The 114,897-nt window shown below is 48.1% G+C and overlaps 3 protein-coding genes, 1 long non-coding RNA gene and 1 pseudogene across 10 annotated transcripts in view; 3 read left to right on the forward strand and 2 right to left on the reverse strand.

Moving 5' to 3' along the window:
* Positions 1-9,096, forward strand: part of LOC116635152 — a 15,139-nt gene extending 6,043 nt beyond the window's left edge. The window contains exon 3 of the long non-coding RNA XR_004300114.1: positions 8,450-9,096. This is a non-coding gene — a long non-coding RNA (uncharacterized LOC116635152). The remainder of the gene's footprint in view (positions 1-8,449) is intronic.
* A 4,653-nt stretch (positions 9,097-13,749) lies between these two features.
* On the forward strand, positions 13,750-14,256 carry LOC116635317 (annotated as a pseudogene).
* Positions 14,257-20,478: 6,222 nt separating this feature from the next.
* On the reverse strand, positions 20,479-24,064 carry MYD88 (MYD88 innate immune signal transduction adaptor). 3 transcript variants are annotated; one of them, XM_032408991.1, is made up of 5 exons: positions 23,731-24,064; positions 22,745-22,879; positions 22,155-22,335; positions 21,879-21,970; positions 20,479-21,605 (listed from the first exon to the last, which is right to left on the reverse strand). In XM_032408991.1, exons 1-5 carry the CDS (start codon positions 24,056-24,058, stop codon positions 21,451-21,453), a joined length of 891 nt encoding a protein of 296 aa, XP_032264882.1. In that variant the 5' UTR covers positions 24,059-24,064; the 3' UTR covers positions 20,479-21,450. The 3 variants fall into 3 exon arrangements, with proteins under 3 accessions (XP_032264882.1, XP_032264883.1, XP_032264884.1); XM_032408992.1 differs by having other exon boundaries at positions 21,507-21,605; positions 22,174-22,335; XM_032408993.1 differs by having other exon boundaries at positions 21,507-21,605; positions 21,879-21,921; positions 22,146-22,335.
* Positions 23,987-36,284, forward strand: ACAA1 (acetyl-CoA acyltransferase 1). 4 transcript variants are annotated; one of them, XM_032408990.1, is made up of 12 exons: positions 23,987-24,059; positions 26,497-26,590; positions 27,557-27,614; positions 30,037-30,116; positions 30,404-30,446; positions 32,522-32,620; positions 33,581-33,661; positions 34,813-35,003; positions 35,147-35,326; positions 35,582-35,637; positions 35,752-35,897; positions 36,122-36,284. In XM_032408990.1, the coding sequence occupies exons 1-12, from the start codon at positions 24,009-24,011 to the stop codon at positions 36,195-36,197; spliced, it is 1,155 nt and encodes a 384-aa protein (XP_032264881.1). In that variant the 5' UTR covers positions 23,987-24,008; the 3' UTR covers positions 36,198-36,284. The 4 variants fall into 4 exon arrangements, with proteins under 4 accessions (XP_032264881.1, XP_032264879.1, XP_032264880.1 ...); XM_032408988.1 differs by lacking the exon at positions 23,987-24,059 and adding an exon at positions 24,844-25,065; XM_032408986.1 differs by lacking the exon at positions 23,987-24,059 and adding an exon at positions 25,998-26,300.
* Positions 36,181-107,235, reverse strand: DLEC1 (DLEC1 cilia and flagella associated protein). 2 transcript variants are annotated; one of them, XM_032408984.1, is made up of 37 exons: positions 106,837-107,235; positions 105,746-105,896; positions 92,149-92,259; positions 90,623-90,813; positions 90,194-90,411; positions 89,306-89,384; positions 66,768-66,855; positions 65,860-66,033; positions 64,784-64,920; positions 63,454-63,546; positions 60,785-60,875; positions 59,812-59,974; positions 58,610-58,802; positions 57,827-57,885; positions 57,072-57,240; positions 56,555-56,648; positions 56,192-56,322; positions 55,925-56,083; positions 53,282-53,421; positions 46,752-46,905; positions 45,976-46,086; positions 44,927-45,057; positions 44,231-44,422; positions 43,220-43,290; positions 42,631-42,782; positions 41,894-42,012; positions 41,326-41,396; positions 40,687-40,892; positions 40,476-40,592; positions 40,258-40,383; positions 40,086-40,180; positions 39,823-39,907; positions 39,428-39,640; positions 38,150-38,311; positions 37,144-37,297; positions 36,805-36,928; positions 36,181-36,717 (listed from the first exon to the last, which is right to left on the reverse strand). In XM_032408984.1, the coding sequence occupies exons 1-37, from the start codon at positions 107,233-107,235 to the stop codon at positions 36,594-36,596; spliced, it is 5,247 nt and encodes a 1,748-aa protein (XP_032264875.1). In that variant the 3' UTR covers positions 36,181-36,593. The 2 variants fall into 2 exon arrangements, with proteins under 2 accessions (XP_032264875.1, XP_032264876.1); XM_032408985.1 differs by lacking the exons at positions 41,326-41,396; positions 41,894-42,012 and having other exon boundaries at positions 42,631-42,720.
* Between the last annotated feature and the right edge of the window lie 7,662 nt (positions 107,236-114,897).

The following is a 114,897-nucleotide window of genomic DNA, read 5'->3' on the forward strand; positions in this document are numbered from 1 at the left end:
AGAACACTTTCAAGATTCGGGTTACAAGTGCTCAATTACTTGTGTATGTTTGTGTGCTTTTTAAAGTATATTTCATAATTTAAAGTTTGGTTTCTCGTATCTCAGGCAGTACTGAAGTTTATGGTACCCCACAATCTGCTCTTTTCTTTCAAACTGAGGGGACTTCCAGCATGCTCTTCAACCTGGTTTCACTGTGCCTCCCTGGGCCCCTTTGTTCAGACCAGTCCTCTTTTCAGGGATGCCACTTTTCTTCTCCACCTGTCCAAGTCTTGCTGGCTCTGCCAGCTTCAGCTGATGGTCCACCTCCACTTTGAATGCTTTGAGATTGTTCCAGGCCTGAGCAAAGTCATGTACACTTTCCACCTCACCCAAACCATTTCTGGGCATGGAGCCTGTCCTGCCATGGGCCCATAGTCTTCTCTTTTTGTGATTATTCTGTATTTCAGATTAGGTTGTGGGTCACCCATTAGGAGCGGGGAATACCCTATCACTAGAAAGGAAGTAAAGGGTTTTTGTGGAGTTTTGGGTTTGGTATTTTGTTTTGTTTTTTTGCCCACCTTAAGTTCTGCCAGCATGATGACAATTTAGAAATGTATGAAGAACTGCATTTCTCTCCTTTCTGGGGAAGTTGGCAAAAAGGTATATGCCATTTACTTCTCAACGTCAGGCAGGAGTTTCAGAATCTTTGAGGGTGGCTATAGTTTATAAAAAACATTTTAAAATGCAAGTATCTCTCATTAAACTCAGGAACCTAATACTCGTTTATCTTCTGATAACTTGGTATCCCTCCCTCTCTAAACTCAGGAAATGAATAGATTCAGACAGCCTGGAACTTAATGCCTAGGTTCCTAATATAAATTCAGATAAAAAGCCCAATAAAATCTTTATAGCAACAATTAAAGTGCTTATAATGTGCCTGGCAATGTGCTGAGGGATATAAATACCTCATGTAGTCTGTAAAATAGCCTTGTGAGGTTTTTATGCCAATTTTACAGATGAGGAAACAAACTCAGAAAGTTTGAGGACTTGCCTCCAGAAATTCCTGGAAATGCCTAGCACAGTACCTGCCTTGTAAGTGCAGAGTAAGTGATAGCTGTCATTCACTAGCTGGTGGGAATAGAGCAAGAAAGCATTCTGGGGATGGAGGTTAAGCAGCAGTGCCTGCTATATGTCTGACTCAAGTCTGCTTACTCAGGACAGACAGGTTTCCACCATATGCATGATGTCATTCACACCACACTGCTGCTTGCCCGTGGCACACCACCTCATTTCTGATTGCAAAATCTGATGGAGGAAATAAAGGCTTTCTCTCTGATTCTCAGGGAATTGTGAAGGCTTGTTTGCCTTTAGCATCCAACCTGAAAAAGTGAATTCACGTTTCAGGTCTACCAAAATTAGACTCCCGACTGCCTGGACATTGAGTTGGAAAATTCAGGACACAAGAAATGGGAACAAAAGTGCCCTATCAAATGCAGTGCCCAGACGTTTATGAACTGTTCTCCATATGCACAGCTGTGAGCAGTCTGCCTCAAGAGGAAATTGCCTTCCATCATCCAAAGGGACCTGGACCCCAGAACTGATGTTATTTCCCTGCTGAATGGCAGCGGACCATGACAGAGGGAGGGCTCCCTGTGACCTTAGAGCAGAGTCTGAGCACCCCATCCAGCAGACAGAGAAGGTGTTATCCTACTATGAACAGACTCTTCTGGTTCAGTCTTATGGGGGAAACTTGATCTCTTCAGTAAATGCTAACCCAGTGAGCCCTCTCCATGTCCCCATGCCATCCTCCCATGGAGCTTCTAGTTGGACATGAAGATAATAAAGCCCACCCTGACCTCTTACATAGAATTACATAAAAGTGTATGGACATTATAGGTAGGGAGGGGTTTCTACCTGCCCAAGAATTTAATCCACCCAAATCCTACAGAAAAAAAAAAATAAAGGTTTGGTAGCATTGTGGTAACTATTGTAGAATAGCTGGTGCTCTCATGGGCCTTCTTGTGTGCCTGGGTAAGCCTTGGGGAACAGCCTGAAAACAGGGGAACAAAGAGGAACTAACTCCACATATTGCAAGAGCACCCACTGATCTTCAGAAAGTAAAGCTGTAGAGACTGTGTTGCAGCTAGAAAAAACCTTTATCAGTAAGGAGTTGGGTAATTTCACCTGGAAATGTCCATATGGTGTGCATGGTATGTTACATTTCACCTGGCAGGGAGACCTTGGAAGGAAGCAAATTTAGAGTGCCGAGAACCCCTTGGAGGGTTCTAGGGAAGCAGGTGCATATGCAAGGGCACATACAAATGTGGCATTCTTCTGGGTTAAGTAAACCAGGCTATGGGAAATGTACTGCCAGGAGATGAGTGTGCCCACAGATTGCCTGGGGTAAGGGAGCAGATCTTAGTGCCATACCCTGGGACGTAGAAAGGATAGAAAGGAATTTGCACTGTGAATATTTGGAAAGGAGAAGTGGACAGACCTGAGGGTAGGAGAGTAGAACCGGCAACTAGGATGCTTGCACAAAGCACCCCAGCAGAGTGTCTTAACCTTTTAACAGGTAACGTTCGAGGGATGGACCATCAATATAATTGTCCTTAGAGGGCCATAGTTCACATTTGTCCATACCAAAAGCCATGCCTAATTCACTCAGAGCATGGTACTCCTTCCATACTGTGGGGATGAAACCCCTCCCTACCTATAATGTCCAGACCGTGAGGGTCACTGCCCTGGAAAAAAAAGGAAGAGGAAATAAAAGTAACAGTTGTGTTTTCCAACCTGCAGGCATTTGGACAGGAGAAACAGAAGAGGGAAAGGAAGGAGGGCAGGCAGGCTTCAGGGTTCTCATTTTCCCCTAGCCACCCTCCCCAGTCTATCCAGATCTTGACCGGGGGAAACTATGGAAGACAGATACGGAGACTATGAAGAACCCAAGAACATCAGAGGCTTGTAGACCACTTCCCCAGGTATGACATGAGGGAGGCTTCAGGCTGCTAGGAGAAGCCTTGCGCTTGGCTTTGCATCATGAACAAAATACTGTAGGAACAATAATGTAGCAATGATGGAGGGTAGAATCTAAGCCAGTGAAAACCAGGATACCCTACCCAGTTCCTATACTTGTTCTACAGGAGATCAAAAGCTTCCCTGTGCCCCACAAAGGCATGAGGAAGTGTTGTAGAGGCTTGCACTGAGAGTTGGAATGAAAAGCCTGCAGGGGTAGGACTTTGTGGCAGAAGGCGAGTGTTGGGACCATGGACTTCAGCTCTGGGTGCTGGCATTACACTCCAAAGACCAGATTAGGCCCCGTGCATCTCAGCAGGTAATTATAGGAGCTCAAGAACCAGACCCAGTCTTTCATGGCAGAACCAGAAAGACAGTACAAGGACCTGCTCACAGGGATCCAAGGCAACTCTTCTATCACACAGTCATATTTGTGCCTTGCCTTTCCCATACTCCCAGATAACCATCTTGAAAAGATGAAGGGGAAGGGGAAAGAGAAGCAGCATTTACTTAAGAGAGACCAAGTTACCCCCAAAGACAATGTTTGAACCAAACTAATCCCATCCGTATTTACTGGTAAATCCAAATCTCCCCTTCACACCCAGCAGGACGGGCTTATGCGAAAGATTAAATTATAGAAAACAAAGAAGCTCCATTGTCTTTGCACCTCCACCTTATATGGTGAGTAAACATGCATCCCTGCTTTAACTTTTCTTGTGCTTTAGACTACAGGGCAGTCATATAAAGTGTCCAGTTACAATTAGCCCTTCAGTCAAGCCTCGCCCTCACTGCTAGCAGTGCAGCAGGAAATGGGGGCCTTTGTAACAAGAGCAGCAGTGATCCAAGGCAGACCATGGGTGCAGTGGTCAACAGCAAAATGGGCAGGACCCACAGTAGAGCAAGAAGGAGACCAGCAGCAGACATCATAGGACTGTGGTTGGATGAACACTGCAGGGGGCTTGCAACAAACCCATTTTCTCAGGACCTCCTGGTTGCTACACACTGCTAGGCTGCTAGCATTCCTGCTGCAACAATAGCCAAAATAACAATTTGTTTCTTTCTGCCCTAAAAGGCTGAGTGTAAGCAGTCCTGTGCTGATAGTTCGCCATAGTATCAGGTCCCAGGCCCTTCCCATCTTGTGTCTACCATCCTCAGCATGCAGCTTTTAGCTCCCATCACACATTCCTGCAGCATGAAGAAGAGGGAAAGTAGAGGGCACACACCTCTCTGTTAAGGTCATGAACTGAAAGTGGCACATAAAACTTTCTCTTCCATCCTAATGCCCAAAACTTAGTCATATGGCTACACTTAGGGTCTCAGCTGTGGCCACAAAAATGCTGTGTAACAAACAAACAACCACAAAATATCAGTAGCAGCCAACAATAAGCATTAATTTCACATTCACATGTCTACAGATGAACTGGTGTTTGGCTAGTCTATGTTGGATTCAGCTGGACATGGCTCACTGCGGCTTGGGTTCAGATCTCATCCTCTGGGATGTATCTCTCATCCTCTTGCCACCACCAAGCTCCCCAGGCCATGAGCTCCTCACGGTAATGACCTTCATGGTAATAGCAGCATATGTATGCCTTGGGAAGTCATGTACATAGGTTAGAAGCTATGTGGAAAAGGTTGCCTTAGAGCAAGATTGGTGACCTGGCAGAGGTACAAACCGTTTTACTTCTGCACTTACCTGTCCAGAATCAGAATGGCAAGATGAAGGTCTGAGCCCACCAATTTCACAAGCACATTTAAAGCCTTTGCTTGGATCATGTCTGCTTACATCCCGTTGGCCCACACAAGTCACATACCCAAGCTCAACATCAGTGGGTCAGGAAGTATACTCTCAGGAAGAGAGAAGGGAAGTAATAAATGTGTTATAAATGTCTATGGTCTTTAGCAGGGTGGCCATATTAACTTCAGTTAAAACTCTGGAGTTCTATTCCCAAAGAAAGAAAAGGAAGCTAGATTTTGAGGATACCCTCTGCTACAGCGTGTATCAGTCAGGAGGCAGTTTCTTCTAATAGTTTAATGGAACCATGGATGTGTTCCCTGGTGGAAGTATCCTTTTCTTTGGCACTAGAACTTACAAACCCACCAACCCCAAGTTTGCAGAGATGAGAAGCACAAAAATTTCTTTGTAATTCATTGGGTGTAACAGTGAGGAGGGTCACCCCCCTCTTTACCCCTGTTTCCCAAAGCCATGCATTCTGGCTGTGGCACCATAGACTGGCTGCTGATTTTCAAGGCTTATAAACTGAGACTTAAACAGGCCAACCCACTGTTCTACCAAACTAGCTCTTTCTGGGTGATAGGACATATGGTGAGACCAGGAATTCTAAGAGAGTGAGGCCACCGTCCCACTTGGTTTGCCATAAAATGTGTCCCTTTGATGGAAGCAGCATCATGTGAGATCAGTGTGGCATGAAATAAATATGGCATTTTGCAAGTCCATAAACTGGTGATGCTGGCAGAAATGCTGCAGGCAGGAGAGGCAAATCCATACCCATGCTATGTGTGTCTACTCCTATAAAGACAAAGAACTTTCCCCAACATGTTGAAAGGGGTTCAGTAACTGGGTGTCTGGCTGGCCCCTGTGGAAGTGGTACCATTTCTGGGCGCAACACAGCTTCTGAATAAACAAGCTGGGCACTCAGCAGCAGTACTCAGGGAAAGTGTAGCACCTAATGTCTTATGTTACAGAAGAACAGTCAAAAATCAATGACCTCAGCCTCCATCTTAATAAATTGGAAAAAAAAAGAGTAATTTGAACTCAAACAGAAGAAAAGAAATAATGACCAGAGTGAAATTCAGTGAAATACTAAACAAAAAATAGAGAAAAATCAATGAAACCAAAAACTGATTCTTTGAGAAAAAAAAAAAATCTCTTCAGTTGTTAAACCGGTAGTCGGATGATCAAGAAAAAGTACAGAAAACACAAATTACCAATATCAGGAATGACTGAGTTGACATCATCACAGTTTTTACAGATATTGAAAGGATAATTTAGAAATATCATGAACAACTTTTTTTTAAATATTTTTTATTTATTTGAGAGAGAGAGCAAGCACGAGTGGTAGGAAAGGGCAGAGGGAGAGGGAGAAGCAGACCTCTGCCGAGCAGGGAGCCCCATGCGAGGCTTGATCCCAGGACCCTGAGATCATGACCTGAGCTGAAGGCAGACACTTAGCCACCCAGAACCCCTCATGAACAACTTAATGCCAATAAATTTAACAACTTAATGAAATGGATGCATTTTTAATGCTTTTTTTTAAAAAAAGATTTTATTTATTTGAGAGTTCATGAGTGGGGGGAGGGAGAGGGAGAAGCAGACTCCCCTGCTGAGCAGGGAGCATGTCCTGGGATCATGACCTGAGCTGAAGGCAGATGCTTAACCAGCTGAGCCACCCAGGTGCCCCAAAATGGATGCATTTCTTGAAAGAATACTGGCAGTAGCCAGATCAGCTTAATGAGGGCAAATCTATGTTGTTGAGCCCATCACTATCTCCTTTCCTGTCACTATGGCCACTTTGTAAATGGGTCTATTGACCAAGCACCAGAGTATCTGAGGAAGAGGCCATCCAATGTCCACGGGTTGGGTCATCTTGTCCTCCTGATTACTGAGAGTCTCATCTACAACAGAGGCCCTTGGATGAGCATTTATGTGGAACATGAATATCTATACTGTGTGGATGGCAAGAAGTCCATCTTTCCCTTGACCACCTTGTCCCTGGTCTTCTGATCTTACTCTCTGTAAATTCCTGACCAGCTGGCCAACCTGTTAGTTACTACCCACAAGTCAGGGTCGATCTGTGCCTTAGCTGATTTGTAGCAGAGTACTGCTCACTAGAGAACATCCCTTCACTACAGGCTTTTGGAGCCACTCCAGAGTGGTCTGTGGTGCAACACTTCTGGCTGCTTCTGTAAGAGAAGCCCGTGCTTGCTTTTCCTCCACTAACTGACCTTATTTCTTTGGAGGGCATTGGTAGAATGTGGAAGGAGATATAGTCAGGCAGCGGCATTGGATACCAGGGGATTCAGGTAGTTCACTATGTCTTTGGATCTGCCCGGTGTATACCCATTTCTATTTTATAATGGCAGACTGATATGCCTCTCCCATTTTATGGCTCACTGGACTTGATAATACACAGTTTGTGACAGGTACTTCAGGTTGGTTGAATCTCCTCATGTCTTTATCCTCCTCTACCTGTGCTTTATCCCACGCCACTCCCAGGGATAATTTGCTTATATGTGATGACACTGAATGTTATGGATTGCCACGGTCCCATTTCACCACAGCACAGAGGTTATCCATGTCTTCTTCAAAAATGTGAGCAACTCAATTCTGGAACCCTTTTTTTTTTTTCAACAATTCTATATATTACGCAGTGCTCACCACAGGAAGTGGAGTTACCATCTGTCACCCTACAATGTTATTACAGTATTATTGACTACATTCCCTATACTGGACTTTTCATCTCCATGACTTATTTTATAACTGGACATTTATACCTCTTAATCTTCTTCATCTATTTCACCCATCCCCCTACCACCTCCCTTTGGCAACCACCAGTTTGTCCTCTGCATTTATGAGTCTGTTTCTGTTTTTTGTTTGTTTGTTGTTTGCTTGTTTATATGTTTTGTTTTTTAGATCCCACATATAAGTGAAATTACATGGTATTTGTCTTTGTCTGACTTATTTCACTTAGCATAGTACCCTCTAGGTCCATCCATGTTGTCACAAATGGCAAGATCTCATTCTTTTTTTATGTCTGAGTAATAGCCCATTGTGTGTGTGTATGGAATCCTATTTTAAGACCACTCCTGGTACTAATTAGTGTACCAGTCAGGTCCCAAAAAGAAATAAATGGCACACTCAAAATGGATACCTCTAGGAGAGTTTGATAAAGGAGCTTTTTGCAGAGTCATGGTCAGGAAATAGGGAAACCAAAAGAAATGTGCAGTAGTCCAGGACTGACAACCTTGGGGAGCAAACAGCCCTAGGCCATGACGGAGCAGGGAGACAGAGGACTACTGGAACCAGAGAAGGTAAGTGAAGGAAAACGCTGCCTGAAAGTAGCTATAGCCTTTGATAGAAAGGAAGTTGGCCCTCAGCAAACTCACAAGAAGGGAGGCAAGCAAATAAATACCGACTTCAGTCTCTTCCTACTCTGATCTCCTGCTGGTACCTCCCATTGGCCAACCCCAGTAGAAAACCAGAGGGCAAAGGGAGCCTATTCATGTAATCCTTGAAGGTCAATACCCTGAGGCACAGAGCCTGGGAGAGAACCAGGGGAAGAGATATAGAGGAGGAGACGGATCTCTATCTAGCACACAACCCAAACAAGTTTAAACAGATAATTTACTGGCTCACATGTCTGAAAAGTCAAGCTGTAAGCCTTGAAGCAGGGGCTCAAATGAGGTAATCAGTATCTGGTTTTTCCTCCATTCACAGGCTTCATGTACAGGCGGGCTCTCCCATCATGCTCCAAAATGGCTCCAGAGTGCATGGCCTTTTCAAACACAGTGGAATCTATCAAAGGATTCATTGGGTCTCATTGACTCTTGTTGGGTTACATGAAACACCTGAACCAACCATAGTGCTCAGCACCAGGAAGTGCTGGTTGGCTTAGATCTCTGTCTGGACATAGCACTGAGTGGAATCATGACATGGAACTTCAATGACTAGGAGAAACGTTGATGTTGAATAGCCAAAACTCTGCACCCTACATCTCTCTTCTCTAATGTATGAGGAAGAACTGTTCAATTTTTTGTACCTATGGATTACCCGGGGATCCTATTAAAGAATCTGATGAATTAGGTCTGGAGTGGGGCTTAAGATTCCTTATTTCTAACATGTGATGTCGATGCTACTGGTCCAGGGACCAGACTTTGAGTAGCAAGGTTTTATAGCTACATAGTCCAATATGGTAACCACCAGCCACATGTGTGGCTATTGAGCATTTGAAATGTGGCTAGTAACTTGAGATGTGCTGTAAGTGTATATACACACTGGGTTTTGAAGACTTAATATGAAAACTAGTTAAAATCTCATCATGAGTTTTTATATAGATTACATGTTAAAATAATATTTTAGATATACTGGGTTAAATAAAATATATTTTAAAGTTAATTTCACCGATTTTACTTTTTTAACATGGTTACTAGAGAATTTAAAAATACATATGTGGCTTCTATGTTTCTGTTGGATAGTGCTACTCTAGAAGGAGGTAATGAAGTGGATGAGGGTGACAGTCTTTAAACACATTCATTTGCACTTATGGATACTCAAAAAAAAAAACTAATATAGCAGGGACCACGTGAGACTTGCCTCATGGGTCCTTGGACTTGGCCCACTCCTCAGGAGTTGCAGGTTGAATTAATGCATCAGTGCCTAGGATAGGGAACACTGGAATGAGCCTGCTGAGGTTTGAGGAGATTCTGGGGATCCCAGAGTTGCTCCTCCCAACTAGCAGTCACTTCATTTCTCATTCTTGTTTATGCAGTTGTCTGAAGCAGAAATTACTGTGCTTATCCACTTTTCTGATCTGTCCTGCACACAACCACTAAACTAATCTCTGCACTCTGGTTTAGCCCTTTCCTGCCCAGATACATGCACCCAGTTGCAGCCTGCATTCCAGGGGCTCCCTACTGAACCCGGAGGGTCTTGTCCTTCCAGTCCACCAGCCCCCAATGTGTCTCTCACTTTCCCCATCTGTCTTAAGTTATTTCCTTACTGCTGGAATCTCCGGCTCCACCAACTCCACCTTTCAAAGCCCACTTCAAGGTTATCTGCCTCCGTGGGGGTTTTTCAAGACCTGGCCCACAGAAGCCTGCCTTCAGAACTTGTAAGACATGCTGTCTCTGGCACAAGCCAGCATTTCTGTTATGGAGGGCTATGTTGTCTAACTCTTGAGTTATTAAGGTTTTCCTGCATTTGTGCCTTGATTCCTTGGGCTTTAAGTTCCTTGAGGACAGAGCCCTGTTTGGTTTATGTTTGAATTCTGCTTTTGACCGGGACCCATATAATAAGTAGATCCTCAAAAAGCACAGTTTGGTTCATTTTCCCAACATAAAATGCTAGTTGGAAATACAAAGACTTTTATTTATGCATAATTATATATTGTCAGTGATCATTTGTATAATGAAGGGTATTCTTTTTTTAAAACAAGATAGTAGATAAATTCTGGTGAGGATGTGAAGAAAAGGAAACCCTCATTCACTGTTGGTGGGAATATAAACTGGCAGAGCCATTATGGAAAGCAGTATGGAAATTCCTCAAAAAATTAAAAATAAAACTACCATATGATGCAGCAATTCCATTTCTGGGTATATATCCAAAGCAAATGAAAACACTGTGTCAAAGAGATATCTGCACTTCCATGTTCATAGCATTATTTATAATAGCTGATACGTGGAGACAACCTAAGTGCCCACTGATAGATGGATGAATAAAGAAGTTGTGGTATATATACACACACACACATAAAGAAGTTGTACACACACACACACACACACACACACACTGAAATACTCAGCCATTTAAAAAAGAAAGCCTGCCATTTGAGACAACATGGATGGACATAGAGGGCATTATGCTAAGTGAAATAAGACAGAAAAATACTACATGATCTCACTTATATATGGAATCTAAACAAAGAACTAAACTCTTAGAAATCAGATGTGTGGTAACCAGAGGTGGGAGGTGCGGGGAGGAGGAAATGGATGAAGGTGGTCATAAGGTACAAACTGCCAGTTATAAAATAAGTAAGCACTGGGGATATAATGTACAACATGATGATTATAGTTAATACTGCTGTACAGTATACTGAAACTTGTTAAAGAGAGTAGATCCTAAGAGTTATCAGCACAAGGAAAAAAGTCTTTTTTAAAATCTGTATGAGATGAGGGATGTTAACTTACTGTGGTAATCATTCACAATGTATGTAAGTCAAGTCATTATTCAGTATACCTTAAACTTAACATAGTGCTATATGTCAGTTGCATCTCAGTGAAACGGGGCGGGGGAGGGGGGGAAGGCAGGATGGAAAATTAAGCTTTAATCATTGCATAATTTTTTTACTTCATTTTTATGTTAAATTTAAAAAAACTTTTGAGATAATTATAGATTCACAGGAAGTCGCAGTAATAGTACAGAGTAGTTTCTGAACCTCTCATACAATTTCCCCCAATGGATACATCTTAAGTAACTGTGATACAATATCAAACCAGGAACTTGACACTGGTACAGTGTGTGTGTACAGTTCTTTGCCTCTATCACATGTAGAGATCTGTATAACCACCACTACAATCAGGATACAGAGCTCTTACCTTCAAGATCTCTGTTGGCTATCTCTTTATAGACTACCCACTCCCCTTCCCCCCCACCCAGCAGCCCTAACACCTGACTATTCTCCATTTCTATAATTTTGGTCATATTTTGGAAAGACTTATTTGACAGACAGAGAGCACAAGCAGGGGGAGCAGCAGGCAAAGGGAGAAGGAGAAACAGGCTCCCCACCAAGCAGGGAGCCTGATGTGGGGCTCGATCCCAGGACCCTGAGCCGAAGGCAGATGCTTAACCCACTGAGCCACTCCATATAATTTTGGTCATTTTGAGTAGAATTTTATTTTGATTTATTTACAGTGTTTGGAGAGTATTTCTTTGTATAGATATTTAGTAGGTACTCAGTATAATATTATATGTATATAATTTATCTCAGTTCTACTTGTGTTGACATTACCAGTTGCAAAGAGGTGTCAAAAGTTTCTACCCTTTAAGTCCCTTTGCAAACTGCCCCTATCTATAACAGTCTTAAGTATTTCCTCTACATAAATTGAGAATCACGTCAGATAATGCATGAGTGAGTATGTGGGACAGGGGCACTCGCCTGGGAGGGGACACTAGACTGGGCCTGATGGGCTTTGATCTTTTGAGGAAAGAGGAAATCATAGGGACCGCAGAATCCCTCCTCCTGGCCAGCCATCACTTCATTTCTCCTTTTCATTGTGCAGTTGCTTGAAGGAGAAATTATAACTATACTTACCAACTTCCCTAATTTACTTGTACACAACCACTAGTCCTTTGCTTAAACCATCAGATGTCATTTAGAAAACTCAAATAAGGAAAGCATATTAACTTTTTTTTTAGACTTTTTTACACTTTAGTTCTTCCTTCTTGATGTTCCAAGGTTCTTTTTTTAAAATCATTTAATTTCTCTTTCAAAAACTTCCTGTAGCTACTTTTTAATGGTAGGTCTGCTGTTGACAAATTCTCATTGTTTTTCTTCGTCTGAGAATGTCCATGTCCTCTTCATTCCCGATTCTCACTGGATATAGGATTTTGAGTTGATTCTTTTCTTTCAGCACTTGGAAATGTTGTGCCAAAAAAAAGAAAAGGAAAGAAAATATTGTGCCACTTTTTCTGATCTCTAAAGCTTCCAATGAGAAATTTGATGTCATTCAAATTGTTTTTCCATTATAAGGAAGGTGTCATTTCTCCCTGGCTGCTTTCAAGATTTTTTCTTTGTCTTTAGTTCTCAGAAATGTGAGTATGATGTATCTTGGCATGGATTTTTTGGGGGGTTATCTTGTTTGGGATTTGATCAGTTTCTTGAATCTGTAGGTATAGGTCTTTCGTCATATTTGGAAAATATTCAGCCATATTTATTTGAATACTTTTAAAGCCCCACCTTCTTTCTCCTCTACTTTTGGGATTCCAGTAGATGTGGAGAACAAAGGCAAAGGAAATGTACATAAAATTAAATTTTATGACTTACAGCCCATTGACAAGTACTTGGGACAGGCAGAGTGACCTTCTTCAAGGAGCTTAGCTGCCTCAATGATAACATGCTAAAGGCAAAAGGCAACCTTATCATAATATTAACCTGACCTCCAAGATCCAGTCTTCTTTAAATATGAAAATCCTTTTGGAAACGTCCTTTGTCTTTACTTCTCCCAACTCCAAAGTATAATTTCTCACAACCCCAGTGCACCACTTCCCCCACCCGCCACGGGTCCTGTCCCTGTGCTTTAATAAAACCACTGCACTGAAGACATCTCAAGAATTCTTTCTGGACCATCGACTCCAAACCCCACCATTTCCACATCACAGTGACGCAAATATTACATGTTTTATTAAAGTCCCACAAATTCCCGAGATACTGTTAATTTTTTTTTCAGTCTATTCTCTCTCTGCTCAGATTGCATGATTTCTATTATTCTGGCTTCAAGTTCATTGATTCTTTCCTTTGTCCTCTCCATTTTACCTTAGAACTCATTCAGTGAAGGTTTTTTTTTTTCCACTTTTTTTCAGTTCTAGATTTTCAATTTAGTTCTTCATTTCTTTTATCTCTTTTCCAAGACTATTTTTTTGTTTGAAGTGTGTTTGTGAGTGGACTTAGAGGGGTAACAAGATGGCGGCAGACAGGGGAGCTCCCTCCATAAGCTGAAGCTTGCTGAACTAAAGCAGGAATGTCTTGCTTGTGGTTTGGAGACTAGGGGAATACAACAAGGTCTTATCAACAGGCTCCAGGCATATCTTTTTTTTTTTTTTTAAGATTTTATTTATTTATTTGACGAGAGAGAATGAGCAGGGGGAGCAGCAGGCAGAGGGAGAGGGAGAAGCAGGCTCCCCACCAAGCAGGGACCCCGAAGCGGGGCTTGATCCCAGGACCCTAAGATCATGACCCAAGCTGAAGGCAGTTGCTTAACTAACTGAGCCACCCAGGTGCCCCAGCTCCAGGCATATCTTGAAAGCATGCTGAAGAGGAGGCAAATGGAAATGTACTGGGAGATGAAACAGAGGAAGAAGAACCAAAACCCATAGAACTGTCTGTCAAAGAGGAAGCACCCTCTGAGATGTGGCAGCATCTTATTGATGTGGCAGCAGAGAAGAAAGTGGTAAAAATGACACTGGAGATACCACAGACTGAGGGAAATGCAGGAATGCTGAACGATTCAATGTACCTGTGAGCTTGGAGAGTAAGACTGCTGCCTGGGCAATGAGATTTGGGATTTCTTCAGTTCCATCAAAAGGCCTGTCATCTGATGCCAAACCTATGCTTAACCTGGATAAACTAAAGGAACGAGCTCAAAGATTTGGTTTGAACGTCTCTTCAATCTCCAGGAAGTCTGAAGATGATGAGAAGCTGAAAAAGAGGAAGAGCGATTTGAGATTGTTATAGGTTCGGCTGGAACAGGAACCACAGAGGATACAGAGGCAAAGAAGAAAAAAGGGCAGAGTGCTTTGGAATTGCCTGATGAAAAGCTCTTAATTCTTTCTGTTCTCCAGTGGTTTCCCTCTCTCTGACTTTTCTTGGTCATATATATACCTAAATGCACAGTCATGTGCCTACGTCCTGCCTCGCAATGAGGGCATGGACCCCTGAGACTTTTACTCCTACATTCAGGAACTCCAGCAGCAATTTGACTCATTGCTGGTCCAACTTTAAGGGTTGTTGTTCTTGTGTTGTTGTTGTTGTTGTTGTTGTTTTTAGAGAGAGAGTGCATGCATGTAAGTGCGTGCAAGTTGCGGGGGAGAAAGGCGGGGGGGAGAGAGAATCTTAAGTAGGCTCCACGCTCAGCACAGAGCCCAACAGGGGGACTTGATCTTAAGGCCCTGAGACCACAACCCTGAGCCTAAATCAAGAGTTGGACAGTCAACTGACTGAGCCACCCAGGGGCCCCTTGTGGTGTTGTTTTGTAATCATTATTGTGCTTGTTAATAAAAAGCAAATAGCAAATGAAGTGCGTTTGTAATTGCTCCCTGAAATTTTACACTGCCTGCTTTAAAATCCTTGTCAGGTAATTTCAACATCTGTGTCACCTTGGTGTTAGCATCGGTGGGATTGTCTTTTCCTGCTCAAGATTTGCCTGGTTCTTGGTGTGAAGAGTGATTTTCAGCCCTGGAAATTTTGAGGACTCCGAGACTCCGGATCTTATTTAAACCTGCTGTTTTAGAAGGCCTTCTCAGTGCTAAGTTCAGGTTCCCTACTCAGCCTCCGTTGACATCCTGGGAAGTGGGGATGGGGGGTACCTCGTTACTGCTGGGCCAGGGTGGGAATCCAGACTGCCTACTGAGCCTCTGCTGATACGGGGAGGGGGCGGGAGGCATCAGTACTGCTCCCCTGTGGCCCCCACAGACGTGGTGGAGGAGCACATTGCTGGGCCAGTGGTGAGAATCCTGACTCTCCGCTAGACCTCTTCTGACACCACCCGGCATGTAGGAGTAAAAGTCTCAGGTCCCCATTTGGCCTGGCTGGCAGGCTATAGGTGGCATTGCAGTTTATTCTACAGTTTTTGTGGCTGGAGTAGAGTGGTTATTATCTAAAACTTTTCTTTTCTTTTTTTTTTTTTAAGATTTATTTGAGAGAGAGAGAACACGAGTTGTGGAGAGTAGCAGGCTCCCCATTGAGCAAGGAGCCCAACGTGGGGCTCCATCCCAGGACCCTGGGATCATGACCTGAGCTGAAGGCAGATGCTTAACCAACTGAGCCACCCAGGTGCCCCGAAAAGTTTTCTTTCTGGGCTGCCCCTTGCTAGTCCTTTGCCTAGGGAGAGCAAGCCCTTTTTTCTTTTTCTTCCCCCTCCTCCTTTTTTTTTTTTTGGTCTGTACCAATTAGTTTCTGGATTGCTGGCTTCTCCAGTACTCAGTCTGAGCTATACAAGGCAAAAAGAAAACCCTGGGAATCACCACCACGTCATTCTGTGGGTCCCCAGGTCCCTAGCCAGTCTGTCTTCTTCTCTCCACCTTTCAGAGTCTCCTTTTTATTTTATTATATATGAAGTCCAGGGTTGTTTGTTTTGTTTTTTTTTTTTAAACTATACTTAACAAAGGGAATAGGGAGACGTGTGTTTACTCCATATTTCCCCAGGACCAGAATTCGCAGGGCCTTTCAGACCATTTATTCTGCATGATCTAGCAGACAGCAGCCAGCAGGGACAAAGTTCCCCTGAACTGATGGTGAACTCCCTCCTCACCCACCCACCTACCATTACAATGGCCCAATGTGTTCTGCTCTATGATTCTGAGTTCACCTTCTAGAATTTGAAATCATTCCAGACTGGTTTGAACAGGCATACTCCAGTTTTCCACCACTTGCCACTTCTCAGCCCCACGACTCAGAATTCTCCGTCAGCCGAGGCCCCCAAGAGGCTGCTCCCGCATTGTTGAGGGAAGGCACTGTATCCATGTCTTCCTGGCTTGGCTCAAGAGCCACGGGCCCCCTTTGCCACGAAGCAAGGCTTTCAGCGTGGCTGAAAGGGAACCATGGCCCTTCTCCCTTTGTCCAAGATCAGTGGGTCTGGTCCTTCTGACTCAAATGCCATGCCATTCATGGAAGTCCCTTTGAAGATAAAAATGTTTTGAGTTAAAATATTTTTGATACACTATTTATAAACCTCAAAATTAATGAGTCATTTTTACAGAACCAAGTGTCAGAGATGAGATTTTCACATGTCTGAAAATAGATTATCAAATTTCCCTCCACTTCCCCAATCAGATAAGATGATTATTTGTTTCAGTCGTTCTAATTAATGATTTTAAAATACCCTAGCTTAGGGAGATGCAGCAAGAGAGACATCTGTCCAAGTGAAGTAGCAACAACACTTGTACTTTTAAATGTAACACATTTTTTAATTATCAAAAATTTTAGACACAAGAATAGAAAAAATGGGTGGCGCCTGGGTGGCTCAGTTGTTAAGCGTCTGCCTTCAGCTCAGGTCATGATCCTGGGGTCCTGGGATCGAGTCCCGCATCAGGCTCCCTGCTCTTGGGAAGCCTGCTTCTCCCTCTCCCACTCCCCCTGCTTGTGTTCCCTCTCTCGCTGTGTGTCTCAAAAAAAAAAAAAAAGGATAGAAAAAATGAACTAATTTAATAACTATTGTATGGTCACATTTGCTTCATATATCCTTTATTATTTTTTTCTCAATTTACTTAAGTATTTAAAACAAATCCCTGGGGCACCTGAGTGGCTCAGTTGGTTAAACGTCTGCCTTTGGCTCAGGTCATGATCTCAGGGTCCTGGAATCAAGTCCCGCATCGGGCTCCCTGCTCAGCGGGGAGTCTGCTTCTCCCTCTGCCTCTGCCCATCCCCCGCTCGTGCTCGCTTGCTCTCTCACTCAAATAAATAAAATCTTTAAAAAAATAAAAACAAATCCCAGATACCTTTTATTTCATACCAATATACTTCAGATTTGGACTCTTTAACAAATTTGGACATTTTCTTGTGTAACCACAATGCGATTATCACATCTTAAAAAAATATTGATCATTCTTTGGCATCATCTAATACCTGAATTTCCCCCATTGTCCCAAGAATGTCTTTTTTTAAGAGGTAAAATACACATGACATAAAGCATACCATCTTAACTATTTTTTAAGTATATAGTTCAGTAGCGTTAAGTACATTCATATTGTCATACTGCCAATCTCCAGAACATATTTCCTCGTGCAAAACTGAAACCTTGTACCCATTAAACAATGACTCTCCATTCTCTCCTCCCCTCACACTCTGGAAACCACCATTCTATTTTCTCTCTATAAATTTGGCTGTTTTATTTATTTATTTTTAAAGATTTTATTTAGTTATTTGACAGAGAGGGAGAGAGACAGCGAGAGAGGGAAGACAAACGGTGGGGAGAGGGAGAAGCAGGCTTCCTGCTGAGCAGGGAGCCCGACGCGGGGCATGATCCCAGGACCCCGGGACCATGACCTGAGCCGAAGGCAGATGCTCAACGACTGAGCCACCCAGGTGCCCCAAATTGGGCTATTTTAGATACTTCATATAAATGGAATTATACAGTATGTGTCTTTTTTGAAACTGGCTTATTTCACTTAGTGTAATGTCTTCAAGGTTCATTCATATTGCAGCATGTTAGAATTTCATTCCTTTTTAGGGATGAATAGTATTCCATTGTATGTGTATACTACATTCTGCTTATCCATGCATCTGTCAAGGGGTATTAGGGTTGCTTATAGAATTTGGTTGTTGGGAATAATGTTGCTATGAATATGAATATACAACTTTCTCTTCAAGACCTTGCTTTCAGTTCTTTTGGTTATATATTCAGAAGTGGAATTGCTGGATCATATGGTATTTCTGTGTTTAATTTTTTGAGAAATTGGCATACCATTTTCCACAGCAACCGCACCATGTTACATTCCCACCAGCAGTGCACAGGGCTCCAATTTTTCCATGTCCTTGCCAACACTTGTTATTTTCTGGCATTGTTTTATTGATGGTAGGCATCCTAATGGGTGTGATATGGTATCTTGTGTGTGTGTGTGTTTGAGAGAGAGAGAGAGTGGGGGGGAGGGACAGAGGGAGAGGGAGAGAGAGAATCAAGCAGGCTCCATGCCCAGTGCAGAACCTAATGTGGGGCTCAGTCTCACGACCCTGAGATCACGACCTGAGCCGAAACCAAGAGCAGCCGCTTAGCCTACTGAGCCACCCAGGTGCCCCTTGTTGTGGTTTTAATTTGCATTTTCCTAATGATTAGTGATGTTGAACATCTTTTCCTCTATTTATTAGTCATTTGTATATTTCCTTTGGAAAAATGTTCAAGTCCCTTGCCCATTTTTAAATTGTGTTATATTTCTTTTTTGTTGAGTTGCAAGAGTTCTCGATATTAACCTCTTATCAGTTATATGACCCAAGAATGTCTTCTTACAATTGATCTGTTTGAACAAGGATCCAACATAGTCACCCTATATTATATATGTTTTATTGTCTAATCTGGAGGAAATCCCTCTCCCTGTTGTTTTCCCCGTCATTAACTTGTGGCAGAATTCAGGTTCACAGTCATGTAGACTTACGGTTTTGTATTTTAACTTTGCTGCTGCCCTCCAAAATTTTCTGCTTTTGCCTTTGCTAATTTCAGCAGTTAATTTCCCCTATTGAAAAATGAGGGTTTCTCAATCAAAGGTTCCTAGAAGACTACGCCCAAAATGAGAAGAGGAAGCTTTCTTGGTGTCTGGGAACCTGCCCGTGCGGAAGTGGGCATTGGGGAAGGAATGTGGGAGAAGTGTGAGGATCAGATGAGAGTGAAGTGAGCACATTCAGGTCACCAGCCCGGCCTGAAGGAATGGCAGTGTTTCCCACGACTCTACTGGTGTTACCCGGAGGACCCCCTCCCCCAACCCCATGACCAGAAGCCAACCCAAAGACTGTCCCCCCAGCCATAGATGGCAGGGTGGATCCTGGGGGGGCTCTTCCAGGACCACACTGAGGCTCTGCTCCCCAGGGGACACTGGAGAGGGAAGTCTTATCTCAGGGCTGCCCTGAATACACAGGGCCTTTCTAGGAGTCCCTGCGGGCACAGGGGCAAGGCTGGGGAGCCCCCAGTATCCAGGAGGCTCAGGAGCCAGGACATGGTAACAGAAGGACCACTGAGTGAAGACCTATGGTCACTGATAATGTCTGGGCACTCTAAAAGATCACTAGAGTTATCTCTTGGATTAGAATTATCACTGATTTTTAAAAATAATATATTTTCCAAATTTTCTTAAGTGAACAGTAAAAAAAGTGACATTCTATTTAAAAACAGATCAAAACCAGGGTACCCAACTGGCTCAGTCAGTAGAGAATGCAACTCTTGATCTCGGTCAGGGTTGTAAGTTCAAGCCCCACATTGGATGTATAGATTACTTAAAAATAAAATCTTTAGGGGTGGCTGGTGGCTCAGTCAGTTAAGTGTCCGACTCTTGATTTTGGCTCAGGTCATGATCTCAGGGTTGTAAGATTCATTCCCATGTTGGGCTCCATGCTGGACATGGAGTCTGCTTGAGATTCTCTCTCACCCTCTCCCTCTGCCCCCCCCACCACACGTGTATGCTCACTCTCTCTCCAAAAAAAAAAAAAAAAACTTTTTTTTTTAAAGATTTTATTTATTCATTTGACAGAGCGAGCACAAGCAGGGGGAGGGGCAGAGGGAGAGGGAGAGGCAGACTCCCTGCTGAGCAGGGAGCCCGATGCAGGGCTCAATCCCAGGACCCCGGGATCATGACCCAAGCCGAAGGCAGACGCTTAACCGACTCAGCCACCCAGGCTCCCCTCTCAAAGAAAAAAAAAATCTTAAAAAAAAAATAAAAGTAAAAATAGATCAAAATCTTCAGGATTAACACAGATATGCTTAAGGATGACCATTATTGATAACTGAGTTCTCCAGAGATCTGTGGGCTGGAAGTTCTCCAGACTTTCCTTGGAGCCTAGAAGGGCCAAACGAGGACCCAGAAACGTGACACAATCCAGGGAAGACCAAGCTTGGTGCAGGGGAGCAGTCTCCCCAGAGTCTGGAACTGAGGTCCCTATTCCTGGTTCTGCCTGCAGCCCTGGTGAGGCCTGGGACCTGTGAGGAGGCCCAGCCTTCAGGAAGCCCCTGCCAAACCCACTGGAGCCTACCCAATGGGCCGATTTCTCTTACCAGGAGAGCTTTATCCCAGGTGACTGCCTCTAAGCCCCCAGACACAAGTGACACCTGCTATTCCAAAAGTACAGAACTCTTTATTATAAACCCAGGGTACAGAAGAGAAAGGACAAACACAGGGCATATCTCAGCTCTCTGAAATTCTCATAGTGCATACAAAACAGGTATGAAAGATACTTTTTTTCAAATTGTTTAAAAATAATCCCCAAGATCAAAGTGAGGATAAGTGCACAGTTAGCTAAGTGCTTCATCAAGATCATGCAGAGAGGGGCCTCCAGTCCCAAGACCCTGAGGAAAGGTACCTTGCCCTAGCCCTGGCTGGGTGTGGAGCAGCAAAGACACATTTTTCAATTAGATTTAGGGTCCTGGGGTCTGCCCTGGGACAGAGCCCTGAGACCATGCCATTTTCTCCCCCGAGGAGAGCTTGAAGATAACTAGCATACAAATCCCCTGGGAGGGAAGTCTGCAGCTTACTCGCCCTGCGAGTTCAAGCGGCTCTCTTACTTGCTCTGTGCTTCACTGAAGGCACAAGTGCTGGCATATTGGGTTCTTTCCAGAGTTAGGTTTCAATGAAGAGGGAAAAAAAGAGAAAAGGAATATAAATGTGTCCCACCTTTGTCCAAGGTTAAGCCCCCTCGATAGTGATTCAAACACAGCTACTGCCAGTTCTCCCCACCCTACTTAGTTCTCAGGTGAAGAAACTGAGGCCTAAGATGTGTTGGACAGGTCAGGGCTGGTTCCGCTGGTCCTTAGTGCCAGCTGGCTCTGGATTTCACTGTCTTGGCTGATGACCCAGCCCGCGGACGTGCTAACGTGCCACTTACAGCCACTGGTTCCGTGCAGGACATGAGATGCAACGTCCACAGCTATGTATGGTGGCTACAGATATGTCCGTGGAGTCGGCATCTCCAGGAATGAGAGGCAAGTGGAGCACAGATTACCCCTACAACTGCAGGAGGAAGCAGGGGCAGAAGTACACGTACGGGCAGACAGAGAGATGCACACACACCCAGGGGCCCACGGCAGTCTTCAGGGCAGGGACAGGGCCTTGGCGAGGCGAGTCCAGAACCAGGACTTGGTGCAGGGGTTGGTGTAGTCGCATACGGTGATGAACCGCAAGATGCTGGGGAACTCTTTCTTCATTGCCTTGTACTTGATGGGGATCAATCGCTTCTGATGGGCACCTGCAAGCCAAGGAGTTCCGAGCTGGCACCAGGCCCTCACCCCAGAGTGGGGGGGGGGGATCAGTCCTCCGCCCAGGGGTTAACAACAGACCTCCCCCCAACTAAGCACCCCGGCACACATTCACCCACTCAGAGGGCACTCGTGTGCACACACACTCAGGTGTGCAGAAGCCTACAGGAGTTCCTCGGTGCTGCATCCAGGGCCCTGGGTGAGGGACCAATGGCCTCCTGAGGCCCCGCCCACCCACTCCTCTGTGGCAAAGCAGTGTTTACCTGGAGAGAGGCTGAGCGCAAACTTAGTCTGGAAGTCACATTCCTTGCTTTGCAGGTAATCATCAGAGACAACCACCACCATCCGGCGGCACCTAGGGGAGAGTGGGCAGGCTGCGGCCACTGTGGCGACCTAGCTCAGCATACCCCCCAGGGGACAGACTCAGGAGTCCACTGTGCCCAGGCTAGACAGGGCCCGGCTAGGAGAATCCGAGCATCTGGATCTCTTGGGCAGGGCTTTATGTACCCACCCGCTTGCCCCCTGGCCACTTAGCCAACCTCTTCTCAATGAGCTCACTGGCAATGGACCAGACACAGGTGCCAGGCAGGACATCACGATCAGACACACACAACTTCAGCCGATAGTCTGTCTGTTCCAGCTGCCGGATCATCTCCTGAACAAACTGGATATCGCTGGGGCAGTAGCAGATGAAGGCATCAAAACGCTCGGGCATTTGCCCTGGGTGCAGAGCACAAGGGTGATGTCAAAGCTCTACAGAGGAGGAGCCCAGGCAGGAACCCCCAGCCTAGGTGACCTTGGTCCTGAACCCTACACCAATCCTGAGATGACACTAAGAGAAAGTGCCCTTCCTGGAAGAGGGAAGATGAGTGTCTCTCCCCCCACCCTCCCCCCTCCGGGGGCCAAGCCCTGGGTTGACCATGAGACAGACACATCATTTCATGAGTCTCATACCAACTCAGATGTAGGATTATTATTATTCCCATTTCTTAGGTGAGAAAATGGGGAGATCAATCAGAGAGATCAAGAGATTAAGGGGCCACAGCCCACCTGCTTTCAAAATCTATGCTCTTAACACAGTATCTTATGACCCCCCTGTCACACCTGGGGAGCACTATTGTATCCTTACCCAAGGGGTCATCAAGCATGGTGATGCCCCCCCGCTCCGGTGTCCGTGGGTCACTGCTGTCTACGGCAGGCACCTGTAAGGGCTTCTCAGACTCCTCCTGCTGCTGTTTCAGAATATACTTTTGGCAGTCCTCCTCTGTGGAGAAGAGACAAGGCGTGGCAGGCTCCCCCAGTCTGTCCCATGCCTCTACCTACAGTTAGGATCCAGCCCTTGTCCCACTCCCTTAACTACGTTGTGCTCCAGGCCTTTTCCAGCACTCTGGTGCCATCCACAGTTCAACAGCTCTGAAAAGTTGCGTTCCCATCTGGCTCTTGACCATCCCAAAGTGTTGGTCATCTGGGAAGTCGTCATGGTCAGGCTTGTGTCTTTCTGTCCCTTTGTCCTGGCCCTCCTTCCTAGAACTCCTGAGAACAGAACCCAAGGTGTGCTTCTTCCAGGACCCACGGCTGATGGGAGCAGGGGACTGGGCATGCAAGAACGGCTCAGGAGACCCAGTGGTTATGTGCAGTGAGGGCTGAGGCCCCAACCAAGCAAGATGCGTCATCTGTGGGCCACTGTTCTTACACCTATGCATGCATATTATGTGTCAGCGAGGGGCAGGAAGGGGTGCATTTTCCCAGGGACAGGTTTCCATGACAGCTTTCAGTCCCTCACCTGCCCTGTTGCTCTACCCGAAGCAGTCCTAACTCCCCCACAAAGGACCCCGATTCTGACTCCTGGCCCTACGTGAAAGCCTTTGCCTAAGATGTTTCCCTGTGTTCTCTGCCTCTCCCCAGCCTTCACCTCCTTTCTCCAGGTCCTATCACCCCACTGAAAGAGGGAATTGGTCTCACACAGCGGTACCACTTCTGCAGGCTGCCTCCAGCGCCCCCACCCCGCCCCAGGCATTAAAGGAGGGCCTCTCCAGGGGAGGTTAGATGCTGAGGCTGGTGAAGGTCAGCTCCCTCATCCCCCTAGTTATGAGGCCCGGAAGCGCGTGTCCTCACCGATGCCGGGCCCCAGTTCCACCAACACGTCCTCGCGGCCCAGCTTGGTGAGCAGTTCAAGCAGGCGGCCCACCGAGGCGCCAGGGCGTCCCTGCCAGTAGTCCAGCAGCTTGCCCGTGGGGTCGGCGTGCATCTCCAGATGCCGGATCTCCAAGTACTCGAAGCCCATCTCCTCGGCCAGCCCGGTCCAATCGGCCGCCACCTGCGTCCGCACGTTCAGGAACAGCGACAGGCGGCGCCGCACTCGCACGTTGAGAGCAGCCAGGGGCAGGGAGGACATGGAGCAGGCAGGGGACGCGGACTCCGCGCGGGAGACTTCTGCAGCCATGGTGGGATACCCCTGGAGCCCCAGCGCTGTGGAGTTGCGTCGCCTGTCCGCGCTTCCTCCTTCCTTTACCGCCATCCCCGCCCCCGGCCCCGCCCCGCCGGTTTCTGTTTCCGAGAAGCGCCGCCCTGCGCTTCAATCTGGAGCCCTAGCAGCTGTGTGAAGGTGGGGATGCCCCACCTCGGCTCTCGGGGTCTGGGGCAACAGGGGATTATGGGAACCGGGGACCTGCCGTTTGAGGTCTGTGGAGCCCCACCGACCCGTCCTTCGGGGTCTAGTGCGGGGGCGGGAGGGGCGTCGCACGACCCTCCTTTGGGGGCTGTAGGAAATAGGGGCCTTGCTCTTTGGGATCTATCTGGTAGAATCACATCCTTTCTGTGGGGGAACTGAGGATGGCGGGGAGGGGGCAAAGGAGGAGACCCCCCCCCCCATGCTCGTCCCTGGATCTCTTGGGAAGGCACAATCCAGAGGTGAGATGGGAAAGGGGGTATACTCCCTTCTGAAGTCTAAGGCATGCCATGGCCCTGCCTTTGAAAGGTGGGAACCCCTCTGAGGTTGGGGGTAACAGGGCACCCTGGCCTTTGGTGTCTAGGAGAAACGCAGTACCACTACTCTCTGGGGTCGCGGGAACACATTACCATTGGGAGTCTAGGGGGCACCTGGCCTTGCTTTTTAGAGTTGTGGGGGGCGGGAGGTTGGGAAGCACAGTCCTGACCTAAGGAGCTCTGGTCTTCCGTTGAATAGGTATTGATCACCTACTAAGTGTCAAGCATGTTGCAGGCACCCCGGATACAAGCCCCTCCCTGCCTCGGTGGAGACCCCAGCCTAGTGTGGGAGGTGGGCACTAATTAAATAAACCAAACTACTGTAAAATTGATAGATGCATGAATAGGGATAGGGAGTTTGTCACATCTCAGCAACTTAATACAATCTGTTCTCCTGCTGCACCAGAGTCCCCAGTTCCCTCTGTGTTCTCGAAAGACTTCCCAAGAGAGCACAAGCACGTCGGGGTAAGAGTCTGGGGCCTCTGGGAATTATTTAAGATCCCCAGCTTGGATGCTGAGATAAAGGAGACAGCAGAGAAAACTAACAAGGGGGGAAGAGGAATTAAAAGTCCCTGCCTCCTCCGCAAGCAGGAAACCGTGGGCGGGCGGGTTGGGGGGTGGTGCTGGCCGGCTCCTCTTTTTGGGTTTGGTAGCCTGCAGTGGGCAGGGTTATAGGGGAAACAGCCCCGGCAATGGCGGACTTTGTTTCAAGATACTGAAAGGGCTATGCAGCGCCTGGGTGGCTTAGTCGGTTGAGCTTCTGATTCTTCGTTTCAGCTCAGATCAAGATCTCAGGGCCTACAGATCTAAACCCCAAGTGGGGATCGTGCTCATTGTGGAGTCTGCATAAGATTCTCTCCCTCCCCCTCTGCCTCTCCCCCAGCTCATGCGCTCAGGCTCGCTCTCTCAAATAAATAAGTAAAAATTGTTTAAAGATTATTTATTTGAGAGCGAGAGAGACGGAGAGAGCCAGAGAGAGAGCACAAACGGAGAAGAGGGGCAGAGGGAGAAGCAGACTCCCCACTGAGCAGGAAGCCCCATGTGGGGCTCGATCCCAGGACCCCGGGATCATGACCTGAGCCAAAGGCAGATAGTTAACTGACTGAGCCACTGAGGCGCCCCAATAAATAAAATCTTAAAAAAAAAAAACAAAAACACAAGACTCCGAAAGGACTCTTAAGCAAGCAGGACTGCAAGGGGAAAGGTTTCCTGTCGGCATTTCTGGGCGGGGCTTCGGAAGGGGCTACGGCAGGCGGGGCTTCGGGGCTTTGAGGGGAAAGACTCTCCATCAAAACAAGAGCTCTGCTTTAGGTGGTTTGATTAGAAGCAGGGGGCGGGACCTGAGGTAGACCCCTTCTGGTTGGCTGAGGTGGGAGGTGGGCGAGACTTGGGGGCGGGGCTCTGAGCAGGGTTAAAGCGTCAGGGCAGAGTGGGTTCCGCGCCTGCGCGGGCGGAGGTCTGTTGGCGTCTACGCTGTTCCCCGCGGAGTGTTGGGGGGAGGGTCTACTGGGCCGTGTCGCGCGATGCGGAGGCTGCAGGTGGTGCTGGGCCACCTGACGGGCCACCCCCATTCTGGGGGGGTGCCGGAGCCGCAGGCCGCGCCGTGCTTGAGCGGCGCCCCGCGGGTGTCGCCCGAGGACGTGGTGGTGGTGCACGGGCGGCGCACGGCCATTGGCCGAGGGGGCCGCGGCGGCTTCAAGGTGAGGCCCCTGGGTCCCGGCGCCGGGTGGGAGACGGCGGGCCTGAGCGGGCTGGGGTCTGGCCCCTCGGCGCCGGAGGTGGCTCCGCGCCCGAGCTGTGACCGCTGTGTCTCTCGGGTGGGGTGGGGAAGCGGGGGTCCCGGGAACCCCGTGCACTGCTGGCGGGGGATCACCGTGGCCGCGCCTCCCGCTGCAGGACACCACCCCTGACGAGCTTCTCTCGGCCGTCATGACCGCGGTTCTCCGGGACGTGAAGCTGAGCCCGGCCCAGCTGGGGGATATCTGCGTGGGTGAGCACACTGCCCAGGCCCTGGGCTTGTTCCTCCTCGCCCTCCATGCGGCCAAAGCCCTCCTCAAACACCTCCTCACCCTCCAGGCACCTTCCAGGTGCTTTCACTGAGGGAATGGCAAGGGACTCCATGCAGTGCATGTAATCGTTTCTTTAGGGCTCGGTCCTACCCTTCCCTCCCGCCTCCAGGCACTTTCTGCCCCCTCCGCAACCACGTTCTGCCTGTTAGGTATGATGGCAAGCAGCGGTCCCCATGCCATTCTAACACCCAAGCACGGGAGTTTGCGGACAGCGTAGGAGACAGGGGTCAGGGTTCTCTTAACTCATCCCGCCTGTGCCACCACAGAACAGAAGGACCATCAAAAGCCATGTAGTTCAGCCCCTCCCCCTCACAGATGGAGACACTAGGTCCTGGGAAATTTGCTGCAGAGATTGGACCTGAATCCAGGGTCCCTTGACATTCAGTCTAACCCTTTACCTCCAACCCTACTCCTCTAGCCTGGAAATAGAACAGGGCCAGACTCCTATCAAGTAGGGGCCATCCTTAGGTGGGGAATCACTGTTCCACGTCTGAAATGCCAGCAAGGTTTGGCTGAGGACACTCAGAGAGGTGTGCGTTTTCAGAAATTCATTTTCCTAACTGACAAGACCAGTTCGTTTGACTGCAAGTTTTGCACTACAGTCTTCTTTCCATCTTTCCTTTAAAGGCAGGCAGCCAGCCTGCCCACTGTGCATTGATTTGGGAAAGGAGGGTGCAGGTCAAGGGAGCTTGCAACGCTTGGGGACTGGGTTTAATTGTATGACCGGGGCGAGCTGCTCTATGACTGGCTCCTTCAAATTCCAGAGCTCCAAGGGAGCCTGCTGGGGGCTTGAAGAAAGATCTGGAATGTCCCCTTTCTACTATTCACAACTGTACCTTAGTGTCTAGAGCACTATCTGGCACTGAATAAAGGTTTGTTGTCCACAGGAAATGTGCTTCAGCCGGGGGCCGGAGCAATCATGGCCCGAATCGCTCAGTTTCTGAGGTAAACTTTTCTAGTTCTAGCTGTATGTTGGCCATTTTGACTCGAGCAGGCTCAGGCACCAGGGAACTCGGCCTATGCGTGAAAGAGGATCAGGTTGGACACCAGACCTGGATGCAGCCAGGGTCCTTGGCACCCTGCTTTTGTGGACACTACCTCTCCCCTACTTTGGCATTGTCTTTTTTTTTCTTTTTTTTTTTCTTCAAGATTTTATTTATTTGACAGAGAGAGACACAGCGAGAGAGGGAACACAAGCAGGGGGAGTGGGAGAGGGAGAAGCAGGCTTCCCGCGGAGCAGGGAGCCGGATGTGGGGCTCGATCCCAGGACCCTGGGATCATGACCTGAGCCGAAGGCAGACGCCTAACGACTGAGCCACCCAGGCACCCCTCTTTTCTTTTTTCTTTCCTTTTCTTTCACCTCTATGCCCAGTGTGGGGCTTGAACTCAGGCCCCCAAGATCAAGAGTTGCATGCTCTACCAATTGAGCCAGCCAGGTGCCCCTGCCCTACTTTGAAGGAAGGTTGCATTATCGACACTGAACCAGGACAAACAGGGCCTTTGAGACTAGAGCAAAAGCTCTCTGGCCTGATGATTTAGCCAAAGTCAGCTTGTTGTTTTGCCTTTGTAAGTGTGGACTCTGTCCTTTTTTTGCCAGGTAACCAGGAAGGCACACTGAAGAGTGACTTTGAGCTTTTTAAAGCTAGTTGAAGAAGCTGAGACCTTCAAGGCATAGCACATCAGCAGAGACTTGGGGATGTGGCAGAACCCTGGGGTGAGGGGTAGCCCAGGAGGGGCCCTGGGAAACTTGCCCTTCACCACTTGCTATCCCAAGACAAGGGAGGAGTGCTTAAATTATTGTCATGTGTAGATTTAAGAACCACTTAAATTTGCACTCCCTACTACCTGGAAAAGAAATAATAGGAACATTAGCCAGTGAAGGAACAGGAAAATTGACAAAACTTCTAGGGCCTAGGATAGGTTCAGACTACTTAGCGTGGAGTTCAAGGATTCCCTCGATCTGGCTCCGGACTTCTTACCATCCAGCCTTACCTCCTGCTGTTCATTTGCCTTGACTTTTCCTCTTTTTTTTTTTTAAGATTTTTATTTATTTGACAGAGAGACAGCGAGAGAGGGAACACAAGCAAGGGGAGTGTGAGAGGGAGAAGCAGGCTTCCTGCTGAGCAGGGAGCCCGATGCGGGGCTTGATCCCAGGACCCTGGGATCATGACCTGAGCCAAAGGCAGACGCTTAACGACTGAGCCACCCAGGCACCCCTTGACTTTTCCTCTTTCAGCCCGCCTGTCTGCCCACTGTCTTCCCTGTTCTGGTCATTCTGTCCCCTTGGAGTGCTGTCCCTACCTCCTCTCTCTGCACTGTTATTTCAGTCTCTGCTAGCTGATTCATTTTCTGTGTGTTGGTCAGCCATCCTCTAGGGCATGTCAGCATCCCTCAGGTGGTGCTTTGTATTGAGCAGGTGTTTAGTGAACAGCTGGTAGATTGGGTGAGGAGGTGGTAACTAGGTAGTAACTAGCTGGTAAGGAATTAGGAGACCTGGGAAGGGTTACACAGGCTGCATGGGCCTAGGAGGCTACCCACCTGAGAGGCTCTCAGCAGAACCTGGCCTGGGCACTAGCTCACGGGTTGCTGACCCTGGCTGCACACCAGAACATCACCAGAGCACGTTCACCCCCTGAAGTTCTGAGTCCATGGGTCTGAGGAGGGCCTGGGGATTTTCCCAGGGTTTTGTACCTTTGGTCAGGGCAGGTTACATCAGGAGGGACAGCCCCATCAGCTTCTAGGACTGGGAGCAGTATGGAAACCTAGGGGAACGCACCCAAACAAGGGATGTTAGAATGCTTGGTACCCATCAAGGGTTCTTTGTCCAGCTGGGAACAGACCTTCCAGAGGGACTGGGAACATAAAGGGTTAGGTATATAGTTACTGGTAAGGCTGATGGTTTCTGGCCTCATGCTTGAGACCATTCATTCATTCATTCATTCATTTTTTAATTTTATGTTATTTTTTTTGCCCTGGTTCTCTGTCCCAGCAACAGATCCCGTTCTCTCTTTTTTTGGAGGAAATGGATATATAGTTTTCCTTTTTTTTAAAATCTTCAAAGGGAGAGAAAGAAGGATCCCTGTAGCCCAACCAGTTTTCCTTGCCTTTGGGCTGTTCTTGACCTTGGTTGAGGAGAATCACAGGAGGAAAGAGCATGTGTTTGTGGGGCCCTAGGGAGCAAGTACCTGCAGAGATGGGGTCTGCCCAGTATGGATCTGGCCTGGAGTGGCGACAGGGCTGTTGGTTTGTTCCCCTGGTTTTTGCACCCCTTGATGGGACAGTCCTACTGACCAGGAGCATAGGCCTGCTTTCCATGAGAGCCTGGCAGAGGAGAGGGGGCTGACTGTGGTCTCACTTTCTGTTCCAGTGACATCCCAGAGACCGTGCCTTTATCCACTGTCAATAGACAGTGTTCGTCGGGGCTCCAGGCAGTGGCCAACATAGCTGGTACGTTGTGATGGGGTGGGTGCCCACTGCTACAGCCTGGCCTTGGTTCTGGCTCCTTGGGTTTGGGTCAGCAAGGTCACTGTCTTTTGGGCAGGCAATAAGGATTTCTGAGAGGACTCTCTGGGAGAGCCCCTTGCCACTGCACCCAGCCATTTTGGACACCTGGGTCTTACCATCTCTGAGGCTGGGGCCGAGTCCCATTTAGAGACCAGGTGGGGAAGAGGCTCCTCTGTTTCCAGAACAGATGGACTCTGATAAAGAATGTTTATGAAATGCTTTTGTTGCAGGTGGCATCAGAAATGGGTCTTATGACATTGGCATGGCTTGTGGGTAAGAATTTCTTTCTGCCGGAGCTTACTAATCAACTCCTAATAATGAAACTAATTTTCATGTCCTGAGTTCTCAGAGGCCATGATTGCAGGATTCTCCCCTAGCCCTTTTAGGCAGATGGCTGGGAGTAGGTTCCTACAAATTCAGCTTAGAAATAGCCCCCAGCTCTCGGTGCTCAGGAATTGCTCACACCTCTCAGCACTAGTGGGAAAAGGGAATTGCCTTTTGAAAGCTTGCTTTCTTGGAAATTTGTCAGGCTGGAAGATGTAAGTATTTTGAGAAAGTATAGCCCTTGGGTTTCCTTGTGTGGCCCTTGTTGATTTATGATGCTATTGAGAGAGACGTTGTGGTTTTGGTTCCCTAAAGCCAACGGCAGTTGCCTACTATATAACTAGTCTGTTCATGCTATGAGGCTGTCGGTCCCCTCGACCCCCTCCTCGGTACCAAGGTGGAAACTTGCAGCTGCCTGCTGGGCTCTGAGCAGCGTGGTCAGATCTGCGGTGCTTTGGTCACTGTCAGCTGCGGCCCTGTCTTCGGCTGTAGCACCTGGAGCCACAGAAGGCGTACTAGGCAGGGCCTCCAGGGAGGGGAAGGGCCCTGGGGCCCAGCCTGGGGTGGGCATCTGGTATGGGGAGGCCGGCAAAGCCAGGGCTCTGGCAGGCTCTGGGAGGCGAGCAGCCCGGGGATTTTGACACGTTCTCTCTTGCTTTTCCTTTGTGGCATTTCTTGATTGGAGTGTTGTTGGGCCGCCTCGGGGCTGTGCCGCCTGGCACTGGTTGTCTGCGCTTGTAAATAAAGCCAGAGACCACACTGCAGAGCCTTCGGCCAGGCAAGGGCCACTGCCAGTCTGCCCTTTGATTCTCTCATGGTCCTCTATCTAACTGGGGGAGGGACAGGTGTGGATAACTTGAGGAGAAGGCTGGAGTCTTCATGAGTTCTTTAGAGGGCATCTGAGTCCCCAGGCAGGTTAAAGACTATGTTTCTAGAGTATTGAGGGTCTGGGCCAAGACTGTCCCCCATAGGCTTTGATCATGCCCAGGGCATCCTGGTTGAGAATGGGCTCTGGGGCCAGACACCTAAATCTGGATCCCTGCTGAGTGACTATGGACAAGTTACTCAGCTCTCTGGGCCTCAGTGTCCTTGTCTATAAAATGGGGATAACTAACTCAGTCCTGTTGAAGTTGGTAATATTAAATGCAGTAATAACAGCAGGACCACTCTGGGACATATGTCATGTGACTGATACTGTTGAAAGCTTTCTAATATCTGAAAAGATTATCAAATAGCACAGGGCATGTGAAAAGCATTCGAAGTTACATGTTACCCCTTGAGGCCCTATGTTCCTGCATCTCCGTGAGGGCCTTTTTTTCTAAGCTTTATTTATTTGAGAGAGAGAAAGCACATGCGCCCGAGCCAGGGGCTAGGGGGGCAGAGGGAGAGCGAGAGAGAAACCCAAGCAGACTCCGCACTGAGCATGGTGCTAGACTTGGGGCTCAATCTCACGACCCTGAGATCAGACCTGAGCCAAGACCAAGAGTCGGACGCTTAACCGACTCTAACACCCAGGTCCCGTCCCCCAGTCCCCCCCACCCCCCCGTCCCTTGAAGGCCTGTTTGACCGCTCTAAACTGAGATCTTGCCCTCCTCTGAGCTCCTAGCACCTCCTGGTCAGTGCAGGTCAGAGGCCCTTTGATCTGTGGCTTTTAGAATACTTGGCTCTTCTGCCCTCTGAACCTGTGGCGCTGCAGGGCGTGGCCCGGCTGCCTGGACGTGGCCTGCACTAGGCGGCTTTCCTTGGGAGCTGCGGACTGGCCAGTTGTGGGAGCATTTGTGTTATAGGGAAGCACAGCCCTGCCTGGGGGTGTGGGCCGTGCAGCGCTCTGACCTGGCGTGGGGGTGGAGGGCGCCAGCAGCCCTGCATACCAGCTCTGCCTTGCTGGCCAGGGCCCTGCCCGGGGTTCCCAGACAGCCTGCTGGATTTCCCAGGGCCCCCTGGCTATTTCCCAGCACTCGCCAGAGCCATAGCTATCCCTGGCAGAGTCCTGAGAGTGACCACCTCCTCCGCTGCCTCCTCAGGGTGGAGTCCATGTCCCTGGCTGACAGGGGAAACCCGGGAAATATCACTTCGCGCTTGGTGGAGAAGGAGAAGGCCAGAGATTGCCTGATTCCTATGGGGTGAGTGTGCCCCCTCAGCTCCCTTCCTGGCCTGGAGCAGGCGCACAGAGACTTGGAGCATCTGGTGGCCTCCTGCCTTCGGGCTTGTTCTGCTTTGCTGGGCCATGGGGATGGGACTTGCTGCCCCTGACTTCCCTTTCCTGAGGCCTCCAGGTACTCTGTGCCTCTGGGTTTCCAGTCATGGCCCAGCCTGTCACTCCCACCCTGAGGGGCCAGTCGCACAAGGAACGATGGCAGCTGCATGCCAAAGTCTTGGGAGGCCTAGGACCTTGAAGTGGAAGGGCTTTGAGTTGGAACACACTGGTGAGGGGGCTTGGGTCCTGTCAGGTGCAACATCACAGTGCCTTGCATTTGCTCGGCATCTTAGCTCTGCAGCCAACGTTGCTGAGCCTCTGGGCCATCCCCCCCAGGTTCATAAGCAGGGAGTCATGGCTCCCCTGAAGGTGAGATTTGAGGCTCAAGAGAGGGGCAGTGCCCTGGCTGCCTCCACATCCAGTGATCCCCCCCCCTCCCAGGGAAGCCTCTAAAGCCAGAAGCCCAGGTGGGAAGGCCCAGCTGCAGCTGTGGGTCCCCAGGGTGAGGGCTGGCTCTGGTCACAGTGAGCAGAAAGCCTGGAGGGGTGGGGCTTCCTCCCCCCACCCGAGAGCAGCTTTCCTCAAGGCATAGGAGAAGCTGGTGAAGAGTAACCCGTTCGTGTCCCCACCCGTTCCCTCATCTGCCCCTCTGCTGGGCTGGCCTTTCGGGTGTACAAGCTTCTCGGGGTCTGGCCAGCCCTGCTGCCTCCCTCTCTGTGCCCCCACACTCCACCCAGAGTCATCTTCTGTCTCCAAGGCGTGGCCCAGCCCTCCTGTCCTCCCCTGCCTACCACCGCAGGGACCCAGAGTTGCAAGCAGAGCTCTGCGGCCCCGCCCAGGCCCCCAGGCTGCCGGGCACGTCCACGGTGTGCTGGTTTTGTTTTAGGATAACTTCTGAGAACGTAGCTGAGCAGTTCGGCATTTCGCGGGAGAAGCAGGATACCTTTGCCCTGGCTTCCCAGCAGAAGTGAGTGCTGTTTGGGATGGGGAGTGTGTAAGGGGCTAGAGAGTGAGGTTTTGAGGCTAGATTAAGTGGCCTCAGGTAGAGCTGCCCTTTGGCTACAGCTGGGCAGTGAGTGGTTTCCAAGCCTAGTGCCTGCCAGGAGGGAGAGGTGGGCAGGGACCAGGACGTGCTGGAAGTGCATTGGTAGCTTTTCCGTATCCTGTTACTGTCTACTCACCCTGAGTCTCTCCCTAGCTGGGCTTCAGTTTACCAATCTATTCATCAGGAGTGTAACGAGGGCCAGGACTCTGCTCTGATTGTCTGTGGTTTGATGATTCGACATGGCAGCCATAGGCTTCTCTAGATAGCCTGGGTTATAGGGCCTGCACTGCTGGGGACCCTGGCATCCCAGCTTCTGGACCACTCCTGGGTCTGGGGTAGCATCAGAAGACCCCCAGGAGCTCAGGCCTCTGGGCAGGGGCAGGCTGAGGTTGACAAGCCCCAGATGCCCAGAGGTGACAGCAAAAGAAGGGAGTGGGCTTCTCTGAGGCAGTGGTTCATAGGCACTTGGGGTCAAGGAAGCATTTGAAAACTTGGTGAAAACTGTGGAATCTTCCCCAGGGGAAACCCCTGGTCACTGACATCTTGCAAGAGTGACCACCATCGCAAGGATCACCCAGAAAACACTTTGTGCTTTTGTACTGTTTAAATACTAAGATTCATTACGTAGTTTAGCGTATGTCATTTTATATGTGTGGAAACTGGGGAACAGATGAAATTGAGCCATTGGGATAGAAAAGCCAAGTTGGTAGAACCCAGCACAAATATTCCTAGGGCTCCGTCTTCAGTTTGGCCCAGAGAACCAAGCAGGCTCAGTACCTCTTGGGTGAAGGGCTCAAAGGGGGAGGCACCACATCTAAACTTCCCCTTGCCCTTCCAAGGTTGGGATTGGCCAGGATCTGAAGATAGGAGGCTGATGGCGAAGAAGGCCCCGTAAGGCCTCAGGCCTCCCACTCCTAGCCTGGGGAAGAGGGGCCCTCAGCTCCCCTGAGGCGATGTTTAGCAGCCTGAGCTTCTCTGCCCCAGTGGGCAGGGGTGGTAGAGGCAGTGGGAGGGACCCCTGGGAGGAAGGGACCCCAAGGGAGCCTGAGCCTGGCTGTCCATGGTGCTGGCAGGGCAGCCAGAGCCCAGAGCAAGGGCTGTTTCCAAGCTGAGATTGTGCCTGTGACCACCACGGTCCATGATGACAAGGGCACCGAGAGGAGCATCACCGTGGCCCAGGATGAGGGTATCCGCCCCAACACCACCATGGAGGGCCTGGCCAAACTGAAGCCTGCCTTCAAGAAGGGCGGCTCTACCACGGCTGGTGAGACTGGACTGGGGGAGGGCCAGGAGGGGCAGTGTCCATGCGGGCTGTTCTCTGGGAGCCTGGAGCCCCCAGGCAAGGTGTGCAGGTGGTGCTCCTCCGCCCTGCCCTGACGCGTCCTAACCCACACGATTTGCCTGTAGGAAACTCTAGTCAGGTGAGTGATGGGGCAGCTGCCCTCCTGCTGGCCCGGAGGTCCAAGGCAGAAGAGTTGGGCCTTCCCATCCTTGGGGTCCTGAGGTCCTATGCGGTGGTTGGGGTCCCACCTGACATCATGGGCATTGGACCTGCCTATGCCATCCCTGTAGCTTTGCAGAAAGCAGGTAAGGTGGTTCCTTCGCAATCTCCATCTGTATCCCACCCCTGCCTCTCGTGCTGGTGCTGGTGCTGGTGTGGGGGGAGGTCACGTGAGTGCTGCAGAGTGAAGGTGGGCCAGGCCAGCCCCTGCACCCCAAGCCCTTCCTGACCTCACAGCTGGGACCCACCTGCCCGTGTGGATTAGACACACCAAGCAGCCTTTAGGCCATGGCTGGGATGGGGACGCTGGATCAGCTCAGGTCTTTTCCCCTGACCCACAGGGCTGACGGTGAATGACGTGGACATCTTTGAGATCAATGAGGCCTTTGCAAGCCAGGTGAGCTTTCCTTTCTCAGTGTTGCCTGGGCCTTGGATAGCTGAGGTGGAGCCAGTGGGCATTGGGTACAGGGGTTGGGGAGGGAACCGTAGCTGATGCTCTGCCTCCTTCCAGGCCGTCTACTGTGTGGAGAAGCTAGGACTCCCCCCCGAGAAGGTGAACCCTCTGGGGGGTGCAGTGGCCCTGGGCCACCCACTGGGCTGCACTGGAGCTCGACAGGTCATCACGCTCCTCCATGAACTGAAGCGCCGTGGGAAGAGGTAAGCTGGGGTGCTGAGGGGCAGGCATACATGCACTGGACGGAGGACACAGGGCCGTGACCCCTGTTTTCCCTGGGGGCCAGCGGGAAGGGCACCCTGGCCTCCAGCAAGTACCTGCCACCGCGTGTGTGGGCTCAAGTGGGCAGTCTGGGATCCGCACGCCCAGAGGTCTGGGGAGAGGCCCTTGGTGCCTTCGCCCAGCCGACATAATCTTGCTTCCCCAGGGCATACGGGGTGGTGTCCATGTGCATCGGGACCGGGATGGGAGCCGCTGCTGTCTTTGAATACCCCGGAAACTGAGGAAGGCCCCACCTAGTTCTGCCCTGGGGGGGGGGGGTGGCGGCGGCGGCACCGGGATGAACGTGAGCACTGGTGACACAGTACGGGCCTGCCTTCTGCCAGGTCACCCAGGCCACCATGTGGGTCCTGGAGGTGAGGAGTGCAGCAGACAATAAATACATATTCTCATCATGCTGGCTGTGGTGTTTCCCAAGGGTCAGTTCTGGCTGTCAGGGGTCTTGCCTCTAGCCCAGCTGTGTGCTGAGGGCCTGGGCTGAGAGCACTGCCCTCCCAGGGAGTCCCTTCCCTCCCCGGAGCCGCTTAGGGGTCCTCCGGCATGCACCCCTGCCCAGCAAACCTGGTCCTTAGCTCTAGGTCATGGTTTATTTGCAAAGCTGGGGGGCTGCGGGTAGAGCCTCAGAGCTGGTGGGGTGACACATATTTCTCGTCATAAGAGCCTTGGCCCCGGAGCCGTAGGGTGCAGGCCTTCTCACCAAGCACGCCTTCCACCACCAGCGTGGACTCATACAGCTCACTGCTCCTGTGGGATTGCGGGTGGGGGGGGGGTCACTTACAGGGATTAGGAAGGGGGCCCTGGCCTGTGGGCAAGGCTGGGAGAGGTTGGTACCTGGCAGTGAAGAAAACCTGGAGGGTGATGTTATTTGGGGGGGCATTGACCGGTCGTGCCTCCAGCAGGCCACTGTTTGGAGATACCCTGAAGGCCGCAGGGTCCTTGTCTGGCTCCTGCTGGCCTGCACCGAGGGAAGGGAGCACGCACGAGCATAGGCAGCTCCGTGCGCCGCCCCAGCGAGCGCCCCGCCCCGCAGCTCAGGTGTGCACCTCTGGTCCGGCCCGGTGCCACGGGGCGAGGCACCCTGGGATCACTTGGGATTTGGGAACCGGCCATCTGCGGGAACCCCCAGGTGGTGCCAGCCTGCGGGGGAAGTGGTGGGCAGGTACAACCTACCCGTCAGCACAGCCCAGTAGCTCCGACAGCCGCTCAGGTTCATGAGGTAGACCTCCCGGACCTGTCCCTGGTTCACAAAGCAGGTCCCGAAGTCCACCCAGCTGGTGGAGAGCTGCAGCTCGGGCACGGCCACCGTGGCCCTCAGGGGCACCACCTAGGGGGACAGAGCCTGCAACGTGGGGCCCTCGTGCCCTCCTGCTGACCCCAAGTCCCGAAGCTTCGGAGGAACACATGGGCAGCACCACAGCGAGTGGAAGGGGGCTGGCGCCGGCATCTAAAACCACAGCTGGTGGGGGTCTGCGCCGGTAAAGGGTCCCGAAGACGCCATCTGCTCTCCCTCCGCCGCCCCTCCCCCTGCCCTGATCAAGCTCGGTGGTTTCTGCTCCCTGGTCAGGCTGCCCTCCCCCTCCTCCCCCAGCCCCTGGGGTCCCAAGTTCCAGCCCTCTGCCCCTCCTGGGCTCTGGGCCATCTCACCTCCTCCCTTGGCCTCAGGCCCCACCTGTGTGCTGACCCGTCCTTGCTCCTGGCGGTCCCCCCACATCAGCCTCAGGCACCGCCACACACACCTCATCACCTCAGCCTTCCCGCCCCTGGGCCCCAGCAGCCGCCCAAGGACCAAGCTGGGGGGCCTGCCTGGTCACAAACGGATTCTTCTTCTGGCCTCCCTAGAATCCACCCCTTAGGCTATTCCTTTCTGTTCCTCACCTGTACCTTCCAGCTGGGAGGCTTCACGTGCCGCATACCTCCTCCAGGAAGCCTTCCTTATTTCCCACCCTACAGCACCTCACCTGGTTCTGAGCTGAGCTAGGTAAGGAAGGATGACCCTCGTTTCTCCACGTGTGTCGTCAGGGAAAGGCCTCTTCCAGGGCAGACCGGGCCCTCAGGGCGAGGCCTGGGGCTCCTCTTATTTCGGAAGGCCGGGTCGGGGTCTGCCCTCCTCTGACCCACGAGAACAGAGTCTGGCCCGTTTCCGCCCTCTCCGACATGGCGCAGGCCTGGGACTCACCTGAGCGGTCTGGTTGGCGTACTCCAGGAGCAGGTTCTGAGTAAACACCATCTCTTTCTCCCCACTGGCGCGCTGCCGGATGTCCACTCCGGGCAGCATCTGGTCAGCCGGGAGCTTCTGGTAGGAGAGCAGCTCCAGGGACAGCGAGAAGGACACGTTCACCTGAGCAGATGTGAACAAGCCTGTCAGCTGAGGCTGCCGAAGGCAGGCGGCGGCTTCCCCACCTGGAGCTCCGTCCTCCTTCCCTCCACGGCCCCCACTGCCCGGCAAGGCCCCAGCTCGGCCCCTGCCCACACGCAGCCTGCAGGGCCGGCCCAGACTGAGCCAGCCCGGCCCGGCACGCAGCGTGTCTGGTGCATTCGGTCCACAGACACGGCGCCGCGCTCTGTGCCCAGCACCCGTTAGTACTGGGGACAGGGCCCTGCCTGCCCTCAGGAGCTGAGGACCTCGAGGGGAGACTACAAGCAAACCGCCCTTTACCCTTGGCATGCCCAGGGCTGCGGGTGTGGGATGAAGAGTGGGGAGACATGGAGACTGAGGACGGGCAACAACAGGATGTGGGGGCTGGCTGGTCAGAGAGGGGCGGGGAAGAGGATGCCAGGGCTCTGCTTGGGCACAGGGTCGGGGGCAGTGGTATTTGCTGAGATCAGATGCTCCCAGCAAGAGTGGAGGCACAGGTGTGGGCAGGACTGGGTGAGCAGGATAATGGAGAACTGCGTTTGGGCTAGAATTCTGGTCAGGGCCAGATGCCTGGGTTATGTCGGCACGTGGAGGGTGAGAGGTAGTACTGTTATGAAATGTCCTCTCTCCAAGAGCCCTGGGGCTCCCTGAGGCATTTTAAAGGGACCTTTACTTGGCGACAGCCTGTGGTTTCATGGGCGCCCTGGTGGAACAGGCCCTCTGGCTGTGCTTCGGGGCTGCCCCTCAGTTGACCTCTGCAGAAGGGAGCAAAGGCTAAGTGAGCCCAGGGTGGCCGCCCTTCTTTCTTCTGTAGCTGTTTCGCCCCCCATGGTGAGGTCCCTGGGGGAGCGTGGCACCCAGCGTGGCACCCAGCACCCAGCAGGCGCTCGGTACACCCACACCAAAGCGCAGCTTGGAAGAGCGGATGGGCCTGCCCGCTGAGGCTGTGGGAGCGGACGCCACGACGGTGTGCGGTGTCTGGACACCAGTGTGTACAAGTGCGTGACGCTGGTGTGCACATGTCTGTCCACATGTGTGCGTGTGTGTGACGGGAGGATGACCCCTGGCCCGGTGACCGCCTGCAGAGCCCCCACTGACCAGCATGTTCTCCTGAGGGTGGAGCACCAGCCGCTTGCCGCCGGTGGCCTGCTCTTCCTCACACCCCTGTTCCGGGCCAGGAGTGCTGCGGCTGCGGCTGGCCCCTCCTTGAGCAACAGAGAAGGGCCTGGAGACCAGGAGCCGGAAGTACTGCGGGATTTCGGTGGTGTTGCTCAGCTTCAGGTGGTGGGTGCTCAGCAGCTCACTCAGCACCTGGGTGGCCACAGGGGAGGTGGAGGCCGGGGATGCATCTCTCCCCTCCCGGATCCCACGGCTCTGGGGTGGAGGCACTTCGGGGGGAGGAGGACCCGGACTGTAGGAGGGCTCACGGCCATATCTGAGGTCCGGGGAGACTGGCAGGGCCCGGGGTGGGGCAGGGGGGACAGCACACTCACCCCAGTACAGGGCTGCTCTGGGATGAGGTCGCTGGCCTGGTGCCGGAACTCCACGCCACCCCCGTAGTCCAGCTCCACGCTGAGCCTGCCGGCAAAGGAGCACGACTGGGCCCCGGGGGCCTCCTGGCTGTCCCCCTCTGCTCATCTGGCCCTAGCCAGCCTTTGCCTGGGCTCACCTGCTGGCTTCTCCCTCCCGTTGCCATCTTGCTCCCAGGGTGCAGGTGCTCCCCACAGGGGGCTAACGGGAGGCCCCGCCAACTCACTGTGCGGGCCGCACGTAGCTGCACAGGTCCAGCCGCAGGGGTCCCGCGGCGAAGTCCTGCAGGCGACGCCTCCTCCCCGGAAGCTCTCTTTCCACCTGCGGAGCCCAAGCCTCATTGCTGGCGGCCCCGGAGCTGAGGAGGCAGCATGCCCCCCCGGGCCAGGCGGGCTCACCTCCTCGTCCAAGCTCATGAAGCCCAGGGCGTAGCCAACGCACGCCACCTGGTGCGGGATGCCGGCGCCAAGGCCCGTAGGTGAGAAGGAGATGGAGATGGTGCTGCTGCCCCCTGCAGGGACCACCTGGCACAGACGGCAGCCTCAGTGCCGCCCCCTGGCCACCCGCCTGCCAGCGCGGCGCTCTGCTAGGCCGCTCCCAGCCCCGCCGGACTCACCACCTGCTTGGGGCTGATGCTGTACAGGTGGTCGGCGGGCACCCCGTCATGCTCCCGCAGAAGGACGGAGATGAGCTTCTGCCGGGCCCTGTCGCTGACACCGCAGCGGTCCTCGGCCTGTCATCAGGGAGTCGCTGGGGCTCACACAGGCTCAAGGCTCACTGGCCCCAACTCAGCAGCCAACCCGCCCTGCCCCTCCACCCCTATTCACAGCCTGGGCAGCTTCGTGGCTGGAGTCCGATGCGCCAGAGGGGCTTGGGGACCAGAAGGAGCTGCTGCTCTCAGGGGTCTCCGGGCACAAGAAGTCATTCCCAGCTTGGTCCCGCAGCGGGAAAGGTGGCCCATAATACACCAGCAGCTCCACCAGTCGGTCGTCCCTGTCTTCCGGAGTGTAGGTCTCCCAGTCCAGGCGGATGTCTGGGCGAGGGAGGTGAGGGCTGAGGAAGGGGCAGGCCAACCGTCCCTGGACCCCCGCTTGTACCAGCACCTGGCTATCGCTCAGGTAGCGCTGGCTGAAGGGATGAGAAAAGGTGTCCCCCTCCAGTGTCTGCTCTTACGCAGAGTGAACCTGATACGAGCGGGGCACCTGTGGCACTGGGGGGCCCCAGAGGCGGGCAAGGGCACGTCCTGTCCTCACGCATGGAAGCAGCTATCTCTGACAACCGCCAACCAGCGGGTCGCTCCCCACCTTGGCCCTCAGGGGCCTCCCTTGGCAACCACGGGCCACCTGGACTCCTGGGTCCCTGTCACGGGCCGTCAGCTTCCCCCAGCCCCGGCGTCCCTCCCAGCCTGGCCCGCCACGTGGCACAGTGTGTCGCGAAAGCCCCAGCTTCTCTCGTAAGCCTCTCACCACAGGGGCTGGAGTTATTCAAGCGAAGGACCCGAGTGACCGTGTCTCCTCCAGAGACCTGGGTGCCGAACCTGGAGGCAGGAGACCGGGCTCACGCGGCGCAGGCAGGGCTGCTCACAGAGGGGGCTGGAACTGGGGCTCGGGCGGGGAGGAGGCCCACAGTGGTCTATCCTGAAGTCACGAGGGCCTCGGGCTGGAGGCCTTCCCCGTGCAGTGGCTGGCGAGCAGTGACCCAGGGTGCTCGGTGCCCCAGTAGCCCCCGCCCCCGCCCTACACCAGCACCTACCGACAGATCCCAACTGGTGGTGTGTGGGGCCCCAGGTCTGGCACGGACCTCAGGCCACCCTGACTACTTGCTACTTCTCTCCCCACCCCAAGCCCTCGGAGATGTGCAGACAGCAGCCATGGCCTTGGAGGCCGCTGTCTTCCAGGGCGGCCCTGTCCTGGGGCTTTCTTGCTGGGTGGCACCAAGTAGCCTTGGGCCCACTGGAGAGCAACAGGTCAGCATGGCAGCCAGGCTGGAGGCCAGAGGGTTTCAAGGGTTAGGGGATGAGGCCGGTGGGGTCACCTGATGACAGGTTCCTTCTGCAACGGGTCAGTGGTATAATAGGTGGTCCTCCGGGAGCTGATGGGGCAGCCCACCACTGCCATATGCACTGGGATGACTGCTGGTGGCAGGTCTCCCACCTGCAAACGCACACCAATCCTGTGTCCCTCTCGTCCCCTGCTGCCATGGCATTCCCTGGCTCCCCATTCCCTCTGTTCAAGGCCTTCCCTCCAACAGAACAATGGACATAGTTCACCCCTCCATACTGAACTAGGAACTCCTTGTTGGATCATCTGGTCTTATCTGTCCCTGTATCCTCCACAGTCCAGAGGACCCCACAGGAACCCCATGCACAGCAGGTGCCCCCTTCGGGCCGAACGAGTGAGTAAAGGCCCAATGGGAGAGTGAGTGAATGCACCAAGGGCTAGGTGACAGTATGGCTCTGGAAGGCTGTTACTGCTTCTCCATACTCACTGCCCCTCCAGGTCTCGAGTCCTGGCCCAAGTAGGCAGCCTGTCAGATTCCTCTGCCCTCCTCTGTGTGCCCAGCCTCATGGGACCCCATGGGAAAAGGCATGAAAGATTCTGCTCCCGAGAACCCCTCCCGCGTGAATCACTGTGGTTGCTGTGGGTATGAATGCCTATCCCAAGCTCAGTGGGCACGGTCTTCCAGCTTGGAGAGACTTGAGAGGCTCAGGGCCAGGAGTTGGAGGAGGGAGAGCCCGAAGGTGAGGCCGGGCTCAGGCCATCTATCCTTACCGTGCAGATGAGGTTGTCCCAATACTCGCCCCACATGTTCGCGTAGCCTGAGATGTCGACGCTTAGCTGCTGGTGGGCCCCCAGCATGCCCTGGGAAATGTGGGGAAAGAAGGCAGCTCCTTTGCCATGAGACAACATGCTTTCCATAAAATCTGGGCGATAACCAGGAATGGGGATTCAGGACTCCAGGGCAGGAAGGAGGTCCAAACCCTCAGGAGTTAGCAAAGCACTATACCAGATAAGCCACTGCACAGCCTCGCCTTGGTCTGGTTAAACAGACCCTCCTCCTGGGAGTCCAGAATCCAGCAGGCAGCCTCGCTCACCTCTCAGGGACCAGGCCCTGGTGGGAGCCCTCCCTTCTGAGCCGTCACCCATCCCAAATCAAAACAAGGCCCTGTCCACGGGCTGTATGCCAGGAGACAGCCTCATTCAAAACGGGAGTCAGGAGGAGGGCCATGGCCATCTCAGAGGTCTTGCTAGAAAAGATACTGAAATGGGGCTGTGGCCAGGGCCCCCTCCCTGCAGCAGGCGGCCCACCCCCTGAGAAGGCCCCAGGAACCCCTGCTCTGGCCCACCCTGGGGCTCTTACTCAGCTGCTCTCGCCTGGCCAAGTGTTCTTGAATCTGCGATGTCTTCAGCAGGGCAGGGGGCATGTCAGGGCTTTACCAGACAGGATACAGAAACAGCATCAAGCCATCAGGGCTGTTCCCCAGAGCTGAGCCATGTCTCCCCGCAACTAGCATCCTACCAGGTGCCCAGTGGAGGAAGGCCGCTCCGACTGCTCCTCCCAGGGGAGAGGTCAGGTCTGTTCACCTCCCTCTCTGGTCTTGGCACCTGCTACACCCCCATCACCCAAAGCCCCCTGGCTACAGGCCACCAACCAGCCGAGGGATTGCCTTCCCAGAAACACAGAAGGGCGCTGGGGTAGGGACCCCTTGTCCCCAGGCTCTGCCCCGCTGACCCCAGATACCAACCCAGCCCAGACTCCTCATCTCTTGCCCAGCCTTCTGCAAAAGGCCCTGTTTCCAGTCTTTCCTGCTGACATCCGTCCAGCATCGAGTGCCCACTCACTTTCCTGGAGTGGGAAAGGTAATGGCTTACAAACTGTGAGTGGCTCCCCACCAGCCATGGCAGTGGTTTTCAAGTTGGGCTTCCTCGCCTTAGGAGACGAGGTGGGGAGGTGTTTGCTCTGGTGTGCTGGTAGACCACCAGCTTCTGTGGCGTAAATCCTTTCCCCGTGGCTGATGTCCAGTTACAGCTTTGCAGAAAGCCTCCCTGCGACATCTCTGCCTACACGGCTCCCGCCGCTGCCACGAACTTCTCCCTCACCCGCTGGCCTCATCTCTACCGCCTCATCCGCCGGGAGTGCCTCCCCGCCCCTGCCTGCCACAACCCCAGCCTCTCCCGAAGGCCCCCTCAGAGTCTGGGAGATGGGCGGTGGGAGCCGTTTCTCTACATTTCTCCAGGTATCCTTGTGAAAACACACCTTCTCACTCCTCACACCAGCCTCTGGCTGCCTAAGCCACATAGATGCTTAATAGGGCAACCCTGCCTGGCCCCGTCCTCCCTGGGAACTGCCCCTGAAAGAAACCGGACTTACACACTGGGTTTCTGGTTCAGGCTGTCCTGGGGACTCCCGAAGTACTCAAACTTGAGGGTGAAAGGTGTCTGTATCGGGGAGCGGTTGGTCAGGATGAGAGCGCAGCTCACACGGGTCCTCAGAGGCACCTTGGAGCCGAAGTCAAGGCGGAGTTCCTCCAGGCAGCTCGGCCACAGCTCCGTGCTGGGAACACTGCCCCGGGCCCAGGGCACGAAGTTACAGGCCACCCTCGGCCCCGCCCAGAGGGCCCCCTCGGGGAGCAGTGTGAGAGCTGCCTACACACTGGGCTTCATCCTCGGACTGCCTCCCGTGAAGCTGCCACCCACAGACGCATCCTTCCTGTCAGCTCAGGACGCCAAGAGGGGCCTCAACCACAAACCTTCCCTGACCAGGGGTGACTGGCCTATCTCCCGCTTGCTGGGCCTTGTGTGGGAAAGCCCAAGCTGCCTACGGCCCTGCCCCCTGCATCTCCTACCTGCCCGGACGCCATGCCTCCAAGTAGGCGGGGGAAAGACCACACAGAGCACAGGGTTTGGGTAGAGAGACCTGCTCCCAGAGAGGTTGGCGGGGGCACAATAATACTGTGGCCCTTTCCTGGCCGAGGAATCAGCTGGGAGTGGGCTGGTATCACAGTGCAGTGCTAGTCCTCTGTATGTCGCCTCAACCCTCAGGCCCTGGCCCCAGCCCTGGGCTCACCTGCTGTCAGAGCCCTCCATAGAGATGGCAATAGCCACCTGCAGTCCCTGGGGTTTCCCAGAAATGCCCAGAACCAGTGGCTCCTTCATGCCTGACACGGTACAAGGGAGGGCCAGATCGCTCAGCTCGTCCTATAAGAAAGCCCACCAAGGGCACATCAGTACACGTAAGTCCCAGGCCGGGGCCTCACATGGTCTTCCCTAGCAGCGGTGGTTGCTGCGGGACACTCAGCACAGAGGCCTTGACCTCTGTCTAGTCTCATCTCTGTGGAAGGGCTCCTCAGTCCCTCCAGTGAGCCACCATCCACAGGCCCAGCCTGACGTCCCACATCCTGGCCCCTTCCTCAGGGCTCCTGGTTGAGTCTGCTCCGAATTTCTGTGCATACCCACACGAAGGGAGACCCTCAAAGTGGGCCTCTGGAGAAGCTACACACTTATTCTGATGAAGCTGTTACCACAGAAATCAAGCCCTTCCTGACTGAGGCCTGCTCTGTGCCTGTGTCCATCTGCCTATCCCCGTAGAGCTCAGACTCAGCGGAGAAAGAAAGTCTACTGTCTCCAGGTTTGCCAGGGAGAAATGGGACTGGGTCTCCACGTCTCCACAAGGAAGAAGTCTCTTTTCCCACAAGAACCACAAACAGATAGCCAGCAACCCCCAACCAAGTACTGAGCAAGTTCCTCCCCGATGGCCTTCCTGTGGGCTGCGTCAGGGAGCAGCTGTGCCCTTCTTCCGGGAAGGCGGCCACCAGCTAGCCTCTCCCAGTAGCACCCAGCACAGGGCCTGTTCCACATCCTTGGGCAAATTGGAAAGCCAGGCCCACCTATGGCTGCAGACAAGGGGAGGGTAAAGCTGGTGCCAAAGGCTACACATGGCCAGCGGGTCTGAGGGCCACTCAGGCCTGCTCCGGGCTTCCTGACCTTGTATCCCTAGAGAGCAGGCCTAACAGGAATGGGGACCCCAGACCCAAATGCAAGGAATCTCTTGCCCTCTTACAGGAGTGGGGCAGGGTGCCTTCCTAGCCCCTCAGGCCCCCTCACCACCTAACTCACCTGGGTGTGAGTAGCCAGCTCCAGGCTGATGTGGCGCTCCTCACTGGGGCCCAGCGTGCCGCGTCTGGGGGAGGCCCTTGCCGTGCAGACGCTTGCTTGGCGCCCCAGCAGCTGGCAGACATGTGGGTATGGAGGCCCTCTTGTCACACGCTGGATTCCTGGCGTGGACCCGGGGTCCGCACAGGGCTTAGCACTGGGGCGCGCTCTGCTGGAGGCTGGCGGTCTGGGGGCCCGCAGCAGGACCAGAAAGGGCTGGCTGCTCTCTGGCAGGGCTAATCCACCGGTCCCTTCTCCTGCCCTCCCCAACCCTGGGCGGACCTCACGCCTGTCAGGCGTTGCCTGGACTAAACAAGCTGCCCTGGGAGGCCCAGGGTGAGGGTGAGGAGAGGGCAGCCGCCTCTGAGGCACGGGACATGGCCCCATCTCCCACCTCCCACAGCACACAAAGCAAGCTCCACGGTCAGCCCCTCGGGCAGTGCCTAGCGGGGCTCGCAACAGCTATGTGGGCCAGCCATGGGCTACGCCGGCTGGGAGCCCTGGCTGTGTGTTCCAGTGACTCCTTCTCAGCTAGGGAACTAGAATTCCCTGGAGGCAGGGCAAGGAAAAACCAGACCAGATGTGCTGCTCCTTCAAGGAGCCCAGCAGTTCTGAGCACTGTGGGTCAAGGGGCAGGCTGCAGGAGAGAGGTGAGCACCTGGGGGGCAACCTCCCTCTCCACATGGGCCTCTGGTGCTGAGGGCTGCAGACCCAGTGGCTGACGGTGCAGGCTCACTCACCGTGCCCCAGTGGAATCGGGTAGGCAGGAGTGTGCCGTTGATGAGTGTAACAGTTGCCTTGGTGGGCACGCCCACATAGAGGTTCGTCACTTCCACGTGGCTGCTTTGCAGGTATACATGAGGCTCCTGTACCTCGGCATACACAGGAAGGTAGCTGGAACACAAGGAAATAACAGGTATACTGATTAGAGAAGAAACAAAACTCCCTATTTGCAGATGACATGAGGGTCTATGTGGAAAACCCCAAGGAGTCTATATTTTAAGAACTTCTTAAAAAACAATAACAACAAATGCAACAACCTCCCACAACTAACGAGTCAGCAAAGTTACGGGGTACAAAATCACATTTGTGGACCACGAACATGTGGGCATAGAAATTAAAAATACAATACTATTTATGATTGTTCAGAAAAACTGAAATACTTAGATATAAATCTAATAAAACCTGTACAGGATTTATATGCTGACAACTACACAACACAGATGAGAGAAATCAAAGATTTTTTTTTTTTTAAGATTTTATTTGTTTATTTGACAGAGAGAGACAGCGAGAGAGGGAATACAAGCAGGGGGAGTGGGAGAGGGAGAAGCAGGCTTCCCGCCGAGCAGGGAGCCCAACGAGGGGCTCCATCTCAGGACCCTGTGATCATGACCTGAGCCAAAGGCAGACACTTAACGACTGAGCCACCCAGGCACCCCAGAAATCAAAGATTTAATAAAAGGAGAGACATACTATGTTCATGGATTAGAAGACTCAACACAGTAAAGATGTCAATTCTCCACAAATTGATCTATAGGTTTAACATAATTCTTAGGAAACTCCCAAAAAGGATTTTTGTAAATATAGACAAGCTCATTATAAAATTTATATGGAAACATAGAGGACATAGAATAACTAAAACAATTTTTAAAAAGAAGAATACAATAAGAAATCACTGTACTGAATGTTAAGACTTTATGGCTACAGTAATCAAGATAGTGAACCATTGGTGGAGAGATATACACACAGACCAATGGAACAATATAGAAAATCTAGACATACACTCACACCAATCTTTCACAAACTCTTAAATGACAGAGAAGGGGAATGAACACTTCCAAACTCATTCTAAGATGTATTACTCTAGTAACAAAACCAGACAAAGACATCACACACAAAAACACAGACCAGTATCTCTTATGACTACAGATACAAAAATCCTCAACAAAATACCAGCAACCCAAATCCAGCAACATATAAAAAGGACCATACAGTGACCAAATGGGATTTTTATAAGAATACAAGAATACAAATGTGGACCATACACACCAATCTTTATAAGAATATTCTTATATTCTTATAAAGAATACAATACATTCTTTATAAGAATATAAGAATATAAGAAAACCAATACAACTTTTGGTTTTAACATCCAAAAGTCAATGTAAAACACCATGTTGACACACATAAAGGATAAAAAGGACATGATCATTTCAATAGATGCAGAAAAAAACATTCAAGGAAATCTAACATTCTTTCAATAGAAAAACAATCAGCAAACTAGGAATAGGAGGGAACTTCCTCAACCTGATAAAGGACATCAACAAAAAGCCAAGAGCTAACATCTTACATAAGGGGAAAGACTGCTTTCTTTTAAAGATGGGGTACAAGACAAGGATGTCTACTTTTGCCACATTTATTCAACTTTATACTGGAGTATTAGGTCCATTAAGCAGGAAAAAGAAATAAAAAGCATACCAATTGGACAAGAAAAAGTAAAATTATCTCTATATATTGATGACACAATCTTCTACTTAGAGAACTATTAGAAATAATAATGAATTCAGCAAGGTTGTGCGACACAAGATCAATGAACAAAAATATTTGTATTTCTATAAACTAGCAATGAATATTCATAAAATGAAATTAAGAAAACCAGTCCATTTCCAAAAGCATCAAAAAAGATACATAGCAATAACTTTAACAAAAGAAGTACAAGATTTATACACTGAAAATGACAAAACATCATCAAAAGAAATGAAAAAAAACCTAAATAAATGGAAAGACATTTCATGTTCACAGATAAGAAGACTTAATATGGTTAAGGTGAATATACTCCCCAAATTGACCAACAGATCCAATACAGTCCCTATTAAAATCCTAGCTGGTTATTTGCCATAATTGATAAACTGATCCTAGAACTCATATGGAAATTCTAAGGACCCAAAATAGCCAAAACAATCTTGAAAAAGAACAACAAAGTTGGAGAATTCATACTTCCTGATTCCAAAACTTACTACAAAGCCACAGTAATCAAGAAAATGTGGTACTAGCATAAGAATAATTATATAGATCAATGGAACAGAACTGAGAGTCCATAAATAAACCTTCATGTGTATAGCCAATTGATTTTTTTTAAAGTTTTTTTTTTTAAAGTAATCTCTACACCCAGTGTGGGGCTCAAACTTACAACCCTGAGATCAAGAGTCACATGCCCCACTGAATAAGCCAGCCAGGTGCCCCTAATCAATTGATTTTGACAAGGGTGCCAAGACAAGTCAATGTAAAGAATAGTGTTCTTGGGCGCCTGGGTGGCTCAGATGGTTAAGCGTCTGCCTTCGGCTCAGGTCATGATCCCAGGGTCCTGGGATCGAGTCCCGCATCAGGCTCTCTGCTCCTTGGGAGCCTGCTTCTCCCTCTGCCTCTCTCTCTCTCTCTCTGTCTCTCATGAATAAATAAATAAAATCTTTAAAAAAAAAAAAAAAGAATAGTGTTCTTAAAAAATGGTGCCGAGGGGCACCTGGGTGGTTCAGTCAGCTGAGGGTCCGACTCTTGATTTTGGGTCAGGTCATGATCTCAGGGTCCTAGGATCAAGCCCAATGTTGGGCTCCCTGCTCAATGGGGAGTCTGCTTGTCTCCCTCTCCCTCTGTCCCTCCCCCCGATCGCACACTCAGTCTCTCTCTCAAATAAATCTTTTTTAAAAAATGGTGCTGGAACAACTGGTTATCTGCATAGAAAAGAATGAAGCCGGATCCCTTCCTCACACCATACACAAAAATTAACTCAAAACAGATCAGAGACCTTAATGTATGAGCCCGAACTACAAACTCTTAGAAGAAAATCTTTGTGACGTGAGATTAGGCAATGGTTTTTTAGATATAACCTCAAAACCACAAGCAACAAAAGAGAAAAATAAAGTGGACCTCACGGAAATTAAGAATTTTTAGGCTTTGCAGTATACCATCAAGAAAGTGAAAGGATAATCCTCAGAATGGGAGAAAATATTTGAAAATCATATACCTAATAAGAGATTTATATCTAGAATATATAAAGAACACTTACAACTCCATAATAAAAAAAGACAACCCTATTTTTAAAAAGTGGGCAAAGATCTCAATACAGTTCTCCAAAGAAGACAATGGCCAATAAGCAGATGAAAGATGCAAAACATCATTTGCCATTAGGAAAAAATAAACCAAATCCTCAATGAAATATCACTTCACACACACTGGGATGACTACCATTAACAGATCATGAGGATGTGGATAAATAGGCCAGCAGAGTGGAGAAGGCTGGAGACTGGGTCAGGATTGGCCACTGTTACACCTGCACCATTATATCACATACCATTTGTGGAAAACTGTAAATAAAGAATAAAGAAGTAAATATAATGCTGTTCTAATGAGAAAAAAAAAAAGTAGAAGAAAGGACGTGATCAGATTAGCTAATCACACAGAGAACAATTTAAAATCCCTGGAGAAGAAGGCCCTGCAGAGCTTCCCTAACAACAGAACGAGGCACCTCATGGGCAGGAGTGGGCCGTGGGGAAAGGGTCAAGGACTTAACTCAACACTGCCTGCAGGTTAGCGTGGCCAGTTCAGGGCCCCAACGCCTGAGCTCACGCACAGACGCACGCACGCACACCGCACGGCCACACGCAACACACTGGAAGGTGGGTGTGGGGCTGACAGAGGTCAGGGCTGATTCTGCAGGAACACGGGGCCTCTCAACTAGCACCGAGGGAAAACAACCATAGAAATCCACTTCATTCCTATTTACAGATGAAGGAATGCAAAGATTTGAGTAGCTGGCCAGGGTAGGCTGCCTCTACTGTTTGTCTTGGCTGCCTTCCCCAAAGGTGCCTTCTTCCTCCTGGATTCAGGTCTCTGGGTACTGAGGGTGCTCACGTCCACTTTGCTCCCTGGAGGAGGAGTGCTCTCCACACCTACACCCCCTTCCTCAGAAACCCTAGATCACCAGCTCCTCGTGTAAATCTCCTTCCTCTCCCACTCCAAATGTGGAGTGGGCAGCCAAGGATTACTTATTGTAGAAGAAAACCCCAAAAGTAAAGGAGAAGGATCCCAACCAAAAGGTGAGAAAACAAAGGTGAGTTTCCTTGGGGGAATCTGAGACACTGCTGCGTCCATAAGACAATAACAGACTACTATAAAAAAGGATGAATCCGAGAGCAAAAAAGCTTCACATTTAAAAATATGACTGCCAAAAGAAGGGCATCCACCAAAGACCGAATTAGCACCCTGCAAGGCCAAGGACATCTCCCTGAACAAGGAGCACAAACGCTGAGATGGACGATATGAGGAAAATGGTTAAATTCCTGCAGTCCAGATGCAGCAGACATGTGGTGGGCTGTGGGGGCTACGATCTTTTCTTGCCTGGCCACTTTCGCACCAGCTTCTTCTGGAGGCCGCCCCTCCCCTCTGGCACAGGCATGTGGGGGGCACGTGACCCAAAGAGGCCCAATCAGAGTCCACCTCCGGAGAAAGCCGGTTTCCTTATTCTCCAAGGTTGTTAAGCTGGGAGTGTGGGAGCCTGGAGCCTTAAGTGGCCCCCCTCCCCAGGGCAGAGTGGCCAAGGGCCCTTGCCACCAGGGGAGAGAAAGGCGAGCAGAGAAGCAGAGTTGGGGGGTGGGGCGGTGAGGGTGAGGGAAGGAGGTAAAGAATGAGAGAGAAGCAGAAGAGCAGACCCAAAAAGGCTGGAGCCCATGGATTCAGCAGGGCAGGAATGCCCCCTTCCAGGAGCCAGCAGCTTCCCTGTTACGCTTAAGTTGGTTCCATCTGTGTTTCCATCACCTACACTGGAAACATTCTGATTCACGCTGGGTTCTTGAAGAACAGAGATAGGAAAGAAGATGGCAGACTTAATAAAAGGCATTCTCCCAGGGGAGAAAGACTTGACCTTGGTATTTAAGGACTGCAAGATGCCACGTGGGACCAGTGAGGAAGAGTACCACTGAAACCCGTGCTGGTGATTGTGTGGAAATACATTCAAACCAAACGGACACAGGTGGTCCCACCCCCGCAGCCATCAGGTGGTCACATTTAAAAGTCAGATGTCACTGTGAGCGCGTAGGGTAATGCGCAGCCTCATGCGCTAGAGGTGGAAGTATAAAATGGCAGTCTTTCTGGAGGATAATTCAAGAGTATCCATGAAGACTTAAAACAAGCACTTAAGTGTTTTTATAATGAAATACCAAATATATGCAGAAATGACTATTAAACACAGCTGCAGCATAAATTACATATATACCGTTTAAAGAATAAGAAGAACACCTGTGTACCACCCTTACTCAGCTTAAGAAAATGAGTATGAGGGGCGCCTGGGGGGCTCAGCTGGTTAAGCGTCTGCCTTCGGCTCAGGTCATGATCCCAGGGTCCTGGGATCGAGCCCCACATCGGGCTCCCGGCTCAGCGGGGAGCCTGCTTCTCCCTCTCCCTTTGCCTCTCCCCCTGCTCATGCTCTCTCTCTCTCTGTATCTCTGTGTCTCAAGTGAATAAATAAAATCTTAAAAAAAAATGAATATGATGCTTCAAGATAATTTGGGAAGGGGTGAAGGAGATGAATGAAACAATATTTGTAGTGATATGATAATTACTGAAGGTAGGTGATGGGTACGTGGTGGCTCATTATACTATTCTATTTTTATGTATGTAAGAAATTGTCCACAAGAAAGAAAAAAAGGAAAGCAGGCAGGAAGGGAGGGAGGGAGGAGGAAAGAAAGGGAATTGCACCAAAACCCTTTGAAACTTCCAGGGCCGGCCTCCCAGAAGACAGTGGTATTTGCTCATTTAAATACATCACAATTTTTGGTGTCCATTCTCCTGTTGACAAACACTGGTTGCTTCCAGTTTTTCACGACTATAAACAATGGCATTGAGCATCCCCTGTGAGGGCTCGGCTCCCAGCGCACACATGTGTGTTTCTCTGGGGGCGCCTCTCCGAGGGCTGATGCCGGGTCACAGGGAACGCACACACTTGACTTCACTGGGTGACACAGAGTGCTGTTGAAAGTGATTGTACTCATTTCCAATCCTTTGGCACACAGACTAGAAGGATATTCCCTGTAACATGACCAGGGAATTTTCTCTGGGCCATGGATTTTCTTTTCTGTAATTTCCAAATTTTATAGAATAAACATGTTTCAATACCCTTAAATTCCTTAATGACTATAAATCCTTCATGGCGTACAACATCCACATACTGTGACGAGGCATGGAGTGGGCTGTCATGGCTGCCCGGCTGCCCCCTTACCTCCAGGCCCCGTTTACCACCTCCAGCTCCAGGACGGTCTGCAGTCGCTGACACTGCTTGGCCTCCAAGGTGATGTTCACTCTGCACTCCCCCAGAGGGTGAATCTGCCCGCTTGAGGGCTCAATGTCGAAGGGAGATACCTGGTGTGGAGGTCAATCCAGAAGAATGAGTACAGAGGACACTTGGAATTGCAGAACTGGCAGTTGGGTAGCCCCCAAGCTGCCCCACCTCCTCAAAGAGCTGCTAGGATGCAGGACAAAGCAAGCAGGGAGAGCAGGGCTCTTGGGATTAAGAGAACAAAAACCAAGTCTCTAAGTAAAGGAGAGGGTCCCCATGCACTGGCCCAGATCTGAGAGGTAGAGGGCAGCCCCAGTGTGCAGGCATGGGTCAGGACCCTGAGGGCTGTAAGGACGGAAAACCATTGGGAGAAGGGTGATGCTTCCACGACCAACCGCCCTCCCCACCATTGCCCACTGCAGGCTTGAACCCCTTAGCCTCCATACCAGGCACAGAAAGGGAGAAAAGAAGGACAAAAGCTTAGGAAGAAGAATGCACCTGCAAGGGGGGCTCTCTACCCCCATCTTCCTGTTCCCAACTGAGACAAGGAGCACTGGTCTGACTGAAGGGCCCCATGGTCACACTGCCTAATGAGGGTGTCACTGAACATGGAAAGGTCACATCCTGGAGGGACGCTATCCCCTCTTTGGTCTCTTCATTCCAGGAGACTGAGACAGTGAGTGTCAGGCCCCTGCCTGGAGGGCAGCCTGCCCATCCCGTGGAGGCCTGCGGTCTTCTACCCCCTTCCTCCCACCCAGGCTGCCATGCTGGCCAGGTCAGGTCCAGAGTGCTTGTCTTGGGCTCTGTGCTCTCTTGCTTCTGACAGCTCACCTCCCCGGCACTGGTGGGAGGGAGCGGCTGGACTAACTCTCAGCAAAAGCGGCTCATGTGCTCAAGTCTAGGCCCCAAGCTCTGGTAGTAAAGAAGAGCCCCTTTGCTTTCCTTGGTCATTGTTCCTCACATGTGTCTCCCCGGGAGTCCTGGGGGGATGCTGTAGGCCAGGACTGCGTCTCTGTGCCCCTGACCTGAGCACATCTAACCGACCCCAAATCCCAACATTATTTTTGAGAGCTCAAAAGAACAGAGTACAGAGAACTGTAGAGACAGGATTCGAACCAGGCTCAATTAAGACATAAATCTTAATATACTATGAAATTGACAGTTACTTCAATTATAAAAAATTATCATTCTTCACAGTGGGAGAAAAACCCATATTGGGAATTAGAGAACCAGGATCTGTTGATTCCACCACTCAGTAGCTGTGTGACCCTGGGGAAACCACTATCCTTCTCTGTGTCTACCCAATAAGGAGGGTGGCTGTGGTCTGTGCTCTGGGAAGCCCCAGAGTACGGTGGCCAGAGCAGTCACACTTTATTTTCCATCTTGGGCTTCTGCCTAAGGTTTCATTTGAAGAAAAGCTTCCTGCCTAAAGATATTGATACCACCCTGTCCCTGTCCCCATTTTCCACGGTTCCCAAATCCGAGTGGGGAGACCGATGAGCCTGGACAGAAAGTGCCGAACTCCAAGCCTGTGTAACAGGACATTTGGCAATGGTGCTGGTAATTTGATGCAAATTGTCCCAACTGCTAAGTTTCAGAGTGCCCAGCTGCAGAAATGAGGCCGCTGCCTAAAGGACAAGGCCGGTCAGGTGTAAAGGAAAGGTCCAGGAAAAAGGGATCGCCCACTGGCAGATACGATGGATCTGCGGCTGCACCTGTCTTTCCTGGGCTTTTGCATGTGGAAGGAGGGAAGGGCAATGTTCTGCCCCTGGATGGTAAGTGGGCAAGCAAGAGGGGACTTGGCAGGAAGCAGTCAGAGGGAGGGTTCTTTCACCACACAGACCTGGTCAGAGCGTCACATGGGCAATAAGGACCTAAGGCAGCTCCCAAGAAGTCACAGCTGCCCCGTGTATGAAGAGTGGGGGTGACCAGCGGTGACTCACAGCTACCCGCAGGCAGGTAGGGAGTAACTGACGTTTCGTGCCCCACTCGCTCTGGTTTTGCTCTGGATTGCACATCATATATAAATGTGATGATGATGATGATAATACTTAATCACTTTCAGTGTTTTCTGTGTTTGTAGTTAAAAGGAAAGAGCTACTTGAGTGGAAATGCATGCGGGATTCTCCTGTTTGGGGCCGCAAGCCCGGCGCAAGTGCCCCCTGGTGGCAGGTACTCAAACTGCGAGCACAGTCCCTGGGAGGTTGGGAGCCTTGAGGGTGAGCCCTGAGGGCCGGACCCCCTCTGGAGGCCTGGGAGCTTCCGGCCCAGCTCAGCTGCCTATTTTCCTCCCAACTCAGCCTGCTTTGACAGAGGGAGAAACCCATGTCTTATTTCCACATCAGATGGTGGAGAAAGGAACAGGAAAATCCAGTTCGGGGTTCAGTTCTGCTGTCCGGGGGAGCCCAACTGCCTCAGAGATGGGGAGAACCGGGGACACTGCCAGGCAGGAGTGACGAGGCAGGCCCTTCCTGTCCAGCCTCAATGCTCTGAATGCGTCAGGACAGGTCTCCCTTCCTACACCACAGGTGGATCGGCTCCCGGGGGGAGGGGCGGCAGTGCTGGGGCCAGCGGTGCCGGACTTACGCCCTCACGCCTCTCTCGGAGGCAGACCAGGCTCTCCTTCATGCACCACGTGGCCGGGAGCTGGCTGACGTTCTGGATCTGGATGGAGTCGGTGGCTTTCTGCCCCAGGTGCAGCAAACCAAACTGAAGGGCTGAGACGTTGATGACAAGGGCGGGCCCCTGAGACACCCAGAGGGGCCTGTCACTGGGCCGCCTTGGGAGTGGACTCTGCGCCCTACCCCTGCCACCCTGCTGGCCCACCCAGCCGCGCAGCCCCCCCAGCAGCACCTTAAAGGCCGCCTCAATGTGTAATACCACTGGCGAGGGTGAGTTTTGGATTTCACACAGCAGGTCCTGGCTTGTTGGGCCAGGGACACCCCCGGTAAAGCTCAACTCAAAATCCTCCACCTCGTTGGGCTCTGGAAGAGAGGGGGAAGTGAGCTGGAGAAAGGGAGGGGGGCAGTTCCCCGCTGCGGCTGGGCCCAGATGTCCGGCCTCCACCGACTTCTCATCCACCACACAAGCCAGGTTGCAGCTGGAGCTGATCCCGGAACCCCCTGAACCCCTGCACAGGCCCCCTGTCCTCTCAGGTCGACCCCCACCCAACCAGCCCCAGGAGGTCACGCCCCGCCCCCACCATCCCTGCAGTACCTATGGTCCCCATGCAGGGTTCCACTTCAATGATGTGGCAGTCACTGATCTTCCCCCACAGGTATCTGATGGGGGACTTGCTGTTGTTCCACATCTGTAAGACACGCCCCAATCCAGGCTCCCCAGGCACCACCCCTGCACAAATCTGTACCCACCAAAGGACTGTGGGGCTGTGGGCCCACAACGGGACCTCCCGACACCCTCCCAGCTACTTCTTTGCCATCCAACAGCACCGACACCACACGGCAGGGTTTGTGGGCACATATCCCACCGAAGACCCACAACCACAGGAATGGTCCCACAGCCCTATCGTTCGGAGGATGCTGGGGAGCTGGTAAAATGACAGACGTGCCCAGCCCATCATCGGTGCACATCAAGTCAGGTTCAAGAGCCCTGGGGACAGTCTCATCCTCTATGCAGTGGCTATCATCCACCCCTCCAGCCACATCCTCCCTATGCTCATGCCAAGTTCCGCGCACTCCTGGCCAGCCTAGGCTGGGGAGAGACCATTGCCTACCTTAAAATTTTTCTTCACATTTATGCCAATGTAGTTCTCCCCGGGGATGATGAGGGCATACGGTTCTAAGAGAACCTGGAAAGGTTCCACTGAGCCTTTCACCTCGATGTCCAGGACAATCACGTCATCCACAGAGTAAGAAAAATCCTTCAGGTTTTCCTGTTCCAAGCTGAACACAAACCCACCGTGAGCTAAGAGCCAACGCAGCCTGGGAAGATGGCTGGGAGCATGGCCCTGCATGGCCCTCACCTCTGTCCCTTCTCTGTGGTCTTGTGAAAAGAAAGCACTCCCCTACCCACAGCTCTCAAGCACCTCAAATCAGAGGCACGAGCCAGCCCAACAGTGATAGTACTGGGACGGGGTGCCTGGCCTGCTGCCTCCCGGGACTATGCCGTAGTGGTACCCAGCCTGGGTCTCCACATGAGGCTGACCGGAGACCCACCCTGACTGTCTGCCCAGGGGAGAGCTGGTGGAGATGCCCCCAGCGGGGCAAAGCCTCTCCTCCTTAGTCGCCACCACCCAGGGCCCAGCGGCCTGGCTGCCCAGCGCTGAGGCTAAGTGGAGCCCAGCGAGCCGTTCCCCGCAGCTGAGCCCCTCTGGGCCTAGGTGCCAGGGCAAGGCAGAAGCGCTCCCCCGTCAAGGCCTGCTGGGGGTCAGGGGGCTGCTTCCCTCCTTGCCGTCACCTTCCCCAGTACCCCCAAGGGGAGGGCAGGCCCCGCTGCCCACCCCTCATATAGGGCCCAGTCCCCACTCACTTCATGGGCTCTGGGACTTCCTCTAGCACCATCTGGAGCACACTGTGAAAATCCCTGGGCTGCAAGACAAGCACAGCACCCTGAAAACAACCCGCACTCCAATCCGCTTGTCCTGGAGAAGCCGGGAGCCATGGCAGAGAGGCCTTCCGAAAACCACGGCGCTGCTTCCCTACTACCGCCCCTACCCCAGGGAGGGAGGCAGCACTCGGGGTGTGGGGCCGCCGCAGTCTCAAGGCTGGCGTTCCTACCTCAGCGGGCCTCAGCGGACAGGAGGGACGGGCCCTCCAGGCCCTGACACTGCCTCTCGGCAGCGCCCTCAACTGTGGGAGGCACCGCAGCTTCCCAGAACAGTAGGGCCGGATGCCGGCTGGACAGGCAGGGGAGCGCTCCCTTCACCCCCAGCTCTCATTTCCCCTCTCCTCACACAGGAGCCCCCCATGGGAACCGGCCCTCGGCACCTGCACCTCACTCTCTGGGGGAAGCTGGGGGCTGGGCAGAGATGTGACTGTCACCGACGCAGTGGAAACACAGAAGATGCCAGAGCTGAGGAAATGAGCCCAGGGTCCTGCTACAGGCAAGGTGTGTATGCCATCGGGACCAGGCAGAATAGGCTGCTTTGTCCTCCAGCCCCACTCTCAGCTAAGTGCCGGCCTCGGAGGATGCCAGGATCTCGTCAGGCTCAGCTGCGGCTTCAGTGTCACTAAAGGACAAGGATGGGGGCGGGGGAGGGTGAAAGTGCCACGACCCCATCATGTGTGACTACCAGGATGGCATCGTTTTTACCTCATGAGGAGAAAAACTCAGGATGAATTCATGGTCCGTGTGGGAGCTGAGAACCCCTCTTTCAGGCAGGATGGAGAAGGCCGTCTCCCTGTCAGGGTGGTACTTGAGGCTGTCCGGGCTGTAGGTTTCTCCAGGCATCAGGGGCTGCAGGTTAGGCTTCATGATCTGCCAGTGGAAGGCCAGCTCCACGTGCCTGTGGGGGCAGCAGATCTATGGCCCAATTTTGCCAGGCCCAGTCTTCTGCCCCCCTGCCTGGCTGGGCCCCACTCCAGGAGTGAGCAGAAAGGACCCAGGAACAGGAAGTGGGGGAGCACGTGGGTCAGGGGTCCACGCAGGAGACCTCCTAAGACAGCTTCCCTCTCTCCACTACAGCAGTTGGGGGTTAGAGCCACGGGAACTCAGGGAAAATGGTAAACACAGGGAATCAGGCTCTAACTATTAAGCTGTAGATATCCGGAACATTTTCTGCAGTGTCCACTACCACGTGAGAGTTCCAGAGGTTTGCCCCCTGGACTCCCCACTCTACCACCCTCCACCCCTCCAGCTGTGGCCTCCCAGGACAGCTCTGTCCGGAAGGGGATGTGCCCACCGGCTCCCAACAGAGAAGTGACAACTGCACGGTGGTGGGGAGGCGGGATTCCAGCATGCTGCTGATGGGGAGGGATGGCAGATGGGTACTGCTCGTCACCTCAGGAGACAGACCCTTGTAAGGCCTGGGGTCACCACGGAAGGTCTGTGCTAGTTTAATGGCAGTGCTCACAGGATGGTCAGGAACCGAACCCACTGGTCACAATCTGCCTGATCTTGGAACTTGGCTGGCTTCCCCTCATGGGCAGGGCAAGACCTCTCTGCAAAACTGCTCTGGGCTAAGGATACTCCAGGATGATCTAGAACAACACTGTCCAATCTAACAGACAGCGGCAATGGTAATCTTACTTATCTGCTCTGTCCAATACGAGAGTCATGAGCTACACATGTGCTGGTACTTAAAATGTGACTGGTGCCACCGAAAAAGTGAGTTTTATTTTAGTTTTAATTGATTTCAATTTCGATAGCCACATGTGGCTACCGTGATGGGCAGTGCAAATCTGGGTTCTTCCATCTGGCCCTTGGAAGGACCCTCCGGTCTCCCTGGGAACTCCGGGCCAGGTGCAGAAGGAGAAAGGGTGCACATTGGGAGGGGGCGGCACAGCATCACTCACGTAGCATTTCTAATAATCAGCTGCTTTCTAGCTGTGGACTGAAGGTTCTCGGGCTCAAAGCGTATGAAGTGTTGGGCTGTTAAGTCTGTGAGCTCTCCAGGCTCCGGCTGACTTTCTTCGCCAGAAATATAGATCAGATCCAAAGCAACCAGCTGGCCGATTCCTGACACAGTAAGATGGTAAAGTTTCACTGGGGCTGACATCAGGACTCTGTGGCCAAAGGCTGTCACAGGATCCATGCCACTGTCCACATGCAGCTGGCCTTGACCATGACCCCAGGAAGTGTACAAAGAGGGGAACAGGGGGCCATCAGCACACAGATCCTGTACCCGTATCTTCCCAGACTACAAGGAGGTGATTTTGATAACCTGGCCCATAGCAGGCACTCAGTTAATGCTTGCCGGGTGAAACTGGATGGAAGGATGGATGGACAGACAGATGGATGGACGGAAGGATGAACGGAAGGAAGGGAGGGAGAGAGGGAGGGAGGGAGGGAAGGAAGGAAGGAAGGAAGGAAGGAAGGAAGGAAAGAAAGAAGGAAGGAAGGAAGGAAGGAAGGCAGGCAGGCAGGCAGGCAGGCATCTTGGGGAAATCCAGCAGGATGCCCCTTCTAGCTCCACAGAAACTGGGGTGCTTCTGGTCATTTATGTGTAAGTTTCTGGCAATTCCCCAAAGGAGATCGAGGTGAGTTTAAAAATGAAGAAATCAAAGACTTCACCCCAGGTTCCCATCTGTCTCTCACGAGAAGGCTCCTTGGGATTGTCCCAAAGGCCACACTGACTTGGGTCTCCAATGTCTGACCAGAGCAACAGGCCCCAAACCAGGCCCCAGAGCCTGGAGGCTGCAGCAGCCCCTCTTACCGCCTGAGACAGGGCGGTAAGAGCCGTACCACGGCCAAGCCTAGTGCAGCAGCTTCTGGAGTCAGGGTACCCACCCACCCCGGCCCCAGGCCTGGGAGTACACACAAGCCCACCTACAGTCACCAGCTCCTTTATCTGGCAGTTGTCACATACAATGATGAAGGTCTGCTCTGCCTTTTCTAGGCTCGTCGGGAGGAACAAGACCTGGCGGAGAGAAGGGCTGCCCTGTTACCTCCCTCCTCCTCTCAGACACACACCCGCCCTCCCCTTATTCTCCACTTCTCACTTCCCTCCCTGCTGCCCGCCCCTCACCCCCCGCCTTCTCCCTAAGGCCAGGGGGTTCTGCCAAGACCCCACTCCAGACTAATGCAAGAAGCATGTTGAAAGGCATGAAGAAAAAGTTCACAGAGACTGAGATGCAAACAGCTCTTCAACACATGAACACATGTTTAACCTCATTCATGATAAAAGAAATGTAAATGAAAACCACCCAGAAAAAGTTTTCACCCTTCATACTGGCAAAGAGCAGAAAGCCGGCAATCAGAAACGCAATGAAAAGAGAGCTGAATTTTCTTCAAAATCATCTGGAGGGGAAGGGCGGGGTTTGGCTGGAAGGGACGGAGGGGCGTAGATGCGATGAGGTTGGCGAAGAGTTGATCGATGTTGACTGGGTGCTAAGGACCGGAGTGAGTTGTTAAACTAGCCTCTCCATTTTTGTATATGCTTTAAAATACGCATGACAACTGGTTTTCTCTCTTTTTTTTTTTTTTTAAGTTTTTCTTTTACGTTTGATAACACACTGTAATTGGCAAGGGTGTGAGGGAACAGACACCCTGACATACCCATGTGGTGGGGATGTGGGCAACGTGAATCACAGTTCTGACCAGCAGAGACCCCCGAGTCGGCAAACCCACTTCAAGGCCTGGAACCTGCCAGGAGACTCATAGTTGGACAGAGTGATGTATGGAGTTGCCGAAATGGCCAGAGATCAGAAAGGATCGTCATGGCCCTCAGGAGGGGACAGCTGACCTGACTATGGATCACTGGGGCAGTGGGACACTATGCAGCTGTGACAAGTAGGAGAACGCTGTTCAAGATAGAGCAGAACAGTGAGCGGGCGGAACAGAGTGTAGTGTGGGCAGCGGTCTGTGGGAAGCACTTCACTCTTTATCTAGTTGCAGCTTTTGATTTTTCATCATGTGAATTTGTTTCTTATTTAGAAATATGAATACATTTTTTAAAAGATTTTATTTGACACAGAGAGAAAGAGACAGTGCACAAAGGGGGAGCGGCAGGCAGAGGGAGAAGCAGGTTCCCTGCTGAGCACAGAGCCCGATGCGGGACTCGTTCCCAGGACCCTGAGATCATGACCTGAGCCGAAGGCAGAGGCGTAACTGACTGAGCCACCCAGGCGCCCTGGAAATATGAATACATTTTAAAACAAACGCCAAATAATCAATAAATAAAATACACAAGGGATGCCAAGGGGAAAAACCTCCCCTTGACTCCTCACTGCTCTCCAAAGAGTCCTGCTGCTCCCCTCTTCCTTTCCCTGGGGATCACAGGAAGATGGGATGAGGGGATGTCCTGGCCTGGTCAGGGGTGACCGGCCCCAATTCCTTAAAGCCAGACCATAAAGTACTGACAAGGCCTGGACCAGGCAAGAGGACTCAAGCCATCAGCAGGTGAGGTCTGACAAAGCCCTACAACGCCCTGAATTGGCTTCATCCCAACCCCCAAAAGCCAGGCTCTTATCGGGGATCAGATTAGTACAGACATGAACAAGAAGGCATCACTCCAGGACTCCCAAACGAGATCCCATCAGGCACTTGACACTGGAAAGCAGCTAATAAAGGAAGCCTGCCCTTTCCCTATGGCAAAGCAGCTTACAGCAGTGGTCCTCAAACTCTGCTGCACACCTGCAAGGCTTTAAAAATCCTATGCCTCAGGCAAACCCCACACCCATTAACTCAAAACCTCAGGACTGGGGCCAAGACACCGGTGCGTTCTCAAGATTCTCAGGAGATTGCACTAGGTAGTTTGAAAATCCTATGGCTCTTGGCTTAAACCCCCTTCCCTAGAAACCAGACAGCGTTCACTCTTGAATGTCATGCCTCCTCCAACAGGCTAGTGAGGAAGGCTCAGAGTCCTGGACCGGGGAGTCAGGGAGGGCGAAGGTGTGGAGCAAAAGGGGCAGGGAGACATCATCATTCTTCACAGACTGTGCCGGGGATCAGTGAGCAGGTGTGAGGAGCCGAAGGGACCACTGAAAGAAGCTGGTTAGGAAAGGACAAGCCCCACAGCCAGCAGATCCAAGTCTGGGACCTTTGGCAGAGGTCCAGAATAAGGCCGAAGGAAGGAAGGCAGGCCTGGCCAAGCCTATAACTGAGGATAAAAGAGGAAAAAGAGGACAAAGCCAGGCACTAGATCTGGTGGGGGTGGAGGGAGGTGTCCAAGAGAGACCAAAGAACCAAAGGAAGATTCTGGAGGCAGCTAAGATGGGAGGGACTCCCAGGCTAACGGTGTGGACAAGCAGCATTGGGGGATCATGATGCAATGCTAGGGCTATCTGCACTTGCTTTGTAAGAGGGGTCATGAGAGAGTCAAATGACATCACCCCACAGAATGTAAGAACGTTCTCCTACACAGAAACCATCCTGGAATGGGAGTGGGTATTCAAGTCCCGAAAACACAGAGGCGAATGAAATCACGTAAGTAGTTGAGGAAACAGCCATGGCCAATCGAAAAGAGGAGAAACTATACGTGATGTCTGATTACCTACCTCCACACATATGGCCTGCCCCGGAGCCAGCTCAAACACCGAAGGCAGGATTCCAAAGGGACGTTGCTCAATGAAGCCAATGGTTGCAACAGCCTTAAAGAAAAGCGGAAGATTACACAAGAGCATGGAAGAGACTGTAAAATCCAGCACTCCGATTACACACTTCTCTCCTCCAAACATCTCTTTTGCAATCTGAAGGATCTTAAGGATCATCCAGTACACAGCCAATGAAGAAACTGAGGCTCGCCCATTCCCCAAGCACTCCCTCCACCTTCCCTGGGCCGAAGGCGCACAGAACACCCATGAGGAGCTGAGCCCTGGTAGGAGGCAGAAGGAACACCACTGACATGAAGCAGAAGCATGAGAGGAGGCCTCGCCCGGGAGGAGGGCTCCCAAAGCATAGTCCTTTCCCCAGCCCAGCGCCCTGTGTGGCTGCCTCCATCCCCGATGGGTGGTTCTATCCCCTCCATCCCCGATGGGTGGCCCGGGGTCGAGGGGAGCTGCCACCTCAGTGTGCTAGGGACACAAACCCACACCTAGAGGACCCTGGCAGGCAACAGAAGTGAGTGAAATGGTCTTGGAACACGCAGTCCTCTGGATCTATCACCTGTTTCCCAGAGACACGGTTACAGAGAAACAGAGCTGAAAAACAACTGTGAGCACGCGGTCCATGGTGCCGGCGCTCGGCTCCAGCCAAGGGGCCACGGGGAATCCTGGCCCAGCGCTGCACATCTTCCAATTTTTCTTTTCTCCTTTTCCTTTTTTAAAGATTTTATTTTTTTAAGTAATTTCTACACCCTACGTGGGGCTCAAACTCATAACCCTGAGATCAAGAGTCCCATGCCCTACCAACTGAGCCAGCCAGGCACCCCTCCAATTTTTCAGAGACTGGAAATGCAGATTTTTAGGTGAAATCTCCCTAGTTTTAAATGTCCCAAAAAATGTTTTTGAGCACTGTGCCAAATAAATACACACACAGAATTCAGCCAAAGAGCTGCCAACGTAGGACCTCAGATGTATGAAAACATTTGCCACAGTAATGACTGACTGAAGGAGTAAATGCAGTGGCACTTGAGCCAGGCTTGGAAGGATAAGGGAGGAGACACGAGGTGCTCAGGTGACACAGGCTTCGGTGGCGTGACAAGAACTACAGCGCTCGTCTCCTACATGTTGATTATGGCAGCGGGGCGAGACAGACGTTACACAATTCTTTTGTCTCTGTGTCTCCAGTCACAGGTGCACTCCAGCACATTCCTCATGGGATGGGGGTGGGCGGGATTTCCTCGGATGGGTTTGCTCCTGCTTCAGGTAGCAGTCTGTGATCACTCACCCTGAAACTTGGTGGCGGCCAGCTCTTCTTAGGCATGATGCAGAACTTGCCGACGCTGAAGCCCACGTTTTTGCAGATGAATCTGGTTACCTTCATTCCCCCAATGAGGCAGTAACCGCAGTCCAACACTGGTGATACTGGAGCCGTAGGAAAAGATGCACAACAGAAATAACACGTGGGCCTGTTGCCCTTGTTGCCCTTGTTCACCTGAGGTCCAGCCAGAGCTCAGAGCAGCCGTAGAAGGATGCAGGGGCTCTGGCCCAGCACCCAGAGCAGAGAGGATGAATGGGGACACGCCCTGAGCCCTGCACCCACATGGCAGCCACCGGTCTCCATGCACTGCTGGCTAGATCAACAGGAGTCTATGCTCACTGTTTTTTGTTTTTTTAAGATTTTATTTATTTATTTGACAGAGAGAGAGCACAAGCAGGGGGAGCAGCAGAGAGAGAGGGAGGAGCAGATTCCCTGCTGAGCAGGGAGCCCGATGCGGGGCTCGATCCCAGGACCCCGGGATCATGACCTGAGCGGAAGGCAGATGCTTAACCGTCTGAGCCACCCAGGTGCCCCATCTGTGCTCACTGTTGACTCAGGCCTCAGCCAGGGCCACACAGCGTGGCCCTGGGGATTGTGGGCCAGAGTCCTGTGCCCAGCTGAAGAGGCTTGCTGCTAATGAGGGAGCCCAGCCAAAGCCAGCTTTCCCAAAGAAGCCACCCACACAGCCACAGAGGTGACATCCGCTGGGGGCCCCAGGTACCCCTTCCTTGGCTCAGTGTGGTGCAGGCCCACGCGGGGATCCAGGAGCCAGCAAAGCCTGAGCTGGGGCTAGCTAGGCTGCTGGCCTCCTCTCCTGCTGTGTGTAATTCTGAGTCAGCCTCCACTGGGAAGTAGGACAGTTGGGGCCTGACACAAAGGAAGGCTGTGTGGAAGCTGCTAGCAGGTGTCTCCTGAGGACCCAGAAGCCCCTGCCCAGGAGGACCAAGTCATGTGCTGCCACAAAGGGGCCCTGAGAGCAAGCAGTCTTTACAGGGACTCGTCAACCCTAACTGAATCCCAAGGAAGGCAGAGTACACACTCACATGTCAGCACTGGGGGTGGCCTCCGGGCCTGCAAGGGGATTAGGAGTGTGTGGGCTGACTGGGTCTCGACTAAGATAAAATCATCAAAATCCCCAAGACAGTCGGGAAAAAACTGGACGATGTACTGGCAGGTCATTCCAGGAGCCACCATTCCGCCTTTTCCTGGGAACATCCCTGTGCATGACAAAAGCAACAGATGAGGACTTGGGGACCAGCCAGCCACCGGGGCTTGGGTTCAAGTGCTACAGGCGGCAACCAGGGGGCACAGGTAGACCCCATCACAGCTGGGCTGCTCCATAAGTAGATGCCTTCTGGGTCAAGGCCATGCTGATGGCAGAACCACCAGGGCGCGCAAGGGGGACAGGCTGCTAGGGCAGGGAGTCCAGGTGAAAACACCAGGGCCCGGGCAAGTGGGTGGGGGAGTGATATGGTCCATCTGGAATAGTTAGGGGAGGCCATGTCTGGCCTGATGGCTTAGAATTTATTTTGTGGCCAGCAGAGAGCCATTTGAGCTTCCGAGCATGGTTGGGGAGGGGAATGACATGACCAGAGCTATTCTTGGAAAAAGCACTGTGTCGTGGAAGCTGGAAGGCCGGCTGGGAAGCCCCCACAATGGTTTAAGTGAGGACTGAGGATGGCTTGACTGGGGACACTGGCAGCATGGAGGGTGAGCAGAGGGCAAGCCCAGGGCCTGGAGGGGGCGCCTGAAGAAAGGGGCCGGCAGGACTCAGAGACATCACCAGGAGCATGGGCGGGAGCAGGGCAGGCTATCGGCAGAGCAGGAGGGCCCCAGGGACTGCTAAGGGAAAGGTGGGCCCAGGCTCCTCTGACAGTCAGGTGGGCCTGTGCCAGGAGCAAGCCCCAGATACAATTTTGAGGGGGTCCAGACCACTGCTAGAATGACTCACCCAATCCCAGAGCGAAGTACGGTGTAGAAGGCGGGAGGACTCGCAGGTAGCGGCTGGTTGCCGTGGTGTTCTGCAGGGAGATCACCATCTGCCCAAAGGTCAAGGGGAGCTCTTTTAGATAGCAATGCACATGGCCAAGTGACATGAGGCCCAGACTGACTACATAATATGGAAAGGGGATAGAGGTGTAGATGAAATGAGTCTGGGCTGGGGATGGGCACATGGGGATTCATCATGCCCCTCTATTTACCTTAGATTATATTTGGAAAAAATAAAATACAAAGTGAACATGAAGACGGCAGTAGATCTGACCTATGCTTTGCCCTCTTTAAAACAAGACCTACTGTTTGTCGAGCATCTGCCATGTGCCCCCCAACCTCACAATAACCAGGAAAAGGTGGGAGCTATCTCTATTTTACCTCGAAGAAGCTAAAGTTCAAAGAGGCACCCTAAGCAGTAAGTAAAAATCTTGAGATTTGAGCCCAGGACATCCAGCTCCAAAGTGCTGCCCACCTGGCCTCTTACTTTGCTGACTTCTTCCCCACATATCCCTTTGGGCCACTTCTTCCCATGGGCCCAGTCAAGAGATGTTTGCGGGCACCTGCATGACAGGGTTGTAATTGGGCCTCCCTCCACCACTCAACCCATGCAACCCCTATTAAATCCTGCCTTCTCTTCTTCCTCTCTAAGACTGGGAGACCCCAAGGGGGCAAGGCCTGGAACTCACACACTGCTAACCCCCACCAGCACTCCGCACAGGGTCTAGCACAAAAGAGGAGCTCAGTACATGAACACATCTTTTGCTTCTCTTTTGTGAAATATTATACTGGAAAAAAATGTATAAATTATAACATGATGAAAGCCATGTTTCCATCACCTAGCTTAAGAAAAAAAAAACATTAAAAATACAGAAGAAGCCCTACCCCTGCCCCCTTGCCCTCCACCAGATAACAGCTACATAAATGTGAAGTGTGTGTCTTCATACTTTTATTCATAGGCATGTATTCCTAAGTCAACACTTGTCCATTTTTGGCCAACACAACACTTGCACCAGTCCATCTGTGAATCACACCCAAGTGTGGAGAGACCCATATTATGGTTTTAATCTTCATTACTCTGTTATTAATGATAATGAGCATTGTTTCATATGTTTATTTGCTATTTGGGGTTCCTCTTGTGTGAGTTGTCTGTCCATATCCTTTTACCATTTTGCCATTGTATACTTTGTCTTTCTCTTATTGATTTGTAGCAGTTCTTGATATATTCTGGGTGCTAATTCTTTATAAGGTATATGTTGTAAACATCTCCAAGTTTATAACTCATATTATCTTTTGATGTACAGTTTCTAAAATTTCGATATAAAATATATCAACTTTTTGTGGTTTGTGCTTCTGTTTCAAGAACTCTTTCGATATCTCCTATATTTTCTTCTTTAAATTTTGTTTGAGGGGCACCTGGGTGGCTCAGTCAGTTAAGCGTCCCACTCTTGGTTTTGGCTCAGGTCATGATCTCAGGATTGTGAGATCGAGCCTGTGTCGGGCTCTGTGTTGGGTGTGGAGCCTCCTTAAGGTTCTCTCTCTCCCTCTGCTCCTCCTCTCTCTCTCCCCCCCTAAAAAAAAACAAAAACAAAAACAAAACAAAAAAACAAATAATGATAATAAAATTAAATTCCATTTGAAAATAAATAAATAAATTTTGTTTGAGATCTTTGCTGAAAAGTATTTTGCTTAGGGTATGGAGTGAGGTAGGGATTAGATTATTTTCCATATGGCAAGGATGCCATCTCAGTTTTGTCTCCTCAGGGGTGCACATGTGCACGGAACAGCCCGAGCAATGGCATGTGTGGTTCCCTCCATCAGGCTGCGGTTCCCTCAGACAAGGAGCCAGGGGCACCCACTGCTGAGATTCATGGTTAAGGTGTTACCGTGGAGGCAGCCGCTCTCACGTCCACTGAGGTATCAAGAGAGCCTTGCTCCAGCCACACAAGGCAGACCTCTGACCAGCAAAAGGCAGGAGCCAGCAGTTTATGTGGTTTCTGAGGGGATGTGCCACGAGACGAAACAGTCAACTGCACTCAATGGCAGACAGCTCAGTAACACACTCTCGGATTGGCTCTTCCTCCTTCCACCCCCTTTCCTCAGTCCTCTCCGGAGATGCGAATGACAGCACAGACTCTCACGGCCTCAGACTCCACTTTATGAGGCACCCAAGCTATGACAGTTGGCATCAGAAGGGTCCTAAGGCAGCAGAGCCTCAGGGTGCAAGTCTGGAGTTGGCCTTCCCGCCAGTCTGGTGGTAATCAGAACTCCAGCTGGTGGGAAGTCGGGTGTGAGGACCCCTGGTATGCAGTGGCATCACAATCACCACGGCTTTCACCCACAGTCAGCTGAAATGAGGTGCAGGGGCAGGTCTGGCACTGGAACAGGGGGTGGCCTTGGTGCTTGCAAGTTCCAGGGCAGTGATAATAATGAGGACTGAAGAGTGTGCTGGCTTTCCTTAACAGCACTGGAAGCCCCAGAGGGAAAAATGACAGGCTCAGGGCAGCCAACTGCCAACTCAAGGCTCACTGTGAAGCCCTTCCTTGCATTCCTGGGTTACACAAAATGTCCTCCTGGTGCGTGTGTGGGGGTGCATGTGTGCTCATGCACAGGCCCACATGCACTTCTTGCTTGATTTGGCTTGCCATTTTTCACCTAGGATTTCTGTACCTATTTTTTTTTCTTTCAAATGTCTTTTTTAAGTTACCAAAATATTGAAAGGGAACAAAAGAGCAACTATATGAAACCTATAGCCCCCTGGCTTATAAGGAACAGGTCTCTAGTCCCACCACAACCCTTCAGCCTTCACACTCACAGCCTGGGTTCCGTCTGCCTCCATCTCAGGACAGAGAAGCTCTCTCGCAGCTCCCAGAGCCTGGGGACTGGGAGTGTACCTATGTTCTTAAGCAAGTCTGGTGCATGTTTTTTATTGTTATAGCTCCTTATCTGGCTTTGGGGTCAAGGTAATATTAGGCTCTGTCTTAGTCCGTTCAGGCTCCTCTACAAAATACTATAAACTGGTTGGCTTATAAACAACAGAAATTTATTTCTCACACCTCTGGAGGCTGACAAGTCCAAGATCAAGGCGCCAGCATGGTCACATTTTGGTGAGGGCCTTCTTCCTGATTCATAGCCGGGACCTTCTCACTGTGTTCTCAAAGTGGTGGAAGAGGCAAGGGATCTCTCTAGAACCTTTTTAACAAAAGCACTAATACCATTCATGAAGCCCCACCTTCATGACCTAAGCACCTCCCAAAGGCTCTACCTTCTAATACCATAGGATTTCAACATATAACTTTGGGGGGACATGAACAATCAGACCATAGCAGGCTCATCACCTAATAATGAGGGTATGTTCCTTCTTTTTCTAGTCTCTAAAACAGTTTATATATAATAGGGATTAGCTTAAATGATTGGTAGTGTACACCTGTAAAATGATCTGGACCTAGCGTTTCTTTTGCTAGAAAGTTTGTTTTTTAGTTATTTTCATCAAAGTTGGACCGCCACATAGGTTAACAAGTCAAAGGTTTTGAAAACAGAAATCCTGCTTTCTTCCCCTGAACCGGTCTCCTGCCATTTCCTGTAATACTTTTTCCTGCCTTTGGCTGATTATTTCAGAATATGTCTCCAAATGGCATGCTACTTTTTCTTAATTTGTATGCATTAATTATGGATGGATGATAGGGACATTCTCTCTTTCCTCTCCCATATCCAACTCACCATATGATATGCCCTTCCTATCCCTCATCTTCCCAATATAAGTTATATCATGCTACTTGGTTAGCACAGTAATTGATGTTTACATTATTGTCACTGTGTAAATGATATCCACATGAATTCACGTGAAATTTTCCCTTATATAATTACTGTCCATCCAGAGTTAATAATCAATTATTTTGTTTAATATGTACTTACTAATAATTCAGTCTCCCTGCACTACTCTAAAAATCTCTTCCCAAGATGTCTAGATGTACCAGGGACCCTTAATGATGGCACCCCCATAAATCCTCTGCTGGGCCTCTGGCCTCTTCCAGTCTGGGCTGCTTCCCTGCTATACCCACTGCTAACTCTCACCCAGGACAACCCCCGTAGCGGTTTTAAGACAGGTCCACAAGTTCTTTGACACTACTCCCATGGAGAGGTGAGGTGTATGTGGCTTCCTCTCGACTCTGGGCCAACAGCCAGTCACTTGTAAGCTGTAGCATGCAGAGGAAATAGTGACTTTCTCTACTTGTCCAAGGTAACTTCCAAGGTTAGATCATACAAAGTGATACAACCTCCATCTCGCTTGCTAGGATATTCACTTAGAAGCTCTGATGCTCACTTTGAGTTGCCACGTACCATCTGATTACCCTGAGGTGGCCATTCTGTGAGGAAGCCCAGGCCACAGGGAGAATCCATGTGTAGGTGCTCTGGTAGGTGCAGCGGTCTACTGACAACCAACCACTCGCTGTGCAAGTAAATATGCCTCAGATAATTCCAGCTCCCAGCTTTCAGGTCACCTCTAGGCATAGACTCTTTATAGCTAAGAACTCCAACAATGTGGAATAAGCCATTCCCATTGTGCCCTGTCTGAATTTCTCATCCAAAGAATCTGGAGCATGATAAAATGGCTGTTTGAAGTTGCTAAGCTTTGGGGAAATCTGCTTTGCAGCACAGCAACCGGAAACCCACTTAACCATTAGGGATCTGGGGATTTCCTTCACCTCTCTCCTATGTTGGATCCTTTGTTTCCCACATACCAGGCCTTCCTCTTCCTTGGCTTACTGGCTTGTAGGACAGCATGTTCCCTAGGAGTTTCCTGAGGAAAGTGCATGGGACATACATTTGTAAAAACTTTACAAACTTGAAAATGTTTCTATCCTTAAACTTTGTAGTTTAGTTGGGTAAATAACATATGTACACAGTCATATGCCCAACAAATGCCAGGTGCATTTCTAACAGATATCACTATATATCATACAATTTATAGGGGCGCCTGGGTGGCTCAGTCAGTTGAGCGTCTGCCTTTGGCTCAGGTCATGATCCCAGGGTCCTGGGATCCAGCCCCACGTCAGGCTCCCTGCTCCGCGGGGAGCCTGCTTCTCCCTCTCCCACTCCCCCTGCTTGTTTCTCTCTCTCGCTGTGTCTCTCTCTGTCAAATAAATAAAATCTTTAAAAAAAAATACAATTTATATAATAGACTGTGGCAGACTATATCTCTCTTTCTGGGAGGCTTGCTCTGGGAAAACCAGCCACTGGGCTGGGAGGGGTGGGGAGGGAGGAGAGGAGAGGAAAGGAAGTAACTGATGTGGAGAAGCCTCCGTGGGAGGCCCCGGGGAGAGGAACTGAGATCTAAGCTGAAAGCCAGCATCAACCACCAGACACGTGAGTGATGGACACTTCAGAAACTCTTAGCCTCCAGTCTTCTGGTTAAGACTCCAAACATAACAGTGGAAATAAACCATTCTCACTGTGTCCTATCTGATCAGCAAGCAAATGGCTCTTTTACTAAGTCTTGAGACAATTTATTACATGGCTATAGTAACTGGAACACTGAATATGAAATTTGCCCTTGAAACCATGCCAGAAAGAACCATTTCAAGTACTTTTTTTTTTCTATCAAGTACTTTTAACCACAAATGTTGTTTTTTTTTTTTTTTAAAGATTTTATTTATTTATTTGAGAGAGAGAATGAGAGAGAGCACATGAGAGGGGGGAGGGTCAGAGGGAGAAGCAGACTCCCTGCTGAGCAGGGAGCCTGATGTGGGACTCGATCCTGGGACTCCAGGATCATGACCTGAGCCGAAGGCAGTCACTTAACCAACTGAGCCACCCAGGCGCCCCAAATGTTGTTCTTAAGCTTCAGAACACAAGACATCTGAGATATACCCCTTCTACTGTATAAATACTTAAGAGTCCTGCAACTGGACATCCACTTATCATGGAGATCTGACCCTGAGCCTCACTTTAAAGCTACTAGAGGCAGAGACTTCAAAAGTAGAATTTGATTCCAAGATTCTTCAGATGATTGTGGGAGAAGGGAGCCACAAGCATGGAAGGGGAGGAGGCAGTGTGGGATTACACTAGAGCTGGAGGCATCAGTACAATCATGATTTTAAATACTATGCAACTGTGTGTGGACATATGCATGTACACGTGTGTACATACATATGCATACAGCTGGTTGGATCTACGCAACTGCTCTTTTTCTCCAGCTCTGTCCACTGAAAGGACCCACAAGCACCGACACCCCAGCAGTAACAGCAGATCTAGTGCTTAGACCCTGGTTTCTAAATACCAAGTTTCTGTGTTCCCCACAAAAAGGAACCAGGGCTTCTTAGAAACTGATTCCAGAACTGGGACAAAGTGAGGACAAGATGAACCTGGAACATCTTGTAATGCCAGAATGCAAAGAAGTGCTCAAAAAAACAAAAACAAAAAAACAACCAAACCCACAAAAGAACACAGGAGACTCCCACTGGAGAATACTTGTAAGATTCCCATGGACAAATCTAGGATAATTACAGAAGCAAAATGAATACTGATTTTAAATGAACTCATTTTTGGCTAGACTAACGTAACTTCATTATTTAGAATGATTCTAAGTAGATGTGTCCTTGAATATTGGCCAAGAAAACGAACTCTATGCAAATAGCTAGTAGATTTTACAGTACTGTTGGGATACAGGTCTTGAAAAAAATGAAACAATCAATTAATCAAAGGGGGAAAACCCAATTACTTCACTAAAATTGACCAAACTGATCTTTAAGATGTATGCTCTTGATTAGACCCATGCTGACCAAAAAACTGGGTACAAAATAGGTTCTAAATGTTTCTTATAATATTTATAATTGCCCTGGTATATTTTGCTCTCCTCCACTGTTGGATGTTCAGGTATATAAATGTTGCTATTCTGCCCAGTATCAAACTGACATCCCCAAATGATTCTGCATCAGAGAATAAAGCCCTTCTGGTGAAATTCTCTCCTTTAGGAACTTTTGACCACAATGGGAAGAGCTGAGAAGTTTTCATGAGGGCCATGGTTCACACCTGGCCTAAGACAGTTACTAACAGCGAACACTGGGTGATTCACTGTTCCCAGACTACAGGTTTTTTTCTCTCTCCTCTCAGCTATAAATTTGCTTTTGCCTTTGTTCACTGACAACAGTATAATGACTACTATTCCTCAGAGGAGCATGCAGATAACAAATTCCTCTGAATTATTCTTTGATAACATCCCTCTACTAATGAGTCTTCCAATCCATGAATATAGTATATTCAGTAGTGTGCTGGCAAATGTTTAATGACAGGCTCTTGCGGGTGGGAGAGAGCCCTGATTTGATAGTATTTGTTTATTTCCATGGTGTAAATACTCCCACTGTGGACGATTTCAAGATATCATCACTGAACATGGAGTTGGGGAGAGATATGCATGGTCAGCTCTCATAAGCTACTATGACCTGGCTCCAACATACCAGTGGGTATGTATCTATTCACGTATTTGGGTCTCTTTTAATTTCTTTTAATTATATTTTTAGTTTTCTGTCAAAGTCTTGCACATATTTATTTAAATTTATTCCTAAATTTGATTTTTTAATGCATTATAAACAATCATATTTTAAATTCATTTTATAATAGTTTGCTCTGGTACAGAGGAATAAAATTGGTTTTTGTGCATTGACTTTGTTATCTAAAGACTTTCAATAAATTCACTTAATTTTATTTAATTCCAATAGGTTATCTATAGACTTATTTGGATTTTCTAGGTACACAATCATGTCATCTGTGAATAACAGCAGTTTTATTTTTGTAAATACCTTTTGTCAAAGTATGCAACTTTTATCCTAATCCTAGTTTGTGAAGAGTTTTTAAAATTATGACTAGATATTAAATTTTGTCTGCATCTAGTGAAAGATAACTTTATGAGTTCTCGCCCTTATTGTGTTAGAGTGGGGAATTCTACTTGTTGCTTTTCAAATGTTAAACGAACTTGGCACTGCTGGATCAAACCAACTTGGTTGTAATATTGATCATTTTTATATAAAGCTGAATTCAGTTCGCTAATGTTTTGCTAGGAAACTCTGCAGTTCTGTTCATGACAAAGTTTAGTGTTCTCATAATAATCCTTTTCAGGTTTTGGTATCAAGATTATGCTTGTCTCATAACACAAGTTGGGTTGTGTTTCCTTTTTTTCTATTCTCTGTAAGGCTTTATAAAAGATCATTGCATTTCTTCCTCATAGGTTAGAAAGAATTCACTGGTGAAGCCATCAGGGCCTGAAATTTTATTGGTAGGAAGGGTTGTTGTTTTTAAGTAAGGCTCTATACCTAGCGTGGAGCCCAAAGCAGGGCTTGAACTCATGACCCTGAGATCAAGACCTGAGCTCATGACCCTGAGATCAAGACTTGAGCTGAAATCAAGAGTCAGATGCTTAACCAACTGAGCCACCCAGGCTCCCCTGTTGTTTTAAACAGCTCTACTGAGATATAATTCACATGTTACAACTCACCAACTTAAAGTGTATAATACAATGGTGTTTAGTATATTCATAGAGTTGTGCGGTCATCACAATTTTAGAACACTGTGAGGTATTAAACTACAGATTCAGTGTTTTAACATTTTTCAGATGTTTTATTTCTTCTTGTATCTGTTTTGTAAATTGTATTTTCCTGAAAATTTCTCTATTTCATCTACATTTTCAAATTTCTAGATATAACATTGTTCATAAACCTCTTATTTTTCTAATGTCTATAGGATCTATAATGATGTCCTCTTTTTCCTTGATCTTGGTGAATTCGTACTTTCTTTTCTTTTTGTTCGGTTTTGCTAGGGATTAATTAATTTTATTAATCTCTCCAAAGAACTAATTTTAGCTTTGCTGATCCTACTGCATATTGGTTTTCTATTTCATTTAAATTTCTTCTTGTTTTTGTGATTTCCTTACCATTTCTTTGGGTTTAACTTGCTATTTTTTTCTGATTTTTCAGATATACCTAGATAACGGATTTTCAGACTATTTCTCTTCTAACATGTAAATATAAGTCTACACATATTCTTTTAAGCTTGGCTTTAGCTGCATCCTACAAGCTTTGATGTACCATTTAAAAATGATCTTCATATAAGTAAGTCACAGAGATGAAAAGTACAGCATAGGGAATATAGTCAATAATATTGTGATAACATTGTATGGTGACAGATGGTGGTGACTTATCATGGTGAGCACTGAGTAATGTATAAAATTGCTGAATCACTATGTTGTACACCTGAAACAAATATAACCCTTTATGTCAATTATACCTCAATAACTCTTAAAAATGATCATTATTTTCTAATTTCTGATTTCCATTATGACTTCTCTGATTCATGAATTTAGTAATGAATTGCTTAATTTCCAAATATTTGGGTAGTTGCTAGTTATATTCTTGTTATTCATTTCTATATTAACTCTACATATGTTTTTAGTCCTTTGAAATTTTTTCATAATTACTTTATGATCCAGCACATAGACAATTCTGGTGTTTCATACACACTTTTAAAAGAAAATGCATATTGCAATCACTGGGTGTAGTGTTACATGTAAGTCAATTAGATATAGTTTGTTAATTGCCCAATTCTTCTATATCGTTACTGATTTTTTTGTCTACCTAGTTTTTAAGTTTTTGAGAGAAAAAAATGTTAAAATCTCCTACGTGTTTGTTACTGTAACTGTTTTTCTTCCAGTCTTGTAAAATTGTACTTGCATATTTTGAAGCTAAATCATTAGTGTGCATAGATTTTAAAGATTTTGTTTATTTATTTGTCAGAAAGAGAGAGAGAGAGAGCACAAGCAGGGGGAGTGGAAGAGGGAGAAGCAGGCTTCCTGCTGAGCAAGGAGCCCGATATGGGACTCAATCCCAGGACCCCGGGATCACGACCTGAGCCAAAGGCAGACATTTAACCGACTGAGCCACCCAGGTGTCCCGTGTGTATACATTTTAAACAGTATCTCTTGGATGGACTTTTTCAACCTTTGATCACTATGAAATGTCCTTTTTCTTTCTTTCTATTAATGCTTCTTGCCTTAAAGTGTACTTTCCCTGATACTAGTACAGCTGCACCAGCTTTCTTGTGCTTAAGGTTTAATGTATCTTTTTCCATCCTTTATCCTTACTTTTAACGTTATGTCGTACAAGCAGTGTTTAGTTGGTTTCTGTTTTTCTACCCAGTCTGATGATCCTTCTCTCTCTCTTTTTTTAAGATTTTATTTATTTGACAGAGAGAGAGCAGAAGGAGAGGGGAGAAGCAGACTCCCCGCTGAGCAGGGAGCCTGATGCAGGGCTCGATCCCAGGACCCTGGGATCATGACCTGAGCTGAAGGCAGCCACTTAACTGACTGAGCCACCCAGGCACCCGATCCTTCTCTTTTAATTGCAATACCTGGTCCATTTACATGTCATGTAATTGTTGTTGCTTTTCATTCTTTCTTGCATTTCTCTGCTTCCATATGGGTAACATTTTCTTCTGACTGAAAATTCCTTTGGTGCAAATCTCCTGGTGACAAATTATTATTATCTGGTTGTGAATTATTAGTTTTTGTCTGAGAATGTCTTCCTTTTATCTTCATTTTTGAAGAATATTTTCACTAGGTTTAGAATTCTAGATTGAAAGTTACTTTCTATCATCACTTTGAAGCTTCCATTCCAAGTATTTTCTAGCTTCAATCATTTCCATTAGAAGGTGGTGGGTCTTTTTTCTCTAGATGGTTTAAGTTAGGGCCCCCCCCACCCTTTTCTTTGGCTTAGAACAGAATTTTACTAAATACGCCTGGGTATGATTTTTTTTTTTTTTATTCTGCTTAGGGTTGTTAGTGCTTTATTCTAAGGCTTGATGTCTTTGTTACTTTTAGATCACTGTCATCCACTACATCTTCCAACCCTGCTGCTGCCCCATTCTCTCTCTACTCTCTTTTCTGGGACTTCAGTTATACAACAGACCTGTTTACTAGGTCCCATATTTTAAAATGCTACTTTCTGTATTTTTCCTTCTATTTTCTCTTTGTGCTTTAGTCTGGATCATTTCTACTGACCTCTCTGCAAGTCTTCTCTTCATCTGTGTCTAGTTTGCTGGTAAGCCCTATTACTATTGAGTAATGTCAGTTCTAGAATTTTCATTTTTTGTGGATTCTTATTCTTTAGGTTATCTAGTTATAATATTGCCATAATTGGAGATCTCCCTAATACATGTATATTTTTAATGCTCGATTTTGATATTAGATTTACAAGAGTTACAAAAATAATCCAGAGATTTCTCATATGCTCTTCACTGAGCTTCCCCTTAAGTTAACATCTTCATAACAAGAGAACTATGATCAAACCTAAGAAATTAAGCTTGCTACAACAGAATCTATGTAAACTTTTCCAATTTGTTCACTAACTTCCTTTTTCCATTGCTGGATCCAACCCAAAATTTGAAATTGCATTAGGTTCCCATGTCTTTCTAGTCTCCTCTGATCTGTGACAGTTCCTTAGTATTTCTTTGTTGCGCATGACCTTAAGGCTTTCACTTTTTTTTAAAGATTTTATTTCTTTATTTGTGGGGGGGGGGGGGGCAGCAGGAGAGGGAGAGAGATTCTGAAGCAGACTCTGTGCTGTGCATGGAGGCCCACATGGGGCTTGATCCCACAACATGAGATCAAGACCTGAGCCGAAACCAAGAGTCGGATGCTTAACTGACTGAGCCATCCAGGCACCCCGACCTTGAGCCTTTTAAAGAGCACTGGTCAGTTATTTTGTGCAATGTCTTTGTAGAATGGCCTTCAGTTGGATTTGTCTAATGTTTATTCATGATTAGATTGAGGTTATGCATTATTTGCAAGAATACCACATAAGTGATGTGCCCTTCTCAGTACATCATATTGGGGGCATGTGATATCAAAGTGTCTTATTAGTGGTGATGTTAAAATTAATCGCTTGGGGATGCCTGGGTGGCTCAGTCGGTTAAGCATCTGCCTTTGGCTCAGGTCATGGTCCCAGGGTCCTGGGATCGAGTCCCACATTGGGCTCCTTGCTCAGCGGCGAGCCTGCTTCTTCCTCTGCCTGCCTCTCTCTCTCTCTGACAAATAAATAAATAAAACCTTTTAAAAAACTTAATCACTTGGTCAAAGTGGTGTCTGCCAGGATTCTCTATTGTAGGGAGTCTGCTTGAGGATCTCTCTCCTTCTCCCTCTGCCCCTCCCCTCATTTGCAGGTGCTCTCTCTCTCTAAAATAAATGAATAAATCTTTAAAAAAAAAAAAAAGAATGATGGATTTGCAAGTGCTCTTTAAACTGTAAGGTACAGGGGCACCTGGGTGGCTCAGTTGGTTAAGCGACTGCCTTCGGCTCAGGTCATGATCCCGGGGTCCCGTGATCAAGTCCTGTATCGGGCTCCCTGCTCAGCAGGGAGTCTGCTTCTCCCTCTGACCCTCCCCCCTCATGTGCTCTCTCTCTCTCCCAAATAAATAAATAAAATCTTTTTTAAAATTTTAAAAAATAAACTGTAAGGTACAATTTACGTATATATAAAGGATCTGTCATGAGATCTGTCACGATTAGACCTGGTGAGCAGAGGTGGCAACTACTAAGCTTGGTCTTGGTCTTATTCCCTAGGATGCTGGAGGCTGGCATGAAAATGAAGGAGACTGGGAAAAAGGAATCAGGACAGTCTCTATAACTAATCCCAGAGGAATCACTGGATATGCTGTTAAGTGAAACAAGCAAGATGCCGAGGACAGTAAGAAGTGGGAGCTCAAATATACCCATGTATTTACTTATGATTCCAAAAAGAACTAATAAAAATAGTTACCAATAGGGGTAAGGAGAGCATAAGGAAGAGGGGAAAGGGATATGAAGTGAAGCTTCTTTTTAAATAGAAAATCACAGCTAATAAATGCAGAAGGAATAACAGAATTAGAAATCACAAATTTGTAACCCTTAATTTTATTTAAAAAAAAATGGATCTAGGTAACAATCATCTAAGGCTTTGAAAGCCAATATAAGAAAGGTTAATAAAAACTTTATAAATGATGGATCAGGCTCACAACATCTGAAGCCATTCTTCACTGGTAATAGGAAAAGCAGATACACTCCTTCTGATGGGATGCAATAAGGAATACACAGCACCACCAAGGAATTATTCTCACCAAAAAAGAAAAAAAAAAAAAAAACTGAACATGAATCTAATCAAACATCTACATCTAAACTGTAAGTTTATAGAAAATAGGAAAAAAGGAACATGTTTAATGTCACCACAATAATGCAATCAGCCAAATCCAGGATGTCAGAAACTGCAGTTTCAATAAATAAATGGCATTTTTAAAAAGCAGGTACAGGGATTTCTGGTCCAAGATGGCAATGTAGGAAGACCAAGAACTCACTTCCTCCACAGATGCTCTAAATCTACACCTGAGGGCCAAATGAACAGCTTCTATACAACAAAAGATAGAGACCACATAGAGAAAAGCAAGAAAGATGGGAAAGAGTCACAATGGGAACCACTACCCCTGATGCTGCAAGCTGCAGCAGGGAGGGACAGTACTGAAGACACAGGAAAAAAAGCTGTAGCTCAAAAGGGCAACTGGAATATAAAGGATCCAGTCCTAGAACTCTGCTGAACAGTGGGAGCTGCTGAAACCCCTCAGCTGGCAAGCCCTACAGTTTATACTCCCTTTCCATCTTAATAGCACAGACAAGAGCAGGGTCTGGGCACTGTAGCTGGCCTGCTGCCTCAGTGAGCCTGGGCCCCTAGCACATACCAGCCCAAGCTATCCCACCAAGGTGACCCCAACACATTGCACATCGGGACACCCCCAGTCGGTGCTCACTATAGCTCCAGCCATCTTGTCAAGGTGATACAAGTGCAAAGCAACCTGGAACACTCTAGGCTGGCACCAACCTCTGCTCCAGACTTGCCAGGGCACCCTTGGCACAGTGCCCCGGGAACCCCTGGCCCTTCCCACCTCAGTGCCAGCTGTCTCACCAGGGTACCCCTGTGCAAAGTACCCCAGGACACTCCAGCCCATGCCATGCCTTGGCTCCAGCCACCCCACAAGGGTGCCCCTGCATGGACCACCCAGGACGTCCTGATCCATGCCCACTTCAGCTCCAGTTGCATCCCCTCCCAGGGCACCCCTGTGCAGAGCATCCTGGGACACCCCAGCCTGCACCCACTTCAGCTTCAGCTGTCCTCCCAGGGTACTCTCTGTACAGTGAGCCCCAGGACCCCCTGGCTTATATCCATTTCACCATCAGCTATCCTGCCAAGGTGCCCTCTGCACAGAGTGTTCCAGGACCACCCCAGCCTATACCCACTTCAACTCTTGCCATCCCTCCAGGAGAGTTCCAGAGGTCCTGGAGTGCACCAGGACCCCAGCCCATGACAGCCACAGGTCCAGCCAGCCAGTCTATTAGAAAGTGGGGGAGGGATAGTAAAGTATCTTCCAAACTGAGAAGGCACTTTGAGACTAGAAAACGAAGCAGGTGACTCCATGCAGTTTACAGAGTTTTATTCAGGGTAACTTACTGACAGGGGAAACAGGGAGGCAACAATTCAGGCAGCTGCATGGCTATCTTCCACAAATTCTGGATCTTAGTCCACAGATTTTATAAAGTGAAGGGACGTGCAGAAGGGTTCTGTAGTGAGATCAAAGGGTTTGCATGCACCTAATTGACAACTAACCTTTAATTAGATCTTGTGGTGCCACCTATGTATGCATCAGGAAGGGGAAAGACTATGTTATCTCTATCAGATTCACGGGAGGCCAAAGCAAGCCTCCCCCCATCCCAGCCTTGGTAGCATTTCTAAGGTGTGTATATTAATCTCCAAGGGGCTCAGAACACATAACCCCAAGAGAGGTCATCTGGTGAACATGAACAAGATGGAGGGCCAAAGATGAAGACAGTCTTGTCAGCATTCCTACACTCTACAGTCACCAGGAACACACAGTCTACACAGGGGATGACCATACATCAAATCATCCCTTCAATTTTAGAAGTAACTTCCACCTAATTTGTAGAAACAAACATAGAAAGTCAAGCAAAATGAGGAGAGAGGAATATGTTCCAATGAAAGAACAAGACAAAACCTCAGAAAAAGAACTAAATGAGATGAAGATAAACAGTGTATCTGATAAAGAGTTCAAAAGTTCATAAAGATGCTCACCAGACTCGAGAGAAGGGTGGAGAAGCTCAGTGAAAACGTCAACAAAGAGAAAGAAAATATGAAAAAGAATCAATCAGAATTGAAGAATATAGTAACTGAAGTGAAAAATACACTAGAGGGGATCAACCACAGATTAGTGGATACAGAATGATCAGCAATCTGGAAAACAGGGTAGTGGAGAACAATCAAGCTAAACAACAAAAAGAAAAAAAAGAAGGCAGGTTAAGGGATCTCTCAGATAATTTCTAGTGAGCAAATACTCGCATTATAAGGGTATGAGAAAGAGAAGAGAAAAAGGGGCAGAAAACTTATTTGAAGATATACTAGCTGAAAACATCCCTGAACTGAGGAAATAAATAGACATCCAGGTTCAGGACACACAGAGAGCTCCAAATAAGATGAACCCAAAAAGGTCTACGCCATGACATGTAATGATTAAAATGTCAAAGATTAACAGAATTTTAAAAGCAGCAATAGAGAAGCAACTAGTTACTACAAGGGAAATCCCCATAAACTTATCAGCTGATTTTCAGCAGAAACTTTGCAGGCCAGAAGAGAGTGGCATGATATATTCAAAGTGTTGAAAGTTAAAAACCTACAACCAAGAATACCCTACCCAGCAAGGTTATCATTCAGAATTGAAGGAAAGATAGGTTTCCCAGAAAAATAAAAGCTAAAGGAGTTCATCACCACAAACAGGCCTTAGAAGAAATATTAAAGGGATCTCTTTAAGTGGAAAAGAAAAAGTCATAATTAGAAATGAAATTATGAAAGGAAAAAATTTTATGAGTAAAAGGCAACCCACAGTAAAGGTAGTGTAGTCATCACTTACAAAGCTAGGATGAAGTTGAAAAGACAAAAGAAGTCAAATCAATTATATTTTAAAAATTAGCTAAGGGGACTCACAAAATAAAAAGACATAAAATAGGGATGCCTGGGTGGCTCAGTCAGTTAAGCGGCTGCCTTCAGCTCAGGTCATGATCCCAGAGTCCTGGGATCGAGTCCTGCAACGGGCTCAGTGGGAAGCCTGCTTCTTCCTCTGCCTGTCGCTCCCTCTGCTTGTGCTCTATCTATCTCTATCTCTGTGATAAATAAATAAATAAATAAAAAGATAAATAAATAAAATCTTTTAAAAAACCCTTTAAAAAATAAAAAGATGTAAAATATAATAACATATACATAAAATGTGGAGGGAAGAATAAAAATGAAGTTCTTTTACAATGTGTTCAAATTTAAGTGACCATCAACTTATACTTAGAATGTTATATATGAACCTCATGGTAACCACAAACCAAAAACCTATGATACACAAAAAAATGAAGAGAAAGAAAATCCAGCTTAACACTAAAGAAAGTGATCAACCACAAGGAAAGATAGTAAGAGAAAAAAGGAACAGAGAAGAACTACAAGAACTAACCAGAAAACAACAAAATGGCAATAAGTTCATACTTACTTACATATTTACATCAATAATTACTTTAAATGTAAATGGTCCAAATGCTCCAATCAAAAGACACAAGGTGACACATGGATAAAAAAACAAGACCCCTCTATATGCTGCCAATAAGAGACCCACTTCAGAACTGAAGACACATACACACTGAAAGCTAAGGGATGGAAAAATATATTCCATGCAAATGGAAGTAGGGGAGGGGGAAGCCAGGATAGCAATACTTATATCACAAAAGAGAAAAAGAAGGGCATTACATAATGATAAAGGGATCAATATAATACGAGGATATAACAACTGTAAATATCTATATGCCCAAGACTGAAGCACCTAAATACATAAAGCAAATATTAACAGATATAAAGGGAGAAATTGACAGTAGTATGATAATAGTAGGGGACTTTAACACCCCACTTACATCAAGGAACATTTTCCAGGACAGAGCCCATGTTGAGCCACAAAACAAGTCTAAATAAATTTGACAAGATTAAAATCATATTAAGCATCTTTTCCAACCACAACAGTATGAAACTAGAAATCAATTACAAGAAAAAAGCTGGAAAAAAACACAAACACATGGAGGCTAAACAACATGCTACTAAACAACCAATGGGCCAATGAAGAAATCAAAGAGGAAATTAAAAAATACACTGAGACAAATGAAAATGAAAACACAATGGTCCAAAATCTCTGGGATGCAGTGAAAGCAGTTCTAAGAAGGAAATATAGAGCAATACAGGCCTACCTCAAGAAACACAAAAGCTCAAATAAACAATCTATCCTTAGATCTAAATGAACTAGAAAAAGAACAAGCAAAGCCCCAAGTTAGTAGAAGGAAGGAAATAATAAAGATCACAGTGGAAATAAATGAAATAGACTAAAAAACAATAGACAAGATCAATGAAACCAAGAGCTGGTTCTTTGAAAAAACAAAATTGATAAACCTTTGGCCAGAGTCGTCAGGAAAAAAAATGAGAGGACTGAAATAAATAAAATCAGAAATTAAAAAGGGGAAGTAACAACTGACATCCATAGAATGCAACGGATTATAAGAGAATATGAAAAAGTATATGCCAACACACTGGACAACCTAGAAGAAATGGATAAATTCCTAGAAACATACAATCTTCCAAAACTAAATCAGGAAGAAATAAAAAACTTGAACACACCCAATACTAGTAATGAAACTGAATTGGTAATCAAAAAACTCCAAGGAAACAAAAGTCCAGGACCCAGTGGATTCACAGGTAAATTCTACTAAACATTAAAAAAGAGTTAATACCTATTCTCTTCAAACTATTCCAAAAATAGAAGAGGAAGGAAAGCTTCCAAATACATCCTATGAGGCCAGCATTACTCTGAACCAAAACCAGACCAAGATGCTATAAAAAAAGAAAACCACAGGTCAATATCCCTGATGAACTCAGATGCAAAAATCCTCAACAAAATATTAGCAAACCAAATCCAAAAATATATTAAAAGTATCATTCACACAATCAAGTAGGACTTATTCTGGGAATACAAGGATGGTTCAACATCGGAAAATCCATCAATGGGATACACCACATTAACAAGATGAAGGATAAAAACTACAGAAGCATTTCAATAAATGCAGAAAAAGCATTTGACAAAATTCAACACCTATTCATGATAAAAAAAGAAAACCTCTAAAAACATTGAGTTTAAAGGGAACATACCTCAACATAATAAAGGTCACATATGACAAACCCACAACTAAAATCATATATAATGGTGAAAAACAGAGCTTTCCCTCTAAGATCAGGAACAAGACAAGGATGTCCACTCTCACTACTTTTATTCAACATGGTACTGGAAGTCCTAGACACAGCAATAGATGAAAAATAAAAGGGATCCAAACTGATAAGAAAGAAGTAGTAAAACTGTCGCTATTTGCAGATGACATGATACTATATATAGAAAACCCTAAAGACTCCACCAAAAAACTATTAGAATAAATGAATTCTGTAAAGTTGCAGGATACAAAAGTAATACACAAAAATATGTTGAATTTCTGTAATTAATAACGAAGTTGCAGAAAGAGAAATTAACAATTTCATTTACAATTGCACCAAAAAGAATAAAATAACTAGGAATAAACTTAACCCAAGAGATGAAAGACCTCTAAAACTGTAACACACTGATGAAAGAAACTGAAGATGACACAAACAAATGGAAAGATAATCCATGCTCATGGATTAGAAGAATTAATATTATTAAAACATCCATACTGCCCAAAGCAATCTACAGATTCAATGCAATCCCTATCAAAACACCAACAGCATTTTTCACATAACTAGAACAAATAATCCTAAAATTTGTATGGAGCCACAAAAGACCCTGAATAGCCAAAGCAATCTTGTGAAAGAAGAACAAAGCTGGAGGTATTACAATCCCAGATTTCAAGATACACTAGAGAGCTATAATAATGAAAACAGTATGGTGCTGGCACAAATACAGACACATAGATCAACAGAACAGAATAGAGAGCCCAGAAATACACCAACGCTTATATGGTCAATGAACCTGTGACAAAGGAGGCAAGAATATACAATGAGGGTGAGAGACGATGGACTCTGAAAAACAAACTGAGGGTTCTAGAGGGGAGGGGGTTGGGAGGATGGGTTAGCCTGGTGATGGGTATTGAGGAGGGCACGTTCTGCATGGAGCACTGGGTGTTATGCACAAACAATGAATCATGGAACACTATATCTAAAACTAATGATGTAATGTATGGGGATTAACATAACAATAAAAAAATTAAAAAAAAAAAAGAATATACAATGAGGGAAAGGACAGTCTCTTCAATAAATGGTGCTGGGAAAACTGGACAGGTACATGCAAAAGATTAAACTGGACCACTTTCTAACACCATACACAAAACTAAACTCAAAATGGATTAAATGTGAGACCTGAAATCATAAAATTCCTAAAGAAAAATAGGCAGCAATTTCTTTGCCATTAGCCTTAGCAACTTTTATCTAGATAGTCTCCTCAGAAAAGGGATACAAAAGCAAAAATAAATGATTGGGACTGCATCCAAATAAAAAGCTTTTGCACAGTGAAGGAAACCATCAAAAAAATGAAAAGGCAACCTACTGAATAAGAGAAGATATTTGCCAATGATGTATCTGATAAGGGGTTAGTATCCAAAATATATAAAGAACTTATACAAGTCAACAGCAAAAACAAACAAAAAACTCAAACAAATAATCCAATTAAAAAATGGGCAGAGGACCTGAACAGACATTTTTCCAAAGAAGACATCCAAATAGCCAACAGACACATGAAAAGATGCTCAGCATCATTTGTCATCAAGGAAATGCAAATCGAAACCACAATGAGATATCACGTCATACCTATCAGAATGGCTAAAATTAACAACACAAGAAACAACAAGTGTTGGTGAGGATATGGAAAAAAAGGAACCCTCATGCACTTTTGGTTGGTGGGAATGTAAATTGGTGCAGCCACTGTGAAAGCCGGAATGGAAGTTCCTCAAAAAATTAAAAATAGAACTACCCTATGATCCAGTAATTCCACTACTGGATATTTACCCAGAGAAAATGAAAACACTAATTTGAAAAGATGTATACACCCCTGGTTTTATTACAGCATTATTTACAATAGCCAAGACATGGAAGTAACTTAAATGTCCACTAGTAGATGAATAAAGAAAATATGGTACATACATACAATGGAATATTACTGAGCCATAAAAAAGAATGAAATCTACACTGTTGGTGGGAATGCAAGCTGGTGCAGCCACTCTGGAAAACAGTATGGAGGTTCCTCAAAAAGTTGAAAATAGAGCTACCCTACAACCCAGCAATTGCACTACTGGGTATTTACCCCAAAGATAAATATGTAGTGATCCGAAGGGGCACCTGCACCCCAATGTTTATAGCAGCAATGTCCACAATAGCCAAACTATGGAAAGAGCCTAGATGTCCATCAACAGATGAATGAATAAAGAAGATATGGTATATGTATACAATGGAATATTATGCAGCCATCAAAAAATGAAATTTTGCCATTTGCAATGATGGATGGAACTAGAGGGTATTATGCTAAGTGAAATAACTCAATCAGAGAAAGACAATTATCATATGATCTCACTGATATGTGGAATTTGAGAAACAAGACAGAGGATCACAGGGGAAGGGAGGGAAAAATGAAACAAGACGAAAGCAGAGAGGGAGACAAACCATAAGAGACTCTTAATCTCAGGAAACAAACTGAGGGTTGCTGGAGTGGAGGCGGATGGGAGGAATGGGGTGGCTGGGTGATGGACATTGAGGAGGGTATGTGCTATGGTGAGCGCTATGAATTATGTAAGACTGATGAATCACAGACCTGTACCCCTGAAATAAATAATACATTATATGTTAATAAAAAAAAAAAAAAGAATGAAATCTTGCCATTTGTGACAACACAGATGGACCCAGAGGGTATTACGCTAAGTGAAATAAGTCAGACAAAGACAAATATTGTATGATTTCACTTAAATGTGGAACCTTAAAAACAAATGAACAAACAAACAAAAAAACCAGAATCAGACCTATAAATACCAAGAATGAACTGATGGTTCATTCATAGCAGGGAGAGGAAATGGGGAGGGGCAAAATGGGTGAAGGGGAAGGGGTGGAATGGGCTTCCACTTACGGAATGTATAAGTTAGGGGGACGAAAGGCACAGCACAGGGCCCACAATCAATGGCACTATAATATACGTGCTGTATGGTGACCGATGGCAGCTACACTTGTGGTGAGCACAGCATAAGGCACAGAATTGTTGAATCACTATGTCGTACACCTGAAACTAACATAACAGTGTGTGTCAGCTCTACCTCCATAAAAGAAAAAAATGAAAAGGCAAACTCTGGGAGTAGATATTTATAATACAAATAACAAGAAAAAGAACTCAAATCTATTATATGAGTAAAAATTCTATCAATCAGTAAAGAAAAGACAGAGATAACCCAATAGAAAAAATGGGTATTAACCAACAGTTCACAAAAGATGATATTCAAATGGCCAACAGACCCATGAAAATGTGCTCAATGGGTGATCTCTGATACCTTTCAGAATGGTCAAAATGAAAAAGACTGAGTCTTGGTGAAGATGTGGAACAACCAGAAATCTCACTCACTGCATACGGCAGCATAAACAGTCACTTTGGGGGAAAAACTAGCAGGGGGTAGAGGAGTTATTACCCACTAAAGTAGAAAAAAAGAGATATTTTAACCAAATGCAGTGTTTGAATTCCGACTCAAATAAATCAAACGTAAACTGACTTTTTTTTAACAAATGGAGGAAAATCAGACGTGGATCAATATTAGTTAATATTAATTAATGTTAATTAATGTTAATATTCCTGGGTGTGATCATGGTTAGTTTTTTTTTAAGATTTTTATTTATTTATTTGCCAGAGAGAGAGAGTGGCAGGCAGAGGGAGAAGCAGACTCCCTGCAGAGCAGGGAACCCGATGCGGGACTGGATCCCAGGACCCTGGAATCACAACCTGATCTGACTGAGCCACCCAGGCATCCCGCTAATGGTTATTTTGTAAAAGTGCTTACCTGTTAGAGATACATACTGAAGTATTAACTAAAGAATGACCCAATGTCTAGGCTTTTCCTTAAAACACTTGCAGTGCATGCATGTGTACATAGACCCACACACAAAGAAGTTGTGGGAGTGATATATGAAACCAGATTTGCAGAAAGCAGATAATTACTGAAGGTGGGTGATGGGCACACAAGGGTTTATTACAGTCTTTTCTCTAATTTTGTATATGGCTTTAATTCCATGAATGACTTCAAAACATAAGGAAGCTGATGAAGGGGGAGCTGGAAAGAAATAAGATTTTTACCTCATAAACTGGCCCAATTTCATAATCTGTGAAAAATCCGATTGATGGTTTAGCTAGAAACACTGGAGTATCAGCACAACTGTGAGAGGGCAAATGAGGGGAGAAAGGCTGTTAGTTTCACCCATGTGATTTGTGCAAAATAAATACACCCAAACTGCCAAAGATAATCACAATATGTCATTTATTGGGTTTTGTTCCTATTGTTAAAGCAGGCAACAAAATAATTTTACCGTATGATAGAATCTTCGTGAAGATATGTGCAGCTGTGTGGTTCATTTTCAATATGCATATAGGAAGCTTCCACTCTGGAAGCTTCCACACCAGTATCCTGACTGGGTTTTTTATATAGGTGCTGTGTTTCTTTGCATATATTAGTCCAATTTTTCTTAATAAAAAAGATATCATTTGACTAATAAGTGTTAATCGTTTTAAGTCCCCTGAAACTATGAACCCATGAAACCATTCATTCCCTTCACAAGGACAATTAATAAAATAAGCCAAAGGCACTCTGAAAAAAAATCACAATTTATATGTATTATTTGCAATTAATCAAATTTTAAATATTTTTATTTTTAGGGTCATATTCCAAGACATATGAGTGCAAGGGAAGAGAACACGGCTACAGACCAAGACTGTTCAGATGAAAGCAGGGGACCAGCACTAACCCCCGATCCCTCAAAACCCCGGCAGGTCAGAAGAACACAAACCCAGGCTTCTGGGGGATGTCCAAAGGCCAGGTCTGTGGAGAGCCCTGAAGACCTGCTCTGTTCTGATACTGACATCCCATTCTCCCCCCCTCCCCAAAAAGTCCAGACCAGACCCAGGACCTTCTGGGTTTACTCCCACACGTCCAACTTTCTGATAAATCCAAAACAGGGAAAGACCCACCTCTGCTTCAAATCTCCACCCTGGAAATCTGTCAGTACTGGCTTCTTCGGAGGAAAGAGAAGAGACTTGCCTCCGTAGGGAGTGTTAGGAGGGAAAAACCGAGGGTTTTTTAGGAAGTGGTTCCGACTCTCCATTCTGGCAAGCAGAAGTCGCTCCAGTTCTCTCTGAGGCACGTGTAAGTGGCTCATCCACTTTTTATTCTTGGGTGGACCTGCCTTCTTTGAAACACAAATAAATAGAGTCCATGACAGGCCGGGGGACTGTGTGTGCTGACACTGGGCCAACTGCATGACCCCCCGGTAAGCAACGCAATCTCTCCTATTTCGCTGCAGACCCGCAACTTCCTGTGTCACCGGGAACTCCTTCCCCTCGATGGCTCCCTGTGCCCACTGTCCCCACACACCACCGAGCACGGGCTTCCACACCAACCTTGACGGCCTTGCGCTTGGCCTTCGGACACAAGTCCCCCGGCAGGCTGTCCACAGTGTAGTCTAACTCGTCTTGAGACTTAGTGAGCGTCTTCTTGCAGGAAGCCTCAAGCTTCTTGGTCAGGGGCTTCTTGGGGACGGACCGCTTCTCACAACTGAACGTGAGTTTTGAACATCCGGGGACGGAGACTCCTATGGCAGCAAGGAATCAAACTGAGCTGCCACAGGCTCAAGTGGCCGTTTCCAAGATGACTATAAAACCACCAAGACCACAGTTAGCTTGATACTTTCCCTTCAACTGTCACATTCACTACACTAGACGTAACTGCTCTTTAACGTATAAAGTACTCCTGGAACTTATTCTATGTACTCGAGACTTAGGACTAGAGTGTTACACATTTGTTTGATTGTCGACCATGGTCAAAGAACATGAGTAGACTACTGTCTGTCTGTCTCACGCACTCCCCATATGTAAACTTGCTTTTCAAAAAGCTCACGTGAGGAATCAAAGTTTGTATTAGCTTTTTACACCTCTAAGATCATCCCCAGAAGGTTAAAGGAGAACACCCATTGCTAGCAAGAACTGGTACCAGTACAATACCTGGTAAATCCTCAATGCATGTTAACTCTATCCTCACTTATCTGCATAAGATGGTGAATTCCCAACTAACTTCGCACTATTAAGTGGCTTAGTATCACGCGACGCTTACTTCTGCTCCCCCTCTCTGGCCTGCCCTCTCTACACAGCTCAGGCTGTCAATGGAACTCTGTTCTCCTGAGCACCCTCAATTCTCTAGAGCCCAGTCTTCCCACTCCAAATGCCTTCTTAGCTCCAAAGCCTCAGAGGTCATCAAAGTCCCACTGACTGTGGTGCCTGGAGAGCTCATCTTCCAAACCTGGCACCACGGGCCATCCGGATATGTGCCCAATGGATCCACAGAGCAACTTCTCCCTATCTATACAGACTCTGCCAAAAGTCTACCTCCCTGCTTAAACCCACAATCCAGCTCCCACCCCACTCACTCTCAGAAGATCCTGCCTCCTGCATCACAGGAAACTGGCCCGACATCACACATACGAATACACATCCTTCTCTGCCTCCCTATCCAGTCTTCCCACCAAACTCAAAGAAGGTACAGTTGCTCTTTTCCTACGTGGGGTATGGAAGAACCCCACGGTCCATGTTCTGGCTGCAGCAGGAAATTGCTCCCTTATCTGTCTTCAGTCCCTCCCTCCCTTGGGTCATTCAACTACTTTTCTAAGCATTTTCATCTCTCTTGGTGTTGAACAGCTGACAAGGGCGCAAATTCCACGTGGAGGAGTTGAGACTTTTGTCTTGCAGGTGTTAGGGAGTCAGAGAGGAAGTGGCATGCTTAGACCTGACCCTCCTAAGAGTCACTATCAAAATTAAACAAAAGGGGAAAAAAATCAATGAGGAAATGGCAGCAAAGGTGGCCAGAGTGGTCGCGTTCCTAAAGAACTTCCCGAGAATGAGAGCAGAGGCCCCAGCAGAGACAGAAGCCTTACCTTTAGGTGCAGAGCAAAATGGCACTCTGTCACTGTAGTAATCATCCGGGCAGATCAAATGGTGTTTCTGTAGCAACTCACTGTCTACACACCATCTGAACACAGTCTTTGCTACACAGAAGGGAAGGACAAAGGTGTTTGAAGCCAAACTGACGTTAAAGAACCTGCACCCCAAACTTTTTCATCCTCCAAATCTAAACCATCTTACAAAATTCTTGCCAAGGACCAAGAACAAATTTATAATGACATGCATGTGGTCATTTCAAGATTTCAGAAATTAATCAGCAAATGTTGACCAGCCACTTCACAGAGGCCAACCATTAGTCAGGGCTGTGCTGTGGTCTTATTTGAGCTAAAATACTGTGTGACTCAAGGAAAGGTCTATTAATAAAATATAATTAAGGACAGTATGGTAGATTAAAGAAATGGCCCCAATCCTTCACCCTTCTCTGTATCCACACCCTTTGCCATATGACTTTGCAGTTCCTTCTACTAGAGACAGAGTGCACTCCTTTGCCCTTGACTTTGGCCATGTGATGTGCTTTGGCCAGTGAGATGTTGGCAGGGGTTTGCACAGCTGAGCCTTCTCTCTTGCGCCTTTGCCATCCTCGTGAGAGAACTTCCCTGCCCCTGAGAAGAGTTCCTGCCTCTTTATCTTGGACTCCAGCATGAATCCATGTGGAGCAGACTTGAGCCTAATTTGTAACAAGGAGGCAAGTTCAGCTGGGCCCACAGCTTAAAGCTGGTCTAGCCAGCCAAGCCCAGGTGTATCAGCCAACCCCCAACAGATCCACTGACACATGAGAGAGAAAATCTCCTTTAATAGAGTGATAAGTCAGTCATTAATATCCATGGCTTATGAGCCAAGAAAAAAATAGGAGAGACATATTATTTAGAGGTATCCAGAAGAAGTAAAGCTAAAAATGGCTACCTTTGGCAGGTGGGCTGAGATTGGGAGAGGTGACATGGAGGATTTTTTTCAATAGACTTTATTTTTTATTTTATTTTATTACTTTTTTAAAAGATTTTACTTATTTCTTTGTCAGAGAGACAGAGAGAGAATGAGCACAAGCAGGGGGAGGCAGGCAGACGGAGAAGCAGGCTCCCTGCTGAGCAAGGAGCCCGATGCAGGACTCGATCCCAGGACTCTGGGATCACGACCTGAGCCAAAGGCAGACGTTTAACCGACTGAGCCACTCAGGCGTCCCTAGACTTTATTTTTTAGAGCACTTTTCGGTTCGTGGAAAAATTGGGTGGAATGGAGATGTCCCATGGAGCCCCTGGCCCCACACATGCACAGCCACCCCCACCATCAACACACCCCACCAGAGTGGTACATCTGTTCCAACTGATGATCCCACACTGACACACTGTTATCATACAGAGTCCATACTTTACATTACAGTTCACTCTTGGTGTTGGAGATCTATGGGTTTGGACAACTTTATAATGACATGCATGGGTAGAGGCTTTTTATATTTCATTAGAAGCTTTTCTAAACTATTTGATTTTTTTTAAACCATGAATATTAACACTTTGATAAAAATTCAGGAATAAATAAGATGAATGGAAGACTCAGGAAGTTTTCAAACTTCGTTGCTTGCTCCATTAACCAACATGGTCTTGCCCTTCGGAGGTTTCCTATAACCAAGGGTGAGACAAGCGAAGAATAAATGTTTCTCCCATGATATTTATTAATTTAGGAATTTCAAGGTTTGGCTTAGTTCCTGTTATAGTCAGGGTTCAGCGAGGAAAACAGAAATCACTCTCTGTATGTCACACATAAAGGGGCTGAATGCAGGGGACTATGGAATGGGAGATCGAAGGTCAGGGAGACTATCACTACCAACTTAAGACAGCAGCACTGAGGGAGGGGCTTCTCAAGAAGTTATCTGGAAGCTGCTGTGAAACTCAGAGCTGCTCAGTCATCTGCCTGCTACTGCTTCTGGAGAATAGTGACCTCCTCCTCCTCCAAAACTCACCAAGAGCCTAACATGGAACCATGGGGAAAAGTTGCATTCTGGGAAATGCCTCGCCTCTCCTTTGCAATACAGAGACCTCAGCAGGGGGTGGCAGGAACGCCAAGTTCTGTTCCAGCCCAGTTCCCAAGGACTTTGGTGACGGCCTATTTGAAATATTACAAGATAAAACTTCCACACAAAGGGCAGGGGCCACGTGAGAAGATGTAGCCTCTCTCTTCTGATACCCTTGTCTCCGCAGTCCTCCCCCAGGCTGTGGACAGTTAGGTGTTACGTCTGCAGAAGCAGGGGGCAGGTTGTGTGTCAGCTCTTTGGAAAGTCTCTCTCCATGTCCGACCTGGAACACCCCTCACTGGCCTTGTGAGCATCCTCCTCCACCCGGGAAGAGTGGGCTTCCTGCACCGACCCTATGCTCCTGCACCTGGCTCTGTTCCACTCCCCAAGAGATAATGTGGACAATTTATCAGCAACAGAAGGGAATGAAAGCACAAAATGTTTGATCTTCCCCCTCTGTCTGGAGAATTTACATATGTTTTCCACTTTGTGACATTTGTTTTTTTTTTTTTTTTAAAGATTTTATTTATTTATTTGACAGAGAGAGACAGTGAGAGAGGGAACACAAGCAGGGGGAGTGAGAGAGGGAGAAGCAGGCTCCCCGCTGAACAGAGAGCCCGATGCGGGACTCGATCCCAGGACCCTGGGATCATGACCTGAGCCGAAGGCAGACGCTTAACGACTGAGCCACCCAGGCGCCCCCACTCTGTGACATTTGTATTAGCAAACAGAGAAAGGCTGCCTCTGTGCCTCAAATAAGAAAAGTTTCAGAGGCATGTCCTCCCCATCAATCATCTAAGGTATAAAGAAGTTTCTTGGGTCACCTTGCCCTTTTCCCCCAACCAGAAGCAGGAACCAGAGGGATGTCCGTGGAACTGCATCAAGATCTCTACTTCTGCTACTTTTGAAATAAAAGAGAAACGTTACCAGAAGGCTGAGAAACCAGGGCAGATAATGTCTGATTATAACAATATTATCTTGGGTAAAAAGACAAAATGAAGGTCATTGAAAAACTCCCCTGACTCGGGTTTGTTTCTCAGTTCGCAGTGTTTTATTTCACTTTCAGTTAAAAACAACCAAACAATTATTTCATCCCCCTTGATCTCTAGCCAATAGAATCCTAGGAACAGTGTTGGACTCCCGGGATTCGGGGGACAACAGGCAACCAATAATAGCTCCCGAGAATCTGCTACCAACAATCTCTGCCGAATCCACAATGGAGCGAGGGTCCTGGCAGCTACACGACTCTGCTCTGGAGGCGGAGGAATAGGAGATACGGAATACAACTGAATGTTCACTGTCTGCTGTGCTGAGCCTCCGAGGTGGCAGGCCTGACCAAGTCCAGGGCCTCGCGCCCAGAGCCACGCCCTGCGGGAAGTCACCGACACCTGTGTGACGCCCTGCCTGGTCTGGTCAACAATCCTTCCTCCCGCTCCTGGTAGAAGAGAGGCGGGCTCTGACAGCAGACTCACTCAAGTCCAAAACTGGCTCCCAGCCCTTCTGTGTTGTGGGAATTTAGGGAAGTCATTTGATCCTTTCTCTCAGTTTCCTGCAGCTATAAAATGGAGAGAAAACCTACCTCACAGGTTGTTGGAAGGGTTCAGTGGGATAACCCATACAAAGCATCTTGCATAGCATCTGGTCCCTAGTAGGACCCCGTAAGTCTAATGCCTTTCCAAGCCAATACACCTTCCGCTTCTCCTTCCCTCTGAGCCACAGATACGCTGGGTCTCCTGACCCTAAAAGCACAGTCCCCACTGCCTATTGCACTGGAAAATGATGACTTTCAGAGATGCAGGAGGATAGATCAAAGTCTTTGGGGACAATAAAAGGAACCAGGCCTTCTTGGAGAAATGGCTCATTCCAGGTCTGGGGCAATAAGATAAGCCTGGAACATTTGACCATTCCAGGAAATAAGGAAGTTATCAAAGACAACTGCTATTGTATCAAAAGAGTTAGGAGAGAACTTGAAAAGGCTCTAATTGGCCAAAGACGGGACAACTTGAGCATTAATAAAGATAATAAATAGAACTGTAGTTATGAAATCCATGAGTTCATAATGATACTGAAAATCAACCAACAAACCTCTTTGGTCACCTTTGCAAGATGCTAGGGGAACGAACTCATTATTTTAAAAACTGGCAAATAGGGGTACCTGGGTGGCTCAGTCGGTTAACGTCTGCCTTCGGCTCAGGTCATGATCCCAGAGTCCTGGGATCGAGCCCCGCATCAGGCTCCCTGCTCAGTGGGGAGTCTGCTTCTCCCTCCCCCTCTGCCTGCCATGCCCCCTGTTTGTGCTCTCTCTCTCTGTCAAATAAATAAATAAAATATTTAAAAAATAATAAAAATAATAAAAATAAAAACTGGCAAATAAAGGGAAAGAATTAATCCTGCCCATTCATACCTTGGGGTAATCACAGTAGTAGCTGAAAAGTTTCTCTTTATGGAAGTACCAGTACCATTAGCATTTTGTCCTAATTTACAACCCCTAATGAAATAATAGATCCAGGCAAAGGCCACCAGCATCACGGAGGGAGAGACATCAGACATCACATACCTCCTGAAGACAGCACACAGCACAACCTATGAAGTGGTCTTGCCCCTTCCTCCACAAAAAAACTGAGCCTAAACCTTACAAAGTCTCTAGAACTAATTACTGAATTGCAGGAAACACAGGAACCAGGAAGACGGGTTAAACACCACCACAATGTTGAAATCAGCAAAATCTAGACTACAGACAAGTCTATAGGAAAAACAAGCCAATTTCTTTAGCAAATAAATTGATAATGGAGGTGACTGACTGAAATAAAGGCTTTTCCGTGAATGCTGGCAGTGATGGAGCTTTGAGAAGGAGAATCGGTGAAATCTGAGGCTACCTCTCCACGAACACTCATCAGTTATAATTTAATTCAGAGAATTTAATGTAGACAAACCCCAGCAGATGCCAACTTGACCAGGTGATCCAGGTTAATAACACCTGTGCCTTCTGACCGCTGTGGCAAGGAGAGGGCCCCACCACTTCTGTGGTATTGCTGCCCGGAACGAGTCTGAGTCTGGTCACAAGGAAACAGGAGAGCCATCCTATGGAACGAAAGGCCATCCAGGAACCATCAAGAGGGGATTCTGTAGGAAGCACCAGAAATCCTCTCCCCACTTAGGCAACAACTGCACTGGCAGAAGCACTCTAATGTAACTAGTTTGGAACCCTGGAGTCTAGGGAAGACTTGGAGGTCAATCCAACTCTTAGCAGAGTAGCAGCTACCCAGCCCCCATCCAACTCCTAAGGCGAGCATCTGTGCACACGTTCCTGGCGCAGCCTGCGTAGTTTGTGGGAGCCTGGGTGAGCAAAAAGGACTCCGTCTTCCAGATACCAGGGACCTGTGCTCTGATTTCCTATTACCGCTTCTGATCACAGAGGTGTAGACAAAGAGGCCAGCAGCCTCCACTGATGCAAGCCCCTCCCCCTGCAGCAGAAGACACTTCTAGGCTTTTTTTTTTTTTAACTTGTAGGCAATTTAAAGGGCCCGGTCCCTTTTTCCTCTCCTTGACCTTCCTTTTTCAAACCCTTTTGGGAACCAGATATTAAAGACTAGGACATTCAAAAACAACTGCAGATGTGGGGAAAATTAGAACATGAGTGCACATGCCCAGGGAAAAGCTCAGAAAAGACCTGAGAAGACCTTAAGTGTACACCTCAGGCTGACTCTTGGCACAGACAGCCTACAATTAAAACAAAAACAAAACCAATAAACAAAAATGGCAAGAAGGGGGAGAATCTGATTCCTTGAGTTCACACATTATTAGATTCAAATATCCAGTTTTTAATTTAAAAAATCACAAAATATTTTAGATCATTATCTCAGCGCTCCATTTTACAATGAGAGATAACCATGTCTGGGACAACAATAACCATATTTATTTGAACTTTGTATTCATACACAGTGCTTCACTATTTTTTAACATTATATAATCTTTACTATAACCACAAAAGTGAGTTTTAACACTCTTCCCTTTTAGAGATGAGAGGGCTGAGCCACATAAAAAGTTGTTTCCTAGCTTATCAAATTTAAGTCTTTACCAGAATATCCCACCATGTTCTACATCCTAAGAAATGAACTTGAAAATGCTCATGCTATCTTACGTTTCCTTAGATATGTCACCTCTGCCTATACTCATCACCTGTGCCTATACTCTTGTGCAACTGAAACAATATCAAAATAAGAGTAACCCAAGAATGTTTAATTTCCTGATCTCAGGGTCCTGGGATCGAGCCCCGCATCAGGCTCCCTGCTCAGCGGATCCCTCTGCTCCTCCCCTCTCCCGCTCATGCTCTCTCTCTCTCTCTCAAATAAATAAAATCTTAAAAAAAAGAATTGTTAGTTTATGTTTCTGGCACACAATGCATAAAGATATAATTCTGTGACATGTAATTTTGTGACATCAACAACCTAACAGGGTGGGGATGGAGCTGTAAAGAAGCAGAGTTTTTGTATGTTACTGAAGTTAAACTGGTATAAATTCAAATTAGAGTGTTATAACTTTAGGTTGTTAAATGTAATCCCTATGGTAATCACAAAGAAACCAGTTTATATACACAAAAGAAATTAAAAAGGAATTTAAACATTTCACAGACACACACACAAAAACTGACCCAACACAAAAGAAGACAGTAATGCAGGAAATAAGAAATAAAAGATCTATAAGGCATATAGAAAAAAATAACAAAATGACAGAAGTCCCTCCTTATCAGTAGTTACTGTAAATGTAAATAGATTAAACTCCCCAATCAAAGGACAGGTTGGTAGAATGGCTAAAAAGACATGATCCAACTATATGCTGTCTATAATGGACTCACTTTAGATCCAAGACACAAACAGAATGTAAGTGAAAGGATGAAAAAAGATTCCATGCAAATAGTAACCAAAAAGTAACTGATAGTATTCCATGCAAAAACACCAAAAAGGGCGGCTACTCTAATATCAGACAAAATAGGCTTTAAAACCAAAAGTTTCCAAGACACAAAGAAGAACATTATATACTAATAAAAGGTTCAATATAACAATAAGATAGAACAATTATAAATATTTAGACACTTAAGGACAGGTCATCAAAATAATGAAGCAAAAATTGACAGAATTAAGGAGAGAAATAGACAGTTCTACAATACTAGTTGGAGCCTTCCATACCCCTTTTACAATAACAGATAGAAAAACCAGACACAAAATAGGTAATGAAACAGAGGACTTGAAGAACACAATTGACCAAGTAGATCTAACAGACAGAACACTGCCTAACAAGAGCAGCTTAATGTTCTTCTCCAGTGCACATGGGACATTTCCCAAATCATATGTAAGGCCACAAATTGAACCCCAGTAGATTTTAAAGGATAGATATCATACAAGTATCTTCTCTGACAACAATGGGATGAAGTTAGAAATCAGTAATGATAGGAAACTGGAAAATTCACCAAATTGTGGAAATTAAACAACACACTTTTAAACAACCAACGGATCAAAGAAGAAATCACAATTACAATTAGAGAAATTAGAATTAGAAACTACTTAGAGACAAATTGGAATTAGAAACTACTTAGAGACAAATAATGAAAGCGAGAACATAACATACCAGAACTTACAGTACACGGTGAAAGTGGTGCCAAGGAGGAAACTTACAGCTATAAACACATTTAAAAACAAGAAAGATCTCAAGTCAGCAATCTAACTTTAGAACTTAAGAAACTAGAAAAACTAAACCCAAAGCTAGATGAAGGAAATAACAAAGACTAGAGCACGGATAAATACAGAACAGATAAACAACAGAGAAAATCAATGAACCTAAAAGTTGGTTCTTCAGAAAAATCAACAAAATTGACAAAACTTTAGCTAGATCAACTAAGAGAAAGAGAAGACCCAAATGACTAAAATCAGACATGAAAGTGGGGATGTTACCACCGATTCCACAGAAATAAAAAGGATTATAAAAGAGTACTAGAAACAATTCTACACCAACAAATTGGATAACGCAGATAAAATGGACAAATTCCTAGAAATATGAAACCTACAAAGACAAAATCCCAAAAAATAGAAAATCTGAACTGACCTACAACTAGTAAGGAGATTCAATCAGTAATCAAAAGTCTCCCCCTCCCAAAAAATGTTTTGGACCTGGTGGTTTCACTGGTGAATTCTACCAAACATTTAAAGAAATAATACCAACTCTTCTTAAGTTAAAAAAAAAAATAGAGTTACACATTCTATAAGGTCAGGATTACCCTGATACCAAAGCCAGACAAAGACACTACAAAAACAACAACAACAACAACAAAACTACAGACCAATATCTCTTACAAACCTCAATGCAAAAGTCCTCAGCAAAATACTAGCAAATCGAATCCTGTAGCTTATTGAATGGATTATATACCATGACCAAGTGAGATCTGCTCCTGGAAAGCAAGGGTAGTTCAACATATGAAAACTGATCAGTGTAATACACCACATTAGTGGAGTGAAGGGAAAAAAATCATATGATCATCTCAATTGATGCAGAAATAACAGTAAACAAAATTCAATGCCCTTTCATGATAAAAACACTAAAAAAGTTAGGACTCGGAGGAAACTACCTTAACATAATAAAAGCCACAGATAGAAAACCAGTAGCAAACATCATACTCGATGGTAAAAGACTGAAAGCTTTTCCTCTAAGATTAGGAACAAGGCAAGGATGCCTGCTTTCATTACTTCTAGTCAGCTTAGTGCTGGAAGTTCTAACTGGAGCAATTAGGCAAAAAGAAAAAGGAATCCAAATTGGAAAGGAAGAAGTAAATTCATGTGTTTGCAGATGATATGATCTTATATGTAGAAAACCCTAAAAGTCCCACAAAAAAAAAAAAACCTGTTAGAATAAATGAATTTCAGCAAAATAACAGGACACAAAGTCAACATGCAAAAATCAGTTGCATTTCTATCAATAATGAATGATCTGGAAAGGAAATTATGGAAACAATTCCATTTAAAATAGCATCAAAAAGAATAAAATACTTAAAAGTTAGCTAAAAAGGTGAAAGACTTTTACAATGAAAAGTACAAAACATTGCTGAAAGAAATTAAAGATGACATAAATAAATGCAAACATATTTCATGCTCATGGATTAGAAGATTTAATACTAAAATGTCAATACTACCCAAAGTGATCTACAGATTCAATACAATCCCTATCAAAATCCCAATGATGTTCTTTGCAGAAATAGAAAAACCCATTCTAAAATTCATATGGAATCTCAAGGAATCCCCGATAGCCAAAACAATCTTGAAAAAGAACAAACAAAACCAGAGGATTCACAGTTCCTAATTTAAAAACTTACTGCAGGGGCGCCTGGGTGGCTCAGTCAGTTATGCATGTCTGCCTTCGGCTCAGGTCACGATCCCAGGGTCCTGGGATCGAGCCCCACATTGGGCTCCCTGCTCAGCAGGGAGCCTGCTTCTCCCTCTCCTCCCTGCTCGTGCTCTCTCTCACTATCTCTGTCTCTCTCTCTCTAATAAATAAACTCTTAAAAAAATTCTTAACCCACTCCCCCAAAAAAAACTTACTGCAAAGCTATGGTTATCAAAATAATATGGTACTGGCATAAAGACAGACAGATAAAGAAATGGAATAGAATAAAAAGCCCAGAAATAAACCCTCACATATATGGTCAAATGATTTTTGACAAGGATACCAAGACCATTCAATGAGGAAAGAACAGTCTTTTCAACAAAAGATGCTGGGGAAAGTAGATATCCTCATGCAAAAGAATGAAGTTGGACCCTTATCTAACACCATATAAAACATCATATCAAAGTTAGTCAAAGATCTTTGTCTTTCTCTTTCTGACTTATTGTACTTAGCATTATACCCCCTAGGTCTATCCATGTTGTTGCAAATGGCAAGATCCATGCTTTTTTATGGCTGAGTAATATTCCATTGCATATACGTACCACATCTTCTTTATCCATTCATCTATTGATGGACACTTGGGCACTTCCATATCTTGGCTCTTGTAAATAATGCTACAATAAGCATTTGATTTCACTCATATGTGGAATTTCAGAAACAAAACAAATGAGCAAAGAAAAAAAAAAACAAATAAAAAACCAGACTCTTAAATACAGAGAAAAAACTGATGGTTGCCAAAGGGAAGGTGGGTGGGGTGGTGAGTGAAATGAAAGGGATTAAGAGTACACTTATCGTGAGTCACTGCATCTCTCAGTCTGACTTCATGCCAAGGAGTTAAAGTAATTTCATCACTTCTAACTCATGAACTTAATGAGGCACCTATGGTGTTACTCAACAGGAAACCATTTGCATCTTGGGATAGATATTTTGTTATGTGGAACCATCTTAGGCACTGCAGCATGTCTTAGCATCCCTGACCCATGGAGTACTAAAAGCCAGGAACACAACCCACGCCCTTTACTGGCACACCAAAGATGCTTCCAAACATTTCTTCATGCCCCCTAGGAGGACAGCACTGCCCCAAGGTTAGAACCACTGAAGACGCTCTAATGTTAAGTATATCCTTCCCTACCCAAAAAACTCAAACCTATATCTTTCTTTATTTGGATGGTGTATCAGCCACTCCAAGTTATAAATTCCACTTTGACTAAAAGACCTCCCACCACTTACTAGCTGGGTGACCTTGAACAAGGTAGCGAAACTTGCGGAGTCTCAGTTTCATCTGTAAGATAAGGATGAAGCTTACTTAACTCAGAGCAGTAAGCTTTAGTGCAGAGGCAAATGTTCCTTCCTGAGCTTCCCCCCAGCTCCTCTCCCTTTCCTTATGGCTCAGAGAACATGGTGAGATCACTGCCTAATTCACCTGCCACAAGGTTAAGGAGCAAGGATGTATAAAGAATTGTGGGGAGAGGCTGAGTCCAGCTTTAGTGTAATTATCTTTGATGATACAAACAGCAAGGTAAGTGCTAGTCCTCTGGCGGGATACATAGGTGGCTTTCCAATTTTGTAATGGAGAATTTTCTTCACACTGGTGCTTAATGCCATTTGCTTTTGCTAAACACAAAATATGCGTCTTGGCTATTTTGGAACATCTTGTACCTTAAGATTCCTTAAGAATTTGTAGAAGCTAGTTCCATTAAGCACAAAATTTTATTTAGAGCCAATAAAACAAACTCAATTTCAAAAGAAAAGGGGAGGGGTACACTTATCATGATGAGCACTAAGTAATGTATAGAATTGTTGAATCATTACATTGTACACCTGAAGCTAATATAACCCTGTACGTTAATTATATTCCAATTAAAAAATTTAAGCAAAGACCTAAATGTACGACCTAAAATAATAAACCCTTAGAAGAAAATATAGGGCAAAAGTTTCACAGCATTGGACTTGACAATGATTTCTTATATGCCTTGATATGACACCAAGGCACAGGCAACAATTTAAAAATGATTAAAAAATGGGTTTGAAAGGACATTTTTCCAAAGAAGATATACAAATGGCCATAAGTCCATAAAAAGATGCTCAATATCACTGAGGAAGGAAATGCAAATCAAAACTACAATAAGATACCACCTCACACTCATTAGAAGAGCTACTATCAAAAAAAAAAAAAAACAGAAAATAACAAGTGTTGGCAAGGATGTGGAGAAATGGAAATCCTGGTGCACTCTTGGTGGGAATGTGAAAATGATACAGCCGTTGTGGGAAACAGTATGGTGGTTCCTCAATTAAATATAGAACTACCATATGATGCAGCAATTCCCCTTTTGGGTATACACCCAAAAGAACTGAAAGCAGGGTCTCAAAGAGACATCTGTACACCCTGTTCAGAGCATTCCTCACGACAGCCAAAATGTGGAGGCAACCCAACTGACCGTCAGTGCATGAATGGGTAAGCAAAATGTGGTACATACATATGACAGAATACTATTCTGTCTTAAAAAGGAAGGAAATTCTGACACAGGCTACAACACGGGTGAACCTTAAGGACATTAAGCTAAGTGAAATAAGCCAGTCAAAGAGACAAATACTGTATGATTCTACTTGTATGAGGTACTTTGAGTAGTCTAAATTGTAAAGACAGGGGCGCCTGGGTGGCTTAGTCAGTTAAGTGTCTGCCTTCATCTAAGGTCATGATCTCAGGGTCCTGGGATTGAGCCCCATGTCGGGCTCCCTGCTCAGCAGGGAGTCTGCTTCTACCTCTGCTTCTCCCTGTGCTCTTGCTTGCTCTCTCTCTCTGTCAAATGAATAAATAAAATCTTAAAAAAAAAAAAATAAGTTGTAAAGACAGAAAGTAGAATGGTGGTTGCCAGGGGCTGGGGTAAGGGTATGGGAAGTTACTGCTTAATGGGTACAGAGTTTTAGTTTTGCAAAATGAAAAGAGTTCTGGGGATGGAGGGTGGTGATGTTCATACAACATTATGCATGTACTTAATACCACTGAACTGTCCACTTAAAAATAGGTAAGATGGTAAATTTTATGCATCCTTAGGCACAATAAAAAAATTGGGGGAGAGAAACACAACTGTCAAGAACATGAAAGACAATTATGGAATGAAAAGTCACCGAAATAAAAGGCACAGCATAAGGAATGCAGTCAATGACATTGTGATTGTGAGGTATGGGCAGATGGTACCTACACGTGTGGTGAGCATGGCATAATGCATAAACTTGTCAAATCACTAAGTTGTACACATGAAACTAATGTAACATTGTGTGTCAACTGTACTCAAATAAAAAAGAATTTTTTTGAGAGGTTGAAAGAGAGAGGAGGGGCAGAGGGGGAGAAAGAGAGAGAGGGAGATGAAGAGAAAAAGAATTTCAAGCAGGCTCCTCGCCCAGCACAGAGCCCGACATGTGGCTCGATCCCACAACCCTGAGATCATGACCTGATGATCAAATCAAGAGTCAGACACTTAACTGACTGAGCCACCCTGGTGCCCCAGAAAAGAAATTTTCTTAAAGAACATGAAAGACAAGAAAAGATCAAGACATTCTTTCAAACTGAAGACTCTAAAAATGGGTCTTTTTTAAAAGATTTTATTTATTTGATAGAGATCGAGAGCACACAACCAGGGGGAGCGGCCAGCAGAGGGAGAGGGAGAAGCAGACTCCCCACTGAGCAGGGAGCCCGATGTGGGACTTGATTCCAGGATCCTGGGATCATGACCTGAGTCGAAGGCAGATGCTTAACTGACTGAGCCACCCAGGCACCCCTAAAAATGGGTCTTGACAATCACATGCAACATGACTTCCTAGACAGAGTCTTGGACCGGAGAAGAGAAAGAGCCACTGTGGGACAGCTGGTGAAATCTGAATGGGATCTGTGAATTGGAGGTTAGTGTTGCACAAATGCTGATTTCTAGGCTTGTATGGTTGTATGCTGGTTACATAGGAGAGAGTCCCTGTTTTGGAGACATGCATGTTAGTGTTTTGTGGTAATGAAACATCACATCCGCAATTTGATCTCCAAACATTCTTACTCGAGAGTGGTCCGTGGAGCCAACACTGTAATATATTAACGGCTGGGGAATCAGGTGAAGGGCATGTTGGGAGTTCATTATACACACCTGGAGGCATCTTGAGGAAGTTATCAAAGTCATGCACTTCAGCCAGTTGCATGATCCGTTCTTTCTCTGCAAGGGCTCGTGCTCGGGCCTGAATGATATGTCTCTCCAACATTTCAACTTCATCCAGTCGCTGCTTATAGACCTTCCGAATCTGGCAGGTAGACCATCAAATGCACAGAAATAGGCTGAGATCGCAGAGCTTTACTCACCCCCACCCCCAGCATCGGGCTTCCTGTGAAGCACAAAACAATCACAGAACTATGGAGACCAACTGGTCCAACCTAACAGATGTGAAAACTGAGACCCACAGAGGGCAACGGCTTAAAGGTTTCAAAGTAAATTCGGGAAGAGAGCCGAGCCTGAAACTCTGCCTCCTGCCTTCACAGCTGCCACCCAAATTCTGAAAGAGCAAACACAAGTTAGCACACCACCTGTGGTAGACAGAGGCGTGCCACCCAGATGCCCACCTCGCCTGAGACTCCCTTTAAGGGATTCCTCAGCAGTGTGGGCAGCCATCAGACTCAGCAGAGAGGATCCAAGTCAGCGGCCTTCCTCCTTGTACAGACGAGGAAGCAGTTGCTTCCCAGAGCCGAGGCATGCTTCCTCAAATCTGGGCATGAATGCCTAGGTTACGATTGTGGTTTGTGACACAAAGACAGGCACTCCAAAAGGGGTGACTTTTAGCCTTACCATCTCCAGGGAACAACAACTATTCGGCTATCTGCCCCAGTCCTTTTATTTACATATGCAATTATTTCGTGTGTGTATGTACGTAGAGAAATGAAGATGGATAGACGCTACAGACATATGCCTTACGTGCCTATTTCTGTAAACGTGCGGAGAGAGTGCCCTTCCACTAGATGTCGAACACACTGGGGCAGGGACTTTGCGTTTTCCTAGCTGCATCCCCAGTGCCTGGCACCCGGCAGGTGTTGGCACTTGTCGAGTGGCTGAGTCCTGCGGGGGCCTGCCTTTCTAGGGGCGCGCCCTGGGGCCCCCCCGCACTGTCCGCGGACGTGGGACTTGATTCCAGGATCCGCGTCCCCGGTGAGCAAGGGCAGGGAGCGCGCGGGGCTCCAGGGCCGCCTTACCCGCTGCAGCTCGTCCACGAACTCCTCGTGGCGCGCATCGTCGCTGCCGCGGGCCTTGATCAAGCTCGCGCTCAGGTCCTCGCCGATCACCTCGTTAGTGTACAAGTTGCGGAAGACGCCGGTGAGCAAGTGCGAGATGTCTTGGCTGCGCAGCGAGGTGGGGCGCAGACTCAGCAGCTGCGGCTCGGGGAGCGGCTGGAGCGTGAGGGGCCCCACGCGGCGGGCCCGGCGCCCGAAGCCGTAGTGAAAGGCCTCGGAGTAGGTTAAGGAGGACAGCCAGGCGGACTCGCTGGGGCTGCGAATCGCGGCCAGATGCGAGGTTGGCGTCCACGTCGCGCCCCGGAATGCGTAGGACCCGGACTCTGCAGACAGCCTGTCTCTGCCTCTTCCCGTCTCCATGGCAACTGAGACGCCGCTAACTCTTGCCGCCCTTCCGCTTCCGGCCGCGTCCTTTCCGCTTTGCCTCCCTCTGCGGGGGCCGCTTATGCATCGACCTTCTTAAAGTGAACTTAGTGTGAGGCACCAATGGAGAATGGTTCATTGGCACAGCCAGGCCAGGCGGGTTGCAAAACCTGGCTCCTAACTACCTCTCTTCATCTGTCTGTTCTCTAATTTGTTAAGCAATTATTCACTCATTTAATATTTATTGTATAAAGATTGTATTTCAGGTTTGTGCTGGAAGCTGAAGATAGCAAAGAAGTAAGATGCCGCTTCTGCCCTCAGTCGTGTGTGTGTGTGTGTGTGTGTGTGTGTGTGTGTGAGAGAGAGAGAGAGAGACCCAGTCGTGTGTGTGTGTGTGTGTGTGTGTGAGAGAGAGAGAGAGAGAGAGAGAGAGAGAGAGACCTAGACCAGGAAACCAGAGTGGTGAGCAGGGCGGGAACTGGAAAACAATGGTAGTTTGGTAGTTTAGTGGGTTAAGCCCAAGGTGGCAATAAATGTTGGTTGTCAGGGAACCACAAAGGACAGGAACTTAATCATTTTACAGAAAGAGCATGAAAAGTGGCTTTTTGGACAAAGTGAAGACCAGGCAGAGATTTTTTTTTAAATCTCTATCATTAGTTATCAAGGAAGTGGAAATTAAAACCACAGGGCGATACCACGACACACTTAGTAGAATGTCAAAAAGTTAACTAAATGTATAAATGTACCAAACGAGTGCTGGTGATGATATGGAGAAACTCCAATTGTCATGTTGCCATGGGAATACAAACTGGTACCGCAGCTCTAGAAAACGGTTTGGCAGTTTCTTAGAATGTTACACCATACAGCAGACCTGCTTCTAGGTATTTTCCCAAGGGAAATGAAAAGTTATGTGCACACAAAACCCTGTACCCAAATGTTTATGATGGCTTTATTCATCATCACCAAAACCTGGAAAAAATCCAAATGTCCTATCCACTGGCTAAAGGTTAAATTGTGGTACATCTATACCACAAATGCTCTCAGCAATAAAGAGGAAACAGGAATGTTGATACATACAACAGCAGAGATGAATATCAAATGCATTATGCTGGTAGAAGAAACCATTCTCAAAAGGCTATACACATAATGATTCCATTTTGGAGACATTCTGGAAAATGCAAGACAGTAAACAGGTTGGGGGGCCTGGGCGGCTCAGTCCATTAAGCATCAGACTCTCGGTCTCAGCTCAGGTCTTGATCTCAGGGTTATGAGTTCAAGCCCCATGTTGGGCTCCATGCTGGGCATGGAGCCAACTTAAACAAAAACAAAACAGAAAACAGATCAGTGGTTGCCAGGAGCTGGTCATGGAAGCTAGTGTTGGCTCCAAAGGAGCCTGAGGAGATTTCTGGGGGTGAGGGAACTGTTCTTTATTGTGGTGTTGATTACACAACTGTATGAATTTGTCAAACCTCGCAGTACCATAAAGGATGAATTTTGCTGCATACAAATTACACTCCAGTTTTTATACAGTGAAGGAAAAAAAAAAAGGATGAGTAGGAATAAGGCAGGAGAGGAGGAAAAAGGGCATTCTGGGCAGAGGCAACCCATTGTATAAAAGCGGGACGAGAGAGTGCATATGGGAAGAAATGAAGGAAGTTCAGGAGTGGAACTTAAGAGTCTGAGCAGGAGGAATGAAGCTGGGAGGTGAGGGCCAGATCATAAGCAGGTTTGTAAGGCAACATTAGGGAATTTAAACTCTTCCGAGTGCAGTTAGAAGGGCCATCAAAGGTCTTCAGCTGGGCATGTCATGGTCAGCTCTGTGTTTTACTAAGATCACTTTGGTTGCAATGAAAGAACAGACTGGAGGGAGGCAAGAGGTATCAGGGTGACAGATGAGGAAACTATGGATGGATTAGGAAACTGCATCCATGCAGAGGCTAGGAAAGAGATGGATTAGGAGCTTGGGTTAGGGGGGAGGAATTGATTGGAGACCTGTAAAAGGGAGAAGTCACAAGACCTACTGATGGATAATAGAAGGGAGAAAGGAGCTCAGAATGACTCTCAGATATCCTGTGTAGGTAACCAGGGCAGGGATTATCTCCACTGAAATGGGAGAAAGGACCGGGCTTGTCCAGGCCAGCCGCTTGACATCACGTGGACTGGCATCATCGGCACACTCTGGCTTCTGCTCACCGCTGATGCAACCAGCTGCTTTTTCCTCCTGGGGTGCGTCTGCTTGCCTTACAGCTGAAACCCACTTCCTGAGAGGGGCACCAGCAGGTTTGCCCACTGACCTGGGCCACTTGCGCCTCTCTTGGGTAGGCCTGGCTCCCTCTTCTGTCCTTTCCAGTACCTTTCCAGTCCTCAGAGCGGACCCTGCTCTGGCTCTCCCCCAGCTGCACCCTCTCCACAGAGTGAGAAGACCAAAGTGACCTGCCCCGTGCCCACCCTTCAGGTACCTGGGACCCCAGAACTATTTGCCCAAACATCCTGAGCCCATTAATAGGTCCTGTGCAGTCCTCTGTTTTAAAGCCTTCCCCCCGTCGCTGACTGGTGTGTGCACTAGGGGACAGCTGTGGTGGGAGGTGGAGGTGGGCAGAACTCGGACAAGTGGGCTGGTCTGTCCTGTTACCGCACACATGCAAGACCCCCGGTGGCGCAGGAAGGAGCTGTGGGTGGAAAGAGAAGCGGAACAGTCTGGGGTCCTCCACTGCTCTAGTGTTAGCGGTGGGCCAGCCCAAACTGGGTGGTCTTGTTGGTTAGGAGCAGCTCTTCTGGAGGCTTCCCTGTGTCGGGGAAAGACAGGACAGTGGATTCTTGCCGTCACTTTTGGCCTCTCCAAGCTGCCTCCAGACAGCCTCGAGGAGGTCACAGGGAGTCTGCGCAGCCCCGGAGATGGTTCCCCTTTTTCTGTGACCCCTCCCACCCTCTGGCTTCAGCCCCTCTGCTCTGTCCAGGCTGAGGTCTCCAGCAGTGGTCCAGTGCTTCCAGTGGTAGTGGCCACTCCTCTGTCCTGGTCATCCTGGGCTTTTCAGTAGTACCTGCTGCTGCCTCTTCCTCTCTTGCCTTGCTTCTCCCTCTCCTCTGTGCTCCCCCCATCTCCCTCTGCCACCGGTCCCTCTCTGCCTGATCAGCTGGATCCATCCCTGGTTCTACCTCCGGCAATCGATTTCTATTTGCCTGCTGATTAACTGACCAAAGGAATGGTTCAAACCCTGCACCAGAAACAAAGGGCTCGAGCCACCTTTGGAACCGCTCTCCAGCTTCCTCCTCCAGGCAGACCTCTTAGCACAAAAGGAATCCCTTGAGCTGCCTTCCTCATTTTATGACCTATTCTGCTGACCAGAACTTTTGTTTGTTTGTGTGTTTGTTTTTAAAACAGATGCAAGGCAACCCACTGTATGGAAATGAAGTTATTTAACTGGGTGCCCACTAATGAACTTCACCTTGTACAATGTTTTTGTATGTAACATACAGATAAGATCACAGAATTAGATAATAAGAAAATATCGTGGAATTAGAATTGCTTAGCCAAAGGGTATGTACTTAGTAATATTGAGATATTGCCAAGTTGCCCTCCAGAAAGATTATCCCAGAGTAGACTCCCACCTGCATTCTGTGAGCATGATGGACATGTTTTGTTTTGTTTTGTTTTTAAGATTTTTATTTGAGAGAGAGAGTGAATGAGAGAGAGAGAGCAAATGAGAGAGAGAGAGAGCACGAGCAAGAGCCGGGGCAGGGGGGAGCAGAGGGAGAGGGAGAAGCAGACTCCCCGCTGAGCAGGGAGCCTGACGTGGGACTCGATCCCAGGGCTCCAGGATCATGAACTAAGCCAAAGGCAGCCGCTTAACTGACTGAGCCACCCAGGCACCCCATGATGGACATTTTTAATGTATTTTCAACCGTATCCCAAATTTTATTCCCAGCTCTCATCTCCTTCCAAAACTCCAGATTTGTACATCCATCATATACTTGACATCTCACCTCCGCTATCTGACGGCACCTCAAACTTCTATGTCCAGAAGAGAGAAGCTGCTCCTCCTTGGCCTTCCCCTATTTCAGTTACTGGTAATTCGTTAGCCCAGCCAAAAACTTGGAGCCTCAACTCCTCTGTTTCTCTCATGGCCCCCACCAGTAACTCCTGCTGCCTCTCCCATCAGAATATATCCAGAATCCTACCACTTCTCATGACCTCCACTCCTACCCCCAAGGTCTGAGCCACCATCTGCCTCACCTGAATTACTACTGCAAGAACCTTACCAAGCTCCCTGCTTCGGCCCTTGCCCCTCCATGATACTCCTTCTTCCTGCAGCCAGAGTGATTCTTTTGGGGGGGTGGGGAGAGGGAGAGAAAGGGGAGGGGAGGGGGAGGGAGAGAGAGAATCTTAAGCAGACTCCACGTCCAGTGCAGAACCTGATACAGGGCTCGATCTCACGACCCTGAGATCATGACCTGAGCTGAAATCGAAAGAGTCAGACACTTAACTGACTGTGCCCCCCAGGCACCCCAGAGTGATTCTTTTAAAATATGAGTTAGATCATGTCCCTCTTTGGCTTGAAACCTTCCAAGGGCTCCCCATTTCTCCCAGTGTGTAAGCGGAGGCCCTTAGAAGGCCCAGCAGAATGTGGTCCCCATTACCCTTGTCGCCTCTCATTATCCCTCTCCCTCTGCTCCAGCCACACTGGATTCCTTGTCAGTCCTCCAACACACCAGCCAGATTCCTGCCACAGGGCCTTGGCACTGCCTGTCCCCTCTGCCTGGAATCTTCTTCACCGGATATCTCCGAATGGCCCACTCTCTCACCTCCTACAAGTCTTTGCTCAAATGTCACTTTCCCTGTAAGATCCAAGCTATTTAAAATTTAACCCTCTCCCATTCCTGAATTCCCTTACCCTACATACCTTCTAATATACTACACAATTCACTTCTTATGTTTATTATGGTGTCTCTTTTCTTTCCATTAGAAGTTAAGCTCCACAAGGATGGGGGTTGGGGGTATATTTTGTTCACTGGTGATTCTCAAGCCTCTAGAATAGTGCCTAGCACATAGTAGGTGCCCAATAAATATTTGTTGAACAAATGAAATAGCAGAGCAGTGTCTTCTTCGCTTCACAGACTTAAGTGTGCCTCCTCCCTCAGAGGAGGGTCTGAGGCCCAGTCTCCTGACTCTTCCCCCACACCAAGCACTAGACTCTGCCTGTGGGGGGGATAGGGTGGAGGTGAGCACTGGGACTTAGTCCACATTCAAATAAACATCACAGTTATGTACACAAACAAATACACAATAAAATCCCACAAATGTAATTATGGAAAAGTAATCCCAAATCGTCCCATATCATCCTGGGATAACCCGCGGGCCCAGACACCCTGTGGTCCTTCACAGCATCCTGGATCCCTGCACGGTTAGTAGTCGTCCTGGCATGATCTGAGCATGCGCACTTGCCACAGCTGCTTCCTTGGGAGAGGCTGCCTTCACTTTTCCTCCTCATGCGTCTGGATTTGGGTCCAGGACCCTCTGGAGGGGATTCAGATGGGGTTTTCCAGCCCTGGCAAGCATCAGGGGCATGCCCTTAGACCAAGAACCTGAGGTTGGGCTCTGTGAACACCAGGCTTAGTAAAGGAGGCCAGGGAGGGGACAGCTGTGGGGACATGGGATGTCAGCATATGTCCATCCAGCAGGTGCTGATTTGTACCAGGTAGCCGACATCTGGTATTTCGGCGGATTCTGAAGGGCACCGCAGCTCGTAACTGTGGAGATCACAGAAATGAAGGGATTTGCTCAAAGTCTCACAGCAGGAAAGGGCACAGCGGATTTAAACAGCCCCTCACCCCCGTGCCCTGGGACAGGGACTCCAAAGACCAGGGGGGACAGAATAAACCTGCTCCACCTCACCTACTCAAGTTTGCCTGGGTTTGCATTTCTGGGGGAAGGGTTGGGTGGGGCCAGCCCTGAAGCATGCCACCGGGAGCCTGACCGTCCTGAAAGTTGACATTCATGGCTTTGATCCTCCCCCTCCCCTGGCCTCTAGAGGGGGTGGTGCTGGAGGGGCCAAGGTAAGTGCTTGGAGGTAGGCACGACCCTAACACTAGGTCTCACTAGGTCTTACCTGTCCCCAGTCATCCCAGAAGTCCCCTTCCCCTGCACCCTGCCTCACACACACATTGAAGACGATGGTCAGCTGCGGGGGCAAGATGCCTGAGACTCCACCATAGGACAACACGGCTTTGGGCACACATGGCCCCCTCTGTGCACTAACTGAGCCTGCCAAAAATCCTGTGAGTCACCAGGATCTCAGGGCATCTTGCAGAGGTAACTGAGAGCTGGGTTTTGGGAAGGGTAATTAAGGCGCCTGGCCAGGGCTGGGCCCACAGAGGGCCCTGCTTATTTAGGGAGGAGGGAGCAGAAGCCAGCAACTCTGTGGTTGGGTAGAAAGCCTCTTGCTGGGCCCTCCAGCCCCTCCACCCAAAGACGCATAGTCACTTACTCCCCGCAGAGGTTGGCACCCAGCAGACGCAGGCAGCCTGTGAGAGAGGGCGGGGCAGACAGAGGTGGTGAGGACGGTACGGAGTGCAGGAGTGCAGACTGAGCCTCAGGGCAGGGCAGCAGCCTGGCTTCTCTGAGCAGGGCGCTGCCCAGTCCTCTTTTCCGCCAGAACCTGGCTTTATGTGCCAACTCTGAGTCAGCCGCACCTAACCATTTCAGGCCAGGGAGGAGGCTTCAGCTTGGGCCCCATGCCAGAAGAGGACCTGTGTGGGGAGGGATGGGGTTATGTAAAGGAAGGGCCCAGCTGCAGGCCCCACCCCAGAGGCATCTGGGGCAGAGGGAGAGGCCATGGTCCCAAATAATGCCCTAGTTTGGAGCATGGGGCTCGGAGCTGGGAGGTGACGTGGATCAACAGGAATGATGCTTGAGATGAAGCCAAGGCAACTGCTGATGTCAGAATTTCATCGCGTCTCTGCCTCGGAAGAGGAACAGGGCTTGAGGACGGACATGCTGAGTAGAGGGGCTTGGAGGCCCCCAGGAAGGTCAGAGGCCCCCAGAGGGCAGGCCTTTTGGCATATGTCCTAGCCTAGGATGGAGGGGGGGATACAGTCCCCCTCATCCCCCCCCCCCCCCACCAGGACTCCAAAGTCAGACCTGCCAGTGTGGACATGCTCATCCCTGACTGGAAGAGAAACCAAGGAGGGCTCTGACAGGCCTGCCAGGACCAGGGGGCACTCTTACTGAAGGACAGGCCCACCGGAATGAGTGCCAGATAAAGGGCTAGACCCTCTATGTGGAGGGAAGGTATAATGGAGGGAGGGGCCTCTCCGAAGTTCCTAAGTCCCGACCCAAGCTCGACCCTCAGGACAGGAAGACCTGCCCTGTGGCTTATATCTCTACCTGAGGTATTCAAGGCCACCTAGGCCTGGTTGTACTGGAAAGAGGGTTGAGGTGAGCCAGGCCTTCTCCTCCAAGAGGGGTCCAACTGACTTCTGCCAGACTCTCACGATGGCTTTATCAGTGCTCAGGAAGCCTGGGTGATTCACTGGTGGGCCCAGCACCCTTCAATCTGGGAGGCCTTCGGGGGGCTCTCCCAAAGGACTCTCCCAAAGGGTGGTGGGCAGAAGGATTCCTGGACTTTCCCTGGGGGTATATGGGTACCCTATAAAGAGGGT

This window comes from Phoca vitulina, unplaced genomic scaffold, assembly GCF_004348235.1.
Source record: "Phoca vitulina isolate PV1807 unplaced genomic scaffold, GSC_HSeal_1.0 scaffold10, whole genome shotgun sequence".
Classification (NCBI taxonomy): Eukaryota; Metazoa; Chordata; class Mammalia; order Carnivora; family Phocidae; genus Phoca; species Phoca vitulina.

Bases quoted from the DNA above. Each gene is read 5' to 3' on its own strand.
- MYD88 (XM_032408991.1), bottom strand. From the start codon at position 24,058: ATGGCTGCAGAAGTCTCCCGCGCGGAGTCCGCGTCCCCTGCCTGCTCC. The intron at 22,880-23,730 runs GTGAGGACACGC...TCTTCTCCACAG, and splicing joins GGAACTGGGGCCCGGCATCG to AGGAGGACTGCCAAAAGTAT. The intron at 22,336-22,744 runs GTAAGGATACAA...CTCTGCACCCAG, and splicing joins CATGCTTGATGACCCCTTGG to GGCAAATGCCCGAGCGTTTT.
- ACAA1 (XM_032408986.1), top strand. From the start codon at position 26,124: ATGCGGAGGCTGCAGGTGGTGCTGGGCCACCTGACGGGCCACCCCCAT. The intron at 26,301-26,496 runs GTGAGGCCCCTG...CTCCCGCTGCAG, and splicing joins GGGGCCGCGGCGGCTTCAAG to GACACCACCCCTGACGAGCT. The intron at 35,327-35,581 runs GTAAGGTGGTTC...CCTGACCCACAG, and splicing joins TGTAGCTTTGCAGAAAGCAG to GGCTGACGGTGAATGACGTG.
- DLEC1 (XM_032408984.1), bottom strand. From the start codon at position 107,235: ATGGAGACGGGAAGAGGCAGAGACAGGCTGTCTGCAGAGTCCGGGTCC. The intron at 89,385-90,193 runs GTGGGTCTTTCC...GCCCTCTCACAG, and splicing joins GGTGGAGATTTGAAGCAGAG to TTGTGCTGATACTCCAGTGT. The intron at 63,547-64,783 runs GTGAGTGATCAC...CTTTTCTTTAAG, and splicing joins GGCCGCCACCAAGTTTCAGG to GCTGTTGCAACCATTGGCTT.